This window comes from Bacillus rossius, chromosome 14 (genome assembly GCF_032445375.1).
Source record: "Bacillus rossius redtenbacheri isolate Brsri chromosome 14, Brsri_v3, whole genome shotgun sequence".
Lineage (NCBI taxonomy): Eukaryota > Metazoa > Arthropoda > Insecta > Phasmatodea > Bacillidae > Bacillus > Bacillus rossius.
In genome coordinates this window covers 15,928,628-16,072,806 of record NC_086341.1, presented here as the reverse complement: position 1 = coordinate 16,072,806, position 144,179 = coordinate 15,928,628, and the positions used below count along the sequence as shown (strand labels likewise).

Here is a 144,179-nt window from a genome sequence, read left to right as displayed (position 1 = left end):
GAGTCCTTTCGAGTGGTTTCAAGAATCTTTGTGCCGGGGGTTCCGTGCTTAAAAGATATTACAGAGAAATCACGCGTTTTAGCCGTTTCCACTGCTATAAAAATACAGTTTAAAAAAAAAAACGAAAACAAATAATCCGCCCTCGAAGTATTCTTAAATGCATTTTTTTTTCGTAAAAAACACCAGTCTGGTAGTGGAAGCAGTTTTCAGATCGCGTGGTTTCTCCTGAAACTCTTCGCACCTCTGTGTGTATGTGTGTGTGTGTCTGTGTATGCCTGCTCTACTAAGATGTGTTCACTTAAACTCTGTAGCTTTCATAGTTTCTCGAGTTTCAAGCGGTGTCGGATCCTCAGCCGATTCGACACAGCTTGAAACACGTAAACTATGAAAGCTACAGAGTAGAAGTACCAATATCATAGTGTAATAGACTCACCCGGTTAACATTTGCAGTGATGACGTAATGAGCGTTGATGGGGAGCGACGAACTGAAGTCAGTGAGAGCTGTCATTGCTAAAGTTATTGACCCATTTGCGCGATTTGAACTTTATTTTGTTTGTGACTGAACACTGGGTGGTGATAGTTGAGTAGAGCCATTAACCGCAAAAAATGCCTTAGCGAAGTCAGGTTATGCTGGAGTAACGAAATAAAACAAGCGAAATCGCCCGAAGCAGAAACAATTGAAAAATGCAGAGAAGCGTCGTAGGTATCGAACGAGGCGGAAAGTAGCCTAGAGGTAAATGATAAAAGACATTTATATTCCTGTCGGGAACTCGTGTCAAAAAAAAACCGGACCGCAGATACGGCGCGATTCTCTCACGCTGGCGGTGCTTACAGATGTCCGCTCCTTATCGACGCGGACCTAATCCGCGCCACGACCCGCCAATCAGAGCTGGTTCTCCAGTCGCGGGAGACCACGCCCCGGCACCTTATACCCGCCGCTCGCAGGTCGTGTCGTGTCGTGTCGTGTCGTGTCGTGTCGCGACATGGGGCTCGCGGCGACGACCAGTCCACGTTCTCTCGTCCGGCATCCCGAGGTATTCGTTCCCGGTTTCTTTTTTTCCTTTTTTTCTTCCCCCGGGTGGAGTTCGATGACCTTGTCGGCAAAACTCGCGCTCCTCTTCATTTGAATTTTTTGACGTGACAACGTCTAATAAATCGATGAACGCCGGCTGCACGCACGAAAAAGTGTCCCGTTACGCGCATTGTCCCGTTACGCACATTATCCCGTTACGCACATTGTCCCGTTACACACATTGTCCCGTTACGCACATTGTCCCGTTACGCACATTGTCCCGTTACGCACATTGTCCCGTTACCCACATTGTCCCGTTACGCATATTGTCCCGTTACGCATATTGTCCCGTTACTCATATTGTCCCGTTACGCATATTGTCCCGTTACTCACATTGTCCCATTACGCTGTGTCCCGTTACGCTCATTGTACGCTTGCGCCGCATCTATCTCTCTTCCACTCGATTGGAACAACCATCGATTTTACTTTTTCGAGGCACATTAAACTTGAAACACTCCCATTCGTTTCCTACTTTTCCTATCATCGTCCTATTCTCAACAGAATAACACAGATTGGAAGAAGTTAAATAGCAAACATGTATAAACGTTATAGTTTAAATAATCTCTTCGTTAAAGTAATAAACATATTTGAATTAATGTGTGCAAATAAAAGTAAATTTATCAATTAAATTGTAGATTTCATTTCACTCCTTCTTTGTATCCATACGAAATAGTGAATAATTCAATAAAAATGATTCAATTTTATTCATAAAAGTATGCAATCGTTTCATCAATGTTTTGTTATGACGTTGTCACGTTAAACTATCGTCCGTAAACCGACTTTACAGACAACCATTTTTTTTTATTTTCCTATCTTGACAATGAAAATTAAGTATATTTGAGTGTGGTGCGTCTAAGGCCGAAGACTAAAGGCATAATCATTCGGGGTTTCATCTGTGCGTCATGTGCTGGGCGGGGATTGGCCAGCCGTGGCAGCGGTTTTTGCCGTGACTAGCTCCCCCCCCCCCCCGGCCCCATCTTAACTCTAGACTTATTCAATTTGATGGATCTGGATAAAAAAAACTGCTGAAACACGGAGAAAACCTTTGGCTCATCCGTGAAAGCTATTGTAAGTATAGCAGGTTCGTAACATGGGGAAGAAGAGTTGTTCGGGGCATAAAATACGCTACCTACCAATCAAGGGACAGGAAGTGGTACACTGCATTGCTGTCCGCACTGGTTTGGGCGTTACTGATATTTGGGTTGGGAGGAGGGGTGACTTTTGTCGTTTCTCCCAGTCTAACAAGGGGAGTTCCTTGCAACACTCATTTGTATGCCTCCCCCCCCCCCTCATCAAATAGCAGTTTTTTCCATCTTGTTTTAAATATAATTAAATTGTACACTTTTATTTTTCATTGATATTTCGCTAATACTATATTGACATCCGTTGGTCCGGCACGGCCGTGGTCGAAGAACGTGCCGAATTAAGGAGCCTTCACCCAAAATGGTTGAAGAATTTGAGATGTGGTTTTGGACATAGGCATGCCATTGTTGGTTACATTGTAAGAAGAATCACTAACAGACAAAAAATTTATGAATATGCAAATACACCGAAAACAGCCAAGATAAGGCTATGTCAAAAATTAAAAAATAAACATAAGACAGCATAGAAAGGACACAGTGGGCTGACAACAACGGTACGTAGCAACAAGAACGGTGAACGAAGACAAAAAAAATATCTTGGACAAAGCAACGGCAAACAGAGGGACGCAAAAAGATTATAGTAAACAGACGAACACAATAGGGTTCCTAACAACAAGCAATGGCTCGTGTTCAAACCAACGTCTTAAATCAATCTTCCCCACTGCAAAAAACATGTTCGAAGAGCGCATGATTGTGGGAATCGTCCTGCCAGGACCGTTCATACAAGCAATGGCTTATTGCTAGCATCCTGGTCGACGTGTACGACACACCTCGCTGCAGCCACAGCAGCGAACGGTCACCATCCAAGGATCAGCCAAAGTGGAGGCTGCTGCACCCGCCTATGCCGGAACTCCAGGCCTGCGTCCAACGTCCAGGTTTTTCCCAACTGCTTGGGATGTGCCAAAAAAGCCCCATGCAAGAGCTTCGACTATCAGTTTCCAGGAGAAATTCTCTACGTTCAAAAATTTCGTCTGAATGTATCAGTGCCGAAGACCACCGCCAAAGCATTCTCAACTCTATACCGAGGTGCTTTCCTTTATTGATGGACGAGAGTTCCGTGAGACGAAAGCGACAGCAACCGTCGAATCTCCTGGGACGAAACCGAAGTGCCAGGGCTGTTAGCCGCCCTTGAAGATGGTTGGAGCAAGGCGCGTCGAAACGACGGGACATGCCATCCGCCAAGCACACCCAGAAGCGCCAAAGAGGTAGTTAGCGACAATCCCTCTGGAAGCCTACATATGATCTGCATACAAACAATCGTTCGCGATGTTATTTATGCAGACGTGCCTGCCTGTCGCTGCTACTATGTAAAAAAATAAAAAGCGTTCTGGTGTCTGTAAGATAATCTTTTTTTTCTTCAGTGTGACTAAAGAAATGTAACATTTTTTTTATTAATAATGATGATTATCTTGACGTTGATGATTATTGGGTGACCAGCTCGGAGACTGCACTGGAAAAAAAAAACATATGTAGTTTTTTTTACCTCTACATCGCGAATGTATTTTTGCTCGTGAGCTTAGCTAAAAAATATTCTCTTTAGTGTAAAAGTACACTCGCTAGGGTTTGGTAAATATGTCATAGATGGTGTTGTATTTTTACCTCCGTGGTAAAAAAAATTACACATACGTAAATTGTAATTTTACCATTAATTTCTGTTAATATTACTGTAACGTTGAGAAATTTCACACTGACAATGAACATGTTTATTTTGTACTACTTCCAAAGTACATTTATTTTTTGTAGCCTTTAATGAATAATTATCACTGTGTATCTCCTGAAATTTTGCTGTAACAAGTGTATCGATGGTTGCCGAACTTCCCGCTAGAATGCGTTGGAACCAGTTTGCAGCCTCGCGCAGGGAGCCGTTTATTAAAACAGTTGCTTTTCTGTTCCCTTGCTGGTACTATTCGGTTTGGACATGTTCTGGAATACGGCCTGCGAGTTGGGTTACGGCTGTATCCCAAGAAGGCACAGCGCTTATTCGCCACCTTACCCCCAACGTCTTGGAATACCGCTCTTGGTTACGCTACTTCGCCCAGAAGGATCTCTGGGAAAGTGTCGAACCCTGGAGAGAGAGAGAGAGAGAGAGAGAGAGAGAGAGAGAGAGAGAAAGAGAGAGAGAGGCGCCGTTTCTTATGGCTAGAGACCTGCAAAATTCGCGGATTCATTTCGTGATATGCTACAATTCAAATAATTATACCTTAGCGCTGCTTCTGCAATTGGTTCACTGTTAATCTGGATTAATGAGGGCCAATTAGAGACCCTCGCTAAAAGAAGTGTCGAATCACAGACATTCGGTCGAGACGACTCACAAGTCAGCAGCCAATGAACAGGTGGCATTTGCCCGAGTGTGTAGAGTGTAGTAGAGTCTATCCTGGAGGTCATTGAATCCGCGAATTTTGTATGTCTATACTTATGGGATAACCGTATAGGGACGGGCGCTACCTGCTTATAAACACCCCCCCCCCCCCGGGCCATGCAGGCTGGCGCGCCAACCGTCTGGCCTGTCTCGTCGCTAGGTCGCTAGCAGCCTCGTAACACTACGAATGGTGAAGATATTTCCCGAGAACACACACGATATCTCTCCTATAGGCCTATTTGTTAAGGAAATAAATTTTTCTATGTCCCATGCACTAGCATGACGCTACGTTAATGATTTGACTCGTATGTTGTTTAAGAACATTACGAAACAATTTTTCTACTGCGCACGAAATGCTCGCTTAAACGTCGGAACAATGAGCTGTTTGAATGTTTGGAAATTGAAAATGTTTGAACGCGAAAGCTAATTTGAACAACGCTTATATCTACCGCTTGTCACTGGTCGATTACGTCAACCGGGATGATTTACCTGCGCACGAAATTAACAGACCGGCATCGTTCGGCACTAGAAAAAAAATACGTTATACCGTGCGATAACACACTTGAAATCATTAATTAATTATACATGTTGATATTTTATTACTTAATTTATGGTGCACAAACTGGCGGTGAATATCAGAACATAAAATACAGGTCTTTTTTTTTCTCGTAGCATTAACACATGAATTTCATACTGTCTGAAGTCTAATCGCAGGTGAGTCATGACCATGAGAGGTTTTAACGTGTTGTAGTAAAATTTATTTTTGCGTGCCAACTTTTTTCCCCTTCATAAACATTATATATTTTTTGCTTTATTTTATAATCAATTTCAATACTTCTAAATATATATATATGGTTACAAATTACTTTTTTTGTTTTTAAAACTATTTTTTACTTTAAACTTTATATTTTTGAAAACGTTTTTATGTGTGGAAATTAGTAACATTTAAGTAGGGGTTTCTTTACTCTTAAGTAGATTTATTTTTCTTTCCATCGTAATTTTAAATGTATTTCCTTATTTGACAAAAATTAATTACATTTTTAAAACACTTTACATTAAAAATATTAATAAATATTGTAGTAATATTGCACTTAGACAAAGTACAGTCAGCACTCGCACACAAGCTTGTATTTTTTGTTTGTTTATTTTCTGTAACACATAGCGTAGTTGTGTTTACTGTTAAAGAATAAGTTTTAAAAAAGGTAAAATGGGGAGGGAGTGACATATATATTTTTTGTTCTCGTACTTTCCTTATGAATATACAAGAAAGTAACCACTTAAAATAACAACTGCCTGAAATCGGTCTTAATCTACTGTTGCCAGCCAATATAATTGCAACAGTGATTTTTTTTAGAGAACTTAAACGTGCGCAAAGCTTTTGGTTTTTGTATTTAATATATCTGAAACGTCAATACGCATAGACTTATAAATTAAAATTCATACTTCATAAAAGTATTATTTAAAGAAATATTTTTTTTTATTTTAATATTACAGAAAATTATTTTTAAAATAATTTAAACAAGTATTTACTACCGTCAATGTAAACTTACACAGTCTAGGAAATCATACTTAGAAAATTGTAAAGATAATATTTTCAATAAATGTAGGTACGTATCATGGAATGAAACAGAACACGCATATTTTGAAATATGCAGAATACACACTTCAATAGTTTTAAAAATAAATTTATAACATATATTTCCACTTGATATGCTACAAATTGCTTTGCCTAATCGGAATAAACTACAAAGCATCTCTTTCATTAACCTAATAATTATGCGATGGGTTAATTTAAGAGCAAAAGTGGAGACAGTAACATTTCTGTAACTCTGCGTACTTGTTCAAGCTTACCCAAGCTTTACCTCACTAAGCTAAGGTAGAAACGTTTATGTTTTTTAAAAACGAAACAAATTATGTTATGAGCCTAATTTATAAATATTGTGAATACGATTTTGTGACATACAAACTGCATGGATAAAGATATTCGAAAAAATTGTATGGGCGAAATAAATTCATACACACAACAAAATGTAGATATCAGGACAAATAAATAAAATCAAAGCGTTTGTGTGTGACTCGAATTATTGCACAAGAAATAATTATTTTTATTTACAAATTAGATACCTAAATTATATTTAACGTTGGAAACATTTTTATGATTTCACTCAAAAATTTCTAAAGCTCGAAACTTCAGATTCAAACAAGTTTTGGATAGTAACGGAATAATTTATTATTTATTGATTACATTATTATATATACAAAAATTATTGCTGTAAATAAAAGCAACATATTTTATATTTAGTCTGTGTGTGTGTGTGTGCTTTTATGAGCATTATTTTAATATATTTTATCTCATATTTAGATTGACACAAAAAAAAACAGTACAATGAACGTTAAATACATATTAAAATGCAATAATATTGTTTTTACAACTACTTTATTAATACAACTTTTACTTAACATGCGCGGAAGAAAGATTTTTTACGGTTATGTCCCAAGATGCAAAACTGTCAACACTGCAACTTCAACTTTCCTTCCTCCTGGAGTTTACGACATCGTGGAAAGAAGATGCATAGGATGTTTCGCAAGACGCATTCATTTGTAGCATGCGCTTTATGTGACAGGCCGTAAAAACACGACAGAGCTCGTAAACTAGTGCATATAAATGGTTCCATGTTAGCAATGTATTGAGGGACAAATTTTTTGAAGCTAACCCCTCAGCAGAAAAGAAAGTCCTAAAGGGTGCATCTCCCATTCCAGGTCATTCTTTAATACTTACGTTACACACGGTTAAACCTGCCAACTTTTTGAGTGGCTAAACTTTCACGAAATGAAAGAAAAATACCACATATTTTTGTATAAATATGTTACAAAATTGCATTATTTTTAAACGGTTTTTGTGTAGTATGGTTAAGGAAAATGAATATAAAACTGTAACTTTTGAGGTTAATGTCAATTTTACCGGCTCCTGTGTAATATCTTTCAGAAAAAAAAAAATATTTAATTTTACTTAGCCTTATAAATTCCTCAAAAATTTTATTATTTAAAAAAAGAGCTGAATATATTTAATTTTTTTCCTAAATACATATAAACAATGTCTCACAATTACGACTAGCATTGCCTTTGAACCCAGAAATTTCCAGTTATTTATTCCACTTGGTTCTTCTATCAATGCTGCACAAAAATGTTTAAAAATTCAACTTTGTCATCTAATTATGCGAAAGGGATGCACCATACATATTTTTTTGATAAATTTAGGCCACTCAAAAGGTCTACAAGTTCAACCGTATGTTAAACGTAAATTTAAAGAAATGAACCGTTACGAGACATGCACCCCTTTAACTTTTATTTAAGCCTCCCCGCTTGCAAACCGCTGCACTATTGCGCGTGAGTTGAGTTATTATATAAAACCCGACTCCCGTTCAACCAGTCTAAAGTGCAGTTTACTACTTGTACATGGTGGTTTACAGCCACTGTCACGGCTAATTCCGTGCATCGTCCGAGGCAAGACGTGTCACATAAAGGTGTGTGTGCTACTCCCCATATTGGCTGCGCGATCCGACAAATTGTGAACGTCCGGCGATAAACAGGTTATTATTACGTGTGGGGACCTATAGAGGACATCGCTCACCACGACGACTGCACAAGTACCCATCATGTCGCTGCGGTGATCAAAACACGGCAGTTCATTTGCACCTCTCCTCTTGGCTCCCTTACTTTATCTGTTCCTTTCGGGCCGTTTCCTTGGCCAGCACTCTGTTCGCGAAGGCAGACATATTTTTTTTTCCGTGTTCTCCCTGATACTTCCAAGATACCTTTCCTATCTTCCTTGATGTAACTCCCTTTTGACGTGAATACTTCTTTAAAATTGCTTCCATAGTGGGAGGCAATTAAAAAAAAACGAATGATAACAAAATCGGGGGATACAGTCTGGTGTTGCAGCTACACATCTGTCATCTCAATCACACCACTGGATAGCTAAAGGATCAAAGAATTCGTCACGCTAAGTGAGGACTGTGACGCATCGCGCGCGGTGGAGGGGGGGGGGGGGGGAAGCGCCGTCATTTTGAGGTCATTTCGCTGCGTGTCGAGATTTCCATTTAGTATGACTTTTGACTCGGAGAAGCTACGACGTTCGTTTGAGTTTCAAACGGCAGCCCTCGTCAAAATCTATCGATTGAATATATAAAACATTAGTGTAAATATAGTCACAGTGAATAGCTATATCTGGTGTTAAAATAAAAATTAGCGTATTTTATATTTTGTGTAGAAAATATGACCTGTTACGTACACGTATTCACGTACAACACACGGCCGTGTCCATGACACAGCCACACCCCTTTTTTTTCACTCCAAAAGCAGCCCCCCTCTCGAGTGCAAGAGCGTCGCAAGTCAGTGCTACCAAGTCCACTCAGTGAGGTTCACTGCCTCTTTGAACCGTGTCATTCACTGTAGTTTCCTTGGTACATGTTGTCAATATTCACAGCGTGTGTTGAACCTTTTTCAGACTTTAAACATACCTTCCTTTGAGTTGTCAATTTATTGTACGCAATTATTAACTTTATTTCACATCTTAAACTTTAAAACCCGTCTGTGGTTTTTTTTTTAATTTTCCCCGAGTTTCTTGATTTCAGGCAATGAATATTAAGAAGTGTAAACCTGTTGGACTCACAGACTATATTTGCAATCACAGAGAAAGTAACTTATGTTTGGTGCTCTGTATAGTGTGTACTGTTTGTGTCCGATGGTTACTATGCAGTAAAATTCTGTATACTTTTCTTGAATAAAAATATTTATAAAACTTAGATCAAACAAATACGGCCGTGTGCGGCCAAGTGTTTGGAAGTAGACGGAAACATTTTTGGACACTTTTTGTTAGCTTGCTACGTGCAATTCCGACGCTAAATGTAAGCAATATGATGTAGAAATGGAAACATTTTTGGACACATTTTGTTAGCTTGCTACGCGCAATTGCGACGCTAAATGTAAGCAATATGATGTAGAAATGGAAACATTTTTGGACACATTTTGTTAGCTTGCTACGTGCAATTGTGACGCTAAATGTAAGCAATATGATGTGGAAATGCATACCGTATTTAACTCTGAATGGGTTATTATTGGATTTGTATTTTTGATGTGTAACATCTTAGCTCTCGATGTACGGCATTTGGTAGGAGTAGTGCCGTGAACGCGACGGAAACGTATAACAGGAAGTAAGGAAAAGTGTGCGTTCTATTTATTTTGAGAAATCAATAGTACCATCTAGTTAAACAGAATTACAGATATTAAAACGTAATTTTTTTTTACCATTTTTACTTAATATTTACAGCTATTTTAAGATTTTTAAATAATTCCTTCCTAAAGTATACTCAGAAGCAAAAGGGTATACGAACATTCAATAATATCAACGAACCAATTAATCACTCCAGTGAAAAAATGATGAAAAGTACTTACTTTTAACAGCCAATAGTGCCATCCTGTTAAATAGAAATTTAATTCGGTTTTATAAAGAGACAACATTTTCTGCATTTTTTTCTAAAACGAATGCTTTAGAAGATAAAATACACTTAATGATTTTGGTGGCGTTTGGGATATGTTCAAGTTATATATAGTACATTAATAGTGTAATATAATATTGATGGTTTGATAGCAAGTTTTATATTTATCAACTTAAGGATTTAACACCCCATAATAAAGACTATTTATAGCCTGTGCCAAAGTAAGGAGCTCGATTTTGCGCGTTTAGTGTGTTAAAGCGTCCTTGGTGTTTTATAGTAGTGCTAGGGTGTTTTTATGTGTAACATCTTAGCTTCCGGAGTACGGCGTTTTGTGGTGGGAGAAATTTCGTGAATGGGACGGAAATGTGTAACAGGAAGCAGGGAGAAAGAAGCCCGCGGTGCGGCCTACAGTGCTGCAACGTGACAGCGAGCGCAAACACTTCCATGGCGTTTAAAAAGAGAAGGGGGAGAGAGAGAGAGAGAGAGAGAGAGAGAGAGAGAAGAGACAGCTATTTCCCGTTCGTTCTGTTAACAATAGTCGTGAACAGCGCGAAGCATTGCCATGATTTTTTTCTAATACTTTTATAAACACGTTATGAAATAATAATGTATAATGTATTATATAAATCCACTAACTTTATAATGTTGTATTAAAATACGTGTTGTGTTAATACACAGTTTGTGATAAGATAGGTTAGATTTTACACATCACTGGAGTACTGTAAGACTCACTCACTTTTTTTCTAATGTCTCGAATTACTCTTTTAATATTGTGAACAGGGCCCACATTTATGTGACTTATATTTTTCTCAAAATGATGTAAGGAATAAGCACTGCCGGAGGCCGTAACTCTTTGTGAATCACTCTGTACTTTAGCGAAGTTTCAGCAAGAAAATAAAGAGTTGCCTCCGGAAAAAAAATGAAAAGAAATAAAGCCGAGTTCAGAAACTCGACTTCCCTGGAATTAAGTTTTGTTTGTTTGGTGTGGTTGCAAGTACCCTGCGCGGATATGCGCTGAGGCTTAAGGTGACGGTAACTTCAAGGTCATAGTGGTATCCGTACCACTTGGCACCTGACTCAGTGTTTATACATTTGTGCCACGCCGTGCCAGCAGTGAAACACTGTAAAAAGAGGGAAAAGTTCGTAAACTGTCAAGCTATTTGCACCATTTAAATTTTTTAAGTGAAAACTTATTTAGCCGCGTTGAGCGTTTTTTTCGTAGGGGCAAAACTTATGGGTTCGCGTCACCGACATGCTAGTGACGTGTAGCGCCGGACATGAAAATGCACTGTTCGGAGTGCCAAAATATGTGAAAACCAGACTCTTGTTAATGATTTAACTTTCCAAATTATGAAATTTTAATTATTCAGACTATAATTAATTTAAAAATTCAAAATAGAACACAGTTATTCCAAAGTTTTAATTTTTCACTTTTTTCGGCAATCCCCATGACTGTCTTTTTTTTTCTGAACTTAAGTTAGTTTAATTTTTTTTAGACTTTATTTTGAATATGTTTAGGTCGCTGGTAGATTTTCTATCACAAAATATCCAGCCATCAAAAATTGTTTTCAGTTATTATGAAAATTAAAAAAATATATTTGTATTTTCTTTGACTAGTGACATGTTATCGAGATACTGAAAATTAACACCCGCGCCTTACCAGGGCATCGGTCGATTAAAAGGTAAAAACAGCGCTAAAAAAAATGTGATTCACAGGTATTTACAAGTATTTATATTCCACGAAAAATTTGGAGCAAAATAAATGTGGGTCCTGTTCCCAATATCAACAGAGTAATCCAAAACATTACAAAAAAAATGACGAATACAAACAATAACCCATTCAGATGTAATGGCAGTGTGTATTTATGTTCTTTGAATTGTTCTCGCAATGAGGATGATTCACTCAAGATGCGTCCTTTGTATGTCATAAAAAAACCTCAATCAATAAAAAAAAATAAGTATGCAAAAACACACAAAACAAGCCAAACTCAGGCGATGTCAAAAAAAATTACAAACATAGACCGCACTGAAAATTCTGTGGACGGCATAAGTCAATTAATTATTCCTGCACAGACTGAAACAGTGGGCTCGCAACAACGCGAAAGTAGCAACAATAACAGTAAATAAAGACAAAAGAACCACCTGACAAAAACAACGACAAAGAGAATAACCCAAAGATGATTACTGAACAGATAACATGACAACACAACGGCACCACAAGAGACGAACCCAGCGATGTAAGAAAAACAGATATTCTGGACAACACGTCGTATTGTCAAATGTGTGCTGGCTTCTTAAACATGTTTACTTGCAGTACTTTTCAAATCATGCGAAGGGCATCGCAACAGGAATTTGGAAAAAAATGTATCATGAGAGCAGAGCTTCTCACGGGAAAGAGGACATGTCACCAATGAGAATTGTTTTAATGCTCCTACCTTGGTTATTTAACAGTTGGCGGATTAATAAGAGGTCTTTTCGATTGTGGATGGCTCTGTCATGTGTAGGGACTGGAAAAATTCGCGATTTCATGGACCTCTAGGATAGACTCCACAAACCTTTATATACTCGGGCAAATGCCACATGCTCAATCGCTACTGACTTGTGAGACCTGTCAACTGGGATGCTTCCGATTCGATACTTCTATGGTTGAAGGTTTTACATTGGCTGGAAGTCCTTCAGATAAATAACAGAAGTAATATGAAGGTACATATGTTTGGATTCTAGCATAAAGCGAAATGAATCCGTGAATTTTTCCGGTCTCTAGTCACGTGGCGACCAAACCATCTGGGCGAGTAGACTGAATATTTTCAAAAGGTTGCGTGTTGTCGGATTGCTGGAGGGTGCTCTGGGGACCCATGGAAGTAGACGAACACAGTAGTAGGCTTCATAAGTAGAGACCTGTGAAATTCGCGATTTCAAATCCCTAAAGGATAGACTCCATGATCCTCTACGCACTCGTGCATATTACATCTGCTGATTGGTTACCGACTCGTAACACCTGTTGACTGGAATGATCGTGATTCGCTAATTCTTCTGTTAAAGATTTTTTCATTGGCCCAGAGTCCTTCAGATAAACTGTGGCCCAATAACTGAAGCAAAATAATGTCAAAAGTATTTGGACGCTATCCTATCGCGAAACGAATCCGCGAATTTCACAGGTCTCTATTCATAAGACAACAAAGAATGTTCCAGAATGTTCCTGTCTAAACTCGCACTCACTTCATCGCACGCTCGTGAACAGTACGTGTTGCTACACGTGACTGCAAGCGGCTGTCTGTGATTACTACAACGGCAAGCATGATATGATACGTGCTTGTACGGTTCTTTGGTAGACAATGCCCTCAATCTATCCCCACGTGCAATAAGCAGGGGCATGCACGTTTCGCCAAAAGATTCCCAGATTGCCTGAAAGTTAAAAAAACACTGCAGCATCGTCTGTGTTTCATGATTGGACGAGTTTCTCTTCGGTACTTGTCGATTGTTAGAACACCAATCACAGTAATTCAGTGCTGAAAGCAATCGCGTCCTGAGTGGCCCGGTCAAAACAGGCAACGCCAATCACAAAGAAGAAACCGCTGGTGCGTGTATACCTTGTTGCAGTCTAACATGCGTTCAGATCTTTTTTTCGCGAAAAATGCCTGCCCCTACCTATAAGTATGGGCAAGCATTATTCGGGTAAAAATCTAAACGCCCAATAGACTGCAACAAGTTATACCTACATCAGTGGTTTCTTCCTTGTGATTGGCGTTCGTCTGCGGGAGAGGCCAGTGCCTTACTTCAACGAGCCACTCAGGACCTGTTTGCTTCCGCGCTGAACTACTGTGATTGGTGTGCCGACAGCAGACACGTGAATGAAAGAAACTCGACCTATCACGAGACACAGGCGATACTACAGAATTTTTTTAACTCTCAGCTAGTCTCGGAATCTTCTCGCGGAAAATGCGCGCCCCTTGCAATAAGCTGATCATTGTAAGGCGCTTCCTATTCGTCTTACACCCCGTCAATGTTTTGGGGAACAGGACCTACATTTACATTTACTACACGCCCAAGCCAACTGTGATCCCGAGGAGGGGAGTGACGGGAGCGCTAGTGTCGCAGTGAGAGAGGGGTGGGGAATGAGGAGGGGTATGGTGACAACTCTACTTGCCGTCCCACCCGCGACATGATTCGCTCCGAGCCTTGAGGCGGACTAGGGAAAGGAGGGGACAGTGTGGTGGAAGGGATGACAACGGAGGGAGGGGTCCGTCTGACCTTGGGTAGTTCACATTTTTCCCGGGACCACAGTTGGCTTGGGCGTGTAGTACATTTACATTTTCCGTCTTTTCCAGCTTGATGGAGACCCCAAAATCCCATAAGCAACCATTTTCATTAACGTTGAGTACAAATCTCGAAAGAGTATTCACTTCACTTTATATATTTAAAACCAATATAGCCACAAAATAAAAGTTTACACTAATGTTTCCGTTCACATTTCATGTCTGAAAATTACTCCGAAAACACACGTTTTTTTTAGCCATTAACGCCCTTACGAAAATATTCTTTCAAAACGAAACGCGTAAACAAAACCACTAATCCACCCTCAGCGGTATTCTTAAATGCTCTTCCGTAAAGGAAAAAAATAATCACCACTTGCGATAGGTACGTTGAGCAGTTTTCAAATCGCGTTATTTTCCATTTTGACGTGACAACGTCTAATAAATCGATGAACGCCGGCTGCACGCACGAAAAAGTGTCCCATTGCGCACATTGTCCCGTTACGCTGTGTCCCGTTAAGCTCATTGTACGCTTGCGCCGCATCTCTCTCTATTCCACTCGATTGGAAAAACCATCGATTTGACTTTTTCGAGGCACATTAAACTTGAAACACTCCCATTCGTTTCCTACTTTTCCTATCATCGTCCTATCCTTAACAGAATAACACAGATTGGAAGAAGTTAAATAGCAAGCATGTATAAAAGTTATAGTTGAAATAATCTGTTCGTTAAAGTAATAAACATATTTGAATTAATGAGTGCAAATAAAAGTAAACTTATCAATTAAATTGTAGATTTCATTTCACTCCTTCTTTGTATCCATACAAAATAGTGATAATTCAATAAAAATGATTCATTTTTATTCATAAAAGTATGCAATCATTCATCAATGTTTTGTTATGACGTTGTCACGTTAAACTATCGTCCGTAAACCGACTTTACAGACAACCAATTTTTTTTTCTGAAGCTCTGCGTACCGTTTGTGTTTTTCCCTGGGTGGGCGTGGCCTCTATTAGGCACACGGGCGTGTATGCACGGCTTTCTCTTGCAAGGATAGGCAGGACCAATTACCATAGAGTCATCAAGGCGTCGGGTTGGGGGGGGGGGGGGGCAGGCGTCTTGGCGCCGTCTGTAGGCCCTACGATACGGCCGTCCACGCACTTGCGTTTATAGTTGAAGGAGATAGGTATGACCCGTTCGAGGTCATTATTTCATTTCTACATCTAACACGGTTAGACTTGTAAACACTTTTAGTGGCCGAACTATAACAAAATTTTAAAAATATATATATGTACTTACATTTTTTGCATTATGAGCTGGCAAAGTTGAATTTTTAACATTTTTGTGGAGGATAGATAAGGATAACCTGATGGTATAAACAACTGGAAATTTTTGGGTTTAAAGGCAGTGCTCGTGGTTACTGCGTGGTTTGGTTTCAATTCTTTAAAAAAAAATTAATCAATTCAGCCTTTAAAAATAATAAATATTTTTGAGGATTTTAAAAGGCCAAGTAAATTTAATATTTTTTTTTTGTAAAAAAAGAAATTAAACCATACGACATAGTAGCCAGTAAAATTTGCTTTAAACCTGAAAAGTTCCAGTTTTATATTCAATTTCATTCTCCTTATTCAACTGCACGAAAAAAAAGTTTAAAATGCAACTTTTTACAGTTAATTATGCGATATAATGGTATTGTTTTCATTTTGCGAAATTTCAGCCACTCAAAAAATTCAGCAAATTTAACGGTGTGGAATTAAAATATAAAATAACGACCTAGAATGGGACACGCCCCTTTAAATTGAAATTTAGGTTTTGGCAGAGAACACACGTTAGGAGATTTACAAATACCGTAACTAAGTGTCTATTGACAGTATTGTTAGAGCTGCAGTCACTACTAAAAATAACTAGTGCGTGGAGTCCCTCCGCGCGGAAGAAGTGAAACTTCACTGTACTTCGCTGCATAGCAAAAATACCTCGCGCATGTGCTTGGGATCTACCGACTCACTCTCTTTCTCTCTCCTACTTTCTACCTTTGTGTATCTTTCTTTCTCTCTCCCTCTTGCGTTGGAATACTGGACGCTACTCGTTGCTAACGCTCGCGCTGGCCTGTAACAGGTATAGGCCCTACTACGCGCATGCGTTCGAGTGCCACGAATTCACTCTCGCTCTGTCTCTTTCTATTCCCCCTCCCCAGGAGCGTTGAACGTTTAACGCAACAGTGCTTTCATACCCCCTCCATGGTAGCGTTAAACGTTTATCGCAACCTGGTTGGAAGTCGCATTAGAAGTTTCACTTCAAAAAATAACTCAAAACTTAACGCAAATGACTCCATAGGGAAAATGTTTTGTAGCAGTCAGTCACTGTCATTTTCAGGTATTCTATTTAATTGTATATTACTAGCTGCAGTACCCGACACTGCTTACACTTAACGCAGCGTGAAGAAGGTACACTTTAGAGGGATGGGGTAGGTTTTTTTCAAAGCATATGTAAAAAAATTAAACCTTATTTTGAACGCTAAGTAAGCAAATTTTTTGTCAGGTATACAAAATTATGCTTTTAGGTGTGGGAAAGGTGATTTTTCGAAATATGACGACAGTGACGTTTTTTGTTTAAGGCTCATCCTACAAAATTTCTTCAAGCTCTGAGAAAAATTGTAAATTGGTACATAATAAAACACACGCACTTTTACCAATAAGAATATAAAATTGTTGTTGCAAAAAAAAAGGCTGAAACCAACATGGAGTACAGTTTTTCCTATTTATATTTATATAATAACCTACTTCGCCCCCTCAATTAACCAGATACAAAAAGCTTGCGGATACATTATATGTGTCCTGACATGCGAAAATTTGATATTTTAGTTTAATAATTTAAATACGTAAATCATGGCGGAGCCTAGACTGTTACAAATGTTTACCTTCGATTTACTAAGAACACCGGTTACAAATTATCCAGGGATCTTTGTAAATGTAATGTAACTGAGTTCACTTACTTCGAACTTGAAAGATTATTCTTAATATATTAACAAACTATACAAAACTGTGGTGGTCTACAGTAAGGATACTCCATGCGTGTATTTACCTCTGTTTGTAATTTAAAAATACGACTCGGATGTCAAAATACGGAGTAGTTTCTACGAAGATTCAGTTATTAGAAATTTAACTCAAATATTTATTTGAGTTAAATCCTTCGTAGAAAAATTCGTAATTCAACTGTTATTTCTAACAGTGTAATCTCCCCCTGCGGTACAACAGACTGAACTTCCTGGGAAATTCATGATCGCGTGCCACGGTTTACTTAATCGTGTTACTGAGCTTTCGAACTGGTTGGACGTGTGGTGTTAAATCAGGAAAACGCAGAACATCGGATTAGCGATGTAACGAATAATCGCATTCGCAATCGCATTCGCATTCGCATTCACGAATATTTGCATATTTCTTGACATTTGCATTCGCAAAATTGTTGCGAATATTTATTTTTATTGTGGTTATAATATTAAATAAAACAAAAATACCAATTTCTTAGAAAAGGTTTTTTCAATACTTTTTTATAATTTAATTTTTTTTTTACTAAGGTAACCTTGCAATTATAACTTGCATCAGCTTTTTCTTTAAACGATTTCTCATAGCCGTTTTAGTCCTTCCTATTCGCGAATATACAGTGTTGCACAGCTTGCATCTACGTAGCTTTCACAGCGTCGGAAAATGTAAAATTATTCCATGTTTCACTAGAAATCGATTTACTCATCTTAACAAATCACCAATCAACCCCTAACATCAAAATTCGCTTGTTCTTGTTTTTCGATCCATCTTTAGATAAACAATCAAACCATCTGCTTGTTTCGGGTAAGTTCGGCAATTACCGGGACAAGGTTCAAACGATAAATCTTAAAATATTTTCTGCTAATTCAAAATGGTCCGAAGCACAATTTTTCAAGGGAATAACCACGGGGAATCCAAGATGAAGATGGCCTGTCTATGCTTCGAACCCAGTTCCTCTTGGACGCAAGTTCAGTGACCTTAGAAGGCCCTACGGTGGTCTAGTGTTAAGACCAAATACACTAGAGACTCATACCGGACAACTCTATACTAACAACAAATACAAACGCCATAGTACCAAGAGTTGTGACTACTAAAACAGTCTTTCAGTATTCACCAGAAGAGATGTGTAAAATCTGTTCTCATGTTGCAAATATACTTATAATGCGAAACTGGGAAACTAAAACAACGGAGATTGTTTTTTAAATAACGCCGAGCTTGATAAGTATATACGCAAATTGTATTTTGAACAAAGTTTCTGGACGCGAATCACACGTAGTTTCCACACCCGCCGATAGAATTCGCTGACGGAGAAGCTACGTCAGTTATCGAATCATTCCGTTAGCACACCAACATTTTGAACTACATTACGAAACGGCTCCGATAAAAGCGAAAGTGACACAAAAAAAAATACTAAACCTCTGCTTTGAATCTCATTTGCGACAGATAATTTTTTATTAAAATACTGCCCATCTTGTTAAAATTCACTAAACCGTTAACACTATAAAGTTTACCTTTGGCTTTGTGAACTGTGATATTTGACCCTTCTCTAACCCCTCCTCTAAACTTCCCCCCCCCCTTTTTAAAAAAGCGTGGTCAAACCCCGCCGATGTCGACGAGTTACAAAGCATATATATGTTTATATATGTACAGATGAATATAAATAAAACCTTTCTCTGAACACGGCGGGGGCTTCAGGAAGATGTGAACGCCAATCCAACTCCTGATCTTTATTTCTCTCTTTCTTTATCGTTCGAGGTCGCTGGCCTGAATCAATCTCTGACTTCCCCACCCCCCTTTCCTAACTCTACTGCCTCTTACAGCTACTCTCTTCGCGAGTCAATAATACTTTCCCTTCAGCTGCCGGCCAGCAGTTATGGCATGTCCCGTAGCTCCAGCGGCCGGTAGGCACCGCGATGTGGAATTCAATCGAAGGATGTCTTGCCTATTACCATTGGGGCTCGGCCCATCACCGCACCACCGTCAGATGCGGCGAGGATAATAATGGAGGGGCTGAAGAAACCAATATTCCGTAACCACGCCCCTCACAGACTGTCGGTGATGATGATTATGACGATGGTGATGGATAGCTGGGCCCACACTTTTACAAAAGATTCCTATGGGAACCAGCTGTCAAGAAAAATATTTTAACGTTGAACAACACATTGCTATGGTTATTTTTTCAGATATTATATACGTTTTTCGAGATAGGCTTAAAATATTTAGTATTTCATGCAAAAATTGGCGAATAATTTTATATTTTAATTGACGTTTCATTCAAGCATATTTTATTTTAACCATTAACATGATAATCGAATATTCAAAAATTTTAATATTATTTTGTTGTATCATGCTTATTATGTGCACAGTTAATACTGGGAAGGTATTCAGGAAATGTATTACAAATAACAATTTACTATTGAAGGTACTGGGACAACACAAAGCATAAATTTCCGGGTAAGAATCTTAACCCAGTATTACTGTGAACACAATTTTGTAGTGATAAAATTGTTTTCATGTAAATGTACAAAATTAAAAATATATGTAATTTTACATGATTACTTCTATTTCATGAACAAATCAATTACGGTGTGTCATAGGGCGAATGAGTAGTTCTGTCTCCGTATTTCTTTCATAAACTGTATTTTTATAAGAGTGAAAATGGCTAAAACGCAAGTTTTCAGCATAATTTTAGTCATTAAACACCCGGTACAGGTTTTTGAAAGCCCTCAAAGGACTTTCGTTACACCTCTGTCTTTATTTTCCTGCCATATGATGTTATGGTCGCCATTCAAATCTCACAGTTGCCCTGCATGGTGAGGTGACTATCCACAGCCCTGCGCTTAGAGGCGACACCGCGCTAGAAGCACCAGCGAGAGTCGCACTTATCATCCCGCCTCACCGACACAAACACGCTCCTGACCAGGCGGGTCCCTTAAACAACGCCTCTCATTATTACGGAAAAATTCGTGGATTCATTTCGCGTTATGCTAGAATCCAAACATATGTACCTTCATATTACTTCTGTTATTGGCTCACAGTTTATCTGAAGGACTTCCAGCCAATGAAAAAGCTTCAACCATAGAAGTATCGAATCGGAAGCATCCAAGTTGACAGGTCTCACAAGTCAGTAGCGATTGAGCATGTGGCATTTGTCCGAGTATATAGGGGTTTGTGAAGTCTATCCTAGAGGTCAATGAAATCGCGAATTTTCCCAGTCCCTAATTATAACCACGTATTTTTTCGCGAAATGATATCGAGACTAGATGTGTGTTAAAGCACTCTATGTAGCATTGTCTGTGTTTCGTAATTGTTTGAGATTTTTTTTTCAGTTTGCTGTCGGCACACCAATGACAACCATTCTGTGCGGAAGCCAAAGCGTTCTTGGAATGCGACTGAAACGACGCAAAGCCAGTTTCAAGGAAGAAACCGCTGGTGCTCAATGCAGCCTGAGTTTGGAACCATTTTCCCGCAAAGTAATTATTTGGGACCGGAAAAATTCGCGGGTTCAATGACCTGTAGGATGAACTCCATAGTTATGCGTACTCTCGGTCATATGTCACCCACCCATTGGCTGCTGTATTGTGAGACGCCCCAACGTAGCAGCCTGTGATTCGATAAAGCGTTGGTTGGGTGTTTCTCATTGGCCCAGAGTCATCCAGGTGCGTTGTGAGCCAATAGCAGAGGCAGCACTGAGGTATAACTATTTGTATTTTTAGCCTATCGCGAAATGAATTCGCGAATTTTTTCCGGTCTCTAGTAATGATACTTTAAGTAAATTCGGATGGAACGTTTGTGCAGATTCATATTCGTCAGCTCTACGTTCACCAATGATTCTATTAATAAACATTCTTTTTTTTAATTAATTACATCCGCCGGCCAGAAGACGCCTGCGACCGTTATTCATCGCGACACGGAGGGAGTCAGCAGTCATCCTGTCCTGCTCACGTGTCATGTCCTCCAATATGTTTTGGATTTTTTTTTTTATATATCTTTATATATATATTTTTTTTTTCGCGTCGGTCTTCGCCGCGAACGATTTATGTCCCGGCGAAGTGTAAGGAGCTTCCGTTGCAGGGCCGCCCGCCCACGCTTAAATCACTCCGCGTGTTCAAGTGACAAGCGAGACCGGGCGAACGTTCTTTTTTTTTTAACAGCCGCGGGAATTCGTTAACCGTCCTGTTGCGCCGCAGTCGGGGCGTCGCGACGCCAGGTGACTGCGCGGTGGGGCGGCAGCCCACGGGCGTCGCAAGGATATATTTTTTTTTGGGGGGGGGGGGGGACTTCAATTGATTTAGTTGTTTGAGGAATATCCATCCCCCGGAAAAAAAAAAAAAAAGCAGGGGGTTCGGGGGGTCCGCCCCCGGGAAAAATTTGGGGTGTAAGGTGCAAAAAAGTGGTTTTTAGGCATTTTTTCTTTCCTAAATATTCTAATTATAGTTGGTTGCACTATATAATTTATTTTTTTTATAAAAAAATATTTTCAGATAACAAATTTGTAAAAGCACAGTTAACATATCTGCTGGTGCTACATCCACACAAAATCATTAATTTAAACATCAGGAGAAACTACGAAACTACGAAACTAAATATATTATTGGAGGGGAAGAAATTGAAGACTTTTATTATTGGGTCCCCCCGGTTGCGACGCCCATGCGGGCAGACGCGTCTGTGACTCGTACAGCGTAACGGAAAGTGCAACGCTCCAAGTGGCTGTGCTCCAATGTGGTTAAGTTGCGGTGAAGTGGGGGACAGATAGAAGGAGTACCGACCAGACAACATTTTGCCGGTTTTTTTTCTCTCACCATTTTAAACTATTGGAGGCTGCGGTTATTTTTACACATATTAAATACGTTTTCTCGATATTATAATCAGTATTTATTAGGGAAATTGGGGCATGATTTTATATTTTACTTATTTTTAAACCATGGAAATGATAATCGAATATTTAATCATTTGATTTTATTTTTTTTTTATTATGCCTACCAATGTGCGCAGTTTTTACTGGAACGCTATTCAGGGAACGGTTTACTAATAAATTTAAACTGTTGGAGGCATGAATGCCCTGTAATTTTACTTGAATATTCATGTTTCATTTACAAAAATTATATATATAATTTTTGTAAATATATATTATATAATATATATTTCATATACTTAATACATAAATATGGATGTATACATAAATATATATCATATATAATTCATATACTTAATATATATGGATATATATGTAAATATATATGTTATATATAATATATTATGTATTATATAAATGTAAATAAATATATAATTTTTGTAAATGTAACATGAATATTCAAGTATAATTACAGGGCATTCATGCCTCCAATAGTCAAAATTTATTTTCAAACCGTTCTCTGAATAGTGTTCCAGTATTAACTGCGCACATTGGTTGGCATAATAAAAAAAATAAATTCAAATTATTAAATATTCGATTCTCATTTCCGTGGTTTGGAAAAAAAGTAAAATATAAAATAATGCGCCAATTTCCGTAATAAATACTGATTATGATATCAAAAAAAGTATTTCATATCTGCAAAAATAAAACCACAGCCATGTGTTTTACAAAGGTGCAATAACTATCTTGTAGTGTTTCAAACTATTTCTTGGCAAATGGTTTCCCAGGGAATCTTTTTTTAAAAGGAATTTTTTTTTCTGTGTACCAATTTGAACTTCCATTGTGTGCTTTTGTTAAAGCATGACATATAATTTTACTGAAAGCCTGAACTCGATAGGAACATATTGCTACAAAGGAGGCACACACGGGTCACTTACGAGGCTTCTGTCACGAATATCGCTTCTAAGCGCAAGGCTCTGAGAACTATCGCTACGGTCTCAACATCTTATCAAGTAATTTTTCGTAAACAGACACCATTCATGCATCTTGAGCAGTTTTTAAATCACATGTGTTCTTCTGAAGACTTGTGTGTGTGCCCAGGAAGGCGGGACCCTTCAGTACTGGTGTTTAGAATTAAATTTATTTTTGGGAACGACTACAACAGTAATTATACTGTCAACAGACACTTTATTATGAGATTTTTAAATCTTTCATACCTTCCTGTCATACTTTGTCAATTCCTAAGATATACCTGATTTTAATTTTTTGTTGTAACTAAAATACATATATATATATATATATATATATATATATATAATTTTTGTGTGGTAGTGTTATTGCGCTATGATCACTTATTTTGTAATAATTTATAAAAGTTAAATCAAATTTATATATTTCATGGTCATAAAGTATGATGTCCACTACAATGTAGGTACACCTTAACCCACACAGTCAAGTCTGATAAGCTCCAGGTATCTCTGAGAAATGAATTGTCCACTTCAGTGGACGAATATACTGAATAAGGATTAATGTCTGCGTTAACGTAGGCAAATTATTAATACTGAACTATTAAAAAACTGTTAAAACAAATATGGCGTCAAAAGTTACTATATTTAACTTTTTGAGATAAAAGCACTGTGTAATTATTTGATTCTTAATATCCGCATGTTGAAGTAAGTACAAACTTATAGCTATAAGTAGGGACACCTGTATTTCGCGAATACATTTCGTGTCAAGGTATTCCACAAAATACTGTAGCTTTTCTCCCGTGGTTATTGGCTGAGGTCGGTGAGAGGTGTCGTCCCGTTCTTGACGGGGCCAATGAGAATGTGGTCACCGTACTGCTGCACCCTCACAATTTGCCATGACTCTTAGATAAAGCTACAGTGTTTTGTGACATGAAATTAAATCGCGAAATACAGGTGTCCCTAGCTAATATAAGGTGCAAAAACTGTTTGAAAAAATATATTATATCTCTGATGTTTGGGAAGCTACTGATTTTTCCCTGCAAGGATCTCATACCAAGTATGCGTAAAAATCATAATAAAATAATAACTGATGGCTGGAAAACAGTTGTATGTCCGAGGGGAGAACGTACTGGTTCATCTTAAAACAGTCCACTCTCGTCTATCGGGTCCGTTTTCGGGGAAAAGGGCGCTTTCCTTAATGAGAGCTCCAGCGTAACTGGGGATTTAATTGTAAAATTAGCCGCTGAAGTTGGAACGTAAGGCGAACCGTTCTGAGTTCCCCTCTCCATAGAGCTTAAGGGGAGGCACTTTCGGCGAACGGCGCTGAGAACGCCATTAACAGAACCGGACACGTATACAAGTGTTCCGGGAGGATTAAGGGCAATGACGTTTTCAGTGCGGACTGCGGATGTTTTCCTTTTTTTTTTTTCTTTCCTTTCCCTTTCTTCGAGCGGGGCAGGGCATCATTCTGAGGTCGTGAGGGGAAACTGTTTCTGCATGAACGTGGACTTGATGAAAAACAGAAGCAAAATTATGTGCCGGACACGCCGAGAATAGGGAAGGAGAGAGAGAGAGAGAGAAACTACAGAAGACAATCCAGGGTTCGGGAACGTAAACGTTTAAATGGCAAGGAGGGGAACGGGAGGTTGAACCGTTTGGGAAAAGCATAAAGCTGCACCGAGGAAACGACCACCGGACATTGTTTTGGAATGAATTTTCTTCTTTAAAAAAGATGTAATCAAGGGAACCCGCTGAAGACAAGATAGAGAGAGAGCTGAAAAAAAAAGTACACGGTCTGGCTTGAACGATCATCAATGCACTAAGCGGTCTTCTGACTGTACAGAGACAAACTAAGAATACGAAATGTTGATTTTTCTTGCACATTTGCAACGCATTAACTAGCAGAATAAGGATGGATTAATTCATCACTTTATGGCTGGACCTACTAACAGTTGAACTCCGGTGCACAAATCTTAGAAACGAAATATATTTCAACTTTAAGCTAATTTTAACTTATTTGAACTTTCTACTAAACATTTTAAAATAAAAATCATTGAAATAAATTCCATTCAAAGATATGCTTACCATAGAGGTTTTTCTTAGGTTATTCTAATAATAATACAGACAAATGTTTTATTTTTTTTTTTTTGGTTTCGAACCCTTATTTCATGAAAAAACAGTTTGCTCCTTTTTTTTTTTTTTTTTTTTTGTAAACTATAAATAATTGTATAGACAGTTTCTGTACATTCAAGTTATCCAGCCGGCAAAGCCAACACCGTCGAATTCTGTCGAGTCATTCAGATTCTTTTGTCGGTTTTACATCCTCGTCATTCGCGCACGACGCGACATGTCATGGTTGTCAGACCAGGTGAGGTGTCCCTGGAAGCAGGGCCGGTGCAAGGTCAATTGGCGCCCTAGGCGAAAAACCTTAATGCCCCCCCCCCCCCTCCCCCCCGCCGAACCCACCCAACAAATTTTCCTTGCCTCAAAATACATCAAGTAAGCCTAAGATTTTGTCAACAATCAAATGTAAGCAGGCTTGTATTTTTTTTTTTTTTACTGTTTTACCAATTATAAATCATAAACAGGTCACCGTGGAATTTAAATAAATACTTATATCAATATAAACATTCCAAACTGTTACAAAAATCCATTTTCATCTAGTTTCAATAATCGTTAAACGTGTTGTATCAGGTGTTGTGTGTCGTGCTGCGCCGCCCCCAGCTACTTGGCGCCCTGGGCGGTCGCCTAGTTCGCCTGTGCGGACGCGCCGGCCCTGCCTGGAATCAAGGAGCATTTCACTAAAGAGTTCCTCTTGAGCTTGCATGCAAGAGCGTGACTGTGAAACGGGGGTTTGATGTCAAAAACTGTTTTATGGAAAACTTAATTTACAAGTTTAATTTTACAATTTATTTTGATAAGATATTGCTATTTTGACGTGACAACGTCTAATAAATCGATGAACTCCGGCTGCACACAATAAAAAGTGTCCCGTTACGCACATTGTTCGGTTACGCTGTGTCCCGTTACGCTCATTGTTCCGTTACACTGTGTCCCGTTACGCTCATTGTTCCGTTACGCTGTCGGCGAGTGCAGTAATAATAGGTTATGTTACAATTGACTAAAACATTATGGTGATTCATATAATTGATGATAGATATTTGATTACAATTTATTTATATGAAAAATTGTTCATAATTATATTTAAACTTTATAGCTAAACGCCAGTTTTTTAAGTCATCTACACGTGAACTGTTTCGTCGACTGTTTATAAAGTGAAGTGAAAAGTTAATGTGGTTTTCATTACTTATTAACAACAATTTCGGCAATAAAGGTTAATTATTCTTGCATTTTAAAAATCTGATTACTAGTATAATTTCAAGTATTTATTCTTTTATTATTAAAATAAAAGTGATTCAATTTTATTCATAAAAGTATGCAATCATTTCATCAATGTTTTGTTATGACGTCACGTTAAACTATCGTCCGTAAACCGACTTTACAGACAACCAATTTTTTATTTTATTTTTCGTAGCTGCTATATATCGTTTTACCTACAGTGTCAATTATTTTACGCATCGTCAAACATATCTACCTGATTAGTATCAATTTTCGCAGTTTTAAATTCAATTGCTTCAGTGAGATATTGCTGTGATTGGAAAAATTATTTGCCCAATCCTTTGAGCGTCTTTAGCCGTCGAACAAATACTTCTCGATGCCATTACCTCGCCGGTAATCTTTCTTATCGTCGGGTAAATAACTCACTCGTCCTCTCCGAGAGGCGCTCTGCAGAGAAAACTAACTACGTGACGCGATTACCAGAAATCGTGCTAGTTTCCCACTTGTAAAGCCATACCGAGGTTATAGAACGAAGAAGAAAATGATTGTGCAAGAAGCTGCAATTTTCCGATGTTTGAGAAGTTGGCGAAAAAAAAAAAATGGTATGAGGGGATATGAAACATTTATTTTTACTTAAAAAGGTGGTTGTCTGTAAAGTCGGTTAACGGACGATAATTTTACGTGATAACGTCATAAGAAAACATTGATGTAAAATTGCATACTTTTTTAATTTTCAAATATTATTTACAGTTTTTTCAAATTTAATTTTAGAAATTTGTTAAAATATTTTCACGAACAATGAGTTAAAAACCCCGCCTTAACCTGTTTGATATTATAGAAGATTTCCTCGCACGGTGGTTGGCCGATTCTTGCACGCTCGGCTCGGGCGGAACGTGACAATTTTTCGTGCGTGCAGCCGTCGTTCATCGATTTATAAGACGTTATCACGTCAAAAAAAACACTTTATCCTCGGTAACCTAAGATTCGCGGATTCTAATTTACAATCGATTTTCAATTCAAGACCAATGTATCCTGTTTTCTAGCGGGTTGCATTTGTATCATCCATACTGGTATTCCTGTTAAAACTGTCATGTTCGATAAATCAGGAAATACCGATAATGCGGCTTGAACGTGCCTGATTAAAGACCTTTCACTGAAGCAGCATGTTATAGTTATTACTACTGATCTCTCCTTGTGAAATATACATGTTACTTTTAACAATTTGTGTTCGGGAATAATACGAAACTAATACTTGAATAGGGTATTATAAAATGCTACATTGTTGAATGGAAAAAAAATGTACAGAAAAATGGGATTTTCTGCTGTTAGGAACAAGGCAGAATGATTTTTCAATCTCAAAATTTACAATTATGTAGTTCCAATAAAAATATTTTGTGCGGTTTTCGAGAAATAGTTTACAAGTACAAGAATTAGTCACATTATGGATGTTTAGCTAATTTTGACACAATTGTATGTGCTGGACATTGAAATGGAAAAAAATCATTCAATTAATACAGTTACAAAACCTGCACTGCCTTTTATTTACTCACGAGGTGCTGTGAGCGCGGTAATAATTCACCATTAACGACATAATGTAACTCTCTGTTTAAAAAAACATAAATAGTAGCTTCGTGGAGAAAAAAACAGCCCACGTTCCATTGTTGCTGTTTCACAATAGTTGTTAGTTTCGGGTAGTAGTCAGTAAACATAGTCATTTGACAGAAATAACGGGAAAATGATAGTCGGAAAAAGTCGGAAAAATGACTGTCGGGAAAAGGACTGCCAGAAAATTACTGCCGCGGAAATGACATTCGGAAAAATGACTTTCGGAAAACTATCGGAAAAATCACTGTCGGAAAAATGACTGCCAAAAATGACTGCCGGGGAAATTATATTTGGAAAATTGACTCGATAAAATTATGGTCGGAAAAAGACTGTCGGAAAAATGACTGACTGGAAAAAGACTATCGGAAAAAATGGCTGTCAAAAAAATTGACAGTTGGAAAAACTGACTGTCGGAAGAATAACTGTTGGAAAAAATGGACTGTCTCTACTATCTGCCAGTCAAACGACTGTCGGTCTACTACCCGTCATTCAAATTATTTTCGGCCTACTGCCACGATCCCTTATTATTATTTTTTATATCTCTCTAACATGTTATCACTAGAGACGGGAAAAATTCGCGAGTTCAATGACCTACAGGATAGACTCCACGATCCTCTGCATACTTGGAATAATGGTGCCGGGTCATTGGGTGCTGAATTTTGAGGCGTCTCAAGTGGGTAGCTTGTGATTGGATACTTTTTTTTTTATTTATTGTCTCTAATTGGCCAAGAGTCCTACGTATTAACAGTGAACCAATAGCAGAGATCAGCATAACGGTATAATTAAATGAATCTTAGCATATCACGAAATGAACCCGCGAATTTTTCCTGTCTATAGTTATCACCATCACCGTTAAGGGGCCCGCCTCGTCAGGGGTGTATGTGTGTTAGTGAGGCGGGATGATAAGCGCGACGCTCGATGGTATTTCTAGCGCGGTATCGCCTCTAAGCTCAAGACTCTGAACTGGCGGCGCAGTCTTCTCGTCGTCGATTGATAACTGTGAAATTTGTGCGGTGACTGTATTTTTAAATTACGGGGAAATGAAGATAAAGGTGTAATGCAAGCCCCTTAAGTGCTTTCAAGAATCTGTACCACTTGTTTTACACCTGAAAATTACTCTGAAAACATGCGTTTCAGCCATTTTAACTCTTCTAGAAATACAGTTTAAAAACATGATCCAAAATTAAAAGTACTTTTCGGGCCTCAGCGAACTCTTAAATGCTTTTCGTAAACACACCCCACTCGGATATCTTGAGAAGTTTTGAAATCGCGTTGTTTTACCTGAAGCTCTGCGCTCCGTGTGTGTGCCCGGGTAGGCGGGTGCCTTAAGAAACCAAACAGGGTGTCATCTCACAGGTGCATCGCTGAGTCAGACCACTTCGTGGCTTCAGTGCAGGCTGTGGAGTGTCCGCTCCAACTCCAAGGCAGTGTCCGCTCCAGGGAGTGTGGGCAGAGACCCCTGCTGAGTCGCTGCGGCGGCCTGAGCAGGCGAGCCGGCATCTCGGCTCAGGAATAAATGACCCCGGTGCGAAAAACCCGGCGAAACCTCTCCCCCCCCCCCCTCCTCCATCCACCCTGCGTCCCGCTGCGACTACACTGCTGAAACCACTCTGTTGATCTCACACAGAAAGTATGTGGCTTTTACACCCACTCATTACTTCGGTTATTATCCCCCGTTCAACTTGTTACAGGTAAAAAATAACATCAAAAGTTTAAACGTCCAACTCAAACAATTTGGTCAATTTACCACAGCTAATGATTTCTTCTTTTTATGTATACCTACATCCAAATGCATATTATTAGTAAATGTACAAAAACTATGAATGTGAACTTTTTTTACATGATCCAAAAAATATTAATATTCATTTGTTTTGTTCCATGTATTTAAATTCTACAACTTCAAGATTACACACATGCTTCTATTAAAGTGAGTCAACTGGCAGAGTATCGAACCCACGTCCCATTGATCGACATTCAGACGTATTCACACCTCGACAAAAACAAGAAGCTAGCCAATAGCACAGTCACAAGCATAAAGGTGTTTTTGTACACAAGGGCTACGTGTATGTTAACAGTAAGTGCGTGTAAATTGTTATCAGGTCTCTGTCGATACACACATGCATTTTTTTTGCAGAGACTTGGTCGTTGTGAATTTACTTTCACGAATTTTGTAAATTTTTGCAATGACATCAGTATTTTGTTTTAATTACAGAGCAGTTTCAAAAAAATAGGACATTAATATTTAAAATTTGTAGTACTTGAGCTTTTAATTATAAGTGCATCTGAATGCGCAGTTTAACGCGTTCGTTATTGTTAATTTAAGATGCGCTTTCGTGAGCCATTTGGTTTTCTAGAAAAATATATGTAAATTAAACATTGGTGTTTTGAAAAAATAAAAAAAAATTAGTTGTATGTAAAGTCGGTTTACGGACGATAGTTTAACGTGACAACGTCATAACAAAACATTGATCAATGATTGCACACTTTCATGAATAAAATTGAATCATTTTTATTTTAATAATAAAAGAATAAATACTTGAAATTATACTAGTAATCAGATTTTTAAAATGCAAGAATAATTAACCTTTATTTCCGAAATTGTTATTGTAATAAGCAATGAAAACCACATTAACTTTTCACTTCACTTTATAAACAGTCGACGAAACAGTTCACGTATAGATGACTTGTAATTAATTTTAAAAACTGGCGTTTAGCTATAAAGTTTAAATATAATTATAAACAAGTTTTCGTATAAATAAATTGAAATAAAATATCTATCATCAATTATATGAATCACCATAATTTTTTAGTCAATTTTAACATAACCTATTATTACTGCACTCGCCGACAGCGTAACGGAACACAGCGTAACGGAACAATGAGCGTAACGGGACACAGCGTAACGGAAGAATGAGCGTAACGGGACACAGTGTAACGGGACACTTTTTACTGCGTGCAGCCGGCGTTCATCGATTTATTAGACGTTGTCACGTCAAAAAAATTAAAATCTTACACAAACCAGATCATACATAAATATTTTACGCGAATTTTTACAGTGTAGTGAATGTCCTGTCCGAGAGTGATATTAGTAAACAGGAACAGATGGTCACGTGAGCTTAGAACTTATCCCTGGTGAGGCCCGCGGAGGTAGGCCTACTGAGATCAGAATCACTAGCGAGCGTGGTGCTATATCCGGCGAGGGGCGAAACGTGACTGACGTTTCCACGATCATTAAGTTCGTCTCGGGGTACCGCCATCTCTCGCTCTATCACTTCGTGCCCCCCCCCCCCCTCCCTTCGCCCAACTCCACACTTCAGTACGTCCTTAATGACATCCATGAGGAAGAGACGGTAAAAATATTAAATTCATTCAATTAACTAATAATTGGAAATGTTAAGGTAGTGGATGGCCATATAGTGAATTTTAATGTACGTAGCGTGTTGGCTGGGCTACGCGGTCATGATCCAACTACGCCCGCTATGTTGGATTTTTTATTGTTGTCATTTTCTGTAGTCGAAATGCCAGTTCCTGTTAATATATCACAACAGCCCTCTTGCATTTTGTTCTTTGTGACAAATTTCGTCACAATATATTTGCCCAGCGTTATCTAATGGTGGTGAAAAGTCACATTTGTGTTTTCGCCTAGTAGTTATGTTCACTTGCGTGACCTTATACAGCTCGAAAATAACGTTCGATAACTTTCTGGTCGCTATATATATATATACTAGCTGCAGTACCCGGCTTTGCCCGGGCTGAACACCGGGTGATATATTGTCCGCGAGTTACAGCAAAATGGATAGCGATATGTCCAGTGTGGTGGACATTAAGAAATGACACAATTACTTTTTGTGTATCTGTGACCTATGGTTTTCTGTTTACCCGTGGCGATCGGTTGAAAGGTTTAGAAGTTGATGCGCTACAGCGCCATCTAGCGGCGAGTTACAAAAAAAAATTGTTAGCATAAAAACCTTCTCCATGATAAAAACACTTCGATGTGCCAACTTTCATGGCGATCGGTCAAACGGTGTATGAGTTTATCGACGACATACATGCCAACATCCAATTTATATATATTCTTATATTTCGAAATTTTGGGGCTTTCACTTTTGCGGAAAGTGGATGTTCAGGACCTCGAATGGTTTGGAACACTCCATCTCGAAAGAATAGATATTTGAAATTCCTGAAATTGTCGAAATTTTGGGGCTTTGTTCCCAGATGGGGGCGGGGGGTTCGAGGACCCTGAATGGCTCGAAAACACTTAAAATCGAAAGACATAGATTTTTTAAATTTTTTAAACCTTCGAAATTTTAGGTCTTTAACCACCTGGGGGGGGGGGGGGAGTTGACGTAGAGGACCCCGAATGGCTCGGAAACACTCCAAATCGAAAGAGATATAAAGGAATATAAGAATGTAGGCATTTACTGTACTCCTATCTACCATAATAACAATATTGACAAATAGAAAGCTTATTACCTACCTATTAGTAATTATCTAAATAAATTAATAAATAACTCTATGTTTAATAATTTACGTACATACATAGTATTAAACTTCAAACTATACACACCAAAAAAAAAAAAACTAAGGATGTTTGTGAAACTATATTTATTTGTCATAATGTTTAAAACATTTGTAGGATTTCTTTATATGTAAAACTGTGGTGGCAATATTGCGCTTATCCAAAGGAGTATAGAAATTAATAGAGACATCACTCCCTGTACACACCACAAATCTTTGAATTAAGTATAAAATAAACATAGTCCAAAATGAAACAAAAAGTATAAATAACAACTAATTTGACAAACAAATTATACAACTGGAATGACAATGTTAACATCCGCCTGAAAATTAATAGAAGTAGGTAGGTAAGAATATATATATAAGAAATTAAATGAAATTAAAACATACATAAATAAAATTATCTCACAATCAACCAAACATAATGTTTAATATGAAATAAAGGAAGATGGCAATTACACGTAACTATTCTAATTAATAAAAATACCAACTTTCCTGAAATAGTTAAATTCAAATTTTTCAAAAATATATTACATAATTGATAAATATTTCTGGTCTTCGGTCTCAGCAGCCCTTAGACTCTTGACGCTCAGCAGATTAATTATAAACACTAAACCAAACTCCTTGCAAATAAGTAGGTAATGTAAAAAAAATAACAATATTGACAAATAGAAAATATTAGTAGGCCCTTCCTACCTATGAATAAATTACGAAGAAATTTATAAGTTTAAGAATTTATGTACCTACATAATATTAAACTTGAAACTATCCACACAATAAAAACCTAAGATTGTTAGTGAAACTAATTTTTTTTATTTGTCATAATACCTAAAATACGTATGTTTCCAAAATGAAACAAAGTATAAATAATGACCAATTTGACAAAAAAAATATTGTACAACTCGAATGACATTGAAAACATACACGTGAAATTTAAAAGAATTATGAGTGCCCTAGGTAGGAAGGAAAAATATATATAGAAGAAATTAAATAAAAAAAATGGGTGCGTGTACTTAGGTACGCGCATGTGAAGTTATACTTCTTTGGCATCATTAAAAAATAGTTTTTAATTGCATGCAAATATATTGCGTGGAGTCCCTCCGCGTGGAAGAAGTGAAACTTCGTAATGTGGAAATGAAAATAGGAAGGGGTAGAAATTGATTTTTAGTGAAATCATATTGTATCAAATCAAACTAAAAAAATAAAGGAAATAAATTTGTAACGATTCATAGATTGATCTTCAGAGAGAGAGAGAGAGAGAGAGGACACCTATTCAATGTCTATAAAACTAACTTTTTTATGAGAGCAGATTTTCATGAAATATGTCATTAAATCATTCAACGATAAAACCTGTTTATTTAACTAAGCGGACGGGTTCGCCCCAAGGAGAAAATAACGCGGCGAGACCTCGTGGACATAGAGAAATGACACAGTCACTATGTGTCTATGAAACATGATTTTTTTTCTGCAATTTAAATTGTAATATACAAAAACGGTATTGAAAATTGAAACAAATATGGCGACACTACAAACTGTCAAGAGCTTTTTTTTTCTTACTCTCTACTTAGTTCCTTACAATAGCAAAACGTAACGTAATGGCTTGAAAGCTATTGCTCGGCAGACATAGAGGAATGACACTAACAGTTTGTATATCTATGACACACATTACATTTTTTAGTTTTTTCTTAACTCAGAATCGAGATAAAATATCCAATTGTGAATCTAAACCATCCTTGAATCCCCGTGAACTCACACAAAAAATTTCATCAAAATCGGTCCAGCCGTCTAAGAGAAGTTCAGTGACATACACACGCACACAAGAAATATATATATAAAGATATATATATATATATATATATATATATATATATAAATTTCTTTGGGCAACGGCCAGAGGCCATATTTTTTATTCTTCAAAAGCTTCTTCATGTACACAAATATTTGAAGGAAAAAAAATAAGTCAGTGCTGCACTTAAGACACTGCCCCCCCCCCCCCTGTTTTTTTTCTTCCCAACACTTGTGCAAAACAAAACAAAAATACAGGATGGAACCTACTTAAAAATTGATGATCTATAAATACAAAACAGATATCGCGCTAAATACCAGAAAGGAAATAGTCAAATGGTGCATGATGCTTTAGTCCGAGTTATTCTGAATTTTTAATATTTTTTTTTCCTTTATAACTTTTATTTTGAGTTTTTAACTTTTTTTTTTTTTAATGAAAAGACATTTCATTAAGGTCTCCAACTACCTGGGCATACATACGATGTTCAGAGCTTCAAATAAAACAACACAATTTGAAAACTTCTCAAGATCACCGTCAGGTGCCTGTTAAAAAAAAAAAAAAAAAAAGCATTTAGGAATAGCTGGGGGCGGATGAGTAGATCTGTTTCCCTACTTGGTTTTTTGAACTGTATTTTTAGAAGAGTTTAAAGGGCTAAAACGCGTGTTTACAGAATGTTATTAGGCATGAAAAACCCAGTACAGGTTCTTGAAAGCACTCAAGGGACTTTCATTACACCTTTATCTTCATTTCTCAGCCATATAATGTTACGGTCACCGTTCACGACGAGAAGACTGCGCGCCAGTTCACAGCTTTGCCCCCAGAGGGCGACACCGCGCTAGAAGCAACAGAAAGTGCCCCACTTATCATTCCGCCTCACTGACACAAATACACCTCTGACTAGGCAAGCCCCTGAATATCCCCTTCCCTAGCAGAGTACCTTGTTAACTGTCCGGTATTAATTAAGGGGCTTCATCGCGAAACACGGCGTCGGCAGCAAACAGCTGATTACTTCACGTGGAAGACTAGAAGGTTTTCATAGTCAACCTGGGTAACACGAACACCGACTTAAAAACGTATCAGTTTCTATGTCCTACACCCTGTCAAGCCATTAAACACAAAACAGAAGCTTTGCGCACGCTGGGTATAGACTTGAAAACCTTTCCCTTCCCCAAGAAAAATAATCGATAGCAAACTTATTTCAATCAAATATCGCAATAGGAAAAAAAAACGGGAAACTCAAATCGATTAGCACTGGCGAAACGCGAGACACATTATTGCAACACTTTCTAGCTAATTTTCCACACCACGCCGCTAAGTGCTACTGCAGTAACTGGTCTAAGGCACCTTAAATACCCTTAGTTGTTGGTTACGTTAGGATATAAATTGCACTTTAAACCCATATTGAACAAAAACGTAGGGACACACTACGCCGCCAGGTTCGCTGACAACGGTCTTGCTGGGGAAAAAAAAAAAGGGGGGGGGGGGGGGGGTAACATTTCTTATATTTTCCTATTACAATGTTTCAATGTAGGCCAAACAATCTGTGAGATTTCACTGAATCAAACAAATTATCTGACAAATTTCACCTGAGAACGTATCTTTCTCTGTAGTCGTCTGCAAAAATATCAGGACGACGTTATTACGTGTGATCGTGTGCCAAAGAATCACACCGTCAAACGGGGCAGTCGGTGAGCGCGAGGCTAAAATTAAACGTCTCTGTAACTCGCATGATACCATTACATCAGGATGCACTCGCAACATCTTCGTAAAATCCAAAATTAGACAAAGACGTGTTGTGTGGGTGTTTGTGTTGGTGTGTGTGTGTGTGTTTTGTGGGCTGGGGTGGGGTGGGAAGGATAGGAAAGCGCGTGTATTTGAAGCCAAGGGAACGCGGTCCTGTTATAGTAACTAATTAATGGTTTATTTCTCTAATCATTTAATTATGTTAAATTAAGCCAGCCGTGAAAGATACATAAAAACCAAATAAACTTTTCCAAATTTTGCAGAATTTTAAGGTCAGAAGGTAGCGCTCCCCTCCCCTTTCTTCACGAAAAAAATGATGGCTATATCTGTATATACCTACTTGTTAGGGTATACTTGTTAGCAATCCTAGCTTCGTTTGCAGTATAATTTATGTTACGTTAGCTTGGGTTACGTTACATTATAAAGCATTAAATTAAATTTCGTTAGGATACATTAAGTTAAGGTTTAGGAAAGGCTAGATTAGGGAAGTCTAGGTTAGGTTAGTTATAGTTAGGTAAGATAACGTTAGTTTGGGTAAGGTTAGGTAGGGTTGAGTTAGGTTAGCTTGGGTTAAGTTAAATTGGTTATGTTAAATTGAGTTAATTTGTGTGAGGTAAGGATAGGTTTAGTTAAGAATGACCAAGTTTCGTTGAGATACTAGGTTTCGTTTTGACTAGGTTTTTTTTTCAAGTTTGACAAATATTTGTTAAGTTTAACTAAGTCTTGTGAAGTTTGACTAGGTTTGGTTAGATTTGGTAGTATTTTGTTAGGTTACTTTAAATACTATTGGTTTTAGGAATTTGGGTTTTAGGTGGTTTTGGTTTTTAAAGTTTTTGTTTAGGTTTTTTGGAGTAGTGGTTTTTGACGTGACAACGTCTAATAAATCGATTAACTCCGGCTACACGCACGAAAAAGTGTCCCGTTACGCACATTGTTCCGTTACGCTGTGTCCCGTTACGCTCATTGTACGCTTGCGCCGCTTCTATCTCTCTTCCATTCGATTGGCCTATGCGTCCGAGGAGAATAAAAACAGCGGCAGGTGAACTGTTTCGTCGACTGTTTATAAAGTGAAGTGAAAAGTTAATATATACCTGGATATACAATCACGTGGTCAGCAAACATTAAGCTGTATATAATCAGGAAATCATCTTATTTAATCAAAAACTTAATTCCATTCTCTATACGATAAACTCGTTCTAAATCAACAGTTGGCATGTCTTCTTTCATTTAACCTCCCTCCCCCTTTACCCCCCCCCCCCACACACAAATGCAAACAACAGTTTCCTTTTACCACTACTCTTTGATCTTGCCAACATAGAGTAGGTCTACGTGCTCTTGCACAATTAACTTCACCGTCTACAAAACGACGTAGATAAAAAAAACACAAAAAGACAATGTATGCCAGGATAAAAAGCATCTGTTATTTCCCGTGTGCACAGAGCGCATGCGAACCTGCTTGTGGAATGTGGAGTGTGGAATGCGGGATGTGGAATGTGGAAAGGAATGGTGAATGGTTGGAGGCGGCATGGCCAAAAGCACACACTAGCGGGACAGCTCTACTTATGCGAAATATAACTTTAATGTGAGCTGCGTCATATTTCATTCGGTTATCACTTAGAATACTGACTAGCTGTGGTGTTTTCGTTCAGCAGCATGCTTATAGCCATCGATACAGGAAAAAATCTTTTGGTATAGTATCTAGCAAAACAAAAATTTAACTCTCAAGTGGTCCTGCATTGGTCCTTCAGCTCGTAAGCTCGTAAGTGCAAACGAAGTAAACTGGCCTAAGAAGTTACGCGTGTGGCGAATTTTAACATCATGTGTGTTCAGGATCAAGCATTATATCTGTCCACGTTTTTGTCAAAGGTAGATTAAATTGGGCGAATTTTACTAGCTACACACCTCGCCCCAACCTCAGTCCAATCACACTGACTTTGTCAAACACTGGCGCTAGCTTTGCTCAAGCGAGTACTTTTGAATACTGGGAAACTTTCCTTGCTACTAGCTTGCCAAACGCTGCACGTTCGTTGATCATTGTTTAAGACTTGCTAATAATTTGAGGATGGACTTGAAGTAAAAGTTTGACCGTGATGTTTCGTTCAAATTTAAATACAGAGGAAATTAATTGGAAAAGAACACGTTCTAATAATATAGACATAGCCATATTTTTAATATATACATGTCCAGTGAAAGAGTGGGTGAATTTCCATTCTTCCTCTATATGTAAATAAGGGTGTAGGTACTGCTTGATTCAGGTCATTGTTTTGTATTTACGTAAAAAAACTATATAAATTGTAGGATTTTTAAGTAAATTAATGGTCACGTTATATATATATATGTATGTGTGTGTGTGTTGGTGTGTGTGAGTTGGTGTGTGTGTGTTGGTGTGTGTGAGTTGGTGTGTGTGTATGTGTGTGTTTGTGTGTGTGTACAAAAAAACTTACAATTAAGAATTTTGAACACTGGGTGAAATTAAAAAGAAATTCCAAATAAATTTCAAAAATTTCACGAGGTAACCAGTAGCATCACTTTTAAACATAAAAACATTTCCTACTCTCACTTCGCCAAAAAGTTTTAAAAATATAACTTTGACAGTTACCCACTATAAAAATGTACCGATGCAATTCATAATTTTTTTTTCATATGTTGACAGTTAAGCATTCAAAAAGTGTACAGATTAACAATGTTTAATTCAAATATTAAAAAAAGACCTAAAACTTTACGTGCCCCCTTGTGTGTCGGTGTCACATGCCGAGTTTGTTATTTAACTATCTTGTTGTTACTGTTGAGGTATTTTCCTGTACAATAATTATTCCGATAGCTGTCTTGCATTTCTTGTTGGCGCACGAATTTTTTTCACTAGATATTCACCAAACGTTATTTCCGAGCTGTAAAACTCGACAATTACATAATATTTAGTCAATTTCTGCCGAGAATATTTAAGACTAAACATAAAGTACAACAGAGCTTTCTTTCGTGTTTGATTCACAGTGAAAGCAGTGAAGTAGCAGCAATGGCAAGAACACGAGCTAACCAACCATCGTGTGTTACGGCTCACACCCGAGTGAACGACCTTTCCAGCTGACAAACAGCTGGTCAACTCGCCTAGTGTAATCGCTCCTCCTCGCTTCCTAGAACCACAGCCGCCGAACAGGACACACGGCTGGGGATCTGGGACGCGGTGGAGCTTGGAAGCTCGGGCTTTTTTAACTGACGGCGCTGTTCAAATATTACCGAGACGAATTGAGCAGCGTGACTATCTGGTTCCTCTTTTTTTCTTTCGAAACCATCTTTGATCCTGACGCGAGGGGCGGGAGGGACACACAATGGCCGGTGATGGAGGAACAGGACACGAGGATTTTTTTTTTTTTTTTAGGAGGATCGTGATTTCGAAAGGTGACCAGCACACACCTAAGCGACTGCACGATGCGGCAACGGGCCGCGTTCCGAATCACAGGTTGATTCTCACAGTACCTCCCCCCCCCCCCCCAACAGTACCACCGGTCCAGACACGTCTCGGCCTGTCCGTCAAAATACACATTTTTAATAACTCGTTGGAAACGACACGTAAACGGAACGGAGGGTTGTGCGTACGTTCCATTCATTCACAGCCAGTAATGTTTCACGTAAACGTAACCGAACCGGTATGGAACGGAGAAGGAAGGTATTGTGAGCAGGGGCGTAGCCGGGGGGGGGGGGGGGGTTAGGGGTTCAACCCCCCCCCCCCTCTCTTAGCTCCAAATCTTTAATTAAATTTCTTATTCATCACTCAAACAATTTCATATTACAAATTAATAAAAATTTTACTATTACAATATTTAAATTTAAGTACCGAAAACTGCTAAAATAGCACTATTTTACACCTTAAAATCCAAATTTTCCCGGGGGAGGACCCCCGCTTAATACGGGGGGGGGGGGGGGGGGCATGCATGCTTCTTAACACCCCCCATACACAAATCCTGGCTACGCCACTGATGGTGAGAATCAACCTTACGCACTGACTCACGTTTCGCGACACAAGACACGCTGAACAATGAATGTCGTGGAGATAACTGCAGAAAGAAGCAGACAGGCAGTCACGAAGTCATGAATATAAAAAAATGCGAGAGCTCGTTGAAGGCGGTAGGTACATTGTTTCAGGGAGATGAAACAACACCTGGAATCGCAAACCACGAAGGCAGTGATGCTTGTCGATAATGACGGTGTGACTGTCTCCAAACCTCTTGTGGTTGACGCAAGATATTATTAAAACAAAAAAAATACTATTATTATCTTAATATATATAAATCCAGTGTCCTGATGTTTGTTTCCAGTGAACTCATCACCAAGTCAACCGATTTCGATGAAAATTGGCATTTATGTGTAATTTTTTCCAACTTGAGAGATAGGATAGTTTTTATTTCGATTAATGGTCTTGATAATTTATAATTAATAATAAACTGATTATCAATGTTGATTTGTGTTATTAATCGTAAGTTTCATAAGTCTCAAACAGATGGCGCCTTAAATCAGTTTTTTACAGAAAACTGTTGTACCGTCTGACATAAATATTTCATTGATGGCGCTACGTTTCAATTCAAATTTTATTTTTCTCCATGTTGTGCACATTTTCGTTGATCAATTTGATTTTATTATCACGTGTTTACAATTATTGATATCTATCTTCAGCTGTCAATCTACAGATATAATAATAAAACAAATAATATTAGATAGAGAATCAGAGTTCATTAAATTTTATTTCATGTTAAAAAAAATTGTAAGTACGTATTAATTAATTCTACCTTTTCTGCAAATTTTATAATCTATAGAATTGAAAACGTTATGTTAATCTGTGTTAAATTTTGTCTTTTAAATCCTTTCTAAATCACTCAGCCACAGCAACGCGTGGCCGGATCTGCTAGTAATTTTCTAAATCCCCTCCCGAAATAAACTCGTGTGTCCGTCACTGCAGACAGGAGGAAGCGCTGAAGACGTTAGCAAAAGTGCCCAGTCGCCGCTAGGCTAACTGCGCGTGCAACAATGGCAGTTGAACACGCGGTCAAACCGGGGAGACGACCAGTCTCTACTCGGTGCTTTCTCCTACATCGGTTGTTTACGTGTTCAATAATTTTGATACACTTGGAGCATTCTTAAGATACCTGAATTGCGCACGCAAAGAAAAGCTGTCCAAATAATGTTCAGCAACAAAACGCAGCGGAAGAAACTCATAGTGTTACACCGGCCTATGCAGTTAACAGTTTGAAAAGGCTTGCTCTAATCAACATTTTCCAGACGCTAAATTTCTTCCGAGTAAGCAGCAAATATAGTTTAGAGTTTTTTATTTTTAGTAAAAAAAAATAATAATCGATAGCAAATACAATCAATAATAAATTAAGTAAGCATATTTCAAACACTCGACATCTCATTTCCTCAGCGGCGGCTGTATATTTTGCGGAGTCCTGGGCCATTAAGTTCGGCTGGGCTCTGATATGTTGGGGGAGGGGCCTTACCTGCTAAGGGGAGCCGGGAGTTTGCGAGAGCCAAGCCAAAATAGAACTCAAATTCGACGATGTTTGAGCTACTTAAACATAAGAAATTTTGGTTATCACGAGTGCATCAGTAATCTAAAAAAAAAAAAATTTTTTTCGTTAAATAAACACGTAGGACTATGGTAACATTGTTACCTTACTGAGCAGTAAAAAAAATAAATTCTCAGGCACCTTAAATGCACTTAGTTTTTTGGTTCGCTGACGTTAACGGTCTTGCTGGAAAAACATTTGCTATATTTTCCTATTACAATGTTTCAATGTAGGCCAAACATTCGTATTTTTGGGCTGATGTGCCTTGATTGTCATGCCAAATACACTGAGAGTATTGTTAGCTGCAGGGTCGGGACTCACCTGGTGGGTCGCGGAGGCCGAACCGCTCCGCCGCCGCCGGCGCCAGCACGCCCGCCGCCCCCTGGAGGCCGTGAGCCAGCACCTGCACCAGCACTCCGCACCACACCACCGCCCACCCCCAGCCGCCCTCCGGGTAGTAGTGCTGGCGCAGCGTCAGCAGCTGCCGCAGGTCCGCCGCGAGCAGCCTTCCCGCCCCCGGTGCCGGCGTGGCCGCCCCCGGTGCCGCCGCCGGCGCCGGCAGCTGCGGCAAGCTGCGCGACCGCTGCAGGCTCGCCGTCGCCGCCGCCGCCGCCGCCTCGGCCGCCGCCGGGGGCGGGCACGCCCCCATCTGCACGTTCGGCGCCGACAGCGGTCCGCGGTGCTGCCTCCGGGGGAACGGGCTATCCTTCTTCTGTTACTTCTTCTTCCGCGGTGCCTCTGGTCGCTACATCGCTAGACGCGACACTTTTCTAAACCCGCTCCCGGTAACCGCGTTTGTTTCGACGGAAACATTGCCACGTTCAACTCCTCGCCAAAGTAAAATAAACAATTCTCACGTTTGTATCATCGCAACGAGTAACCGGTCTCTGAATGTACGTTAACTTGTGAAGTCTGTCTGTTTTTTGAGGTTAGCGAACGCCGATCACAATCTCGAGAAAATATTTTCCAACAACAGCTCGCAGTCGTGTTAACGGTAATTAGAACGAGAGCTTGCATAAACAACCCGACTGCACGGCGAACCGAAACTACGAAGACGCGATTCTAACCGGCTGAGGGAACCGCGCCGCGTGTTCGCCGAGTTCGGAAGAGTCCGGAAGAGTTCGGAAGAGTTCGGCGGAGCTCGCCGGCCGGAGCTAGTTCCCACGTCCGCCGCCGCGCTGCGCGTGGCAAGAACTGGTTCATCGCGGAGCGCGCGACGGAGGCTGTCTCGTCAGCTTCGTACTACGGCACGGGATAACCGATAACAATGGCACTCGCGCTGAATAATGGTACGTTCGCGTCAAACCAAAATATCGCCCATCCAGATACACACACCTCGTGTAAATCTTTATTAGATACGTCAGAAAGTTTTTTTAAAAAAAAAAAAAAAAAAAAAACATTATCCTAGTTTCATTCTCCCACGTAATGTTGGTTATTTAATTTTCTTCCCATGGCCATCATTTAAGGGCGGTTAGTTATGTAAACGTATCACAATAGCTTTCTTGCATTTTGTTTCTCGTCAAAACTTTTGGCACCAAATATTTTTTTAAGAGTATTCTTAGAATTTTACAGTAGCAAAGAAAATAACTCTACATTAAGAATTTAATTTGCTTGTATTGTGTGTATTTTTACTGCATCTGACTCATGAAAATTTAAGTTAGGTATAATAGTTTTTTTTCTATAAAGCTGTAACGAAGTCATTAAATATTTTGCAGCTGCATAAATTATATGCTATTAAATTATAAAAATGTTTTTTTAAAAAAGGATCATGTAACTGGTATCAAATAAATACAAATAAAACTAAAAAAATTAACTTTTTGCCTTGAACATTTTAGAGGTCTATTTCATTTAATTATTATAGTGAACAAACTGGAAATTCTAACAAATGTTATTTTGAATTATTTTTTTCATAAATAAAAATTATAACCGTAACTGTTCCACTGTTTGTTTACAATGTTGAATTTGCGTGCCACGAATGCTTCGTCACGGCGAATGGTACACCAGACCCAATACTGGCGCACGTACCGTAACAATGGTAGGTACGGTGGTGGTCCAACAAGCCTGCTCGGAAACCTGCCTTCGAGCAGCACGCATGCGCAAGAGTGCTGCAGCTTGTTGAAGTAGCGTCGTGGAGGGTGAAGGGGGGGGGATGGCTGTTGTGGTGGAACAGGAGGAGGGGGGGAGGGGCAGAAACCTGTACACGTATCCTCTCTTTAGGAGGCGCTAGTGGCTTCACACTCTCGAGACGTCAAAGAAGTGGTGTGCTCGGTTGCGGCATTCAACCGCCGCTGAGGGCCCGTCCTACAATGGCACGGGAAAGGAAGGCATGATCCACACGAAACATTTCACCATCGCGTCTCTGCTGCTTCCACAATGCACGGGAACGTAACAAATGGCCAACCAGTGAGACCATACACATAAATAATATAAATAAACGACAAAGTTACACTAGAACACAGGATATTTCCTGTACTTGAAACTATTACTAACGTATTCAGAACATAAACAAACATGTCTACCGCCGCGGACAAGTGCTCGTCTTCTGTTGGTCGCGCGGAGCGACGTAAACGGAGGAAGGGTTCGGCTTTGTCGAACTAATCGGATCGGATACGTCTCCGTCTGCGCGCCGTTGTAAAAACTCTGTTCCGTGGGATCCGTCTTCCGTTTCCGTGTCATTGTAGAACGGGCCTAAGGCCGGCTTTAGAAACTACGAAAGAAAACGCAAGGAAGGTGAGACGCAAAAAAAACTTCGTTTTCAAATACCCGTTTATAAATTACGCAAGACGCGAGCATTGGCCATTTTTCAAGTAATTGCGTTTCGGCCTGATTTTCCGCCTTTCTGAATTTTGAAGTGACGCTTTAAAAAAATATATATTTAAAGATGCAGAGGCTGTGTGTACACCCATCGCGTTTTTACTCACTGAACAACCGTACAATGGGAAAAACAAATTATGTTTTTTATCTAATAATTAAGATATTCCCGCGTTTACGTAAAAAAAAAAAGTCTGTGTACTTTTGTATACGCGTAAGAAATTATAGTTACTTGACGTGATAAAAAAGTCACTTTAATTTGGCATACATATATTTAAATAAATTGAATAATTACAGGACTTGAATGATATAATAAATACAGTTGGTAAAGTATAAAGTAAATCAAATTAAAAACATTTTTAATAAAAACTTACAATTTAATATTGTTACAAACTTGTGGATAAAATTAATTATTTATTTTTGTAAAATAATAGAGATAATTTTTAATTAATAATGAAAAGCAATAAATAGGCTGAATGTGTATTCTAATTTATTTATATTTATTTAATAATAGAGTAATAATTTATCATAAAATTAAATTATACATACGGTAACAAAACCTTTCTTATGTGAATATACTTCAAAATACAAATGAAAAAGTTTATAAACACAATCTCATGATAAATAAATGTTCTTAATTATATGACCAGTATTCAATATTAGTCACTAAAGTATATGATTTAAAAGCACAAATATAATTTTTATTTGTACTTAGCCTTTTTTCATTACTTCAATGTCTGTTGCATGCTGCGCGCGCATCGTAAAAAATTAATTCTCATAATTTTTTTTTTCATATCGCGCCTAAAGAAGTATAACTTCAAAAATCATTAACTTATGACAAAAAGCCCGATGAATATTTTTTTTTTCTTTTAAAATTGTAGGTTTGGTGATATCTTGTGCGTTGAACGTGTTGAGTAAGCTACCGGGGTTGTCTTACGTTTGTTGCGCGATGCGTCCTTGCGTGTCGTGTGGAGTTTATAAACCCGAGCCCAAACACCGCCGATGCGTGCGGAAGCCTGAAAGGAAAATAAACCCGGAGGCTATATCCGCCCTCAAGGTTCAGTTGCGCCCAGTGGCGCACGCAGGAGGTTGGTGCTGGGGGAGGTTTTTCAGGAAATCGTAATTTTAGCCCAAGTCTACAGCCGTCTCTTCTCCTGCTTTTCCCGCGGATTGTTTGAACGGTCACTGCGCTGCGATCGCGTGTCCTCTCCATGGGCGTCGCAACCGGGGGAGACGGGGGGGGGGGATATTCCCCCCCCCCTCAATAATAAAAGTCTTCAATTTCGTCCCCTCCAATAATATATTTAGTTTCGTAGTTATATTAAAAATATTATTTCTGTGATACAACCCATATGTTGCGCATGGTGCATTTAGTCCAATCGTGGTAATTTGAGCACTTTTTAATTCGATATTCGTGTAAAATCAAAATTAGGTCCGATACCGAATACAGATGTTAACTGTGTTTTTACAAATTTGTTCTCTGAAAATTTTTTTTATAAAAAATAAATTATATATTGCAACAAACTATAATTAGAATATTTAGGAAAGAAAAATGCCTAAAAACCACCTTTTTGCACCTTCAAACCGCAAATTTTCCCGGGGGAGAAACCCCCGGACCCCCCGCTTTTTTTTCCCAGGGAATGATTATTCCTCAACAACTAAATCAATTGAAGTCCCCCCCCCCCCCCTAAAGTATATCCTTGCGACGCCCATAGTCTCAGCCAATGGAGCTTTCCCCCTTGAAGCCCGCCAAATTCAAATTTTTCGCGCATATGTCCACAGGTGTTAACTCTGCAGGGTTTCGTTTCCGGACATACGTTCCTTTGCAAATACTGTTTTTTTTTTAATTCCCTGCCGACCGTGACCAGAAAAAAAGGAACTTTTTTTTTTTAATGTGTTACGTTTATTTGGGCGCTGTATATTTACCGCGATCAGGTGACTACTTTAGAAACCAGAAGGTTCGGACATCGGACATCGCAACTGTTGACAGGGCAGCAGGGCCCCCACATGGCCGGTGCTACCGTTGCTATGGCAACGGGACCCATGGGTCTAGGGGGCCTGCGAAGGAAAGAAAAAAACTTAAAACCAAAAAGTAGACAATTTTAAATCAATCATAGAAAACTATTAAACAGTAAGGCCTAAATTTAGTTACCGATGAAATATTACGCCAGAATAATATTATTCTGAATATGCTGTGCGTACAGAACGTGTCTGAATCTACAACTGTGAGTAACAAAACCACCACCAATTGACGTAACACCATGTTGACAGTGCAGAAAACTTACACTCATTTATTTGCCATTATTCAAAATCAATTTACGTTGACAATCGAAACACTGACTTAAAACTAGTTTTAATGTGTTTTAAAAATAATTGTGAAAAGGTTAAAATATATATATATAACTAAAACAATATACATAAAGGAAAAAAAACATTTTTTTATCTCTGTTAAAAAAAAGGGGGGGGGGGGAAGGGGGCACCATGACTTCTAGCAACGGGGCCCACAGAATGATGTGGGGGGTCTACGGGGCAGTTTCCCGTGCGACAAGGTGTGACGTCATTCACGTCGGGATGAGGACACGGACAATTACAATTACAATTAATAAGTTTTTATTTTTATTTTTTGTCATGGTACATGGTTTTGCAGGTTTGTACAGACATGCCAGCAGTTTCCTGCTCTTTTGTCAACTTTTTACATATGATCACTTAATTATTTACATTGCACTAGGAGTATTAACATATTATAAAAGGAAAATTTAAAAAAACACGGACCGCCCATGGGTTCGAACTGCTTGCCGTGCTGACGTGAAACCAGACAGAACCACTCGCACCGAGCGGCTTGTTCACGCCTGCAAGAGGCCCGGAAGTCACGCACACACACACACACACACACACACACACACACACACACACACTGGCGCGGTTCTGTTCAGGCCACTTCCGGCCAGAAACAGCTGTTTCTTCGGGTGAAGGCGGGAGTGGATGTTTCCGCGCATGAAAGGTTCATTTTACACCAGCGACCCGCCCCGGCTGCTAATGTGGCGTCATTTAGATTTAAATAGCTGCAGTACCCATCGTTGTCTCGGCTGAACACACGGTGATACATTTGCCCACGAGTTTAAGCAAAAATATGCTCTGTGTTCAAATATATCAGTGTGTACCAATTTTAAATGGCTATCGGTGCGGCGGACATAGAGAAATGACACACAATTGCTGTCCGTATGTCTATGAGCTATGATTTTCTGTTCACCCATGGCGATCAGTTGAACGGTTTTATAAGTTTATGCGTTGCAGCGCCATCTAGCGGCGAGTTATAGCAAAATGGATGTCGCGAAAATATTCTCCGTGTTCAAATATATATTTACACCAATTTTCATGGCGATCGGTTGAACCGTTTAGAAATTGATGTGCTGCAGCGCCATCTAGCGGCGAAGTACAAAAAAATCTTCTGCATGAAAAAAAAACACTTCGAAGTGCCAACTGTTTCATGGCGATCAGTCAAACGGTGTTGGAGTTTATCGACGTCATACATACAAACATCCCATTTTATGTACCTATATAGATAAGTAAGTAGGTAGGCTACTTATAAGTATAAAATTCTCGTTAGTGTCCAGTGTTCTCGAAAATTATACCTGTACATACTAACACGTACTGCCCATAACTAGACAAAATTCTTTGTAAACAATGTTGACGGCTTTTTTCTCGTGAGACAACACGAACAGATTTAGTTAAGAAGTCACGCGCGAAAGGCTACATATATGCACAAAGCATAAGCCACGTAAGCGCCCTAAAAGCGTATTTTTACGACTTCATTACAAAACATCGAGATTTCTCTAATATCTTTAAATTTAAAATATGAATGTGTTGGTAACATAAATCTTCAGGAAGAAATTCTCTAAATGGTGGTGGAAATGGCATCATAATCCATTGTGTAGTTTGGAAGAAGTTAATGGAACGAACAGACAGACGTGGATAGCGACTTCGTTTTGTACTATTTAGAGAATAGAGTAGTGCAGGGGAGAATGGCTATATGGGACATGATTGCAAAGTAATATGCAGACAGAGAGTTAAAAAAACGTTAGTGAGTCTTTCAGTACTCGCCAGAGATGTGTAACATCTAACCTTGGTAACGAGCAAATACATGTTTTCTCATGTTGTAAATACACCTACAATACCAAACTCGGACACGAAATTTAACCCAGAATTATTTTAAATTATGCCGAGCGTGATAAATATACTCAAATTGTGTTTTCTGTTGGAATTAATTAATCTACAGACTTTTATTTTTTAATGTCTCAGTATGTTGGATTTAACTCTCATGTTGTTGAAAAATGGAAAACCTTCTATGGTACCTTAAAGGTTGCTTTGGACATAAAAATATAATTTTATTTAACATTTTCAAATACATTTCTCAACACGGATCACACGTAGTTTCCGCACCTGCCGCTAGGATTCGCTGCCGGAACAACAGTTGAATCATTTGATTGGCAGACCGAAATTTTAAACTATATAATGGAACGGCTCCAATGAAAACGAAAGAGACTTGAAAAAAAATAATAAACCCCCAGCTTTGGACCTGATTTACGACAAGAAATTTTATTAAAATGTTGCCCAAATGTTAAAAATTCAATAAACCTTTTATTATAAAGAGATTCCCTTTTGGCTTTGTGAAGTTTTGTTCTCGCCATCCACCACAGATGGCAGCACCCCTGTTACACATTTCCGTTCCATTCGCGAAATCACTCTTGCCAAATGCCGTAATACCAAGAGCCAAGATGTTACACATAAAAGAAAAAAAAGTTTTAGTAGAAAATCGTTATGTTATTCCTCAACAGAGGTTCGGATACCTCCAATATCTCTTGTTTTTTTTTAACGGCACTTCTTTCGCTGCAGCAACAACACTAACAATGCGCTCGCTTCCTCCGAATCCATTTTCTTTTTAAACTGGCAACTGGGAATGAGGCGCAGTGGCGCGATCTCGTAGTGTTCCAACAATAAAATAAAAAAAGAGCCTAAATAAGTCGGATATAGACTTGGAATAGTTACAAATTTACTGCACTTTAATATTTTTCATACAACTTTTTTCATGAAAGAAAAGTTTAAAACGTGAGGTGAATTTAAGTATTGAGTTAGCATAAATATACCCTTCATAATAAAATAAAAATAAATAAATCAAATTTGGGCGCAAAAGGTGTTACGGCTTCCTCCCCCCCCTCCCCCCCAAACCATATTTCTCTTTACGGAGCCCATCTTGCCCTCAGACAGGGTTAACTCCAGCGCAGCAGAAGAGATCGTAAAACTGGAAGTTGGGGGAAGATTGCGGGAACGACCCGAAACAAACTTTTCTGTTCGCTACCCAGCAGTTCACGAAAGAGGGTGTATCCGGTGCGGTTAAATATGGACATGCAACCCGTATACAGCAGCGGCCAATAACAGAGATCATACTGTCGTTTTATTTATTTATTTTTTCTTCGCAAAAGTATTGCGATTTTTTTTTGCTGAATAGGAAAGTATGTCAACGATTTGGACGGTGACATTTATAGCTCGTGGATATTTTCATACTACACCACATTCATAAAAAAAATTTTTAAGTACTATAACTATATAGTATAACGAATTTTAAGTAGATTATCAAAAATTGCTCAAAATATTTTTTTTTAACTCTTATCAATCCAAGAAACGATTATGCAATGTTGTCTACGTCACCACTAAGTCAAGGGTTATGAGATTCGACCAAAAGTATTTATTATGCGGTGTCTTCACAGCGAGCTCGTTACCAAGATACTCCACTTTTTCAGATATACCTATCTGCTGTATTGATATGCATGAAGTAAGTACATTTACCATACAAATGCAATTTGAATTTTAGAACATTCCAACATTTTGGATTCCGTCATCTTGAATCATGACATGGCATCTTAAATTATTATTTAAAAAAAGAAAATAATTAAAAATTTATATTTCAAAATGATAAAAAATTATTTAATAAAATATTTTAATATATTTTTTAAAAACTTGTTTATATAGTGCGGATTAAACGTCTTGCTAACTGAGCTCCATTGTTAGGTGGAAAAGTGCTGCATGGGACGGACCGATAGAGCCAAACAGTAGGCGTAGTCCAACGGGACCAAACAGTGTCGGCTAGGCATGGCCCGATTACACATCAGCTGTTCCAAAAAAAACATCAGTTCATCGTAACGACGCCGGTACGTAATTATCTGTACTTAAGTCCCTAAGCACTACAGGTTAGGGAATGTTTTGAATGGTTTTAACATTCGAAGAGAATGCCGTGTCCAAGGTTACGGTGACCGCGCACTAATGATATGTATTCCCTTCCCCTATTTTTCCTCCCTTTCCGACCCGGTTCACAACACAACAGCCGGACAGCTCACAAGACGTTTAACCCACACTATAACCAATAGGTTCCCAGAGCTGTTAAGAAAAAAACAATTCCCCATCGTCTCCGTCCGTCAACGCCACGTATATCGCCAAGAGATTTACACGTCCGTCAAAATATTTTCCCAAATAAGTGCTGCCGACAATCCATGTTTATCCCCCCTCCCTCTCTCGTGGATTGATATAGATGTTGTTGGCTATTTGTGTCGTGTTCATGTACGTATTGTATTAGAAATTCCATCGAAAATAAAAATTCAGGAGTCGTGATTAAGTTGTTTGGACTTGAATCTGAAAAACCGCAAAATGTTATTATACAAACCGTCGGACTGATGTAATTTTTTGGGCCATCCGATTGGCTGCAGGTCGTCACGTGACTTACGGACTGAGGCTACGGGTTATTGTGATTCCGACTTCAGGCAAAATTATTCAAACACTTCACAATTTATATATATATATATATATATATATATATATATATATATATATATATAAAGTACAGATAATTACGTACCGGCGTCCTTACGATGAACTGATATTTTTGGAACAGCTGATGTGTAATCGGGCCATGCCGAGCCGACACTGTTTGGTCCCGTTGGACTACGCCTACTGTTTGGCTCTATCGGTCCGTCCCATGCAGCGCTTTTCCACCTAACTATGGAGCTCAGCTAGCAAGACGTTTAATCCGCAGTATATAAAAAAGTTTTAAAAAAATATTAAAAATTTTTATTAAATAATTTTTATAATTTTGAAATATAAATTTTTAATTAATTGTGTGTGTGTGTGTGTGTGTGTGTGTAGGTGTGTGTCTTCAAATGTTACCGTGACCATAATATATGTAAATTTGAATAAAGTATATGTATAACATAATTTCTGGTGTTTACAATGTTTTCTATTAGCAGTATAATAATAATGTTCTATTCAATCAGAGTAAACTCATGCGTTAAAAAAAAAAATAATAATAAGAACCGTAACACTCCATCCTCCCAATGATAACCTCTAGATAGGGCCATGCACTAGTATGTACTACCTAATGTGAGTTTGTCAGTGTAGTGGCAGTGATTTATCTAAGCTGTTGTTTTCAAACTGGATGTAGGATGGACTTCGCATATTGTGAGAAGTGCATCTGTGTCGGAGAATGAGTCCTGGCGAACATCAACCACTGAAGCGATAATTTTAAAGCTGGCTTCTAAGAACGACAAGGTGTGAAATATCCCTAACGTAAAAAAAAAAAAAAAAAAAAAAAAAAAATTAATTTCTTACACCTCCTTTCACGCGACTCCTTTTCCTTTCCCAGTTCTGACTGCTCGAGTGTACGTACTTCTTGGCTCGACGGTTAATTCAAAGGAATAAATCTCGCCCAGCTAATCGGATGACTTGAGCGGAGATGTTAAATCCTGGTGCCTTGTTTTGTGTGTTGAGATTTCGTGACATCTCTCTCTCTCTCTCTCTCGCCTGTCTCAGCAATCCTCCCCTTTCCCCCTACTTACCTTTCTCCCCTCAATACATGTCTCCCCCGCCGTGGGGCGTCACTTGCTCGTAAACACATACATTACGTCCTTGAGGGATTGCGTCGGCGGTCCCAGACAACGTGTGTGGGTCGTTGGGCAGCTAGTTTGTGGGTCTCGAGATGCATCCAAGGTCCAAGCAACGGCGCATACAGCTGAGAGCAACCTGGGTAAGTGAACTCCCCCCCCCCCCAACTGTATCACTCCGCTCACCGAGAAACATTCAATAATATAACTTGAAAATTTTTTTTTTGTGTGACAAGTGTGTACATGTAGAATGTCCACACAAATCTATAATAATACTTTCAACTTTCATAACCAAAATTACAATTTTTTTTTTCTTCTGTCGAAATTAAAAAAAAAAATATTATTTCACCTCCAACATCCCCACAGCTGGCCTATTTATTCTCTCCCCGCTTTCTTTATTTCAAACGGAACCTTGCAGATGCAATTTTATAGTTTGGTTGTGCAATGTAAGACACCAATATAGTAAAAAAGAAAAAAATCTATCACAGTCTGGGTGATAACATGACTGTAGTATGGTATTTTACCCTCAAATTACTGTCGCTGGGAATTTACAAGGCTTTTCCAGGATTTTAAGTAAATTCCCCGAATTTCCCTGACCCATTCCAACTTCCCTGATTTTTTCCAGACTTTCAAAAATTTTGACACCCCGGTATGTAATTTTAAGCATTAAATTTTTTTATTTATCTTTTGTCAGGGTGGCTTGTGTCAATAAAACAATGAATGCACTTCCAATTCGACATTTGAAAGATCGCATTAGTCAAAGGGCCCGCCTGGTCAGAGGTGTATTTGTATAGGTGAGCCGAAATGATAAGATCGATTCTGGACTGTGGCTTCTAGCCTATCGCGAAATGAGATTTTTTTCCGGTTTCTACTTATGGATAATCGAGCCTTGTTAGAGTACTCATTGGTCGAATCCAAGGTCACGTCCTTTTTTTGGCGGATTACACGTTATTGAGCAACCACTACTGCTCCCGTGTTTACAACTGGCTCGGGATTTTCAAGAGGTGTGACTTCAATGTGAAGCAGATGTGTGTTGGCTTTCAAGTCCCGTCTACTTTGCCAAACCAATCAATCAGGAGAAAGTAAATACTTGCTGACACATTAAACTGTATTGGATATTAATGGTGAAAATGCTATAATGCTATATAACAATTGTTATAAAAAAGGCAGTGTAAAAATACTTACAAATGGTACGTTACCAAGGGACTATTTCTTGCGCACGAATAATGTGCGCGGCGGCCGGCAACCAATGAAAATGTTTGTTTACAAGAGGCTTTGTTTATTCCAAAACTCAGGTAAGCGTGAACGGAGAATATTTCACAGTCGATGCATCCAAGAGGCACAAACCACGAAACAAAAGGCGAACGCGGAGGAAGCAGGGAGACATGCGCCAACAGGTCCGTCGTCACGGAAGTGCGGCTACACGTGCGGGTATGAATGGCAACGATGTATCGATATATCGTGAATATCGATAATTAGATTCAAAATATCGATATTTTAACAATAATTTTATATCGATATTTCGTTGCGATATCGAATTTGAATAAAATAATATTTTTCACTTAAAAAAATTTGTCACTAAAATTATTTGTAAATAATTTTTTGCAGAAAAAAATAATAAAATCGTGAACCACCGAAGGCTTCGGGAAGAACAAATTATTATTTAAAAAGAGGGGGGAAGTTCACAGTAGGGAATTTCATACATTGATAAGTTGAAGCCAGTGGCGGATCCAGAGGTTCACCTCGGAGGGGGCACTCTAGGATTTCAGAATAGCCAGAGAAAAAAATGACTTAAAATTACTAAATTTGTATTTAATCTACTCACACTACACATAACATCCAACCACCACATTTTATGATTCTACAAGAAATTCATTAATTATATTAAAATATTTTATTGGTTTCAGAAACAATCATTTTTATTGGCAATATTAATGTAGCAGACAACTGGTTTTTCGGGGGGGGGGGGGGGGGGGGGCACTTGCCCCTGGTGCCCCCCCTTGGATCCGCCACTGGTTGAAGCATTGCAATGCAGTGATAGGTCGACTGTTGGGCAAGAGCAGTGGCCAGTGACGTTACAAGTAAATACATGGACGTATGTCTAGTACCTAACTGATTTTGTATTCATGTTAGCTTAGATATATCAAATATTATTAAATAATAATGTTATAATAAGAAAAACATGAGTAAAAGTATGAATTTAAATTAGACCGATATAGCAAAAATATTGATATTTCCAGGCTGATATTTTATCCGTATCGATATAATTCAAGCGATATATCGATACGTGTGGTGTCGACGGCCAACACCGTCACTCGCAAGCCGACAGTGTCACGAGGTCACACCTGCAGTCCAACAATCTTACCTCTGCTGCATCGGTGCTTGTCCCAAGGTCACTGGCATTTACTCTTCTTGCAGCCTCTTTCACTGTCTGGGCGGGTTTTACCACAAACTAGCAACCGACCTTGTTTTGCAAGCGAGTAAAAATGAACGTGTAAAATGTGTTCCTTTGATTAAGAATATGACCACAGTTTGTTTACATGTCACTTGGTTGAAGTTACCATACATATCACAGGAAGAGTTCTTACATTGTAACAATTCCAGCAGTGTACATAAAGTTACATATAAATATAAAGTTCCATTTACTGAAAAAAAATAATTTAAAAATGAAATACGTAAAAGCTTGCATAGTTAAATGTAGATTACATTAAGGCATGTTTTTTTCCAGTCCAACATTTTTTCCAAACCCAAAGCCAGGGTAAGTCGGAGAACTTCTTGTCCATTTTTGTGAATCCCCGAGCAAGCCGGAGGATCCACTGAATATTGTTGACGAATGTCATAGAGTGAGTCACTGATCCCGCTGCCCATTGTTTCCGAATGAACGGCGCGTCAGAGAACTCACTGCTAAAGGTTTTATCGAAAAGCCAAAGCAAGTCGGAGAATGCATTGCCCATTGTTGCCAAAGCCTAAGTGTGTCAGTAAATTAGCTGCCGCTTAATACCGAAGCCAAAGCGAGTCGGAGAGCTCACTGCCATTTGTTGTCAGAGCCAAAGCAAGTCTGAGAACTCGCTGGCCATTGTTGCCGAATGCCAAAGCGAGTTGGACTCACCGAACGTTGTTGACGGTTGCCAGAGCAAGTCAGAGAATCTGCTGTCATTGTTGACAAAAGCCCATCCAGTCAGAGAAATCACTTCCCATTGTTGCCGAAAGTCAGAGCGAGACGGAGAACTCACTGCCCAATGTTGTTGAATGACTGAGCATGTCGGAAAACTCTATGTCCAATGTTATTGAATGCCTAAGTGTGTAAGAGAACCTACTACACAATGTTGCTGAATAAAGAAGTCAGTCGGAGAAAGATGGTGCCCATTTTTGCCGAAGCCTGGGCAGGTCATATAAGTCCTGCTCCTTTATGCCGAAGCCAGAGCAAGACGCAGAACTCGCAGCCCATTGTTGCTGATTTTCAGAGCGAGTCGGTGAACTCACTTTCCATTGTTGCAGAATGCCAAAGTGTCAACTAACTGCTGCCAATTGTTTCCTAATGCCTGACTAAGTAAGTAAACTCGCTGCCCACTTTTCCTTAATGCCAGAGTGTGTCGGAGGACTTGCTGACCATTGTTGCTAGATGCCAGTGCGAGTTAAAGAACTCACTCCCCGTTGCTGCAGAATACTGAAAAGAGCAAGCAAACTTGCTTAACAAAGATTTGACGAATGCCAGAGCAAGACAACTCGCATTGTTTTAAATGTCATTGCGAGATGGAGAACTCGCTGTACATTGTTGCCGAATGTAACAGTGAGTATGTGAACTTGTTGCCAATTGTTCACAAATTAAAGACCTAGTTATGAACTTCCTGCCTATTGTTGCAAATGCCAATCGAACCGACAAACTAGTTGCCCATTGTTGCCGAATGCCAAAACGAAATGGAGAACTCGCTGTCCATTGTTTCCAAATACCATGTAAACCAGAGAATTCTCTGCCTATTGTTGCAGAAGCGAGAGCGACTCGTGAAATCACTCCCCATTTTTACCAGAAAACTTAATGTTTATTTTGTCGAGGCCTGTTCGAGTGTTGACTCACTGTCCATTGTTGTTAAAGCTTGAACTTGTCAGAGAACTCCTTGCTCTTGGTTTCCTAAGCAAGAGTGACTACAAGAACACACTACCCATTGTTGCCCAAGCCAAAAACCGATCCAAGAACCCTGTGTTCATTGTTCCTGAATCCAAGCAACTCGGACAACTCGCTTGCCATTGTTGCAGAATGCCAGAGTGAGTCTGAGATCTCACTGGCCATTATTACCAGATGTCAGAACAAATAGGAGACTTTGCTGCCCATTGTAGCCGAATGCCAGAGCGAGTTGGAGAACCTCACTGCCCCTTGTTGATGAATGCCAGCACATGTTGGAGAAATTATTACCCATTGTTGATGGCATTAAATTGAGTCAGAGAACTCACTACCTGCTGTTGGTGCTTCCAAAGCGAGTTGGAGAACTCGTCGACCATTGTAGCCGAATGCTAAACAGAGTTGGAGAATTCACTGCCTATTATTGCAGAATCCTAAGTGAATTTGAGATCTCTCTGTCTATTGTTACTGAAACCTGTGTCATTGTTGAAGAAGCTTCTGCAAATCACATAACTCACTGTCCATGGTTGCCGAAGCTCAAGTGAGTTTGGCCAAACCTAGACAAGTTTTAAAATTAATTGCCCTTTGGGGTCGAAGCCAGAACGGGTTGAAGAACGCTTTACCCATGTTGCTGAATGAAAGGGTGAATTTGAGAACTCGCTGCCCATTTGCCTTCCAAAATAGTCAATTGAAAGTGAACCAACTATAAACGTTGAACTGCTTTGACCGGAGTGAAAGTCTCCCACCCTACTCCAACAAGTGACACAATAAGAGCTCCGAGCCACTTACACGTGCGAAAGCTGTGCCTTATTAGACATCAGCCATTTTGTTGTTTCAAATTTTATATGATACCTAGACATTGGGGATATAGTACAACTTTAGGGAACATCGGTACTAAGAGAACCAGTTGCGATTCTTACAACTTGTTTCTTATGTAGGATATCTCTCACTCAAAGGAATTTTAAAGTTAAATCTTTAATAGCATCGGTACAAGTGGATTGCCTTTCTTGCAAGATGATGCAATGTTAACTCAGTAAAAACAAATGTTTATTAGAAATAGATTGCAAATCAAGCTGTCACAAATGACTTCAACTCTTTTGAGCCATTAAATTCCCTATGGAGTGTGTTTACATACATGATTTTACTTTATGATGCTTCAAGAAGTGATTTACAGACATAATCAATTTATTACCTGCATTAGCTGATATTTCACTTTTTTTTTGTTTTCTAGTATAATCATTTCCAATTGGTTCTTAAAAAACTGACACACAAAAAAGTACAATTGCATCCATTCAGATGTCAACCATCAACAACAATAATTGCTGCCACCCTTTGTCCAGATCAGCAAAGATGTCAGCCGTTTTTTATATTTACCTATTAATAGTTGAGTAGGCAACTTTTACTCTTAATTTTTCTGTAATCTAAGACTATTCCTGTATGTTGTGCTTGTTAGTCAAAGGTATAATGTGTATTGTGCGATCTATTAATTTTATGTAATAAAACACTTTTTATTAAGGTACTGTTTTATTAAATGAACTTCTGGAGACTTGCTCTCCAATTATTTACATGAAGTATATAATCAGTCTGTTAAAGAACTATATCAGTATCAGTTTCTATCCATCTCATTAATCAATAATTTGAAGCATTGGGGTTAAATTGTTTTGAAGGCCTAAGCAGATTCTATGGTATGTACTGCCAACCTCAAAACTTACATTCACAAATTTTCTGTAGTAGGTAGTACCACAAAATATCTTATCTTTACAAACTTTGACTGGCCTTTAATAATTAGTTCCTTTACTTCACATAGGCTTATTTTACATATTAAATTGGACTATCAGCATAATATAACTTCACTGCTTTTGATACATTCATTAACATGATTTGTAAAGTACATCATCATCATCTTTACCCATAGTCTACCAAAATTCTTGCAAAATCTTTATTTTTTTTTGCCCCCACAAGGTTGGTTGGATTAGATTACCCACATTTAAAATGCTCTAAAAATCATGAAAATGCATTCTTGCAAAAAGGCGTTTCTTAAGACTGCATAGTTGCAAACTTTGGGTGTGTGTGCGCATGTGTGTTGCTGAATAAGGGTCAGTGAAATGTTTACTTCCCTTGGGAAATGGCATGTTTAATTGTATTGTGATAGCTGTGACGGACACAGAGGGAAGACTGAAGGGTGGAGTTTTTTCATTGGCCTACTACATCCTAGCGGAAAGACGAGAAAGGCAATCCCTGCGTCAACGTTTTCCACTTTTATTTTATTTGTCTGTCTAGTGTCCTGCTAAAATATGGACCATAATGGTAAAGGAAAAATAAAACTTTTATCAGCACTTGAACAAAAGTGATGGTCAGTACAAATTTCAATTCATGATTTCACATTGAAAAAACTTTTAGTGTTTATTGCCTCATATAATTACTCAATTCCACCAAAATTTGACTGTAAGAATTAATAAAACTGACCCAAGGATAATTTACCGGGAAATATAACAACATTTCTAAGGATAATTTAGCAAAGCCATAATTGAAAATTAGTTTCCATGTTTGTCTAATATTTTGTTTGAAAGAGATGATTTTTAATTTTTAAATTTTCCAGTGGAGGGCTTCCATAAAAGTAAAAAAGTCCAGAGATTCCACTGGAGAAAGGCCATTACCTCAAACTTGTTAGCCAGCAGTTTTGTAAAAACAAGTTTTTGGTACTACTTTTAAAATGTATAATAACTTTACAGATGCAATATATTTCTTAGTAGCTGATGTCCCCATGCCTTTGGTCTGGTATTGCCTATGTATATTTTATTTTTCAGTCCAGGAGACCAAAAGTAATTTGTGAAAAAAAAAAAATATATATATATATATATATATATATATATGAACAGCCCCTTCACTTGTAAAGAAAAAAATTCTTATCATGCAAATTAATTAAATCCAAAATCAATAATCACATCACGATTGAGAATGATAGAATCAGTCCCTTGAATTACTTTGTAGTAACTGATAAACTTGTAAAGGATAATTTTATTACTTGGATGCTGGTATGATTGCATAGCAGAACTAATAACAAATCATTTAGAGATCACATTTATATTTCATAATTATGGTACAAAGTAATATACCTATATGTATACTATAGTGTTCTACAATTTAAAAAGTTACTAAATATACATTACATGTTAATAACCTTAACAGTTTCCCCAAGAAAGCACTATTACATTTCAAATTCATTATATAGCTCCATTTCTGCAATTATTTTTTAAATTCATTAAAAACACTTATGGAAAAATATATATATATGACACTTCATTATTCAAGCAACAAAAATAACATACTTAAAAATACTTTATATGGGTCATTAAGAATAATATGCTAAAATTAACCAGTCAACAAAAAAAAAGTCCCCAATGTAAATAAAAAAAATTATACATACGACATACCCTGTCACTTTCTCGGGGATAATAATAGGAGTTAGCAATGATGTAAAAACATTCACTGTTTTTGTAAAAATTACACGAAGTTAAATCAAGTTTCACTAGATTTTTGTACAGGTGGCAAAAAATAAACATTTTTTCCGTGTCAATAATAAGACATTGTCAAATGTACAATTGAAATTACTACATTTGTTCTCTTAAAGAAAATTACTATGGTAAAACTAATTTTACTGAGTGGAAAAATGTACACAAAGGGACTGGGACAACTATACCACAGTCTTGTGAGAAAAACAATGAATGGAAAAAAAAGTGAAATTAATACTTTAAAAACTATACTATAAACATCACACAATAGTCTACTCTACACAAACATTGTACTTTTAGTTACAAAATTACGACCAATGTGTAGAAACTACGATAGCAAGAATCGTAGAAGTGGATGTCTACTTGGGCGGTTGTCCTTGGCCGTAACCGTAACCCTGACCGTAGCCTTGCCACGCCCCTTGTTGCTGTCCGTAACCACTGCCGTAGCTTCCGTCAGCAGACTAGAAACAAATTTTTTTTTTCAAAACACTTGTCACTCTACAGTCCATCAACTAGAGTAAGTATACCACTCTCCAAAACTGAGACAAAGAAATTTTTTTTGGCCTTCATTTTCATGCATTAAAACAAATACAAACAATTGACTGTAAACTTTATGCTGTAGGCCTGTGTAAATATTCGATTTTTCGGATACGAATACAAATAATAAAGTAATTGTATGCAATTCAACCTCAAATACTAACGCTCCGAAATAACAAATAATTGTTTGCTTACGAATACTTTACATAGTATACCTCGTATGTTTGCCATATACCAACGTTCAATGGTGAGATTAAGTCATTTGTGCTATATAAAGATGCATTTTTTGATGTTTAAGGCCCGTCTACAACAGTCCAACCTGTGGGCAATCCGTGTCCTTATACTAATATAAAGTATGTCACATTGTCACAATGAAAACTTCCAATGTCCGAATCTTCCTAATTCTAAAGTAGTCAATAGAACGCAGTATATGTTTTTAAAACGGTTACAGGAAACTAAAATATTGTGAGTGTTCTGTTGAAATATGCTATCAAAGGACACAGATTGTAACAAAGAGTTCAAGCTGACCAATGTAGTCGGACCAGGGAGATTAGTACCATAACCCACACCACCCATGACGTTAGGAGGTCATGTGGACCAATCAGCTATCAGTGTCCGTCCGACACAGTTTACAACACTGCAATTGTAGACCGGCTTTTAATGGGACTTCATAATCAAAAACATGAACAGTATCCGAAGTTTCACTACACAGTAAAGAAAAAAATTGCGTAAACAATTCAAAGCACTGCAAATTTGTCATTTCAAACTTGAAAACAAATTATTATTATTTGTATTATTTTTGTCACACGCACCAGAAGTGGGGAAAAAAGTAAACAATCATGAACTACACCACAAGAAAACAGGGAAACTCCATTGAGATATGCATTAAACGAAGTAATCGTCATAGTTTCAACGGTGTATAAATTGACGGTCACAATCAATCTATCACCATATGATAAAGAAGCAGCATACTTGCTGTATACACTTATGATGAAACAGATGTGATTCAAAAGTGTAAAAAAAATATAAATAATAGTTGAAGATGCTATATGAAATAAACAAAAATTGTGTTTATAATATTAATGAACAAAAATACATTTTACTTGGTGCTGCTAGCAACGAAAACTCGTGAATAACTATAGTTTAATTAAGTTAATATGAGGTCATTCTATCACTAATTTAGGAATACAAATTTTTTTTTGTAAAATAGATTGCAATGAATTTCACGGTATTTTGCTGATTGCGAAAATTTTCTGGATGAATATGTAGAATAGCAGGTTGTGGAAAATAATACGAATATGAACTGAAATGATAGGTTGGTTGGTTAGATAAGTTCAGTTAGCTGCATTATTAAAAACAATTATTTCAATATTTAAAAAATTTAACAAACATTTTCCATATAACTGATATTCACACAGGCCTTTAATGCTGACAGTTGCACACTGCAGTTAAGACCTATTAACAGGGAAATATTATTAAAAGGGTAAAACTGTAGTACATATTTATAGGTCAAATTTTTATTTTTAATATTTATTTTTTTGTAATATTTTCATGTATTTTACCACCTTTACAAATAAAAAAAAATTCTTAGAAATAAAATAACTAATACCACAGCCTTCCATTTAAAATTAAATTCAGCTAACAATTCAAACTACATGATCTTTGACTTTTTATTACCACATACTCAAATTTATCCGCGGACAATTTATCGTAAAATGTGCGTTAAAGATGTTTATTCAATCTTGACAGTGCCGCACGGCAATGCTGCACAGAACAAGTTTCATTAAACTCCAAGGTTGGTTCACCTGCTGCTATTTAAAGGACAGATATCTTGCAAGTACGTAGTTTGAAAGTTTTTTATTATTTTTTTTTTTTTTTTTTAGAAATACGTTGCAATAAGGTTTGTGGTTGCAACCATTTACAGTTGCTGATGGAAAAAAACCTAAAATGTTTAAAAATGCACAGGAAAAGGGATTATCTGCTGCACGAAGAAAGTACGCTGTCGCACAAGAGAAAAAAGAAATTTCACTTGAGAGATGATGCATTACAAAAAATTTTTTGTTAAAAGGTAAGAATTTGCTGCATATGCTTCTTTTAGCAATTTACCAATTGATTTTCTTTAAAATCTTGGTAACATAGTATTAATTTTCGTCATTTGTGACCGAGATGTTTATGGCTCTTAACTGCAGTAAAGCATCCACAGTAGACGATCATTACAACATCTTTCTCAGAAAATAACACACTTCCAAACCACGCGCAAGACGTCCGTCGTCCATTAAACAGCAGCAGGTTAACTAACCTTAAACTTGACAAAACTTGTGCTATGCGAACACTGTGGAAAATAGTGCACAGATTATTCGGATAGATATACTGTGTAATTAGTTAAAATGAACAAAAAATACAATTTATGAAGGAAAAAAAACTACAGTAATAACAGAACAAATTAATCTGTTAACGTTCAGTAAGAAATGAAATGGATCAAAAAAATTAGGTGTGGCTGTGTCATGGACACGGCCGTGTGTTGTACCTGAATACCTGTACGTAACAGGTGATATTTTCTATACAAAATACAAAAATTGGCTATTTATTATTTTAACACCACATATATTCACTGCAACTATGTTACCCTAATGTTTTATATACGCAATCAAAAGATTCTGACGAGAGCTGGTGATTGAAATTCAAATGAACGTCGTACCTTCTCAAGAGTCAAAAGTTATACTAAATGTAAATCTCGAAACGCAATGGCGGCGCTTCCCCCTCTACCGCGCGCGATGCGTCACAGTCCTCACTTAGCGTAACTAATTCTTTGATCCTTTAGCTATCCAGTGGTGTGTTTAAAATTTCGGACGGAGATGATAGTTATGTAGCTGCAACACCAAACTGTATCCCCTGGATGTCGCTATCATTCAGTTTTTTTTTTTTAAATCGCCTCCCACTATGAAAACAATGTCGAAGACTGACTTGATGTAGGCTTTTGGACATACGCCATTGCTATGCTCATGTATGTCTGTAGAAGAAAACTACAAAAAAAAAAAAAAAAAAAAAAACACAAATTAAGCAAAAAATTTCTGTTGTCAGGATATAAACACACACACACATGAGCATAGCAATGGCGTATGTCCAAAAGCCTACATCAAGTCATGCGCTCCCACCGAACAAATCTTTCAAAGATACCGTATTGGTCCGAATATAAGGCGACCATTTTTACATAAACGAGAGATGCAAAAATTGGAAGTCGCCTTATTTTCGCACCCAAGACGTCAGAACCGCAAACATTAGTTCCAAGCTGAAAGCTACAGTAGAAACATTGTTTAACAAAACGTTCACGATTTTTTATATTAACTAAAACTTTGTTACCTCACACGGTAAAAACAATAAATCCACCTAATATTGCAGTAATTTACAATTGTTTGAAGTTGAAAATTAAAATATTTGTTCTTGAGTAAAAACGTGAATGTTGAAGCATCTCAAAATGGCAACCTTTTATTTCACAATTCATATTTGTACTTTGTGTACAATCGCGTGTTAACATTTACGGTAATTTATCTTCAGATTTTTAACTGAAATATTTGTACTAAAATATCACAGTTATTTTCAGAACGATTGTTTACGTTTACAAACATTTCGGATGTAATGTATGGAAATTCACGGCTGCCAACTGTCTTTCCACAATATTTCTTTGTTGTAAAACGAACATTGCCGAACACGCTCGAAGACGCCATATTAACAGGAATTTGGTACGTTGCTTCAAAAGCTATTTTAATAATCCACTCTTTATTTATGTAAAAACCTTTCATAATTATAATAGATTATTCTTTCAAATTCATAGAACAGACTCTCTCTGTCAGAGAGTAATATGGACAAATATACGCGGTCACGTAACCGAAGTTATTCATGGCCGTATGCTTCATCATGTCAGCTAGCCACTTGTTTTGTTCCAGCAAGATGCATTATTTGTTTGCTTTTTTTACGTTAAACACACTACTAAATAGTAATACACCTTGTTCTGTGGTAATACGTAGCTTAAGTCAAACGGAAAGTTAAATGCTGTATTTTAAGAGTGATTAATAGCCATTGTAAAAATTTTAAATTCGTAGATACAGTAAACTGTGAAAAATCAACAATCACACATGGGTGGAACGGCGGGGAACGAGCTCTAGACAAATAAACAGCTCTGAAGATGACAATTATGCAGCTTCATTAGAGTAAACACGAAAAAATTTCTAGTGTAATATTTAAAAGTGTAAATATTTTCTAATTGTTTTCTTTTGACTTTTAGGGTAGGCCATTCAAACTTATTTTAAATAAGTAAAGTGATAAATATAAATTAATTGTTATACATAAATGCAAAAACGATTTATCAACACAAAATGTATGTCTAATGAATTTTCACATTAATTTCTACCAAAAATTATTTTTACATTTGTTTGGCCTCCTGAAACTGCAGGTCGCCTTATATTCGGGGTCGCCTTATATTCGGGCCAATACGGTAATAATTTTGAAGATTGTATTCACGTCGAAAAATTGCAGCGAGCTCGTGCGCGCGGGCTTTGAATATACAGTAAATTCTCTTTAGTACGTACTATTCTGTATAAAGTATTAACACGTGGGTCCCTTGAAAGGCAATGATAATTCATAGGGATTATTATCATATAACGTACAATTTTCCTTGGCGCGAATCATTATTATTCGGTAATACGTACAATTTTTATTCGTGTGAACAAAAAAAGTTTATGTAATATTTCTCTATGTAGTATTTCTACGTAGAATAATTGCATTCACTACTTTTACTTCGCTATACGCCATATTACGTTGCTTACGTTGCTTTACAAGCGTGTTTATTGATGAACATGGCTAAAAAAACAATAGCGTCAGTGCAGGAAACAGCGTGCGGCTAAATTTCATTTTAGCACGAAACATTACTCAACTTACGTATTTACGTGTTAACTGACTGCCAAATCAAATTTATCAACATCAAACGAAGACACGGGGCCAAATTTTAAATATTGTTGAATGTACTATATTATGCATATTATCGTTGTTGAATAAGCAAATGGTTACGGCAGCGATGACGTGTTTTATTTCTCGTACCTACTGGCTACACTGCAGCCTGTGACCGAGCGTCTCGAGGTTGGCTATGCTGCATCTTGTAGCTAATCTAAACAGTGTTTTGTTCGCGACGTAACGTAACCTAAACGGTAATAACGTATAAACGGAATATACCCTGAAATTGTAATTAAATTCCACTTGCACATTGAAAGAACTCGCACTTTCTATTATAGATTGTTAGTTTTGTTAAATGTATACTAGATAAAATGGCAAGTGAAACTTTCCGCCGCAACAAAAGATTTGTAGGTCACACTATGAGTACCGGTACTAAAAAACGTGTCGGTAATAGTATTGCAACAAAACTCGAGATTCTAAAAGCGGTTGACAACTGCAAGAAGAAGTGTGATGTGGCAAAACACTTTAATATCGCGCCCACAACTCTGTCTACAATAATCAAAGACAGAGCTAAGATAGAAGAGAATGCAGCAAAATTGCACCACAAGAGGCAACGGTACAGTAAATGTGTGGATAGTGACCTCGACAAAAATCTTTTTGATTGGGTTGTTCAGGCACGATCCAATAATATACCAATTTCTGGCACAGTACTGCAAGAGAAAGCACGCATGGAGGCGTTAAGGCTTGGAATGGATAATTTCCAAGCCTCAAGTGGGTGGCTTACTCGATTTAAAGCAAGGTGGAATCTAAGTACACTTAAAATATGTGGCGAAGAAGCAACAGTTGATACCACAGTGACAGAAAATTGGAAACAGAATTTACATTCTCTCACAGCAGGTTATGCTGATAAGGACATTTTCAATGCCGACGAAGCTGGCTTTTTTTATAATCTCTTGCCAGACAGTACTTTAAGCCACAAAGGTGAAACCTGCCATGGAGGGAAACGCAGTAAGGAAAGATACACTGTACTTTTCTGCACTAACTCTGATGGCTCAGAAAAATTGAAGCTTTTAGTTATTGGTAAATATGCAAAACCTAGATGTTTTAAGAACATTAAAAAAACACCTTGCACCTATAAAAACAATAAAAATTCATGGATGACTGCTGTGTTGTTTAAAGAGTGGTTACAAATGTTGGATGCCAGAATGGGAGCATACAACAGGAAGATTTTGTTGTTTCTGGACTCTTGCAGTGCACACAAAGTTGGTGTCGAGTTACAGAATGTAAAGATAGTTTTTTTTCCACCTAACTGCACAAGCAAATTACAGCCTTTAGACCAGGGTGTAATTTCTCAAGTAAAACGCTTGTACAGGAGGCAACTAGTGCAGTTTCTATGTTGGCAGATGGAACACCAGAAAGATGTTTCAAAATTGAAGTGGAACATTTTAAATTCCATGGAAAGACGTTGTTTGGTGTGGGACAAAATCCCTCCTGTTTCCATTGCAAAATGCTTCAAGAGGGCAGGTTTCAGCACTGACAACTCTACAGATGCATCTCTGGAAGCTGATGTCCAGTGCTAAGAAGAAGATATACTTGAATGGTCTAAAATCACAGTAAATCTGCAGGTGCAAGAAGCAACATTTGCTGACTATGTTGAAGTAGACACAGATCTGGAGACTTGCCAAGAACACAACGACGACATTTCTGCTCCTGCTGGTAGTACTGAAGACCTGCTGGAGGATGATGCGGAACAGGAGATAAAACGTCCTACAAAGCAAGAGGCAACCAATGCTCTGGATGTTCTCCACAGAATGTTTTTGACATCTGAAGTGCCAGAAGCAAACATGGAATTTTTCAGGAAAGTTGAGTGTGTGGTAATGAAAGATATTTCACAGCGAAAAGTCCAATCTACCATTCTGAATTTCATGCAAACATTGTACATGGTTGCTACAGAAATAGAATCTTAGAATTCCCTGACTTTTCCCTGTTTTCCAGAAATTTAACAGAAAAATTCCCTGACTTTCTTATGAAGTACATACCATATATATTAACGTGCATATGATTAAATGTAATATAAAAATTTCAACATGAGGTAAAATAAGGTTTTTTTATTGTTATTTTGACGGCAGAATTGCGAATGTGTTTTTTTTCCTTCGACATGGCTGGTGAGAGCTCTTCGGCCCAAATTGCTGAGTTGAATACCGTATTGGCCCGAATATAAGGCGACCCCGAATATAAGGCGACCTGCAGTTTCAGGAGGCCAAACAAATGTAAAAATAATTTTTGGTAGAAATTAATGTGAAAATTCATTAGACATTTTGTGTTGATAAATCGTTTTTGCATTTATGTATAACAATTAATTTATATTTATCACATTACTTATTTAAAATAAGTTTGAATGGCCTACCCTAAAAGTCAAAAGAAACCAATTAGAAAATATTTACATTTTTAAATATTACACTAGAAATTTTTTTGTATGTTTACTCTAATGAAGCTGCATAATTGTCATCTTCAGAGCTGTTTATTTGTCTAGAGCTCGTTCACCGCCGTTCCACCGATGTGTGATTGTTCATTTTTCACAGTTTACTGTATCTACGAATTTAAAATTTTTACAATGGCTATTAATCACTCTTAAAATACAGCATTTAACTTTCCGTTTGACTTAAGCTACGTATTACCACAGAACAAGGTGTATTACTATTTAGTAGTGTGTTTAACGTAAAAAAAAGCAAACAAAGAATGCATCTTGCCGGAACAAATTAAGTGGCTAGCTGACATGATGAAGCATACGGCCATGAATAACTTCGGTTACGTGACCGCGTATATTTGTCCATATTACTCTCTGACAGAGAGAGTCTGTTCTGTGAATTTGAAAGAATAATCTATTATAATTATGAAAGGTTTTTACATAAATAAAGAGTGGATTATTAAAATAGCTTTTGAAGCAACGTACCAAATTCATGTTAATATGGCGTCTTCGTGCGTGTTCGGCAATGTTCGTTTTACAACAAAGAAATATTGTGGAAAGACAGTTGGCAGCCGTGAATTTCCAAACATTACATCCTAAATGTTTGTAAATGTAAACAATCGTTCTGAAAATAACTGTGATATTTTAGTACAAATATTTCCGTTACAAATCTGAAGATAAATTACCGTAAATGTTAACACGCGATTGTACACAAAGTACAAATATGAATTGTGAAATAAAAGGTTGCCATTTTGAGATGCTTCAACATTCACGTTTTTACTCAAGAACAAATATTTTAATTTTCAACTTCAAACAATTGTGAATTACTGCAATATTTGGTGGATTTATCGTTTTTCCCCGTGTGAGGTAACAAAGTTTTAGTTAATATAAAAAATCGTGAACGTTTTGTTAAACAATGTTTCTACTGTAGCTTTCAGCTTGGAACTAATGTTTGCGGTTCTGACGTCTTGGGTGCGAAAATAAGGCGACTTCCAATTTTTGCATCTCTCGTTTATGTAAAAATGGTCGCCTTATATTCGGACCAATACGGTACTTTTGTAGCACAAAGTGCAGTACGCAGAATTTATGTTTTTAGCAGTGGGTTTGATATGCTGAAACTGTGACTCCTTGAGCCAATTCTCCTTAAAAGTAGTTTTCTTCGACATCTCTAAGCTAAAAAAAAGTACATATTAATATTTTCAGGTTAGGTTAAAAAATTATTATTTATGAATTCTTAAAAAAATATTACTACACAAATACAAAAACTATTACAAATTCACACCTAGCAATATAACGGGCCTACTTAGAGAATTACAATAGCAGCATTACAACATGCAATACTCTTACATTCTTACAATGTTAACTAACGATTCTGGGGAAAAACATGTTCAGTTATGCATATTTTTTATACACAATGTAAGTGTCACGCAACAAAACTCACGGATTATAACGGTTGAAAAAAAAGTAATTAAAAAAATAGTTAGAAAAAATGCCAAAACATAACCGCACACAAAAGCCACGTGTTTTTGTATCAGCTTGGTAGTTTTCAAAATGAGAATTGGTATTGCTTCTTTATCAAAATGCACTTTATTTTCTTATGATCGCATCAAAAACTAACTTCACTTGAAACAACGCCTTTAAATTCACGTAATAAGCTTTGTAGCCTTCAAAAGATAAACGACGCCATGCGCGTTCTGTAGTTCACTGCATGGAACGGAACAAAACACAAAGTCTCAAGGGCAAATTAAAAAGGATCAAAACACGAACAAATGAAGGCCTGGATTCGCTAGTGAACAAACGAGTGCCTGGATTGGCCAGAAGTTATGGTGGGTGGTTGTAACAGCCTATTGCAACGGACAAACGTAGACCAAGTAAAAAAAAAGTTGCAGTTGCCGTGTGCCTTAAGCAGCAGCCTTTTAGCGGAGTCGTTCGGTAGCGGTACGAGCGCATCAAAACAAAGCTTTGTTTGAATTATAAGCAACTTTAAAATTTCCAGAATTCGTAGAATTTTCCCTGACATTTCCCGGAATTCCCTGACCATTTTAATTTCCCTGACATTTCCCGGTTTTCCTGGTTTTCTAGTCCTGTAGCAACCATGATTGTAGGTCTAACTAAGTGTACATTGTAAAGTTGAACATAGTTTTTATTATTAGTACATAATTATTTTGTTAGTTTTATCTACCGGTAACTTATGTCAGTGGCCAAATTTTTGTAATTAATGTTTTCAAAGTGGAGAAAATATGGAAATATGGAAGATATGGAAATAATACTGTATTGTAGGGCCTATGAAATGAACATTTAAAAACATCTCTGATGCACTGTATGAATGGCTATTACTTCCACTGCAAAAAGAGGTAAGCCTACTATGTATGTATATTTAGGGTTACCTATGTATTTAAATTATATTAACTATGTTTTACTAATATTTTGCATTACTTTATTTTTTTAAGTAAGTAAATCACATCATTGATAAAAACAAGGCGTGTAAGACCACATACATACGTTTTAATTAGAAAATGAAAAAAAAAAAACTGTAAACATGTGCGGGAAGTTACATTTTTTTGGTTTAGGGTAACTCCTCTATAAAGTAGTATCATATTTTTGGTCCCCTAAAGTACTTTATAAAGGGAATTTACTATATACTGTACAGAAGTCGCGAGTGAATAGGATGTACTCTACGTTTTTCAGGAGCATATGATGAGCAGCTTGGGAACTTCACCGCTGCAGTGCGCTGCCGTAACGCCCTGTATCGTCTTAGGTTGTTATTTACACGTTAGAGCGCAGCGCTGTCGCCCGCTGTCATTCCCCCCGGCACCCCCCCCTCCACCCCCCATCATTCACTGCAGCTCAAGGTCGTTCAACGGGAGGGGGAAGGGGTGTTTGAAGAGTTCGACACTTGTCCGCTAGGGACCACCACAAGTCGATGCCCTAGAGATGGTGGCGATTGCGGCGGTGTTTTAACCAACTACCTCAAAACCGTATTAGAAATTTTAACCTGGGCTGGCGACTTATATACAGTATATATATATTCAAAGGCGCGGGGTAGCCTCACCTGTCCCCAGCCCTGGGCGCTGCCCCCAGTGCCGCTACCGCCGCCGCCGTAATACTGCTGGTTCCAGTTGGCGTACGTGTTGGCGCCAGCGCCCGCGCCGGCCCCTGCAGCGCCGTAGCCCTGCTGGCCGTACGTCTGCTGCTGGCCGTACGAGCCCTGCCCGGCGTAGCCGCCCGTCTGCTGGCCGTAACCTGCCGCCCAGACACAACACGTCGAGCAGGACCGTCGCAGGGAAGCACAAGGACAAGGACCCCGGTGCGTTCCGGCTGAAGCCAACACAGAGTTCACGAGGTTCTCAGCAGACGTGAACTAAAACCTTAGAGGGCTAAGAGTTGAAGTAGCTGAATGAGGCCTCAACCAAGATGATGAACACGAGGCTGAGCAAACACCAGAATTTTCAGGGTTCACGAGGTTCTCAGCACACGCGAACCGAAACCTTCCGGGCCGAGAGTTGACCCTTTGTTTTGTAGTGGTGTTTCTATGATACCACTTTGAGAAAATGTTACTATTCGCAATGTTCCAGTGTTATTGCCGAAACACCTCGCGTGAGTGAGCCTTGTGCTGCTATCTGGCGATCCTAACAAGAACAAGCAACCTTGGCTGCTTTAATTTTTTCCTTCCGCCACGTCTGCTAAAAGTTACACATAGATTCTAATTTGTTTTTAATAAATTTCTGTGTGCCTCAAAGGGTTAAAAGTAGCTGAATGAGGCCTCAAACCAAGACGAAGTACACGAGGCTGAGCAATGCCAGAATGTTCAGTCCTTCGAGGAGAACAACCGCGCCTGGTTTCCAAATGCCTGCGATCACAAAGTGAAATTTCTGGTCAGAAAGTGAATCCTACCGCATCCGATTACTTTTGCCCAAAATGGTGTTTTACAAAAAGGGCTGTCAGCACAGAATGCAGCTCTGGTCGAACAAACTTCCAAAAGATGATCGCAAGTTTTGGGGGGATCGAAAGCAATAACGTTGAGCAAGAGATGAAGGAAATTAATGTTTATGTCACCAAGGCATCGTGATATTTATGGAATGAATGCAACATAATTTTGTAAACAAGTGTGTGGAACTGCTGATTCAAAACATTTCCGCTCACAAAATAAATAAATTTTCTCACCAACAAAGAGACTAATTCAAAAGGAGAAAATAGAGCAAACTGAAAAGGTTTTACTTGAAAACTAAAATGGCAAACAATAAATCATAAAATATAAGGCAGACAGCAAGCAGTCTGATAAATCTGGCTCGTTCATGACCACGACCATCCCGGATGATTGATTTTGCCAGATTACTAAACGTCAATATAGTTATAACGGGATACCATATTATGCACAATGGCACTCAAAACACGCTATTGTAAGCTGATGTATAGTAAGAAAATATAAATATGAGCATGACTTTTAATAAAAAAATATTTGGTACCACAATGGACCCGATTCAAATCTCAAATCTCAAATTAAAAAAAAAAAAAAAAAAAACTGTGTAAATGCACCCTTAAATGTGAAATGTAACCTGCTAAGTAAACAGAAAACATTGTATTTCAATGAAAACCAACAGATAGTCCCAGGTCGCCAGTTGCAATTCACCCGAAAAAAAAAAAAATTCTTAACGTGAGCGGCTGGATTGGCGTCAGATTGCAGAATGTGATTGAAGATCGTACACTGTATACACGGAGGGACCGATACAAACCTTTCCACCCCTGCTGGGCGTAGTTCTGCTGTGCTCCGCCCCAGCCGCCTTGCTGGTTGTAGCCCTGCTGGCCCCAGGACGCTGCCCCCGAGTCTCCGCCGGTGTTGCCCCAGCCACCGCCGCCGCCCCCGCCCTGGTTGTAGCCGCCTCCCCAGCTCCCCTTCCACACCACACCACACATTACCACCGGCCTCGAGCACTTCACCAGCAATCCAGGCTGCCAGCTAAATAACAGCATCACTCAACTTTTCCTTACTGGGATTGGAATACCGTATTTACCAGAATCTAAGACGACCTCGAATCTAAGACGACCCCCCAATTTACAGCCTCATGTTTTCAGGAAAAAAAAAAAATTTATTGTATTAAACATATGCCAACAAATTAGATATAATATTGAAAATGTGAATGTTACAAAGGATTTCAACCACCACTTTTGAAATACTGTTACTAACAGTTTATGTACAAACAGAAATAAATACCTATATGGCTGGTACTGTAACAGTTGGAAACTGTTGAGTTTCATTATGCTGATGCATGTTTTTGTACAAGAAACTAGTCTATAAGATGGGCTCCATCTTGTGCTATAGAACATTCCAAAAACATCGGTTGTAACATGTTGCAGCCAGTAACTACTGCACAACCCAAAAACATTGACCCCAAAATAGGTACAGTAGAATCTCGTTATAGCGAGCACGGTAATAGCGAGAACACGGCTATAACAAGGTATTTTTGAGGAATTTACGGCGTGATCGCTTGAAGCGCGCTTTTGTTATTTGTCTGCTTTCCACCCCTCTCGCTCGCCACTAGACATCTTACCGTTGACGCCTGTCATGTTCTTCAGCCGTGCAGTCGCCACCTAAGTGCGTAGCTTAAAAATAGAATCCCATCCTTTCTTTCTTTTATCAAACTTCCGTTAGTTATCTGTGCCGTGTGTAGACAAAGTTTGAGATTGGAACAGAAACAACGTAAGAAAGTATTTTTTACAAATTAGAAATATGTATGTTTTTGTTTTTATAATCGCGTATTTTCAAGTTTTTTTTTGGTTGTTATCTTAAAATAAATAATATTAAAAAGCCGCTCTAATGAGGTTTAATTGTTTGGTTAACAAAAACTATTAATTATCAAATATTGTTAATTGTTTATATTCTATTTATTATTATTTACGCGACGTCATACTGTACGCGTACGCAATACGACTGGATTCGTTGCTGCAACATAACATAGCATGTTATGCGGTATCAGAAGTAACGAGTAACGTAAGGATAGTAACGAGTACTAATTGTTATAGTAACGAATACATACGGGTACGCATTTTTTCGTTAACTTTTACACCTCTAGTAAGCACTACCGTATTTATTTCCGAATCGCTAGGGCAGTTTTCTTGTAACTTTTGTTTCAGTCAGTTGTTGGGGTATCTGTCCGGGAAAGGGGTGGTGATATTTTGAGTTTAATCCCAAATTTATTTTCTAAAAAAGTTGACAGGTTTCTTTAAATGAAAAAAAGTATAGTTTTCCAGCGACTATTACGTTTGAGGCGTACGTGCGTTGCCGCAGCCGCACTCCTGCTTTTTTGTAAGGAATTATATCGTCGCGCTACACTAGCACCACCTGTTAGCAACATCCCGAACCAACATGGCCGCCAGCAGACAGCCCGCGTCGACGATAGATAGCAGGGCAATGCTGCGTCGGCCGCGGGCTGAGATGCTATACTTATGTGGCTTGGTAGGGTATTCTGGTTATTTTGACGCAATCTGTGATCGCATCCGTACTTATGGGGTATCCTTTTAAAGAGAATTCACACATCTGCTCACAGGAATTAAGATTTCGTTAATATAACCTGTTATTTTCCAATTATAAAGGTTTAAACACAATTTTTATTTTTTGGGGGCCAAAATTTGTCCAATTCGGTTATAGCGAGGACACGGTTATAGCGAGGTTCAAAACCAGGAACCGTGACACCTCGCTATAACGGGACTCTAGTGTATGTTTAACTAAAAATCAGTGTATCTGAATCTAAGATGATCCCTTTGTTCTGAATTATAAATTATGGTAAAAAATGTCGTCTTAGATTCGGGTAAATACTGTATTATGATCTATTCAACCAAAACCAAATGTCACGCCATAATAAACCTCATGAGCAGACTCTTCCTGTTAGCAGACCGTTCACTTAATCCCAATATGAACACGTAGCGACCTACACTCATTTTCCCTAGCAGCCTAGAATTATAAACTCTCAAAAAACAGTGCCTCGCAAATAACTTTTTCAGTTAATATCTAATGACAAAGTTTGGCAACCACAAAAATGAATACAGAACAGCTGTACTGATACATCTGAAAGGATTGATCTTAACCCAAAGATGTGCCACAAAAATGTCACAGCCAACAAAGCATGCAACACCTGAATCTTAAGTCTTAAGGGGCCCTCCTAGAAGGATGTTCATTTGCGTTAGTGATGCAGGATAAGTGTTATGCTCACTGGTGCGGTATCGCTTCTAAAAGCAAGGAGTACTGTCTTCTTCTAGTCGTGCATGGGGCAGCTATGAGATTTGAGTGGCAACAATAACATTACATGGCAGAGAAATAAAGATAAAGGTGTAATGCAAGTCCCTTGAGTGCTTTTCAAGAATATGTGCCTGGAGCTTCCTATCTAAAAGTTATTATGTAAACATGTGTTTTAGTCATTTTCACTCTAATAAAAATACAGTTTAAAAAGAAATACTTATCTGCCTTGAGCATATTATTAAATCTTTATTGTAAATACATTCCACTCTGACATCTTAAGCAGTGATTTTTCCTGAAGCTCTGCACACGTATGTGTTATCAGGTAAATATATCAGGCAACAGCCATCACGTTTATCACTTGCAAAAATTTTTTGTAATGAACCAGCTGGGAATTGAACTGATTCTCCTTGGTAGGAAGGGAATGAGTTGAGCGCTCAAAATACACTGCCTCTAGAGTTGTTTCAAACATTCAACATTACACACGCCTCAAAAAACATTTCCAATTTAAATTCAATTTCAAGAAATGTAGCAACAAACAAAAAAATGTAAGCTCCCTTACAGATTTAACTCTTTGTTTCACACAAACAGAACCATTCTCAAAAAAACATTTCCAATTTAATTTCAATTTCAAGAAATGTTGCAACAAACAAAAAATGTAAGCTTCCTTACAGAATTAACTCTTTGTTTCACACAAACAGAACCATTCTCAAAAAACATTTCCAATAATTTCAATTTCAAGAAATGTAGCAACAAACAAAAAATGAAAGCTTCCTTACAGAATTAACTCTTTGTTTAACACAAACAGAACCATTAACTTTAAAAATAATTTATGAGAGTAAAAATAGCAAGCAAACACATATGGAAGCAACTTCAATTAGGAAATTTATTTTTAAAAAGAAAATATTAACGTCGCAATTTGTATGGGTACACACCTTTCCTCCGGACTGGTTTCGATTGCCACCGTAACCTCCGCCGCCCGACGATCGGTTGCGGTCGTAGCCACGACTACCGTAGGAGTCGCCACGGCTACCATAGGAGTCGCCACGGCTACCATAGGAGTCGCCTCCGCGACCCCCCCTACCCCCGCGCCACCCCCCACCCCCATCTCTGCCCCCGCCACTCGGGCCGTTGGACCTCCCAGAGCCGTACGACTGGTTTCTGAAACAGCAGAGAGTGAAGGTACAGGAATGGTTCAAGGACAGCATGAGGTGAGAGGCTCCCTTACCTTGCTGACCGCAGTTTGGAAGCAGTTTAAGATAATATTGACAAAACAGGTACATAGTCATAAAAAATACCGTATTGGTCCGAATATAAGGCGACCATTTTTACATAAACGAAAGATGCAAAAATTGGAAGTCGCCTTATTTTCGCACCCAAGACGTCAGAACCGCAAACATTAGTTCCAAGCTGAAAGCTACAGTAGAAACATTGTTTAACAAAACGTTCACAATTTTTTATATTAAAACTTTGTTACCTCACACGGGGAAAAACGATAAATCCACCTAATATTGCAGTAATTCACAATTGTTTGAAGTTGAAAATTAAAATATTTGTTCTTGAGTAAAAACGTGAATGTTGAAGCATCTCAAAATGGCAACCTTTTATTTCACAATTCATATTTGTACTTTGTGTACAATCGCGTGTTAACATTTACGGTAATTTATCTTCAGATTTTTAACGGAAATATTTGTACTAAAATATCAAAGTTATTTTCAGAACGATTTTTACGTTTACAAACATTTCGGATGTAATGTTTGGAAATTCACGGCTGCCAACTGTCTTTCCACAATATTTCTTTGTTGTAAAACGAACATTGCCGAACACGCACGAAGACGCCATATTAACAGGAATTTGGTACGTTGCTTCAAAAGCTATTTTAATAATACACTCTTTATTTATGTAAAAACCTTTCATAATTATAATAGATTATTCTTTCAAATTCATAGAACAGACTCTCTCTGTCAGACAGTAATATGGACAAATATACGCGGTCACGTAACCGAGTTATTCATGGCCGTATGCTTCATCATGTCTGCTAGCCACTTGTTTTGTTCCGGCAAGATGCATTCTTTGTTTGCTTTTTTTACGTTTAACACACTACTAAATAGTAATACGCCTTGTTCTGTGGTAATACGTAGCTTAAGTCAAACGGAAAGTTAAATGCTGTATTTTAAGAGTGATTAATAGCCATTGTAAAAATTTTAAATTCGTAGATACAGTAAACTGTGAAAAATGAACAATCACACAATCACACATCGGTGGAACGGCGGGGAACGAGCTCTAGACAAATAAACAGCTCTGAAGATGACAATTATGCAGCTTCATTAGAGTAAACATACGAAAAAATTTCTAATGTAATACTTAAAAATGTAAATATTTTCTAATTGTTTTCTTTTGACTTTTAGGGTAGGCCATTCAAACTTATTTTAAATAAGTAATGTGATAAATATAAATTAATTGTTATACATAAATGCAAAAACGATTTATCAACACAAAATGTATGTCTAATGAATTTTCACATTAATTTCTACCAAAAATTATTTTTACATTTGTTTGGCCTCCTGAAACTGCAGGTCGCCTTATATTCGGGGTCGCCTTATATTCGGGCCAATACGGTACTACCCAAAACATAAAAAGATATTTACATTCTTTGAATGATTCTTGCGGGGAACAATAACTTAGCACAATAAGTTGATCACATGCCATCAAACCAGCAATGGAGTATGGACAACATATTATGTTTAAATAAAACAATACAGTACAAGAACCCTGTTATAAGGTTTTCTGTTTGTAACAAAATTATTTTATAATCTCAGAATTATTTTCAATGCAAATATCTGGACTTCATGCTTCACAGACACAGATACAATTACGAGTTTTCCCCTTGCTAAGAGTGGCGGACTAAAATAATGGTCTGCGTGCCTGCATCTAGAGACAATCAAAAGTTGCCATATCAATAAAATATGACATTAAAATAACAAAATTAATTCACTGTGTGCCTAGAATTATATATATATTAATCATTTTCTAACTAAAAAAAATTAGTTCGAAATTCACAATTATGCATTCAAATTTTAAGTGGAAATTTTATAACATATGTATGCATTACGTCAGAAATTAAAAAGTTGCCAAAAGAAAACAAAATTTGTATCACACCATTACTTATGCACAGTTCAGTGGTCAATTGCTCAAAGGACACGTCGTGAACTGCAGTAGGCCTTGTACGAGGAGAACCCTCACCTGTCCCTCCACCCGTCGTTGCCGCCTCTCTTCGGCTGCCAGCTGCTGATGTTGCGGATCTTCTCGCCACCGGGACTGGCTCCGCCGCCACCTGCCGTGAACAACGGAGACGATACATCAACACGCTTCTTAGTTCCAATCTCCTCACTCAACCACAACCTTCAACCGTAAACCACTGTGAAAATGTGACTTACATTAATAAAACAAAAAACCAGGTATGTATAAAAATACATTAAAAAAAAAAAACATTTTCATAACCTAGGCCTTACAAAATTGGAAATAAAATCAGTTTTTCAATGATGTCAAAAGAGACTTGCTTTTAAAAAAATGTAGCATGAAGAAAGCCTCATTACAGGAATCAGCTATAAAAATGTTTTAAAAACATAACTTAATTGCTGAATACAAAAGAAAATACATTTAAAACTGCCAAAATAATCTATGAAGGAAAGGTTAAATTAATTTTTATATATTTTTTTGTTACAAATTAATAGCACTTTTACACTTCTGGGATATCATTATAATTTAACAAACAAGCTCAAGAACTACTGACGTTACTATTACAGATATTTTGAATCATTATCCTCCAGTACACAGAAACAAGACCGGTGAGAAAGTTTCAGATGCAAATTTGCTTGCAGTGATATTATGTCAGTATAAATAATTTATACTGCACATATTGTTTATTATTACAAGTTAACGAAGAGCCTAAATAAATTAAGGAATTATCTTAAAAAAATATAACAATTTTTATTATTTAACATTAATTACAATGTACACATACTTCTGTAAATAACATGCACCATATTTTCAATTATTATTATTAGGTAATTAATTTAAAGTTTTTTTCAGGAATAATACAAACTTATTAAATTTTTGAATGAACAGTACTGCCAACTGATGGATATATACAACATAACACGTGCAAAACAAATGAGATAAAGTTTACACCCAATACTAGACTATACAAAATAATTAGCACTCACTGTTATACAATGAATAAACAACTTACTCATTAAATAATTTTAAAAAAACTGGTTCTGCAAATCTATTAATTTGTAAAATGTTACAATAAATTTCAGAATTTATATTTATGTTTAAAAGATTAAAATTTTTTAGACAAGTTTGCAAACCATTTATTATTTTTAATGCTTAATATAAGTTTTAGGATTTCTAATAACGTTATTCAGATTCTTTAAAAAAAAGTTTAGCTTCTTGTTACAAGAGCCAGATTTATTGAACCAAATGCTGATACACACGATATTTCAGGCATGTCATCAAGATTCTTCGTTTCCATAATAAACAAATAAAACACTCCGTAATGTCGTGAGAGGGTTAACTAAATCACTAATAATCATGTAAATAATAATTAACTTTGACTCGACACATCCCGTATCGAGGGTACTGAGCTGAAGGCAGTATGGAAACTCACCGCCTCTGGGCCGGAAGCCGCCCCTGAAACCGCCAGAGCCGCCGCCGCCGCCGCCCCCACGGAACCCTCGCGGGCGCTGCTTCTGGGGCGTAATGCCGGCGTCGGCCGCCTCCTTGCGGTACTGGTCGATCAGCGCCTGCGCCTCTTCCCGCTCAAGCTCTACGAACTGCACCTCGTCGAACGGGTCCCCCTTAACGGGCAGCTCAAAGTTCGCTGAAACCCACACACGCTTGGTAAGCCGGCGGAACGAGAGGGGCGCCGGGCGACCGCACAGACGTTTGAAGGCCCGAGGAAACTCAAAACAATCTGTGAAGCTGAACGTGCACTAAAATTTTACAACCTTAAAACAAAACAAAATCAATAAATAATAAATGCCAAACCAGCGTGCATTTAAGTTTCCAAATACAACACTTCAATAATCTGAGCATTAAATACTAGCATTTTTTAGCATAACGTTAAAATTCATGTAAAAACCAAAACAAAACAATGCTTTAAGTGTTTAAAACTAATCAAAAGTGTTAAATATTTTTGGACTTTAAGGTATCAAAAAAAAACTTTTAACAATATCATAAAAAGTGCAACGACAAAAACAGCATCACTTAAAGCAATGTTACAGTTAATGATGAAAATGGGAAAGGTTAGTAATTTTCTTTTTTGCAAACTGTTTAAACAGAACAGAGGATGAGGGAGAGACAGAGAGAGATAGGTAGATTAATAAATAGAGATACAAAAATAAGCCCAATTATCCTGTAGTTACCTTTCATCTCCAGAACAGCAGAATCCGGAACATCTTTGCCCTCCACCTTCTCTTGCATAGCACAACGTCTCTTGAACTCCTCGTCTGTGGGTACAATTACTACTGCTCGCCGTACGAAGCCCTCAAAACTTTTCATTTTGCGTCTTTGGGCGTTCGGAAAGACATTGGTCTGTGTAATGTATAGGATTGCACATAAGATTATGACGTAAAGCAGGGGCCGACAGGACCCCGCCACAATTCTGTAATGACAAGTTCTCAATACATGGGTTAAGTACTTGTTACTTTTTTTTTCTCCCCACTCCCTCCCCACCCCCACTCACCTCCATAATGATGGAACCTGCTTACCAACTAAATATAAATTACACTAAGAATATAAATTAACTCTGAGGCTTCCTCCACTTTTCTACTTAACACCTATTTTACTTCTTACAAGCTAAACATTGCCTTTTCTGTTTCCAGCAAGGACTTACAAAAATATATTAACTAACACTTTCAAGAACTTTGTAGCTCCCAAACTTTCTTAGCCTTGGTGTGGGTCCAACTAAAATTAACTTAAAACTATTTCATACATGTAATAACACGTATCTTAAAGTATATAATGGCCTATGCTTTCTCTGTAACATTATTTCATAATATTTTATTGAAGACTCTTGTTTTATTAATGACAAGAGTTACAGTAGTAAATACCATAAACCACCAGTGTAGCCACCAGAAAAACTTTTATGATACGTAACATACTTCATCTTAAGCCTAAAATACATGATCTTGGTAGCAAATTACTACCAATGCGATCTTCTGGTTCACATTTTTGTGGTGTACTATAACTTGTAGTGTTTCACAGCAATACAGAGTTAAATCTAAAACTTAAACCAAGCAAATTTTTAATCTATAAAGCTGTCATCTAAATGACACTTTTTTCATTAACATGACAGTACTAAGTACAACCTCATATTTTTTCTTTGCACACACTTATGCCAATCCCATGAAAAATTTGTATACAAACAATAACTTCAACCTCTTAGCACCAAGTACTCTGATACACTTATTCTACAAACTTGTGACAGTACAATTGTTGTGGCTTACGGAAACTTGATATTGTATTATACTTGCAATAGAACACTAACTAATGACCAGATCACGTATATCAATTTTTTTTATTCGATCTCGAAACATAGAAGATGCAGTATTGCCATTTAATTACAACAAAATGAACACACAAGAACGAAACAGTGAAATAAAATAATTCAATTTTAAATTAACTGAAAGAATATAAAAAGTAAGACCTTGTTAATATAGTATAACTTGAGTCAACAGTTATTATAATGCTACCTGTTAATTCTTTATTTCTTTATAAACCTGTCTGACTTTTCTATGGCACCATATAAATTCATATTACGTCTTCCTTCATAATTTCCAGAGATTTATTCATGGCTTAATACAATGTCATTATGAAGAACATACAAAAAACCTAGTTCAAGTTATCTTCGCATATTCATACCTATTATATTATTTTATAAAAAAAAATTATTTCATGTCTTGGATCTGCATAATCATAATTAAACTATAAAAGCTAATATTTTCTAATAGTGTTCATTAGGCACACAAATCATCATAGCTACACTATCTGATATTTTGTCAGCTCTCACTATTACATAATTTGTTAATTTCAAAAATTCAACATTTTTTGGTCAGGATACCACTGCAAGCAGTAAGAACAGTTTGTTTTATAACCAAATCTTACTTACAACAAAACTATTACAGAAACCATTAACATCTTAGGAAGTTTCTGCCTATGGACCTGGGTCTGATAAAAAAAATATCACTAAAAAATTAATACAATCAACTTTCATTATGGTTTTCAACTCACACTGTGTGTTCAAACTTAAATAAATTTACAATGCAAATGTGTTAATTGCAGTATAGTCATCAGTAAAAATGTTTTTATGTACCACGTTATTGATCTGTTCTGGATTCCTGTCAACCTAAATAACGGTTGCAGTGTTAGGCTTCAAAGATGAATCCAAATGCAAATTGAAGTGTCCATAATTACTCTATGTTAAATGTTGTACCTGGAAGGGACTTCTACTAAAGAGTGCTTCTCCATAAATGTGCACTTAAGTCAACTGCATACACAATGCAAGTAATGGCTTATCCTTAATGCTTTTTATTCTTTTAATTTTTTTATATGTTAATGCTACAGTTCTGATACAATAAACACCTACAGAAGCCAGAGTAAGTTTGCCAATGTGCCCACAGGTAAATCGCACTCCTGCTACAATAAATTTACTTTACTTTACTAAATTTCACATGCTGTATTCCTGCAAATGTTCATTTCATTCAGTACTTGTAAATATCTCAGTTTTCATGCTCGCTAATACAACAAATTTTTGCCGTGTTAATACTTATTCATGAATGGGAAATAAACGCTAGTATTATAATTTCCGGATGTCAAAAAATTACATCTGAAACCATTACCCAATCCAAGAATTGTTTCGATAATGGACACGTTTGGTAATTACATCGTATTTCATTGGATGAGCCTATATTATACTACGTAAGAGCCTTAATTATCACCTTATCACGAGCTGTTAAATCCCAACAAAAAAATTGGAATTAAAATTGAAGCGATTCAAGTTGGTGTTGGTGTTTTTATCCAGTAACATTATTTAGTATTGTATATGTAATATATTGTTAGGAACGCGAGAGACCAGACCATGATGCCAGGTTCGGAGCTGGCGTCACGCGTAGTTTCGCGTGCCGTCCACTGACGTAAGGCATGCCACGCGTGCCTGGCCGGATTACAAGGGTCGCCACTACCCCCTCCCCCCTCTGCACCCCGCATATCGTCCTTTTATCTATCACTGAATGGCCTTGGGAATTCCGCTGGCCGCCGCACGGAGCAGCGTGAATGGACACCACCTTCCTCAATGTTTCGGGCGTCGGGCCGGCCCGGGATAACGCGACTCATCACAGCCGCTCTAGTCGGTCCAAGAAGGGCGCCTCAGGCACTTAAGCAGCAACGCAAGCCACCGCAGCAGTCCCGTGACGGAGAGAGTGCCGCGACAGTTCCGAGAGTTCTGCGGGTGAAGGGTAGTGCAACATCTGCGAAGAGGGTGAAAGAACCCATCAAGAGTGGAGTGACGGGAAAGAGAGAGTGCGACCGTGTGGCGCGAGACTGTGTATGTGGACAGGGGCGAACCACTGTTGAACCTAGCTCCAGTGAGAAGTACGAACTGTGGAACTTGACAGACATTGAGTTATTTGCGAATAAACATTTTTAAGTACTATTGATGGGTGATTGGACATTTTTTAGGAACAATTATTTATCAATGTAAATATTATTAATTAATAAAACTGTAATAAAACCTAACTGGGATATATCTTACAAACCCAGTTCTCCCCACATCATAAATCATAACAACACTGTTGCTACCAGTAATTGTCATGCCACAATACCTAAAACCAAACAAATTTGCATACTCGTTAACCGCAGCAGCAATGGTTTAGAACGACATCTCAGTTCAATGTGTTCAAAATTTTTTTATTAAGTTAAAATTTTTTAAGTCAAGGAAGGAATACTTATTTATCATTGTTTATCAAAGTGTTATGGCCATGCCATTCCTTGTCTTCTTAGTTAAAACCATGAACACCCAACCATTACCATTTATTTTGTCTCACAAATTAATCTATCAAGTGCTTGTCAACACCTAAAACAAAAGAAACAAGCGTTCTGCCTCAAACACAGCAATTTTTTTTGTGGTATTTTCACTTATGAAATTTTTAAGCGCCTAGCTAATTCATCGTAACACAAACACTCAAACCAAACAAGTTAACCAGCTCGATGAAATTGTCATTATCTTTGTCTAAATATATGTTCTAGAAATGAAATAAGAAGTACAACATAGGTCTAGCAATAATACTCAAAAAAAAACAGGGTTGTTACAAACAGATTTTTCAAACTCTTAAATGGCACATTCTCCAGACCTTTCAGAAAATCGGTGTACACCTATCTATGTTTTCCCCCTTTTTCTGATAGCCAAAGAAGGCCCTTCAAGAAGAACTTCTTTCCCTCCTGAAGGGACTGGGAAAAAAATATTTCTGCTCTTTTATCGTTAAAAAGAATTTTAAATTTGAAGACTTTTTTTAAAGTGAACATTTGTAAGTATGTGCGGTGATAATCACAAAAAATTAATGTGTTTATATACAAAATTCAATAAATGCCATCATTTTAATCAATAAATGTCATCATTTTAATCAATAAATGTCATCATTTTAACATGAAATCTGTACCGAAATGTTATGGACCCAGCTGCCTGAAATCAATTTTACTAGTGATTCTGTAGCACCATTTTTATTACTCTTGTTGGTACATTTTTAAATATACATATAAGATAATCAGTTCCAGAAATGATTAAAAAATTATTTTATTCAAAAATGCATAATTTATCAATTAAAAATAAACAATTTTACTACAAAACAGGCTAGCAGTAAAATCATAAAATTTCAACATTGACTATCATTTAGTCAAAAGCGAGTATTGTTTGTCTCAAGGAGATCCGGTTATAGGGAAGCAGGAGTCTATAAAACACATCATGGGCTGAGCTACTCATTATATAAACCGGGATAGGTTTCATGAAGTTTTTGATTCAGGGTTGTTAATAAACTTGTAATTATTCTGAAATTCCCTGATTTTCCTAGACCCAACATTAACAATTTACCCTGATCATACAGGCAAAATTAACTCACGTACCACTTTGTGTTCATGCTTTTCTGGTGACCAGAGACTTAAGTACTACTTTCAGATAATCATTATATTTGTCTAAAGTATAACTATGTAAATACATAATAATAATCCTATGGAACACCCCTCATATATATGTGTGTGTGTGTATATATATATCACATGCATGCTCCACTATAATAGCAAAATGCCACTAATAAATACATGTTATTTGCAACAGTCAATTTTTATTATTCTTTGCCTTATAACTTTACTTGGTATTAATCTCCAGATTGAAATTAATTTTCAGTAAAACCCCACTTGCTACAAAAAAATCAATAAGTGCACGAACCTAGCTCATTTGACTCTTCTATGCTAATAATTGAAGAGAGTGGTAAATGTTAAAGAACAGAGAAAAGGGTGGGAAGAATTTTCACCATCAGATTGTGGGAGTTTGAGAAAACTGACAAAGGAATAAGTCTTTGCTGGAGAGCATAAAAAATAGTCAGTAAAACTACCTATTTACAGTGATAAAATAATAAATCCTTTTCAGGTAGATCCATCCACAGGTATATTTCCAAGTTCATATTTCATTTGGAACATTCCAAAACTTTCTGGAAAATTTCAGGTTTAAAGCACCATGTATGTTTCAACATAATCCAAAATGATTGTTAAAATATTTTTACATATTTCGTGCAACAAATATTTTTACATATTTCGTGCAACCAAAATGTTTCAAATGTTTTCTGTTTAATGTATCCAGCATTATCGCATTACTTCCAGGATATTTCTCGATAAGAATGACATGGCCACGATATTGAGACAATCTACGTCCAGCGGTAAGTACTTTGCCGGACCGCTACACTGCAAATTCCAATACAAAGAAAGCCATTAGCCAAGCATTAAACAAATTTATTCACTACTTGTCCTAAGGTTGCAGAATTATATTTTTGATCTGCAATCTTAATATTTTTGTCATCTGTTACAGTAAGGAAAAATTTTTAATATATACTTTTATTTTGTTAACAGAACTCATCAGGGGCGGGGGAGAGTTTTGCACGTGGGTTTTAACCAACAAGTCATTGCTGGATAGATTACTCGTATGTGGCATACTGCCCACATTTTGGCCTATGTGCATAAAATAAGCAGAACTCTTTAATATAAAGAATGAAAGTTTCCCACAAAACATAGTTTTGACGTTAACGTTTATCAACCCTGTTTCATAGTCACAATTTTGCAAGTGCAAGCGGGCCTTCTCAGAGAGGGGTTTCTTGATTCCAGAGGGCCTGGGCCCATTGGCCCTTTCAGGATCTACAACCATGGTATACTTATATATGTAGTTATAATAAAATGGAAATGTTTACTCCATAGATACAGCTCCCAAAAATTTTCAGCTATATAAAAAATACTTTGAATGCCTTTTCAATTTTTTTTTTAAAATGTAATATACACTTTAATCCTAGAGCATAGCTACTCACTGTGAAATTAAATCAAAACACAGATCTAACAATTAAACCATAATTTCACCTAACCGTATAACATTATTAAAAGAAAATTGTTTTGAAGATGCATGTACGTAACTGATTTAGTAAATAAAACAGATTTAGTACCAGGGATTGTAAAATTTTTTGTGTAATTTCATTTATTGCTTTGTTTGTTACACAAGCATTATACTGAAAGAAAAATATTAAGTACATAAAAAATTATTTAAATAGAGTAAAGTAATTAATAAAACCACACAGCTGTACAACATGGCTATAAATTTATTTAAATAGGAAGCAAAGCTTTAATCTTGTCAAATTATGTCAAATAAGGATTTCCAAACCATATTATTAAAAGTGCAATTCAAGAATGTGGTGTCCCTGCATCCTAGTTTACTCTTTTTAATAATATTTTTGTATGTAAATTAAATAAGTTATGTTTTTTTTTTCCAAATAACCTTAAGTTACAGGTTAGCTACCAGCTACTACACTGTAAGTAATCTGTCTTTATCGTCTTATTTTGTTAGTTGTTGTCAGTTTAATGATTCTTTAAGTAATTTAATTTTTTTATAAGGCAATTTAATTTACTTGATGGGGTTTTACCCCGGATTTGTCTATTATATTTAAGAGTCATAATATTTAAAGCATTTAGACGAAAGTTTTACATTGCTAATGAAATGTTTACTTATTTTGCTGCAGGAGGCGAGACCGCAAACAAGCAGACAGCGCTAGGCGCTTTGGTAGCTTCACTGAGTTACAGAGAGCAAGGAGTCCCCAGTTAGCTGGCAAATTGTGCAAAAATGGTGTTGAGACGATTTTGGTAGCTCAGTGCTCTAGCAGTTACTTGAACACGATGTACGTTTCGAAAGGCGTCTCATTGGTAGCTGGAGTGCCTTCTACATCAGAATTTAAATCACTTGTTAAATCAGGTTCTCCACTGTACCGACAAGCACGGGAGACGTTACACATTACAGTGGAATTTTGATGTAAAATGTTACTGAAAAAACTAATGCTACAAGAGAAGTTTCAATACCAACAATTGAGTAAATTCTGAAAGGGTGACCATTTTTATTTGTTGCTAGGATTTCGCTGTAAAAAAAAATGGAAAATGGAAAAGAAAGATTTTGGTTAAAAAGCATGGATTAGCTGCTTGGATCAGGAGCTACTTCAAACAACTACATGAATTTCGTAACAATGACCGAATCTTAGTTAAAGTCGGCAGAATCATGCTCATAGTACATACATACAGCATTATTTCCTGTCAGCACTCAAATACAGAAATTGACGTCTCAAAACCCACTGGGACAAAAGCACAATTAATTATTGTGCATGCGCATGGAGTAGAAGGTCTGTTCTGAATAGTTAGCATATTTTTAAGTCAAAAGTCTAATAATATGCTCATATGAATTTGGAAAACATTTCAACTGAATTGACTATTACGCCTGCGATTGGGCTTTCACCCGGTGGCAAGGAGTCCTCCCTTTTCACTCACTCCTCCCCTCCCTCGTATTCTCCTCAGATCCTTAGCATCTTTCACTCCTACCCGTTTCTTCATCTAAACCAATTGCACTCCCTTCCTGTCCTGCCAAGAAAAACGTTCCCACCCCTTTCCGTTCGCCTCCAGTCCCTCGAAAGCTTCCATGTATGTGAAAAGTAAACATGTATGTAAAAGTAAACTACTACCGAATTTTCCTGAAAAATCTGTTATCATAGTTGTGCCGGAAATTAGGCATTTAGACACCTTTTTTTAAATTTTTACTATAATTTTAATTTAATTTTGGAATTTTTTTTTTTTTTTTTTTTTAAATTTATCTGGTTGCTAAAGGGGGGATTTACTCTTTGTTAGACCGGTGTACGCCACGTAGTTAAACTTTGTGCCAGTGGACTAAAGCACCTTCTCAGGGGCCTATCTGATATTTTGCTAGTCTAATGTGGACGTGGGCAGCCTGGTTGAAATTTCTCTCGCCTGCAGTCACGTCCCGGGTTTGTAATATTAATTCCCTGCATGACCAAAATTGCATAGAGCAGCTTGTGGGCTGCAAGCTGCTACTTCTTAGAGGCCTGCTGAGAATAGCGAGTCTCATCACGAACGGGTCTCCAGTGGACCTCTGTTCCCAGCTTATTGGCGTTTTCTGTCCACCCTCCCCTCTCTCCCCCCACCATAGTTCTGAGAAGTTATGCTAGGAGCAGTGACCGGACCTGAACCTAGCCAAGATGATGGCCTGCTTCAAGGACATTCTCCCTGGTCCTACAGAGACCTCCACGACATCTAGCGGCAGAAAAAGCGACTTTGGCCCTGGTGGCCAGCGAGCAGAGACTACGCCAGTGACACCTGGCGGCGGTTCAGTTCACCGCCTCCGTTAGTTCCCCTTTAGGCCGCCAAAGTGCACCACCAGCTACGCCATAAGGCACTATGCTTTCTAGTCGCGGCCTGTTAAAGTCGATTCTTTGTAGCTGCCTGTTACCGCCGGTAGAGAGCGCGCATGTCGTGTTGTTGTCACGACCACCTCGGACTCCTTCGGAAATTTTCGGCATAGAACCGAACCTTCCCCCTCCTTCTCCCTAGGGACCTTAGCGGCCGTTTTAATTAGGAACGTGGTCCTCCATGAGGGGACTCTGACATTGGCTACTCACCGCGCAGCAATTCGGGAGAAACTTCTCTCCGTCTCTTGTCGCGGCTACGACGGAAACGATTTCTATTAAGAATGTAGTCAGCGGTCTTGAGGGATGTGATCCCATTTGTACAGTAGCCAGTCAGGAGTAGTAATTAGTACAAGTCATGCTTTTATGTAAAATTTATTGATTTTTTTTTATTTTTCCTAAAAATTTGGTTTCTTTCGGTCAACCGCGAATTCTCGATGCGCGCCATCCTGATGCGGCGTGAGACACCTCATGAGCCCTGATTCCACACCCTGTTTGGTGAGTTATCCAGCTTTTTTTTTCTCCTCCCCAAATTCCCGTTTGTTGGCCTTTCGCGCCGTCTGTGTATGACTGTCTGGAAGAAGGTCTAATTCGTTTTGAATTTGACTTGTGTTTCAGACAGGGTCAAGTGCTGGGGAGACAAATTGCTCCCAGCTCGTGGTCCTGGACCTCGAACTCCGAGTCACGTTAGAAGAGATCTTTCCCGACCCGACGTCTTACAGTGAAGACCCGGGTGATAATGTAAAATAAACATCCCCCCCCCCCCTTTCTATCTACGAACTACATTAAAAGAATCAGTAGCCTACCAGCGAGAAGTGATTTAAGAACTTAATCCTCAAGAACATGTAGAATCAAGGAAACTTATTATCTATGTAATCATTGGACGAATCAAATTTTGGTGTGATACTTCAAATTTTTAAATTTTTGTTTATGTAATCGTTCCTTTGTTAAAGTTGAATATGTGTTGTTTTAAATAATTTCGGGGTGCCCCCATATTTTGGGTTACTTGCTAAGATCTTGATTGTGATATCGAAATAATGCCAAAACAATACCTCTTCATAATAAACCAGGGAAACCTATAGACCAAATTATTTATGTAGTGTATTTATTTATCATATACCTTCTTCTATATAATGATCCACGAACTCCCAAGTTGCTTGTGAGCAGGGAGTGTGAAATTTGTCTTGTTCACCGCCTCATGCCCCCTCTGGTAAATCTCTTTAATTTTCTTAATATTTTGCCCAGCAGTTTCCAAGGCCTTTTTATTAAATTAAAATAATATAATTTTAAATTTTAGGGCACGAGGGACGTTTCATAGTGTTCAGGTGAACAAACACATACAGCATTCAAAACTGGATGAAAAGCAACAATAATGAAAGTGAATATTTTGTTTTTATTAAAAAGTGTGCCAACAAAAAAATTGTTGTTGATTTGTTGTATAGTTTTATTTGTTTATGCACGGTGGTAACTGTTTACTCCTGTTTGAATGTTCTGAAGTGGCACATACATGTTTAATGGATACAAAAGCACTTCAGTAAGATTTTGGAAGTTTTAGCTATGCCATAAATTATACTTGGTTCATAACCACAACTTCAGCCGTGTCTTTGCAAGGGCCTTTCAGCAATTTTACAAAGCTGGGGTACATGAATAAGTTACCATACAATTGATCAAGTGGAATGCCTGATTTGCAACATTGCTGCTTGTGTTAAGACTAACTCACAAGGGGAGGTCGGCTACTCATCATCACTGATTTCATAAGGCTCCACAATTTATGAAGGACTCGAATAGAAATGAAAGTGTCACAAAGTGAGAGCTCCAGATGGTCAAGCATTGTCGTAGCAGATCGGTCAATACATGAGTGTTTTATGTGTTTTATGCATTTTCCGAGCAGTCCCGAGTTGAAGTCCCCGCGCGGAAATGTTTTTTCTTTGGTTTCTTTTCAATTTTAATTATACTTATGCAGTAAATGAGCATAAATAATGCATAATGTATCATTTTATTTATATTTTCACAAATGGGACAGACATGATTTTAAAAATTGCATAATAATGGAAAGTTTGGAATAGTAAATAACTTTCCTAGAAGGGAGTGTAATCTAAGCATACACAAGGACTTTGTATTCTGTTCGTTTAGTTTCAACTTCAAGGAGCCCTTAGCAGCTGTACAAGAATTTTATAGGTCATTATTCCGAGAAAGAAAAATCATTGTTCAGCAGAAGTGTCCCGTAACGCACATTGTCCCACTACGGATGTGTCCTGTTATGCTCATTGTACGCAAGCGTGGCATCTCTCTTCATCCTCATTGTACGCATGCGTGGCATCTCTCTTCCACTCGATTGGAACAACCATCGATTTGACTTTTCAATCATATTTTTGTCATCTGAATTATTAATATTATGTAATTTAACGATCGTCCACCGATTTTCAGCACAATCGGTACGGTTATTTAAAAGTAATGTTGAATATTCAAATACGTTTTAAAACTTCCACATCACAAAACAAAATTTTTATATATATAACACCTGAAACAATTATTTCCAATATGGCCTCGTGGCAGTGCAGTTAGCATCGCTGAATACCAATTCAAAGGTTGACGAATCGAATCCCGGCCGCTGCAATCTTTTTTTTTTGTACTTGTAAAAGGAAATACGGCATGCACGACACTTCAAAAGTAATAAATATATTTGAATTAATGAATGCAAATAAAAGAAAATTTATTAATTTAATTGTAGATTTAATTTCCTTTGTATCCATACAAAATAGTGATAATTCAATAAAAATGATTCAATTTTATTCATAAAAGTATGCAGAGGTAGATTTTATCATACAAAAGATAGAAAAATTTCTTCCTCAAAGAATATAATACTTTTAATGCCTAAATGGTTTGGTTGCAAAAACCTATTACAGCTCAGTCTCAGGCCGAATATGATATTTCTTTTTCTTCTGGATCAATCATTTCATCAATGTTTTGTTATGACTTCACGTTAAACTATCGTCCGTAAACCGACTTAACAGACAAGCAATTTTTTTAGCTTGATGAATGTTTCGTGGCGAAACGTGAACATCACATAATCCGAACTTTAAAATTTAAACAAGATACTGTTTGTGGAAACTACCATTAGCACTTCGACCAGGAAGCGGGACTTGCCCAAAACCATCCGTGTACAAATCCTGATGGGATCAAGACCGGACTGTTGTGCTCGGCTGCCGCTGAAACCAGTCTTCCTCGCAGCCAGACGGTCACAGGTAGACCGTCTCACGCTTAGGTTGCAGTACACGGTATGAACACGCTATGAAGACGTTCAGGGAGATGTACTCCTTTGGAATTCCGAGCGTTCTCTGCGCAGGCAAAAAAATAAAAAAGTATGTATGTCTGACCATCAACCATTAGGGAAAACTCTAGCTAAGTAGCTCATTCGCTTGTTAGCTCTTGACCAAATAAAGTGAATATTGCAAAAATATTGTGAAAAATATAGTTAACCCAAAATGTCCGATAGTAAAATTAAAAATACTGATGTGCCTGGAACAATGGTAGAAAAAGAACAGGAGCCACACTGTTTCGGCGAAGCACCGAAACAATTGAACATGGCGCTGCATTCTAGTTTACATATTTGGGCCGAAGATGATCTGATCACATCAGAGAGTTCCGTGGAAATAAACAAAGAAAACATTCAAATTGCAAGTAAAATAACAAGAAAGTGTATTTTCCATGATTATGCACCTGTTAAAATGAACGATGCCCCCGTGCCTTTTATGTAAATATAAATAAATTACTCATGCATTATTTCAGTTCATTTGTGGTGTAAGTATCATAAATATTGACAAGACAAAGAAAAAAGTTTACACTCAGGGACTCTATCGTGACCATTGCTTTACCAATCCAAATTCTTCTTGCAGCTGCACCAACCCCCACTTGGAAATGACGCTAACATAAAAGATGCATGTATCAACCAATCTGCGACAACGTTTGGCCATCTGGAGCGCCCACTTACGTCACTTTCATTTTTAGTCAAGCTCTGCGTACACCACAAATACGGACAAAATTGATGATGAGAAGTAGTAGACTGGATGGTTGGTTTGTGACACCCCCCCCCCCCCCCCCTATTTACCAGGCAGTAGGAGAGGAAGGCTATCGATGCAGCAAGGGAAAGTCGAGAAGGCTCTTTTGTATCTTGTCGCATTACGTAAACATACTTGATGATTAACTTCCTTTTCGTTTGCACATGTATTTCAATTGACTTGTTCATAAGCTATTTCTACGTAACTCTTTCAGTTTGCTCTATTATTTTTTAATGGTGTTATGAAATAGTATCAAATTTAAGAAATTTGCATTTTTGCTGAATTTTTTTTAAAAATAAATATTGCCTTACTGAACTTTTGCTTCACTATATGACATTTCCGAAGACATGTATCAATTTACTTGGGCAAAGTTGCAAGGCGAAATAAACTACACTAATGAATTATTCCCCTGGAATATTGGATTCTCACATTGGGAGAACACACAGTGTTAGTGATGCAATTAACGTTTTATTTTGTGAAAGAGCTAGATTAGTGTCGTCTTGACGTTGTATTTAGATGTTTAAGATTATGAAAATAATCTAACCTGTAATTATCTTCTTGAAAAATAAGGTATTAAAATACCTTCCTTTAATAACTGTCTATATCAACCTTCGTTATGTTAATTAAATAAATTAAATTATATAGTTTATAGGATAGTCAAAATGTTAATAAGTAGAACAGTTTAATTACTTTAATAAATAAAAAAATTATATATTAAGAAAATAATAGATCACATTAATTCTCTACTCTGGCTACTTTTTTTATCTGGTCTTCTTCGCCTTATTTTGTTGTATACTTTTAATTTTGGCTAGTTTTGTGTACTGTACTTTGGTGTTTTCGTATCTGTCCATTTTTGTTTTATGTTATCTTATTTGTATGGTTTTGTTTTGTCTTTGTGTGATTATTTATTGTATCAATGTTGTGCTTATCAATTTAGGCACGTCATTTGCTGTTTGTAGGCATGGTACAATATTATTAAATAAGAAATAAAATATTAAGTATTTTATCACTAACACATAGGCTGATTATTAAACACGACTCTGCTAGCAGTACTGGATTTTGTTTGGTTGGAGTGGTAACTACATGGAGGACATAAGCACAAGAGAAAATTTTAGCCGCAAAATTTGCAGCACATAATTCACATTTGTACTGCGCTTTTGGAGTTCAGACTGTCCGCTCCCAGCCACGTCACCTGTTTCGATAATACTTAGAAATTGTTTTACTAGTACTAGCTTACCTTTGGGTGTAATTCAATCAAGTTATAATGCGAAGCAGTCCGGAAACACTTGGTGTTTCATTTTGAGCTCGATGATTTCTTTCAAGGAACATTATTATTGATAAAAATGATTATTATTATTATTATTATTGACCTCGTGTATATGTTATTCCTTACTGAATGATCAACTGCCATGAAATTAAAACCTCAAATTTTTGAGAATTTTGCCATTAAATTTGTTTGCACACCTTGCTTTGTTTGCCTATTTCCTTATCTGCACACAATTTATTTTTGTAAGCGGCCCTTAGGACACTCAGACACTTCTCATGAAAGTCGAGCATGGAGCTGTCCTGTTAAGGATTCTGGAGAGTTACAACTTTCCTGCAGCGGTGGTCTGAAGGATTTAAATCGACCCAGAGGACCTGATACCCGCTGGGAACGAATGCTGCAATACAATACATCTTTTAGGATATCTTGGGCCAACTTTTTTTTTGTTACTTCAGCACTGGTAACACGAGAAAATATTTCTGAAGACCCTTCATGGCCAATGAAAATTTGACTACTCAGTTTGCCTACTAGTTACGTCGCAAAGGGGTACGGCACAAGAGGCTCCAAGACTTAAATGGTACGGTTTCCAACTTAGTGACTTCTAATTAGGTTGTGTGTGTTAATACTCGAAAACACATTACAATAAGAATTTTTGAAGAGAAATTTGGATCAAGATACTAGTAATCACAACACATGCTCACATGTTTTTTTTTTTTTTTTTTAAATGAACCGTGGGCATTCAAGATGCAGTTCGGACATTATGTATGTTTGTTTGTAGAAAGCGGTAAACAAGAGTATCAATGTGTTAATTTTTTTTATTAAACCCATTGAGAGCAAAAAATAAGGCTCTCTTTTTCATTGATGATTAGTAACTGATAAACCTAACTACTGAACACCACATGTACTCAATTATGCATAGTGGCCAAAATATTTAATAAATTATTTTTTTTTAACAAAATAATATAATTCCTTATTGGTTTCTTTTTTATAATTAATCAAACACTGCATTTGGAATTGATAATGCTTTGACGTTAATGCAACACACATCCACAACTTCAAAGTTGAACTGACTTATAAAGCAATGTATTTATGCTTGTGAAAAATAAGTCTGCTTCAAGTAAACCCAGGCATCTGAGTTTAAAATAAAATGCATATTTTTCTGTTCCCAATGATATTGAAAATATGCATGGGCAAAATCTACCTCACAGTAACCAAAGAAACTTTAGTAGACTTAACCACTTATTTGAGATTAAATTATTAACATATTGACTTGTTAGCAGGCATACAGTACACTTGCATATTAGATAATAACATTCAATACAGTGATCTGAACCCTAATTTCATAAATTATACTTAATTAAAACTTGCAATAACACAAACTACACAAAGTAAGGTACAGTTACAAACTTGCAGAATAAAATATTCCATATAACATACTAGAAGTTATATTTGTATTAATTTAACCTCCTAAAATACTTACAAAACATGCAATACATTATTGCTGGCTACCCTAATTTGCATTTCAAAAACTATTGTACTACCAAGTTCATAAATTTAAAGAGTTGTAGGTTTGCAATCTTTGAAAAACAGTGGCTTCATATTTTATTATTCACACTTGTTTGTTATAAAACAAACGAACACAACAGTATACTTATTTATACTATTAACTTGTATAAAAATACAACTGAAATCTGTAAATTTGCATTTCAGCTATGAATTATAATTATAATGTCACAAGTTTATAAAATATGTGGTGTCAAAAATCCCATTTAACATATGTACATCTGCACTGTGCACATGTAACTAATATAAATGGTTGTGCGTAGACTAGCATCACAAACAAAATTGTTTTGCAAATAACAGCATCAAAATACAAATGCTATTTCATTTCCTAGAATGCATGAATGTACACTTCTGTGTACAAAATGCGACTCATAGTCATGGTAGTCAACTGTTAGCAATCATAATCAACATTTTCTCCTAAACTATTTCTAACTTCCAAGAGCTATTCCACTTCTTGTTAAATGGGTATGTCTAGAAATGAATACACAGACTGCATCATTTTCTGTTATTTATATTCAACTATCAATCACAATGTGTGTCTAACAGACTACATGTTCCTTTTTTTTTTTGGCATTGGTTATAAGCTAATATATATATATATATGTCTACATTTAGACACATTCTTATTTTCTTAAGCTGGTTTTCAGGAGCCCATTACATAGTTTATCTTACAGAATACCCCTGCAATTGCTAGTATATTTTTTTATGGTGCTAATTTCACACCATTTTTATCTTACACACTACATTCTCATTATCTAGAACTATTTTTGAGCCTTCAATAATAAACAATTTATATCTTAGACTATAATTTATATTTTCAAGTACATTTTAATGTTGCCAATAACACAGTCGATAACTTACATACTACACTTTCATTTTCTGGTATTGGTTTTTTGTTGCCAACAACACAGATTATATCTTACATACTACATTAGTTATTTTTAGTATTGGTTTTGAGTCACCAAATAACACAGTTTTATCTTGTACACATCATTTTCATTTTCTTTGTTGGTGTTATGACACCAATAATACAGTATTATCTTACGTTCTACATTTGTATTTTCTGGTGTTGGTTTTTTCACCAATAATACAGTCTATATCTTACATGCTACTTTTTTTTTTCGGTGTTGGTTTTATATCACCAATAACACAGTTTCTATCTTACATACTACATTTGTATTTAATAGTACTGGTTTTCAGTAACCAATTACACTAAGTTTGTATCTTACAGACTAGATTCTGCATTTTCTGGTAATGCTTATAAGCTGTCAACCATATCAATTTCTTCTCTTATTGTTTCTAGTGGTGCTGTACATTGCACTATGAGTATGTGCATACTAAACAAATTTAAAATAAAATTAGTGCCTGAACTAAAACTATTCCTCACCTTTTTACCGCGGAAGTTATCTGCATTTTTAGAGTTTTGAATAAAAAAATATTACTTGCCTTTAATTCTGAAGATACATCTGGAAAAAGACTTCACAATGTGTCTATAATTACTTACCACAGTGAAAACACATTGGCCCTGGAAATAATGCTACTTACCTTGCTACGACTAAGAAATGTGAGGTCAAAATGACCTCACACCACAAGTGACGAAAATTCAATTTTTAGATACCAAAGAAAAATACTGTACACCTTGAAAATAATTGCCAACTTGATAGCAATGATGTTGTCATCTCACTTAGTGATGGTTACTGATAATGGTTTTATACTAAAACTAATTCTAAAAAAGCTAGAGCTTAACTTTCAAAGTTACCTAGAGCTCTACTAATGAAACCCATATGCAACAGCCTTCATTACATAGTAAACAAAAATTTACCTTTTCCAACATTATCTTACAAATACAAGGCTGACCATATTTTAGCAGCCAAGATTGCAATATTACTTGTAAAGGTATTGATTTCGCTTCGATAATGACACAGAACCAGAGGGGGAAAAAAATTTCTGTAATTCCATTATAATCCTTAGTCTTATGGAAAAATGATTGTATGTATTTATTTTACTTCCCAAGATGTTACCGTATTTACCTGAATAAACTGAACAAAACTGTCATTAAATGTATGTTGAAAAAGCAACGCACACAGCATATCCAACACTCGACAACACTAACAAGTTCCCTCAAGCACCAAGGTTGGTTAACCTGCCGCTGCTTATCTTACACGTGGTTTGTTTGTGTGTGTTTTTATGAGAAAGACGTAATGATTACTTGAGGTTTTGCAGTTGTGATTGTCTTAGGTTTAAAATGATTGAAAAAAATCTCAGGAAATAGATAATTGTGCTGCTGAAGAAAAAAATGTTGTAGTGAAAATTTATGCCCATAAATGGAAGAAAGATTAAAATGATAGTGGTATTGCAGTTAAAATTTTGTTATAAATGTGAGAATTTGATGCAAGTGGTGCTCCAGTTTAGTTTATATTAGAGATGAAGCGAGACTTGTAAACTCAAGCCAAGTCAAACAAGTAGCTAAGGGCGCGGTTACACGGGACCCTGAACTACTTCAGGTGAACATGTTTAAGTAAACACGTTTACAAACGCGAAAGTGTACGGTTACACGGTAGTTGCTGAAAAGTGTGTTCTGTGGCTCTAAAGCCGATTGTCTACTGTCAACGAATGACTGTGTTGTTGATCTTCTCTATTTTGTATCCAGAAAACGCGTGATTTTCTCACTTGTTTATACAGCATTATCAGCAGAAATGGAATGTGTTTTCATATTGCTCAATATTTTTTTTTACAAATCGGGAATTCAAACAACATGCACAGTAAATTTTTTTAAACTTATTTGTTATTATTTTTTGAGCGTGAGTACCTATCTCAGTTTTAACAAAATTAAAGGTCAGGATCAATTAAAAAAATATATATATAATTACATGTTGCTTTTCTTGGTTGCATTAGGTAAAATATTTTTCGAACTTGTGCCAGGAACACTTTCCATCTTGAATTTCTGCAAAGGACTGTTTCTATTCTAAACAGCCAATCAGAGGCTAATGTAGAAGATATGTCGATCTGAACTACTTTGCCAACCTGTTTAAGTTAAATGGGAAATGGCCTCGAACGAAACATGTTCAGACTGTGTGTAATCTCACAGTACAGCTGAACATGTTCACCTGAAGTAGTTCAGACTCCCGTGTAACCGCAACCCTAAAGCTCAATTTGACTGTTGAGTTTATTGTACTCACAGGACAAGACTTTACAATCTTTTTCTTATACCTTGAAACATATTCAACATGTAAGATTATGAAATCATGAACACTATTTTGCAAACACTTCGGCATAATCTCATATATACTTTAGCAAACATTGAAAATAAAATGTTTTATTTTAATGTCTGAAATTTACATTTTTTTTTCTTTACTACAGCAATTGATAGTATTGCTGTTCGGCACAAACACTTAAGTGTTGCACCATGAATCTTCAACTATCAAGCAAAAATGGCAGACACCTTTATTTTTGTCTATCAATCAACTTATTACATGTTTTACATATAGCTTAGTTTAAAGAAATTTTCAACATGACATCTGAAAATGCTTGAGTATTGAAGTTTTTGAAGTAGGGACATTTGTTTCTGACCAGAAAATAGAAGGAGAAAATGAAAACAAAATACAGAGTTAATTTTCTGTTTACATTTTTTCATTTCAGTAAGGTTATTGTTTATGAGTAAGATTTTTAGCACACATTTTAATGGCATTACAAAATGCACTCTAAAAAAAGATATCAGCTTTTAAGAGGGGAAATATAAAAGAAAATTCTGAATTATGTATTTGAGTACTAATGTCTATTGATTCTGCTGCAAAATCAGATTGGTTATTAAAAAAAAAAATTATATTCAGGAGGAAATTCTGAAGATCCTTTTTGCCTATTAAAAATTCAAAATTTAAATCTTGGGATATTGTAGGGTTGAAATCATTTAAAATGAGAAAAACCTTGTTCAAGTTATCATCAATAACTTCTCATTTTTAATTCAGTAAACCACACAATTTTCGTTGACTTCAAAGGCTCACAACTGCACTAAAATTTCTGCAATTACTCTAGTTCAGCTCAATTTTTATGGTCGCAACTAAACTTGACTAAAAAAATTATCAAGCATGGACTTAACTCGACCCACCCCAAAAATTTGCAGAATCGTCCATCTTTAGTTCATCTCATGGTAAAAGCAATTATATTCGTCACTAACAGTAAGATTTAGAACTATGCTTCACAGCAGTAAAAAAAAGCTGCGTACTTGAACCAGGATAAACACAATATAATTTACAACTTATAAGAGTGTTGAAAAATATAACTGGCAGAGGTCATTACCAGGAAGCTATTTGTTTTATCAAAAACCTTAAGGAAATTAAACATATAATACAAATTTAAAAATAGGTTTACAAGTTCTGTTCTCAAATGTTTGATGTGAAGTTAATATTGTAAACAAACAAATTTTGGTTATTACCTAAATAACAGAGGTGCAAAGTTTATTCGAGCAAATACGGCAAATAAGTTATAAATCCTTAAAATCTTAGAAAAAGCCATAAAACAGCAATCCATAAATATTTTTTTCTCCCCTACTTACAGTAAACTTGAATTCTTCTCTGCTTAATTCACTGAAAATGTTCAGTTCATATACTGGCTGAATACTTGTCTTTAAATAACAGTACTTGCAAATTCCCTCCATATACCTCCAAAGCCTTGCAATTTATATATCTGCATCCATGTTTCCTTAATATTTTTAAGTTTCTCAAACCTTACATACAACTAATATTTATCCCCACCAACTCTAACATATAATACTTAATGTGGTGGCTGACTTATCTTACATTTCAAATAAAAAGCCCATTTACCCACTTAAAATGCATAAACAATTACAATTATTTTATGAAGATTAATTGTACGCTTTCTTTGTTACCAATTCACTTTTGGAAAAAAATTCCCAGCAAAACAATGCTGTAAGAAATCCCTGACATGAATTTTCTTCTATGTTTAGACTTATTAATAAGTGTATAGACTAAAGGATAAATATCTATACACAAAGACCTATAAGAATTTAAAAAAATTAATATATACATGTATTATTAAATTGCCCATCTGCAGGATGTAATTCTACAAATATGAATTATAGAACTGAAGATAAATGGTTGTAAATTATTTACTATAACATGCAAATATTGCAGTAGATTAAAAATAATTTAGAAAAAAATCCTTCCGGTCAGCCTTGTATTTATTTCTTACAAGTGAAAAAGTAAAATACCATGCACTAATTCCTCACAATCTTAAACCAAACATAGCTTCTTTACCAACACTAGGTGTTAGAACCTCTTACTGTATCATTAGAACTAACTTAATGTTCTACTTAAAGCTAAAAATTTTCATTTCAACACTTGTCATTCTTAAGTTTATAAAAGCAAAACATTCTGAGACTGCAAAATCATTTTAAGTGTGTTTTCTCATTGATAAAACTATGCATTATAAATTTAATGAAATTTACAAACAAGCATTCCTTATTTACTAATTTACCGGTATGAAAGAACAATGATTAAATTTCACCATGAAGGTAAGTCTTTTTTTTTAATTGGAAAAACCCAAGGTGGAATGCATAAATTACAGTCACCAGAAGAGAGAGTGGTTTTAACCCAGAGTAATTGCTCCACATATTAACAGAAGATTACCTAAAAGAACTAGGCAAAAATAAGTGATTTCATCTCGTTATAATTTATAAACTGTGGTGTTTTACTCATCACTATGAGATGCACGCAGCATCTGTAGCTGTACCGGCACAGTTTAGTACGTAGGTGACACTACATCATTTAGTGTTACACACACAGGCTGGACACAACCAATACAGGTGTTTTTTTTTTGTTCTGTTAGTCCATTTTTCTTTGTTGACCATATTCCTGTTGTGGAGTATTGTGTGGTGTTTATATCCTAACAGCAATTTTTTGCTTAATCTTAATTTGTGTTTTTGTCATTTGTGTTTTTTTGTAGTTTTCTTCTACAGACATACATGTGCTCAGAAATGGCGTATGTCCAAAAGCCTACATCAAGTCATGCACTCCCATTGCACAGATCTTTCAAAGATAATAGTTTCAAGCCGTCGGCCCAGTCCAATAGAGGGCTTCACCCACCATGATGGCATGTCCAGACATACCGGGTCAAAAATTTCAGTTTCCATAATTTAAAATTACCCTGCCACTCACATGAGGATGATAGGGCAATGCTTGCAATTTTCAGAGAACCTTTCATTCTACCATTTTGCAGTGTGTATGACACTGTACTGCTTTGACATTCTGGGCATGACCTTTTCCACTACAATTATCATCACTTGGAAATCTCTATGACTTTCCCAGGATTTCAAGGAAGATATCATTTCAAGGGTGGCCACCTTACTTGGGAACAATTTAGTTTTTCAAGGAATTTGCTTGATAGTGAAACTATGAAAATTTAAGATGTCTAAAAAATTAATTTAATAATGATACAGGCCCTATACTTAATATTTCAACAAAATACAAAAAAAAAAAAACAATTTAATTATCGTTTCTAATATGCCAGAACTTAAAAACATTATACTAAATGTAATAGTTCCAAACAACACACCAGACAAAAAATTATTTAATATACATAGTCATTTAGCCGATTAAATTTCCTAAGTGTTGTTATTGGCTTGTTACTCAAACATAGACTACTTATTAAAATATTAGAAAATTTTAAAGTAATTTTCACAGGCACTCTAATTTATTACATATTCATAGTTTAATTTTGAAATTATTAAGCTGCTACAACTTTCTAATACATGTTCCGCCAGCCAAAGTGCATAGGTAAGCTTGTTTTAACTAGAAAACATACTTTGCTTGCTAATATGATTAATTTCAGCGTAATGTATAATTTCAACGAACCCCAATTGTGTTTACTGCACCTTTGTAGATCAGGTAAACATTCACAAAACAATGGCGAATGGAATCCACACACACTGCCAGTGTGATGACCCTAAGGATTAAAGTTGGCCATCTCGACACATACAGCAGGCCAGAGCTGATGTTACGTACAATAAAATTTCAGAATCAAGTAGCGTCACTTCTGAGAAGCGTACTATTGTAGCCAGGCTTTAAAAATTAGTCTGAACTCTAAACATAAATGGTGAGAAAATATTTTTCGTTATTTTTTCTTATCTGTCTATTCATAGAGCCAGTTAAGTATGCAATTTAACAATTTGTGGTTGGGAAATTAATTTACTTACATTTTCCTCACGCAAAACGGTAACATAATACTATTGAACACGAGACAAGGAAAACATCTCAACTTGATCATGCACAGAATCAAGTACAACTCTTCTGAACAGCATTTTGGCAAAATTACATTTTTTACAAACTAAAACTATTTTCCAACGTAGCAGCTCGTCTGTATGAACTAAAACCAGAAAGAAGACTCTGGGCGTTTAGGAGTCTTTTATACCATAAAATTGGTCAGAATCTGTATACTAAATTCAATCAATAGAAAATCGATGAAAATTAAATAAATATTAGGTAAAATTAACATCTCGTAATCAACGCCTCAATAAGTAAGGTGCCCTTTATATGAATTTAAAATCATATTCACGTCAAAGCCTAAAACCTTCTGTAAAATAACAACACAGTCATCTTGAAAAAAACAAATGTGCAAGTAAAATAAAGGTATTCAACTGGTGAACAGCTGCCAATTTACAACATGGACGTGGTCGTTGAAATTAATCAATTATGATGAATCTACTTAAAGCAGAACTGTCAACAATTATCAAATGGTAAAAACTTTTAGTTTTTTGTTATAGTGAAATGAAATTCTATTATGACAAAAAATGTGGGCTTGACATAACTAAAACTAGCAGGCATATTGTCTGCGAGAGTGATATATAAAATTTCCAGCAACACGTAATTCAAGCATAATTCCAGGATTTTTTTCCAGACAATGAAAGTTTATGCATATTTCCTGCTTTTCCCAAAATTGAAGACTGGTGGCCACCATGGCATCTATCTAGCATCTCTCAGGCTAATGCTATACTCGGTCACAATAATATGTTTTTTGTACAGAAAATATGTTGTTAAAAATATAATTTTATGATTTAAAAGTAAAGTTTTTTTTTGTCAATGAGCAACTGAAAATGGACTTTGTGCTAGTGGCTAGTCGCTTGTTAAAAGTTATGTACAGTTAATTATTTATGCTTTTTCTTTTGGTCACAAGTAAAGGTTGTATTTGGTATCATTTCCATCTGGGTGACGCCTGCTTTTTAAATAAATTAATATTTTAATAAATAATGCAGTTATTAAATATTCATATTGTTCAGCCAATAAAAACCTGTTAGTTCAAAATTTCTTAAAGAAAATTGTGAAGTTTCGCTGACAATTATAATTTGGTAATAATTTACATCCTATTACATATTATTAGAGACAAGAATGTAGTTTTATTTTTAGTTTGATTTCGTTCTTAAAACAGAAGATTTCTGAGTTATTATTAAATTTATAAATGTTGTTTTGTAATACTTACTCCACAAAATAGTGGTAATATTAATATTTTGCATTTTTATGATCAACTAATTTGTAATGAATTGGCCTAAAACAGATACATTCAGAACAATAAAAATAAATGGGCAAGCATTTGTGATATACACTTTGATAATAATCTTTTGTCTATATTTTGTATTAAGTTGCATTTCAGTATTATGAGGTGAACAGACTTGCTTTTGGTGTTATTTTGGTTTTATCGCAATTCAACTTATAATCTTGTCCCTACATATTATACATTTAAATGCAAAAATGAAAATCTATCATTTATTTTAGGAATTTAATTTCACAATTTTGATATGCACAATTTTTCACTGCCTATGCCTTCAAAAATTTAGCACCCACACCTAGTGATCTGTGAAAATTAATTATGCTGCAGCGTGGGGAAAAAAATTACGTACAACAAAATAATTCTACTATTGTAGTTCTATTGTTTACAATCACTTTATACACCCACAGCCATTTCAAATTTATAGTACAGAAACTGTAGTACACAAATATTTGTAAAACTCAAAAAATTAAAAATAAATTTAATGAGCTGAAGAACATATTAACATTAGAGCTGGGCGGGATCCCGATTTTTCGGAAAATTTCGGGAATTAATTTTTCCCAAAACCTATCTTTAGGTGTCTTCGTAACAGAACATATCAGTTTTCTGTGATTACAGTAGAACCTCATTTTTACTTACCCGAGATATACGAATTTGTGTAATTAACGTATTTTTTTACTGGCAGTCATTTTCCCTATAGTTTTAACGCATTATTTTCCCGTTTTATGCGAAGCATTTCCCGCAATTAACATTGCATTAGCGCTCCATTTTATAGCAAACTGTGAGACAAGTTTAAATGGAACAATAAAAGTAAAGCGAACCGTGCAAAAACTTTATTTAGTTTACGTTACTACGTGTGTTTGTGGCCACGGCAATTTCTCAGCTTCGTTTGCCATTTTAAACATTTTTTTTGTGCCACTTGCCAAGGTGTACACGTGTACCATACAGCCATGAGTGAAACGTTGGCGTCTTCGTGCATGTTCTGCGAAATTCGTTTTAACGAATAAGAAATATTGCGGAAAGACGTTGGCGACACTAATGTATATTACATCGAAATGTATTTAAACGTTCATAAATTTGTTGTTTAGGACAAACGATGGCGAAAGCAAAGATAGGCGTTGAGCGAAACTGTGGCGAAATGTTACTTCTAAATATTTACATACCGTAGTGTTTGTCACCGATGCTGTTCCACACACAAAGCCGAGCGCCAGAGATTCAGGTTCCTTTCTCTACAGAACAAGATATTTGATGTATTTTATTCCGGTTTTAAACGCATTGCAATAATATCTGTGTTGGTGAGTATTTTAGTGTGAAGATGTTTTCATAAGATGTGCGTTTACGTACGTGAATTTCATAATGGATAGTCGTCACACCAAATTAAAAACTCCAATCTGGTCTTTTTACCAAAAATTGCCAGATAATGTGTCTGCGCAGTGTAAACAATGTAAAAAAGGTTTAAAAAACCAATTTTGGTAGCACATCTGGGTTGCTTCGACATCTGATGCAACATCCAAATTTGAAAAAAGAACTTGAACAGATAGAAGTAACACAGAAAGGTGGAAATATTGGGGGAAAAACATTAGAACCAACAAAGAAGCAACTTCGCTTAGACGAAGCTTACAAATGACCTTCAACACATGAAAGGGCCATTTCGCTGACGAACTGTATTGGGGAATAGATAGCTGATGCTAAGTTGCCATACAGTACAGTGGAAAATTATAAATTTCACTAAGTCCTTAAAATAGCACAACCACTTTATTCAGTGCCATCTCGTAACACTTTTTCAAGAAGAGTAATACCTGAACTGTACAACCTAACAAAGGCAAAAATGTCCGAACATATTGCCAATGCAGTAAGTTTATCCAAAATTGCTTGTGATTTGTGGACATCTGCTAGCAACGAAGCATTCATGTCGCTGACATGTCATTTTATTGAAGATTTCGACATGAAGAAGTATTATTTAGGGTGTTACAGCTTTCCTGGTGGACACACTGGTGAAGCAATTAGTGAGAAACTAGTAGAGTGCTTCAATGAATGGGACTTACAAGATGCTGTTAAAGTAACATGTGAGATCAAAGAGCTACTGAAAAAGTCACGTTCAATTGTTGGACGATACAAACACAGTGTGCGAGCAACTGAACAGTTGCATCGAATTCAATAAGGCCGGTACTAAACTTGATTCAAGACTGTCAGACAAGATGGAATTTAGAGTTTTTAATGCTGAAGAGATTGTTTGACAATAAGATACCTCTTTCTCGTCACTTACCAACACTGAACATGGACAATCTGCAGTTGAGTGAATGGAACCTTATTGACTCTTACATTAATATATTGCAACCATTGTATGATGCTACAACCCAACTTTGAGGTGAACATTCGCCATCAGCATCAATGGTCATTTCGGTCATTTTTTCTCTAAAAAAATGTCTGAAGGCCTACATCAACACCAATGCAAAACAGGGATGGGAGTTTGCAAATGAGGTACTTCTGGCTCTCCAAGCACGATTTCCATGCTACGATCGAAAAGAGCCATACTATACTGCAATGTTAGTAGACCCGAGGTTTAAGGCTGTTGTAATTCCAACGGAAGAAAAACTTTTGGCACGTAACCACCTGGATAAAAAAGTAAAAGAAATCACACAGACAACGGCACAACCAGGTATTGTTTAATTTATTTGTAGGCCTAATTATTTTATTTATACAAAAGCCACTATAGCATTGTGTAAGTATGTGGTGTTTCTTTTTCTTTCAGTAACAACTGCAGGTACCAGTGAGTTGGCACAGAGTTCTACTTCTCTCTGGAGTGTTTTTGACGAACTTGCTGAGAGCGAAATAGTAACCAGATCATGTCATCAGAAACTGATTGCTATTTCAGTATGCCAAAGAAGTGATGATGCCCTAAAGTGGTGGAGAGAAAAAGAAAAAGATGCATTCCCTAACGTGTGTAAAGTTGCAATGCAGTATTTAGGCATCCCTGCAACAGAAACTGCAAGTGAACATGTGTTTTCTTCTGCTGGGAACATTGTATCCCCCAAGCATCCTCAGAACATACAGAGGAACTGGTGTTCATACACGAAAATGGAGGCATTTAATAGTATTGTTTATTTTTCATTATTTTAATTTTAATACTATGGCTTTTAAAAGTTTAAATGATATGGTTTTGACAGCCCATTTTTGAAATAAATAAATTTGCTTGGATACATATTGCACTTTTAAATAATTCCCATTCCCGTCCCGTTTCCCGAGGGAAATCATAGCTTCCTGCCCAAATTTTTCCTGAACAAAAATTACCTATCCCGTACAGCCCTAATTAACACCATTAATAAAAACTTTTGGAAGAATTTTAACAGTGTGTGCAAACACTAGACCAATAATACGTACAAAAGATTTTCAGTTACAGTACATTTCTACAACACTCGAGTTAACAACCAACCTTTTATCTTTTTATCCTTTTAAAATCAATAAACGTAGAAAACGTGAAAAATATAACTTAAGCAGCATTTTAAAAAATCCACAAAAAAGGACACAAAAACATATTTACAGAGCCAACACGAGTTTTGCTTGGATCATTATATGGCATTAATTAATTGATTGTTCTTTTCTTCAATTCAAGAGAAAATTCACAAAAACAACCAAAAACATCATTGGTTCATTAATTTCAATGTAATTACATTTAATCCATCATTGTGCTGTAGAAAAAATTAATATATGCTGTGATATCATTCGGGTTACAAAAATTTTCATATGCAGAGACCTATCACAGGAATATTTAATAGAACAATATACTTCCTATTTTTAAGTAAATTCCTTACTTTTAGTCATTTTATACTAACAATTCCCGACTTTTACACCTACTAACCATTTACTAAATCTACGACTGACTGATCAATGAAATCCTGCGATATTCATTTGGCGTTAACAGCTTAGAAATAACACTAAAAGGAATACAACCTAATTGCACAAAAAAAAAAAAAACCAACTTGTAACGTAGTAAACCCACAATGACATTAAATGCAGCATTTTATGTGGTTAACTTATGAACTCACAAGATAGTACAACATGCTTGTAAAATAACCACCAAAATAATATTCCTAGGGATAGGTTCAGTAAATTCAATGCCACAATTCCATTGATTCTCATTGGGATTTGGAGTGTTTTCTTTTATACAATCTTTACCAAGGTGTATAATGTATTCATTTTTTTTTCAAACATGGTATACTCATAAAATATACAAAACTCTTTCCAAATTTACAGGGTAGCCATTTATAAAAATTAATATTTAGTTTATGAAGATATTTGAAAAATTTTTTTAGATTAGTTTATAACTGAGTTTAGCTTTAGTTTTCCATCACACACAGACCAAAGTCAGTTTTCTGTAATCACCTAACTACAATATAATTTAATTTTTAAAATAAAAATGAATGCACAATTTTTTTTGCACTAGTACACACAGTAAAATACTATTTCCCAATACAGAGGGATGTGTTAACAGTCCACAAATTCCTGCATTCCTTAGCAAATGTATCCCTGATAAAATAGATGCATTTATAAAGGATGGATGATATTTGAAAACTTTAACTGTTAGCACCACCTGTTTACAGTTGGTTGTACTTATGTAGAATGCAGCTCTTTTTAGATGTGATGTATATGAATTTTCAATAAAATGTAAATAATGACCATTTCAATACAGTAAAACTCTCTAAAGGAAATATCCTGCCTGGTTAACAATTTTGCATGTGACATACACAAAATTTTTCTTTCAACAAATTTTTCCTATTAATAAGTTAAATTTTTCAAGTACCTTGTGAAACAATTTTAACAAGGATTTACTGTATTTCATTCAGCTTAGATATAAAATGGTTAGCAGCTGAAACAAGAATTTTTTTTTTTAGTTTCAAAAGTTTTAAAAATACATACTTGTAACGAGCATTACATTTGTATGTCAAGTCAGTCTGGGGTTAACACTTTTATTTGGGTACGCATTTCCCCATGTGTATTTGAATTACAAATTAAAATGGTTTGCTTTCAACAAATATTATGTCAAAACTCTACAAAAAAATTACAACACTGTCCCAAAGCTACAGGACACAGGATGTGAGTGTTGCATCCCTAAAATCTTGATTTAGTAGACACATTAAAGTGTGAGTAGGCATCCATTATGCGAATTCAGAAGCCACGCGAAGATGACTGCTTCCACTACGATGCAATTTAATGGATCCCTTAGCCATGGTATTGATTAAACTACTATTCAGAAACAGGCATGTGTTTTATCTCCAAATTTGACAAGTAGCATGGTGCTATGTAGTTGAATCAAATAATTCAAAGCAAGTTGGCCAACTGCTCCCAAAAACTTTTGCGTGAGAGAAATTCCAAAAGAGCCAAATGTAATGCATGATTACGCTGAATTACAAAATGGATTAAGTTCAGAATTGTTGATAGTGAACTGCAGTGGCTCAATTTATCAGAAGCGGGCTGAATATTTTTTTTATTAAATGATTTTTGGGATTATGCCAGGAAAAGAGAGTGGAGAAGAGGTAGGGCAAAATTGAACTTACAATTTATTTAATTGTTGAATGATTTTGACGAATCTGTGCACTAACACAATTCCATTTATGAACTTATGTAAAATGTCATAGCAAAAAATTGTAACACCTTAAAAACGACATCAATTTATGGTTCATGTTGTATCCGAAAATATATATATACATGTATAGTGTCCATTATGACAAACATCCGTTAAACAAGTGTCCATTAATCGAGGACTTACTGTACATCTATAGGGAATTCTTAAGTTTCTATGTATATCTACACTAAGTTTACCCTCTGCTTGAGTTTCTACAATTCTATAGTCGCCGCACGGTAAGTTCGTACTTTTGGGAAGAACTGTTGAAAAATGGAACTAAGAATATTTGGTTTACTATTGTGCAATTTGTTTGACAAATAAATAAACAAAATAGGACGACATAATTTATCAAGCTATTACGTTTCCGTACGTGTGTATGAATACTGAAATAATTTGTATTTGTTAATTTTATATGTAAGTTTTTAAACATGCGTGGCAACGATATTTATCGGTATGTTGGCTACACACTTGAAGAAATAGTTCCTTAGTATGTAATTTTGAACAGCTGAAATAACGATAAATATTGCTGAAAATGTTTCACATATGTTTACTTCCAGATCCTGGAGTAATATTGTTTAATATGTTGTGGCCGGCAGGGCCACATTTTTACTTGTAATTTATTTTTGTTGCTGGTCTCTAGTTTTATATGGTTTTTTATTTCACGTATTTTTTACGCCTTTTTTAATTAATGTTAATTTATCTGTAAATTTTTTTTAATTATATTTGTTTCTGTTAATTAGTTATACGCCGTTTGGTAGCTATCGATTATGAGTTTAAGAATATCGATTGTGTTTCACGTAAATACCACTTGGTGAGCGCCCGGCGGTTGGCTGATGACGTCAGACATTCGGCTTGCCGGGAAGAAAAAAATCAGCTGGGGCGAGAGTGTGGGTGCCGAGCGACCGTCGAGGACAGAGCCATGTGACGGCGCGGACTGGTGTGCCGGACGGCAACGGGCGACGAAGAGTATTGGGATGGAGGCTCCACGCTGGGTGACAGGGCAATGGATTGCCCTGTGATACTGAACTTATCAAGGTAAAGAGAGGCCGCAATTTTGATTTTTACCCTCGTGGTGCTGCAGTGGTTTTTGGCAAACCTAGTGAACTGTGTATTTTCCCATACTAAATTTTATTTGGACGGAACTTTTATTAGCCAGTTTGGTGAAGAGGCCCATTTGTTTTCACACGTTGTTCCAGTGTGGGATTTTTTTAAAAAAGGTCGCCCGTTTGCCTGTAGTTGCAATAAAAGTATAAGTTTGGAAGAAACGAACATTTTGCAATTTGTTTTTGAGACTTTGTCATCGGAATTTGCATACGTAAAGTTGGCATTTAGCTAATATATCAGCTTGTGCAGTATTATTAAAAGTATGCGATCGGTATTGGACTACATGCGCAGCCTGATGTTGGTTGGTGCGGCCATTCTACGTTTTTATGAAATCATTGGCAAGTTAATAAAGAAGTAAGACTTTGTTTGAAGCTGATGATAAATACTTCTGTGGTAACATGGTTATGTTACGTGAAGAGTTTTTGCTACATTTCCCTTAAAAATAAGATAATTTTTTTTTTGATCATCGTTCACGCCTTTGTGAATCCGTACCTATGGCCCGGCGTGGCATTAGACTCTGGAGTTGGTGAGGAAGGTCAGGAAGCCAGCGCACGCCTAGGATATTAACTTTGTTTTTTTGGCAAGTCTTTAGCAACGAACACCTGAAGAAAGACTAAACCGTTGATTGAGAGTTTAAGAACTTTATTTAAATAAATTTTTTGTACTTCAGTTTTATTATTGTAGAATTTTTTATATATTTGTATTGATTGTCTTGTTTGATTTTTGGTATTAGGGCAGTCAGTAAATTTTGATATTTTATAGTGGCCACGCCTCACGCCCTTATATATTTTTATACTTGTTGTTATCAGTATTTATATTTTTACGATTTTTTTAAAGGTTATTGTTAGTATCGCAAATGGGGATAAGATGCTGTCATTATTAACGTCAGCTTTTGTAACTAAGCTTGTATGGTTATGTATAGTAAAAATTATTTTTGCAAATTTCTATTTTTTAATAACATATGTCCAAAGTCTTGCCTCATGTTTGTTTAATGGTTACTCTGCTATTATATCCTTTAAATTTTTTGGCCTGACCCCTGGGCAGTGGTGTGGGGAATTTATATTGTTTAGCTTTTTATGCCTGGTTTTAATATTTATTTTTTCCCTTCGCGCCCAGAGTGAGTCGGGGACGCAACCCCTCTTCCAATTGAGGAGGAAGAAGGGTTACAATATACGAAAGTTAAGTTATTTTGTTTACAGATGACGTTGCAAGCTGTTGCGGATGAATCACCTACGTAACTGTGTGTCGGCCCGAGCCATGTTGAACGCTTGTTTTTGTTTGCTCAAAACGACTTCTGATTTTCCGAAAACATCCAGTGTATTTGTGTACTAATTAATTTTCTAATTTTAAAGGGTTGTCTTAATTGTTGCTTGTAGTGAACTATTGCTTTTACAGTGTAACTTTGTGTTAGTTATTACGGTTTGTTAGGTTATTAAAATGAATGTAAAGAAGGAGACAGCACGATATTATCGACGTGGCACGAAGAGTTACGATGTTAATAAATACAGGTCAACTGGAACAGGGTGATGTCGCAGAAATGACTGCATTTCTTCTAGATCTGGGCGTCACGACCGTGAAAAAGTGAGTGACTAATTAACACGTTATGAAAGTATGTGCGTGAAAACGTTCCGTTAGGTTGGGGCGTGTTTGTAAAATAGTGTAAAAGTACCTTCCTCGCAGCTTTCTTGTTTTGAATGTCGGGCAAATTACAAACAGACACGTTCTTATATTTTCGTTTATATATTAGGTAATGTCCCACAAGAAAAACATATTAAATGTAAGGGCATGTACACAGATACTAACCTAACATAACCTATCCTCAACCAACATAATGTAACCTAACCCAACCCAAATGAGGTTTATTTACATGAAATTAGGTTTGGTAAATTTTGGTTAGGTTAGGAAACATAATTGTCAATAATTAAAATGCATTTTAAAAAACTTAAGTAGAAATTCAACTCTACGTAGGTTGTTGTCATGACTTTTTGTTAACACCTGTAACCATAAAAAAATACAGCATTTGAATATATGCTCAGGGTAAATTTGCTAATGTATGCTTTTTAATTACAGGTGTTCTGGATAACGTGTTTAAAGATATGTAATTTCTCTGCTGTGTTTATATGTGATTCTTAAACATTAGTTTCATTACAGGATATAACATAATATTGATGGTAGTGATAATTTATTGCTAAGTTTCGATTTATTTAATATATTTATTTTATTACAGATTCTTAAGTTAAGTTTTTTATGGCAACAATTTCTTTTCTGCATTGTACATACTTAAGTGATATAGTTTTTATATGAGACAAACCACATACACATAAAAATACACACTTACAGAAATGTTTAATGTATAACTTAGAATTTGAATTTAAAATTTATTCTGCTTGATAGAAAATAATGCCTCTAATTACAAAACACATGTTGGTTAGCCATAACCTTTAACCGATACTTGACTCGGTTCGTAGTGCCAGAAAAGTGTTACTAACTTGGGTAAATATGTAGTTGGGCGGTATTTGCGAAAAAAAATGTTAAAAATCCGAAAATACTTTTATTTTATGCTCTTCAACGTCCTCTTTTCATTAAAAGCGGCGGAGATAAGAAATTCCAAATACTTTAGGAGATATAGAATTTTTTAATTTTGCAATACAAGACCTGTGGAACCATTCGAGCGACGCCATTTTTGTTATTTTGCTGTGTGTTCGTGAATACGCGAATCGTCAATGCGTAATTAATAAAATGGTTGATTAGGTCAGGTCAGTAACATTACTAATACTTTCAAACTAAGCCGACATTAAAAATAATGTGAATTAATTTTAATTATTCTTTAGTTTTAAATTATTTATAATGTAACTGACCTTACATAACAAACTCGTAGCAAAGGATGCACAGTAATAACTCACGTATTTTTTTTGTTACTTATTACTTGCGCAACAATATCAAAATAACAAATAAGACTTTAAAATTAGAAACGTTAAAAACTCACCTAAGTTGGAGGCGGTAATTAAACACCGTTTTAAACAATAAATGAACTAAATAATCACGTATTGGTTCGTTTGAATTCTGGCCTATCACGAACAATCACGTGACATCATTATCCAATAAAAAAAAGTAGATACTCGTACGTAAACAAGAAACAATGATAATCGCCACATTAATGCACTGGTATTGTGATGAAATTTAAAAATTCGATATCTTCTAAAGTATTTGGAATTTCTTACCTCCGCCGCTTTTAATGAAAAGAGGAAGTTGAAGAGCATACAATAAAGGTATTTTCGGATTTTTAACATTTTTTTTCGCAAATACCGCCCAACTACATATTTACCCTAACTTGTTATTTTCTATTCACAAATGACCTCTCGATGTAATGGCAGTGATGTGCCTGGCACTCACGGCTTTAGGAAACTAACAGTTTACATAGCTACCTCATACTGAATAATTTCTTAAAGTTAAATTCTTCATAAATGATACTGACATAATTTTCATGCTTTCAACCAGCACTTTGTGATATAGTAATCTCGAAGCAGCAAAATTTCTTTTGTAAAACTTAACATCAATTTTTATAGATATTATGTGAAGACACAGCACCACGCTGGGTTTAAACTCTAAACTATAAAAATTTGCTTAGATTTTTTTATATTTAATATTTGAATTATTAAACATGGTGTTATGACATTTTCTACTGACATTTAACCAATTATAAAAATTGCAGTGTAATTTTATTATCAACAAGGCTGATTCCAGCGAAATTTGCCTTTTTGCACTGGATTGTTAACTTTCCTTGTTTTTGTTATGCGAAGCACTGTTTTTTATGTGTTTCAAGCACGTGTCTTTCCGTTGCCACTCTATCTAATGTTGCAGTACTTGTACATGAGAATTTTTTGCACTTTGTCAAAGACATAGAATCTTTCGCTCGCAAACTTCGCCGCCCTGTCAAATACTGTCACAACCATTTTAAAATCAACGTTTTACAAAAAGAAACAAAGCAAAAAGTTTGATTACATCCACGCCATTTTAAAAAACTGTAGCGAGTGGCGACTCTTTAGAGGCGATAGCGTGACACGAATACGACTTCCTAGACTATCGAAAGTCATTAACAATAGATTATAATCAACTGCTGTTATCGAGTCATCAAAATGGACGTTTAGCTATTTTCAGTGTGTTTTTTCTTAATTTTTTTTCGTGATTTCTCTAAGTAATTGATAATTTCGCGTTTTTAAGTTTATGTATATTAAGTTCGTTAATATTTCGCGATTTCGTGCATCGCGAAAAACACCTGTCTCTACATATAGGCTATCTAAGTTAGCATTCCAGCCACAGAGACTGTTTTTATGTTAAAAGTTCAGGAAATTTTACAAGATGAGATTATCAAGTATTCTCTATGAATAGTTTAATCAGTATGGAGTGCTTGGGAAAGTATATCTATGAGTCATTGTTTTAAATTTAAAACTCATATAGGTTAAGTTCTAACCTTTTATCTTATCGAAGTTTTGTGTAAAGTTATGTGTACAGTTTTCTGTAAAGTGTTGTGTAAAGTTATAGTTACTGTAACTGTATAATAGCGACAACATGCCTAAAAGAAAATCGCAACTCGCATGAATAACATCTAAGAAGAGAACAGCAAGAATATGCAGAATGAAAGGAGTCTTCTTCTGAAACCACGCAGCGTCTTGTGAGTCACAGAGCTTTGAAGCTGTTGACTGAACGTTAAAGGACCTCAGGAACTTCAATGCCGACACAGGTGGGGTTACTTTTGTGTTTTCTGGTGATTTTCGATTGCTAACGGTGCTGAAATCGTACTAAATGAGACACTAGGTCGAATACTTCACAGCCTGCACCATCTTATTCATGCAGTATATCTTGACCTTGAAAAATTACTTGATAGAGACTTTCATTGGCCGTGTTCAAGGGCAATAGTGTCATCTAGGAACAACACTGTCAATGAAGTCATCAATCAATTTCTACATCAAGTTCCCAGCCAAATCAAAAACCATGAGTCAGTTGACACAGTTTGCAACGTTGAGGATGTAGTTCACTAGCCACAAGAATTTTCAAATTCCCTGAATCCATCTGGCCTGCCACCTCACGAACTATTATTAAAAATCGGAATGGCACAAGGCTACTAATAAAAGACTTAAAAGTCAACTAAATCATGGTGACCATCCTCACCGGCCCAGCAGCCAAATGGCGCACATCCCGAGGATTCCAATGATTTCCATGGACTTTCCAATGTTTTTCACACAGCTCCAGTAAAAACTACATTTACGATGACCATTAATAAGTCTCAGGGGACAAACATTCTCTTTGGTTGACGTTGATTTACAAAAAGTGGGTTTCTCCCATGGGCAACTATATGTTGGTACTATATCACAAGTTGAAACTCCAGAAAAACAAGATACTTTGCTACCAGAACATAAAACGACAGTTAACATTGTGTTATTTTGTAATAAAAATAAACATTAACAGACCTTTTGTTGTGGAAGGTTATAGGGGAATATGTAGATCTAATATAATCTGAAATTAACGCAGGTCTCTGCTAGTATGTAGTAAAGAAATTCTACTGTATTATCAGGTAATAAAATTATGAGCTCTTCAATTTACTTTAAAATTAAATAAAATGGTGCAATAACATTTTTATTTTGATAGGCCTAAATGCAATTCAAGTAAGCAATCTTATTTGTGATAAATATTGTGACCAAGAAAACTATGAAATAATGCAAATGAACTGATTTAAAAAGGGTTTTACCATATGAGGAGCTTTGAGGCCTAACACATTTGAAGTAAAACATGTATACAAAACACATGCCTGTTTTTTTATTAACATATTATTACTAAATAAAATCTCATTGTATTCCAAACTATTAAATACTCTCTTGCAAGGTGTGATTTTAGCTGTCACATCATGACAGTTCATTAATTTTCACATCAATCATTCTTACATCCACATTCCTAGAGTATCATTTCAACCAGAAAATCGGTACTTCATAAAATACAATGGTCCTACTAACCAAACAATATTTGCTCCTAAAAGTAAAATACACATCTGATGAATCATAATCACCTATATGATTCTTAAACCATAACTATTTGCAAAAAAAAAAAATTTAAAAAAATAAAAATAATTAAATCTATTTAATTGGCAACAAAAATACACCATAAAGGATAAAAATTTGATTGCACTAATAACTGCCTAATTGTACATAGTTACAGCTACTCTAGTCATTTGCAGTCTCAGAACCTTTGCTATGGTAAAGCCTTTGAAAATTATAAGAGAATGATCTTACAAAGTGTTTAAATTTGTGTTCATTCCAAGTCCACTCCATTTACAAAACAAAAATGTAATGAAGCAATTTAATAAGGAATTCATTTTCAAAGTTTTCCCAAGAAAATAATTCCATTACATAATACTTACCAACAAATGTCTATTATCAGAAAAATCTAAACAAGTATATTAAGGGAATTTTTTTTTTACATTGTGTTTCAAAATATATTTTAAAAATAAACACTAGCTAAACACCTTAAAAATCTTACGTAGTTTGAGAAATAATGAGAATCTGAAATTTATCGAAGTTTCAGAGATTTAGCTTTATTGAGTGCAATAGGAGCATTCAAATACTCACATTTTTAGTCAATTGCTACTAAAAATTTTTAAGCTTGCATAGAATAATTTTTAACTAAAGAAAGGTAAAGTTAGAAAAAATTCCTACTGAAACCATTTTACTTCAAACATGATGGCAATTTGTAAAACTGTACTCTACTTTCTACCTAACTCAACAGGTACACAAGCAAGAATTGCTATATATACACACATTTATATATATAAATGTACTTGTGATTATACTGCATTCTTCCAATCATATCTAATAAAAACATCTTTGAAAATCCCTTTAAATCTTTTTCTCCTCGACATGAAAGAAAGAAAAAAAACATAAAAGTTAAGAGTGCATTAGGTATGCTTGGCCATGAAAGATGACACATTATAGTTGTAAATTATTTATTAGTATAAAGTACAGTATTTACTGTTGAGGTGTTCAAATTCGAATGCAAATTTATTACCTATATAACTGACCAATATAGCTGGTAATACATATGTATCTGTGAAATCCTGTAACTGATTCAGTAATTTATCAGTCTCTGCAAGCTCAGGCATCTAGAAATAAACGTGTGCACAACTATAATTTTTTATTAAATGCTTGTCTCGACTAAAAGATTTATCCAAGCAAATGATTGCCTAATCATTTAGCCAATAAATTTGTATTCATTCGCAAAATGATGTGAAAGATGTCAAAAGCTGTCCAATTCATGTACGCTAGCCGGCAGCAAAATGAGCCAAGCAGACAAGCTGGCTGGCTGGCTAGTAGACACACATGAAGACGTTTCTAGTAAATAACTGATACAAAATGTTTCCAAGTTGCTTTGAATTTACATTCAGTAATAAAATGACTGTGTTCACTTCACATTATGGGTGGCATCTATACATATTAGCATAACAATCTAACATTTTTGCCGTTAAGTGCTGCCCGTAATATGTGCCACACTAAAATTTTGTCGTCTTCTGTAGAATTTTATAGATAGACGCGAAGTCTTTGTGTATCCTTTAGATCATTGGTTCAGCTACATGGTCCTCTGGTCTGCTTGCTGACCTACTTTATTACTAAAGGATGAATTGGGCTGAGGAGGAGGGGGGTTGGTACTCACTCACTCCTCTTCACCTACTTACAGTCCCTCCTATTCCCATAACTAGTACATGGGACCAAGGAGATTTGGAGGGGAAGCTCTCAGGTGCTAAAAACCCAGCATGAAGTTTTACACCCTTCCCCTCCCCCCATTCTATTAAATTTTACTTTTCTACCCGCCCCTACCCCAGGGGAGCATCGGTGACAAGCTACTCTTTGTAAGTTATTTCATAAGAACCAACACACATATTACTGTCAGCCAGAAATTTGCGTAGGGCTGGAGAAATACAGTAGAACCCGTTTATAGTGAACCCGCCTATAATGAATTCCCGTTTATTGTGAATTTCCGTCTCGGTCCCGGCAAAATGATGTGAGGTTATGTATTAATTTATTGGATATAGCGCACAACTTTTGTCAATGTTGATACGTTTTCCCGTGTACCACGAACAAATTTTGCCGACATAATGCACATTTATTTCAAATATTTTCATATAATTACAAGTATTTTCACAAAACGTCTATTCTGGATCACATTAACGTTTTTCTCCGCAATATGCTACTCGATTGTCCACTGTTCATATTATAAACAAGTCGTAATCGAGTGGCCTCGGTAGGCTACGTGTAGCCAGAAATGGTGCTCAGTTTGGTGAAAATAAAAAATAGTTTTCCCTGCATAGTTAAAGAATGGGCGAACGCGTGTACATTTAATAAGTTATCAAAATTAAACATAAATTACCGCCACACAAATACGTATGTACATTATAGCAACAAATTCAAAAATTTCCGTCTCATTTTTATCGTTCTCGTTTCGGACATTTTGATCGAGTAAGGTTCGTAAGACTACCACTAGATAGAACTCTGTGGACTAATTTTTTCCATAGAAAGTAAGAAATTTTCGTTACAGCTTTAGCAACTGCGATACTAAATGATACGTAGTGATCTTTGATGCGCCAGACTCGTTATTTTTCGTTTATTTACTTTTGACGGTAAAAAGAATTTCGTGTTATTAAGCTGCAAATGTGCTTCAATAAGAAATACGTACATAAAAATGGGTGAAAAACGCGTTAAAAAACGTAAGGCATTATCTGTGCGAGATAAACTGGACATTGTTAAAAAGGTAGACTCCAACCCCACTGTCCCGCATGTGTTAATATCAAAGGAACTGGGAATTGCAACATCCACATTAAATACAATATTAAACAAGCTGAACAATCTTCTTTCTCAAGCAGCGAATACGTCACAGAGTATTAAACGCCTGAAAAAATGAAAATACGCCGATGTCGAAGAACCATTAATAGAAAGTTTGTACATGTGTAGTGTATTAAAAATATCTGCATTTGCTCATAAAACTGTTGCTTTGAGTATTTTCATTCGTTCTTTTCTTGGCTTAGGCCTATGTGTAGTTAAGATTATGCTTTTGAGTATGTATTGCCAATATAAAAGTTTTCCCAGATATAAAGTTTCCCCTCTATAGTGAACATATAAACTACTCCCTTCAGATTCATTATAACAGGGTTCTACTGTATGAAAGTCTTACTTAAAAACAAGTATTCTTTCGTTGGCATGCTTCTCATAGAACTTAAATGACCGTGAAGTTTTCATGGATTGCTGTTGAAGTTAAAAGAATGGGAAAATGTATGTGAATGAAACAATTTATATCAACTTGTAGGCTTCTGAAAATATTTTTTAATTAATATCAAATTATTAATGAAAATAGAAATTATTCGAATTGAATTTAATCATGGAGTTTAACTTTTATTTTCACACCTCATGAAGTCCAAGAAAAATTAATGTCATAATAGAATGGTATAAAATGCAAGGGAAAAAAACTGGCCGAATATTTTCTTAAACCAGAAAAATTATAAGTTTGAAAATTGTTTTGTCTGTCAAACTAATCATTTAGATAAACAAAAATATTTTTTTAAAATAATTATTAAACTTTTATGTTTCAAAAAAACAAATCTCGATTTCTTAATTAATAAACTTGGCTTCATACATATCACACTTATTTCAGTTAAATTTTTTGTGAATTTAGTCCCATTTGGTTTTTCTATTGCTAATAAATAGAGCCACGATTATATGGTAATGCGCGATAAAACGAAATAACACAGAAAACCGCTTAAAAACACGAAATAAAACGAAATTGTGCGAAATCCGCGATATGTCACGAAAGTTCGTCTATCCTGATTATTTACGTTTTTTTTTTCCATTCTGTAAGGACAATTCACATCATCAGCACAATCAAATATTTCTTACAGTAACTAGCAGCCATATATATTATATGCGACGGTGATTCATTATAGATTTTAAAATGAAGTCTCGGAATTAACGTAATATTTTCTTTAAACGGTAATCTTGTGTACCATAATAATTTAAGATGTTGATAACTATGATACAATGGCCGCCGTTCACTTTCTGTAAATACCAAAATAACAAACGTCCAAAATATGTTTTTCTACGATTACGTTTTTAATCATTAAAATATTACATACTAAACCGCATTGCTTTTACTGTTTATTTAAAATAAAGTACGTAGGCTACGAAAATAAAATTAACCCTGCTTAACGTAACGATTGTAAATAATAAATAGTACATGTTTATGTCGGTATTAATTTTCACGTACGTATGTTGGTATTCGGTATGCGTTTGTATTCTCATCTATTCTCCATTGTTTTGATCTTTCCAGCACGGCAAGTTTTTGCATATTGAGAGGTTAAATTCTTCCTATATGATTAAAAATTTTTTGATAATGCCTAAAACGAAGGTTTCTGCCAGTGACCGATCGAAAGAATTTTCCAGCGAAGGATTTTATATCAGTGATAAAATTTTAATGTGCAAATTCTGTAACTGCAGACTAGACTACGAGAGACGCGATACGCTTGTGAAACATGTCGCGAGTGAGAAACATAAGCGTTTGAGGCAAAACTCATTTGTTAAACGACATCCTTGTCTAAGAGTCTTTAATGCCATTAATTTGCTGCTCATCCCAAGAAATGTGAGTAGGGTTAGCATAGAAGATGCAAACCTACAGAAGTCTGCATAACTTGCCTTCTGTTTCCCATCTTCCCATTGATACATTCATACATGGCTATGTTGCTTTCAAAAAAATAATTGAGGATGAACTTTCATTGCCAGAAACAAGCCAAATTGATGTTGCAAAGGTACTTTGCTCCCTTAAAGGGGACTACAGTGAATTTGCTCAAGCCAGTTTAAGGGCAATCTGGTTCCCAACATCAAATGTTGATGCAGAACGTTCATTTTCCAGGTACTCACTGGTAGTTAGTGACAGAAGACGTCTCACTCCAGAAAATGCGGAAAATATAACTATGATAGCATTTCAATAAAACCGTCTTAATAGTAACTTTGGAAGTGCTAAATTGTGTAATTTTGTAGTGTATGTGATTGTAATTAAGTCGTAAAATTTTTAGTAGTTATTTAAATGTTTGAATTTATGAATTTGCAAATGAACTTAACTATCTATGAATTTGCAAATGAACTTAATTGTAATTAGATCATGAGGTTTTAGTGTTTATTAATATTTGTTTTAATAAATTTGCATGTCGTACAGAAAAGCAAGAAAATTTTGCCGTGGGTATTTTGAGCAAAAAAATAAAACCATATAACACCGAAATCTTTATTTCTTTACACCGAAATTTGTCTTAAAATAACACCACAAAATCTTGACTGTACTAATAAATGATTACAAAAAATAATTGGATTTTAAATGTCAAATTTAATATTAAATTATTCATGAATATTGAATATTTCTCAATACTCATAAAGTTATATTTTATGCACTTTTCAAAAAATTGATCAATTCTAGGCGATGCAGAATATAAATTATTTGCCAAGTAATTGAGACGAAAGAGGCCCTAAATGACCACCTTTACAAAAAAAGTTTTTTTATAAGAAAGAATTACAGTGAAACCTCTATTTACCAAATCTCAAGGGACCAAAATTTGTTGTGTTTGTTGTAAAGGGGTTTGTTAAATGGAGGTTTCGCACGATATATTTCTTGTCATCATAAAGCTTCACATAAATGGCTAGAACTGTCTTTCTGACTGTTTAATACTACAGTCAAACCTCTCTGAAACGACCCCTCACGGTTCCCAGGAATAGGGTCGGAATAGATGTTTTCCGAAATTTTCAGTTGATTTCAACCCCCCCCCCCCCCCAACCCCTTTTCCCAAACCGCTACTCGCTAAGAAACCAGCCATACAATGGCAGGATGCTGTCACTCACAATGCTAGACGGCTGTGCTTTAAACCTTCATGACAAGTCCGTCGCCCTACAGGCCACCTCTAAAGAAAATATGTCAATAGACAGTTTATTTTTACTGGTTAGATTACATGTACGATTTCTTGCTTGCCGTAGTTAAATACACTAGAACCCCGATGTCACGAACCCCGGATTTAACGAAGCAGTGATTTTACGAATACATTCTCGAGAACCGTCAAAAAATTGGACATTTTGACCAAAATGTGAAAATCAGAAGAAAAAAAATTTAAAACAAAACAAAATGAAAGATTATTAAAATCTGTTAACTTTAACACACAGCGTATTTTTTGTGTCGGCTTTAATATTTCCAATAATGTTCATGTGAGAATAACAAAAAAATAATGGGACATTTCCTTTAAAAATACGGCAGCAGTAGCTTGTGCAACGTAAGTGGGAGCGCGGGAATATCGTCTAGACAGGCTGGCGGCAGCACAGGCGGCGGATGCATGACGTCATACGGCTTACCTCTCCTTCCCTTGTCTAGACTTCAAGGTTCATCCCTCCCAGGCATACAAACCATCATGTCTCTCTCCCCCTCCTACTTCAACGTCCTTTGGCATGTGAAACTGTCAACATCCTTCCTCACCTTCACCAAACTGTGTGCGACTAAAGCCAGGTTTGTATAGTCCAGTTCTGGTAAAATGAAAAATTTTTAAGGGCCCCCGCGACAGCCATTTACCGTTAATTGTTTTGATACAAATTGTTTGTTAGTTACACAACATTATTTCTGAAGGAAAATCACTGAAACTTCAAAATTTATTTAATGGAAAAATTTAGCAGGGCCGTAAAAGTATTCATTTTTGCCGCAAATGAACTATACTCGCCCTTCCTGCCGAACAACATTCTCGGCGCGTGACGCATGGCAACTACAGTCGTGTGCCGCGCACAGCCACGAAAAACCTACGCAATTTCCAAACTATACTATATATCCGACTGGAGTCTGTTTACGAAAAGCATTTAAGAATTTGTTAATGGTTCTTTTGAGATAAAATGGCTAAAAGACATGTTTTCGAAGTTTTAGGTGTAAAAAACCCGTTACAAATTTCTTGAAAGTATCATAGGGAAATGCATTACACCTTTATCTTTATTTTTCCGCCATATAATGTTATGGTCACCGCTCAAATTTCACTGTTATCTGACGGGAACGAGATGACTGCGCGCCAGTTCAGAAGCCTTGCACTTAGAGGTTTTACCGCGCTAGAACTACCATTGAGCGTCGCTCTTATCATCCCGCTTCACTAACACACACACTGACCAGACGGCGCCCTAAAGCTGATTAGAGGAAGCATGTAGAAATGCAAGGCAGGAAATTTTTCCAGCTTATCAACCAGGACCCGGGCAAGTCTTGACTATTAAGCTTTTCACATTAAAATATAAGAGACTTGTATTGTGTAATTTCGGTGTTATTTAGCGGTTTTTCTTAAAAATCGCTTTTTTCGCATTTTCCATATAAATTCGCGGAAAATTTCGCGATTTCGCGATTCACCATATAATCGTGGCCCTAGTTATTGCTCGCGCGAGAGGAGAACGTGGAATGTTAGAAGAAAGATAAATGCGGGGTAGACAGACGGCAGCCAGTGTGTTTCCTGCGCGGGGAATAAGTGGCGTAGCCTTTTTTTTTATGCTGGGTGAAGCGACCTTTTTCTATCAACCCACGGGAAAAATTAATTGCTTGAGCTGTCAAAATAAACATCGCTGCGGCAGTTAAAACAAGTCGAGGCGGGCGTGCATCCAGTCGGTCGCTGTGTATTGTCAACCGATAGTAATCAAAATCAAGAGAAATCCAGCAGGTAGCTTTGCCTTAACTGCGTACCACACTAGACACTCGCAATAAGCTAAACGTAAACACGTTGCCACAAAAACCTTTATCTGCACCCTGCCGACAAAGGGACGTGGAATGGGGGTTGTTAAGCGCTGACAGCGGTCGACAGGAAGCACTCGGCAAGAGAAACGCAGCAACACGTTACTCACCACAAGAAACTTATTTTCTGTCTGTTTATCTTCGGATTTTCGGCAATTTTTTCACGGTTCCTCGAAATCGGGTTGTAATAGAGAGGTGGTCGCAATAAATGGGGTCGCAACAAAAAGGTTTTACTGTATATGAGGAATTAAACATGAAAAAGTACATAGAGTACACTTGTTTAATGGCCAACCATTTGATGCTTGGAAATTATCAATTCCCATTCCCAGTGCTTCCTGGCGTGCCTTTACTTGTAAAATCGGCCTAGAGACGTTGATGTTAGATGCCCTAGCCTCCATTAGCCAGTCAAAAAGTATCTTGTCCAAATCATCATTTTTACATACTTTCACACGTTTTCGATTTGTTCCCACCAGAGAAGCGTTGTTTTCGATCTGTTCCCGGTTGGATAATATGGTCGAAAGTGTAGACGCCGGGATGTCGAAACGTTTAGCTAGATCACTTTTTTTTCCACCTTCATCAACTACATTTAAAATTTCTAATTTTATTTTAACGTCAATCTGTCACCGCTTTTTAGGATTAGAATTCATTTTACAGTGTTACCGTGTTGATTTCCGTAACTACGCGTGGAAATAAATAAACAACAGTGAAAACTGAAAAAACAAAAATTGTACTACACCATAGATAAAAATATTTGTGTGTGCGCATCTTTAACCATAGAAACGCGAAATATACTAGTTCGTCTTGCCAGAGCGATGGTACGAGAGGTTTCCGCCACTAGCGCTAAATGTACCCACCATTTTGAACAGTGTGGCATGTATACACGACGTGTGTTATCCATGATGCTTTGTTTATTTATTGTCTTCCGCGATGGTGAGTATTATTTTACGGATATAAGCACGTATTTTTTAAGCAGTGAATGCAAAAAAATTAGTGGATGTCTAGTAGATGTTTATTTTTGAGTGTTTTTCAATAGCGGCAATTCGTTGTAAAGGGAATTTCACTATTTCGGAACAAATAAAATTCGGTAGAGGTTAAAACAGCATTAATCTTATGGCGGTTCGGCAGGACCAAAATTTTATTTCGTTGCATGGGGTTTTTCGTTAAAAGAATATTCGTTAATGGAGGTTTTTCTGTATATACAGGCATTCTGCAATCTGCAGCACTATATGCAAGGCACATTATTTGAAAGCAGTTACCGGAAAGATAGACATATAATGTATTTTCAAACAAATACATATGCTCTAGTTTTGCATCATGACACTGCAACAGCTTTTGGGTCTGACAAATGGTAGGCAGTTGCGAAGAAACATGCCAGGCAACGGATAAGGAAATAAGAAGGCAACTTTCTGTACATAATTTGGTGCAATGTAGGTTTCAAACTACGAACCAGAAGACTGTGATATTACTATGGTAATTGCTAATTTAGCCTATCTTTCGATAAATTAATTCACGTTACTACATTTGCATCAGTACAGATAATAATGCCATTGTTTTACAAATACTTAAGTCTATTTAATAGTTTATCCATAAACAGATGATATATCCTTATTCCTCAAAAATTTAAACAAATAAATTGGGGAACCACATATTCTCTTTCTCTTAAAATAAAACTTTCAAAGGCTTAACCATCAACTAAATTAAATGTTATTGCTAGCAACGCTATAATATACCGTAAGTTTTAAGCGCTGTAGTAGTACTATGAACAGAATATTCCATAAAAGTGAGAGGAAAGCCATTCTAAAAACGTTCAACATTACCAATGTAATGTACGTCACTATAACAAATATTTACCTGATCCAAGATATAGTTTCTCCGACGACGACCAGCAATCTCTAAAAGCTTGTTCAAACACTTCATGCACTTATCAATCAGGACGTCCCAACGACCGGCATAATTCCTCTTCCTAGGCAGACCCATCACCTAGGAAAAAAAAAAAAGGCGAGTGAATCTTCTAGTACCTGTCAGTGACTTATAACATCTAACCTCGGTTTCATGTGTTCTCAATTCCTCATGTTGCAAAGACACTTATAATATTAAACTTCAGCCTCAAACACAAAATTAAATGTAGAATTCTTTAAAATAATGCAGAGCGTTATAAGATTGTGCAAATAGTGTTTTCTCCAATTACATCTCGGAACGCAATTCCCAGACATCCTGTAGCAACCATGTACAAACTGTAACTACCCACAGAAGTGTTGCACCTTCGTATGGGTCACACCCTTAATTTTGGGCCAAAATATCTAATATTTTCACGGCAAGGGTGCCCTCGTATTTGAGTCACCCCATATAACTGCCACCGGTAGAATACAAGTCTTTATGGTCCGTGTCTCATGCCACGTAAGAAACGGCACTGATGTCCTTTGTCTTTCCCCTCTCCATCCTTTATGGCCCTTACTCCCCCCCCCCCTTCAACCTAGCACTATCTAAAAAAAAAAAAAAAAAAGAATGCTATTATAATAGCCACGTTTTCTTTCCCCGTCTTCCCCAAGAGAGAAAAGACAACAGGCTTTTTCTTGTCAATTTTTTGTCAGTTTCTTCAATGATAACAGCAGTTTTTCCATGAATGAAATGTTGTAGTAGAAAGCGTAGGAAACCTCATGCAAGAACAATGTTCGGACACAGTTGCGTCACAAAAACCTGTCCAGATAGACTTGATAATTGTGTACAGTGCCTGTTCACGAAGACGAGGGAGGAAGAACCTTAAACACTGCTGCGTGGCAAATTTAACATTTTTAATTACTACCTTCTGCTTGAAAATGTAAAAATAAGTTTTTACTATGGACTTTTCATTATTTTCTCATCGATAGTCATAATTCCCACTATAGTTTATGATGATTTCAAATAAGTCATAATGTTTTGCTTTCGGGCTTATAAATAAGCTTGTGTGTGTTGAAAATGAAGAAGTCAATAATAATTTACATTAGATGATAGTAAGAAAAATACAAAAACATTTTTGGCACCATAAAAAAACTGCTTCTTTTCTGTTTTTTTTTCTCCCCTACACGAACAACCAATAAGTACTTACAGTAATTCCATAAATGTATTTGTAAGGCATACCTTCATTTTGTCAATCAAGTTATTTGATCCAAGGATGTTGTACATCTTGTCCAGGTGTTTTGAGTAAAATTCATTGGCCCACGTTGTCTTCCCACATGCAGGTAGACCGCACATCATCAACATCTGGGAAAAACAAATGAAATTGCCTGTTACCGAAACTGACCGCAAAATACAAACTACACAACTGGACAGACAGTATATTTGAAGGAAGATGGCAGCTGCCATTTCCATCCAGATATTTTCAAATGCTATGAGTATTAAAATTATATGAACCCAGCAAGTATCGAAGGGAATCAATATTAATTTTTTTTAATCAAAATACATAGTTTTAATTTTTTATTAAATAAATAAATAAATTACAATGTCGAAGTGTTTTGAAATTTATAATGATCATTAGATACCAAATAAAAAAATAACACAATATGACTGATTTTTTTATACTACCAATTGGATCTGGTGACAATTTTGTCAACAAATCTGCCAAGTTGAATGCATTCTCTCACACAATGAACAGGGGTGCATGCTAATGACATTTTATACCTATCATTTCAACAGCAAAAACACGATAAGCCAACAAAAAAAACAAACATTTCCTTGTATTCAGCATAATAAATAAAACTTTCTTTACTACTTAAACTTTACCATACTAATAGAGCATAAAAATATTTACAGAGATTTTTTCCTGAAGATGTGTCAATTAAAAAAAATCTTTTTTTTTTAAATTTTAAAACATATTTTGATGCAGAAATTTAATAAATCCAACTGTACACGTAGTTTCCAGACAAGTGTTCAGCGAATTCGTAATTTTGCCACAGTGATTAAAAATTACTTTTCCAGCCACGTGCTCAATACCATTTTTTCTGTATTTCCAATGTTTTCAGTCACAAACAATACTAAACAACGGGGCTTTTTTGTATTTAAAAGTATTAAAACACAATGTTAAAGTAAACCGCCAATTACCAACCCACTTGAAGCAACACACTTCAAGACGATTGCAAAAAAAAATATATATATTATATTTCTAGCACCAAACATCGTTCTCGTGAAAGCCATCAAAATTCTTGTACACTACAACGGACACATATTTCTAGCACCAAACATCGTTCTCATGGAAGCCATCCAAATTCTTGCACACTACAACGAAATTTTAGTTTAAAATGATGCCAGAATTAAAATACCCTCGTGTGCCACGAGAAAGCCGCATGCACTCAGGGCGCGATGGGAGAGAAGCGTGGGTACCTCGCAGTCCTGTCGCCGCTCGGGACGGGGCGGTCCCGCGACGCGCCGGTCCAGGGACACCTCCCCGGCGAACATGTACCCCGGCAGGGGCGGGCACCACGGCTCCTTGCCGCCAAAGTTGCACTCGAACTTCACGTTCTTCGTCAGCACGTGCGGGAAGAGCGCTTTCCCGTCTAGCTGTGCCTTGGGCACCTGGTACGCCACGCCCATCGGCTTCCCGTTCACCGTGTAGGACATCACCGCCGAGCTGCCGTCACAATCCTGGGGCGAAAACATAAAAATTGGTTGTCTGTAAAGTCGGTTTACGGACGATAGTTTAACGTGACGTCATAACAAAACATTGATGAAATGATTGAAAAGTCAAATCGATGGTTGTTCCAATCGAGTGGAAGAGAGATGCCACGCATGCGTACAATGAGCAAACAGGACACATCCGTAGTGGGACATCCGTAGTGGGACACTTTTTCGTGCGTGCAGCCGGCGTTCATCGATTTATTAGACGTTGTCACGTCAAAAAAAGACGTCAAGCCTGTTGGAAACTAAAACTGCAGATACTAGAAAATTGCTTTGTCGGACTAAGAGCAAATGTCTCGTGGTGCAGATATAATATAACCACACTATAATTATTAAGGGTGTTCACACAAATCTTCTCTAATACAATTTCCTTGACTTCTCCTGATGAAAATTTCAGATATCCTTGACTAATTTAATAAAAAATAATAATAATAATAATATTTGCTTATTTTTCAATGTTCTGAAAGAAAGAAATATAATCTATAAGAAAACCAGTAAGAAAACTAATAACACAGTAAGAATTAAATTGATAATTTTGCACAAAAAATAAACAGAATTTATGATTTCATTAAGTCACTTTTTTTTAGTATTTCAATATACAAATTTAAGAAACACAAATTTAATGATATTTTCCCCTCAAATTACAATCACTGTGGAATTTCCTAGACTTTCTAAGATTTCAAGTGACTTTTCTCAGCCATGGCAGGATGTGTGCACCCAGTTATTACAATAATTATTAAAAATTTACCAGCTTAGTTGACTCACTTTCAATGGAAGAAAAATTCTGAGACAAAAAAACTTGTAGCATATAGAACTTAAATAGAGTAGCAACTTAAAATATGCAAGGTTATGACTTATCCGGAAAAGAAATTGGACAACAAAGCAGTAAATACACAGCACAATTCAACAGAAAATCACAAGAGACTCACCAGAAACGCTCCCACAACGTCGCCTTCCGTAAAAGGTACGCCGTAATCTTTGAACTTGCAGTCCGTAGAAGCTTTGCCAGTCCCACCATAACCATACGACCACGGTTCTTCACCTGAAAGCACGTACTTACTAATGACTGGGGATAATGATACAAACCGATCCAACTACCGATACATTTATTTCTGTAACAGATTCAATAACCAATCAAAAACTGATAAAATACATCTTTATAAAAAATAACAGTGAAAGTATCCAGAAAAATGATATTTGTAAGTAATAAGTCAGTATCTTAATAACACTTTCTATTGAAAGACCTTTTGGCAAATGACAAGTGTACTTTTTTTTACAGCATCAAATTTGTGCATAGCACAATACACATTCTGCTTTCAACTAATTATCAAACACAAAATTCAAGTATAGTCTTAAACTGTAGAAAAATTTGTAGCAAAAGATGCCTACGGCACTATAATCAGGAGAAAAGATGGGCGACACCTGAATGGATAAAATTGTACTTTTTTCCCTGTGTATCAGTTTTTTAAGTACAGTTGGAAATGATAACACTGCAAATAATAATTTTTAAAAAAACCCTGCCAATACTGATACTAAAAGTATTACCATGGTACATTACCACTAGTTACTGGTAAGACATTCAAAAGCTTATCTCTAATTCTTCCAGGTTTCCACTACTTTCTAACAAAATAAGAGTGACCTACTAACAAAACACAACTGATATAAGAAAAGTTAGCTGTAAAGTAAGTAATATCTACATAAAATTTTTGTTAGTTAATCAAATAGAGAAATACTTTACTTTGTCTCAAGTCATGGGTGTACAAGCAAGCCTTAGTCTCCATAAGCATTTACACAAAAACACAATATTATTTGTCAATATTGCTACAGCCATACATGAGCAAGAATTAAGAGAAAATGTATTGTTTCACGACAGCAAAATTGAACTGCAATGTAAACGAGTACCTAAAAAAAACTACTTTCCAAATTGCAAGAACATTGAACACTTTATGGGCCGAACTAAATAACACACCTTGGCTGAAAAATTCACAAACGCTGAGTAAAAAAAAAAAAATGTTTGTGCACATGCTTACCCAACTGCATGGATGTGCCGATCACAGACCAACCGACCCTCACAACGTGCGGGTTTGGTTCGTCTTCCAAATGTGACACATCACAGTTCTCCAATATCTGAAATAGTGATATCACGATTACTTTGGAATCGTATGAAATTCCTTTAACCACATTAAAAAATGTGATTACTTTTACCCAAAACTGCTGAAACTTACAAGTGGGACAGAGGTTGTTGCTGCATTATAATTGTAATGTAGTGTCGCTCCAAGAATGTGAGTTAATAGCAATGGGAACAGTTTAGTTGAAAAACTACGTGCTCGGCCTGTACTGCATTACTTACGCCAATTTGGACAGCGCTTGTTGACTGCTTCCTGAACCTCAGCATGCAGTGAAAGATGAGATATGATACAAATTTGGAAAGTGGGAAGAGAAACAGGGATGAGGGAGGAATAGGGTGGTAGGGAGGGAGGGAGGGAGAGAGGGAGGGAGGGAGGGAGGGAGGGAGGGAGGGAGGGAGGAATAGGGAGGGAGGAAGAGGGAAAGGCGAAGAGAGGAAGAGAGAGGGGGAGAGGTGGGATAGGGAGGGAGAAAGAGATGAGGGGGTGGAAGGTGGAGGGGTAGGGAGGAGGCAGAGAGAGAAAGCGCTGCTAACAAAGTTTGTCAAAAGGACTTAACACCATTTACTGTCATATTCTTTGCTTTCTGAATGATGGCTTTTGAAGAGAAGCAGCAGAAACATTTTTCCAAACAGCATCTTACTGTTTCAGAAAAAGGTAGTGTAAATTACTCTACTGACGAAAGTGGCACCATAAAAGCTCTCTTAAATCACTACATAGTATAAAACAAAGTCGCTTCCCGCTGTCTGTCTGTCCCTATGTATGCATAGATGTTTAAAACCACGCAACAGATTTTCATGATTTTTTTTTTAATAGATAGAGTGATTCAAGAGGAAGGTTTATATGTATAATACATGCATAATATAGTAGAGAAACAATGATAATTTTAGAGGTTTCTAAAGTGATGCAAATAAACACTTTTTTTGCACTTACATTGCAAACGCTGTGCTTAATATTCGGAATCAGATTCATATCTCAAATATTGCTAGTGATTCAAATCAGATTCAAACTGAACTGAAAATCAAGGATTCGCACATCCCTAGTAAATACTAAGGATGGAAGAGTCTGTAAATTTATGACTAATTAATTAAAATTGTTTGGTGTGCTTCTATACACTGTTTCTTAATCAAACGTACTTTCCATGCAATATTTTTTTTTTGTTTTTATGAAAAACTTAACCTCAGCAAAAATGATTTTCTCACATGAAAATTGTACCCCTGTTTTTCAAACTTGATTTTAGCATAAAATGTGCTACAACCATGCGATAAATCACGGTAGTGGTTTAAAAAATCAAAGAATGAAGGATGATTATTTCCCCCAAATGTACATTTTTAAATGTAACCAGACTTTATGAAATTTTTAAATAATGTTGAGTAAGTCCTTAAAATACAAAAATTTTGATTTCATATTAAATTCTCAGTTTGATGAGTTTATTTTATGATTTTGACTCTCATTTGTTACTTTAAACATTAAGCTTACTTAGCTCTTGATTTATTTACTGAGAAATATTTAAATTTTCAATTTAAAAACAATGTGTGTGTATACACAGGGCAGTACTATTTTATAATGTGAACACCTACCAGATTGGTGAGGTTTAAAACTACATTTTGACATAAATAACACAACAACAAGGGACATTTATTTCACATTGCATAATAATTTTACACATCAAATAAACTTGGTTCGTGCAAATTCAAGTGTCACTAGAGAGAGAACTTATATTATTAATGTTACCTTAACTTCATAGAAAACCTTTCCCTCCGTGAAACCGTAGGTCGCTCTTGCGCCGGCCCACATGTAGCCAAATCCTTGCTCATGCATCGGGACAGCAACACAGAAGTCACCCTTCTCGATCGTGAGATTCAAGTCGGAGTCATCTAGGGAAATAAACAAAAATTAAAATACACTTGTTGAACAAATAGCTTCCAAATTAATCAACAGAATTTTTAACTCTGCTAATTAAATCTTTAAAAAAACAAACTATTCAATAATAGACAAAGATGTACTAATGCAGACACAAAAATAATAGCAAACTAGTAAATAAAGTAGTGGTGCACCGATGCGGATACCGATGAATCGTAATCGGCGATTATCTTAAGGATTACTTTGCCGATTATCTACGTCCCGGCGTAATTAAGTAGGTTTTTACAGTGTAATATTTTGTTACACATTTTAGGACGAAATACGGTAATATTTGTATATATTACAAAATTCATCTAACTCCGTCAGATCTTGATTACAGATATTTCGTTAAGTTTAATAAATCTCATTGCCTCGAACAATAAAAAATACATTTTTCCTACACGTTTATTTTCGTTTCGTCTTTTGTTCTGTCTTTTGTTTAGTGGCCTTGTACATTACCTATAGCCAGAGACGTAAAATAGAAGGCACGCAATCAAAATACCACAAGCAGTTGCAGTGGATTCTATGACAATCAATCTTTTCGAGTCGTAGTAGCGGTTCAAAATCACTGTCCCAATACCTTCGAGTTTATCACTGCATTTAACCAACTCGTTATGGGCGTCTTTGGTAACATTATCCGTTGTATTATTTGTATGTGACGTGAAAAGTGAAAAAGTATTTATAATTTTATATATTCAGTCAACATTCATAAAATCACATGTGCTAGAATTGGTTTTGAGTCATTTTTATATAATTATAGTGAGATGGTGAGGAGGGAGAAAAAAAGTGAAGTGTGGAAACAAATTTCTATAAACTCAAGTGAACAAAATAAAGCAACATGTTTACATTGTTAAACGGTAATTTCTCGTGGTGGTGGACTGACCAATCAGCAGGGATATACTACTATTAACCTATGGAATCACATCAAGCAAATGCATCCTGATAAATTTGCGGAGAAGTGTGCTAATGTAACCACAGATGATTGTGATACAGATGGGGTTCCAAGAAAAGTAATGAAATTGGCTCAAACAAAAATAACAGACATCATGGAAAAGAAAATACTGTATGATGTGAATGACACAAGAGCATTAGAACTGACACAGTTTATAGCTGAAATGATTTGTGAAGATAGGTATGCAACCTTATGTGATTGTCAATAATGCTAGTTTTCCGCAACAAAAACTTACCCATTGTAAATTACAATTATTAGACTGTAGTTCAAGTTGTTTACAATAACAAATATAAAAAGAAGCAATTTAATTTACACTTTGCAATGACTTTTAATAGTGTATTTTATATATTTTTATACTGTTATTATAACTGTATTCTCAATTTTACCTAATATTGTTATTAAATTCACATGGAAATAAAAATTTTTGTGTGTATTATTACACTTAAACTTGTTTGTTATAATCGGTAACTGAATCGGTATCTGCCGATTATTGTTCTCATAATCTGTAATTGAATCGGTAATCAGTAAAGTCATATCGGTGCACCACTAAAATAAAGTATAAAACGTCTATCCCCTAACTCCTAATTAAACAGCCCCAATTTTAGCAGTACTGGCTCAAAACTTAACAGTAATTTCTTAGGGTACAGGCTCATTTAAAAATTCTAAAAATTGTGTTTTTTAGTACTTGTCCCGAAAATTTTCACATATAATTTTAAATTTAGCTAACCTAATCAACTGTTCAAAACAGTAAACTATACATACTTCAAATATTACCATACTATTTAACAGAATCATCAAATAGATAAGGAGAACCTAAAAATATTATATTCAGAATTTTATTTATATCTTTTTGGAAATTTACCTACTCTAGAAGATTACCACCTAAACTTAACAAGAGTGTTTATTTTTGACATGAAGAGATTACGTTACTTTCATAACAAGGAAACAGCAGTATAGAGCCAATCAGTAACGCAAACATACAAACTTGCATAAAAAAAATTATGCAGATACTAGCGCCATCACGAATAGTGGGAAGAACATGAAGCATGTCAAAAAAAAATTGTTAGGGGCAAGGGCCCAACACACAAATTTAACACTGTTATGTACTTAGGTTCATCAAATTTATTGTGTACTTACACCAAGAAAGGATAACGGCTTTCTCATCATAGACGGGTTCCTCGTCTCCATGATGCCCCTGGTATCTGCAAAAAGACAATCCCTTAGAAATTTTGTTCTGAAAACGTGCCCAAGTAAGGACTAACATGGCCGCCTAAGAATCCAGCTTCTTGTCCAAGGAGAAAAAAACTGCACTCTTGATGCCATCAACAACCAATCACAGAGCAGCTACAATTATGTCAAAACAGACCTTAATGCTTTGTAAAGTCGTCCACAAGGCACATCATGTGATTATTTTCCCACGCACAAAATACATCTATCTCTAAGCCCTTAAGAGGCCACTCCAGTGTTTCAGGGGTACTACGCAACCCACGTTAACCTCATAAGTTTCAATGCTATTTTCATTTTGCTTATAACTAATTAACTAATATAGATTTCAAAATGATGCTTGCTTGATATGTAGGACAACGATGCTCTTATCAAAGCCCCTTTCTTCAAAAACGTGCATAAATTATGGTTTTATACTAATCTTTACTAATATGCATAAGTGTATTGTCTAGGTTTGAACCATAATTTATGCACGTCTTTGAAGAAAGGGGCTTTGATAAGAGCATCGTTGTCCTACATATCAAGCAAGCATCATTTCAAAATCTATATTAGTTAATAAGTTATAAGCAAAATGAAAATAGCATTTAAACTTATGAGGTTAACACGAGTTGCGTAGTACCCCTGAAACACTGGAGTGGCTGGCAAAACTATTGCATTTCTGCCTTTAAATAAAGAACCACGGCAAAAAATAAAAAGTAAAACCACGTAAGCACATAAAAACCTAAAAGAGTTATCAAAATTAGGTAGAAATAAGTGACCTTTTCACCATGAAGCAAGCAAACCACCAGAAATAAAAAAAATAAAACAAAATATAGACATTTACAGGCAAAGTAACCCTTTAATTTCAATACCCCTTCAGCAAATAACACAAAAAAATATTTTTTTTTGCTGATAAACACAACTACTTTACTTTCCCAACTTATTTCTAGTAAACCACTACTTTAAACATCTACCAAAATAATATAAACATGGATTATTATAATAATATATTTGCAAACTGACATCACCACAGCAATTGTCCCCAGTATTAAGGAATTATGTACATCCTGGCAGTATTTCCCACCTCAAAGGCACGATTGCACAACTTAAAACCGTTACTGCTAAGTTTAATCAAAACTTCCAAGCAATTATAACAAGATGATATTTTAACTCACCTTTTGTCCGGGGGAGGAGAGTGTGAACGCTTCTCACCTCGTCGTTCATTGTTTGTCTGCGGTTCAGTTTTGACCTCTGTCTTTATTCCCTGCGTGGTTTCATCTTTAATCTTGTGTTCATTTTTCACATCTGACTGCTCCGTCTTAACTTGATCCTGCAACAGAGACCCAACGAGCTACTTCGGGGCGACTGTGACATAACGTGCACTTATGCTAGTTCAAACGGCCTTGGAACAATAAAACACTGCCTTTAAAAAAATGTACAAAATAACATATTTTATCAGTTGGTCAGATTATTCGCCTTTCCACCAAGATGGTTTGGGCTCAATTTCAAAAGGTGCAAAAACACAACATTTTCAAAAGGAAAATGTTGCAGACTTGTAGCGAACCAGTTAACTTCAATGTTCATTTTATCCATAATTAGGGTTCCTACACTCTTACTCAAGACAATTTCCCTTATTGAACCAAATATTATTCCCCATCTCATCAATAAATCTTGCAAGATACCATAAATATATTTAAGCTAAAAATACTTAACAAAACACATGCCAACCATACATAACATGTCAAAATGATCATTAAATCTTTTCCCACACAATACACTGTTATTATTTCCATCAACCAATGCTGCTATTCTGCAATATTAAACCACTATAGTTAATAAAATTTTGAAATATCACATTATTGATTGTGACTGTTGAAGGTGCTTCAAATCATTTAATCAATAAAGTTTATTCACCGATTGTTTATGTTCATTTTATTAATGATAAAAAAAGTAGCGTTCCATGAATTTGTGTTAAAATACACACTAGGAGTAAGACACACAGTAAAAAAAAATTACTAATCCAGTTTGGTAACCAAAATTTTAACCATATCCCTGGAAAGGAAAATAAAAAAAGGCAAAAACCTTTTCATCCAAAAATACTCTACAATGTTCAATAATTGCAATAATTTAAACAAAAAAGTAATAATTTTACAATACATAACTATAAGAATCATTTTGTTCAAATTATCTGCTGAGTATATAATTTTGTAACCAAAAACCATACATTTCATTCCAGGAAAAAATTTTCATAACTCTCTTCAACATACCAATACAAAAATTGGGTCTCAAGTTAGTAAAAATTGCTACATTTCTACCAAATTCTCTCAAGTTTGTTTTTATTTGCTCTTAACAACATAGGTGACACGTTCTGAAAGCATCAACCAACTGGAAAAAAATTCTTCAAGAAAACCACCTGCAGCAAGTAAAAAAAAAAAATTCTTCAAGAAAACCACCTGCAGCAAGTAAAAACATATCTCACAATCCCGTTATTTTTTTTCCCCCAAAGATAAAATCACGTACCTGTAATGGCTCCTTTTCTTCTTTAATAGCCACCGGCTGTTTTTCTCGTCCCTCTTCCTTGTCACAGTAATCCGACTTGTCTGGATCCTCCTTGATCTGTACATTTCCACTTTCAGGGACAGGCTCGGAGACGGATTCTGGTTCCTCAGATTCCTCTACTTTCTGACGCTTGTCTCTGTGGGAAAGTGAGGCATCCTCTTCTGCACCACCTTCTGCCCTGTTCTCCTGGAAACTATCCTCGGTGGATGTTTCCATTATACTGGTTTCTTCGATAGCTGGATGAACAAAAAAGAAATATGTGGAATTAGTTATCTCTCAATGAATAAATGTTTGTAAGTACATATGTTAATTTTTATATTACACTCATCAAGCACAGTTGCCACCGATTTAAAATTTAAAAATCCCTCACATTTCCTACATACTACAGATTTTAGCCTGACAAATTTTTAAGATTGCACTATAAGAATACATAATATCAGTTTCAGGTTAACCCCCCCCCCCCCTCCCCCAAGTCTACTTGCCCATGAAAATGGAAGAGAGAGCTCCGACAACACTAAGTGCCATGTTCAGGGGCCCTAAAAACCAACTAGAATTTTGTAACAGGTACAGAGTATGTGTGCATTAATATGCATGCCTAGCACTATCAGAAAAAATATCAGGGTAAATATGTAGAGTCGCGGTATATGCGGAAAAAAAATGCTAAAAACACGAAAATACTTTTATTCTATGCTCTTTCACTTCCTTAACCGGCGGAGATAAGAAATTCCAAATACTTTACGAGAAATCAAACTTTTTTATTTTCATCACAATACCTGTGTTATTCATGCGGCAATCACCATTGTTTCTTGTTTACGAGTATCTATTATGTTTCTTATTGGACAATTTTGTCACGTGACAGTTCCGTGATTGGCCAGTATTCAAATGAACCAGTACGTGATTATGTATTTATTTATTTATTCATGCTCCGTCAGAGGTATCGCGACGTAGGTGAACGACTACATCATTTCCTTCTAATGGCAAAGGAAATGCACCGCCTCCAACTTAGGTGAGTTTTTAACGTTTCTAATTTTAAAGTCTTATTTTTTTATTTGGATATTGTTGCGAAAATAATAAGTTACAAAAAAAATTTTACGTGAGTTGTTAATGTTCATCATTTGTCCGGGTTTGTTAGGTCAGGTCAGTTACATTATAAATACTTTAAAACTAAAGAACCATTGAAATTAAATCAAATTATTTTTAATGTACACTTAGTTTGAAAGTATTCATAATGTAACTGACCTGACCTAATCGACCATTTTAGTTCCTACTGTTCATCCTTTGTCCCGGTTTGTTTGGTCAGGTCAGTTACAATATAAATATTTTAAAACTAAACAGCCATTAAAATTAATTCACATTATTTATGTCCGCTTAGTTTGAAACTATTAATAATGTAACTGACCTGACCTAATCAACCATGTTATTGATTACGCATTCACGAACACACGGCAAAATAACAAAAATGGCAGCGGTCAAATGGTTTTACAGGTGTTGTATTGCAAAATTAAAAATTCGATATCTCCTAAAGTATTTGGAATTTTTCACCTCCGCCAGTTGATTTGAAAAGAGGAAGTGAAAGAGCATAGAATAAAAGTATTTTTGGATTTTTAGCATTTTTTTCGCATATACCGTTACTCTACAAATTTACCAATATCAGCTCAGGTTGACCACACTACTGAATGTGGTTGCAAAACTGATATTCAAAAATTCCTGACCAAAAACGAAATTCACCGACATCGCTGACACTCATGAAATTTCCTGGTTTTCCAGTCAAGTGGCAACCCTGTTAAGATAGAACTCACTGTGATGCAAACAAGGACTTGAGAGGAGGAAATCTGTTGTGACTTGTAGTAATGAACCATTCAACCCATTGCCTTTGGAATGTGAGCCAAGTGTTGATATGTAGAACTTCATGCAATTTCAACCAATTTTGATGTAGTGTAAACAATAAAACAATACGTAAATATGTGTCCCCCCATATCAATAACTACTGTATCAGTTCATAGGTTGTCTTTGATTTAAGTAATAAGACTCGCACTTAGTTTGAAAAAGTTCTATTAAAACATTAACTACCTAGCAAGAACTCTGCAAGTAAATACTGTATTTGTGTAGTGGTCAGGCCACAATAAAGTGGGACATAGTTGCATGTTTTAATACTTAATCAGGATAAAATAAAAACTGATGTTTCAGGCTTTTAACTTATTGTAGACAAATTGCATTAAGGGCTTAACAAAACCGTTGGTTTAATCCACATGCTCAATTTTCAAAATCTTAAGATTACATGACCCAACCAGAAATTAAAATATTCTTCCGTGACAATTTCAAGGCATTATTTAAAAGAAAATACCAATACTTATCAATGTATGAAATGTTAAGTTCACATTATCTAAAAGGGGAGCGAGAACCTTTTTTAATTGAAAAAATCTAAATTTCCAATTTATTTATAAAAAAAAAAAAAAAAAAAAACTATATTTCCTGCTGTTTAAAATAATGTATAAGACTTTGAAATTTTGAAACATATTTCTAGACCATAAATGTAATTGAATCATTGTGATGTTTCCATTTTTTGAGATACTGAAGGCCTGGAACCTTACAATTTTTTTTATGTTTAAAAAGTTGAAATAAAAAAAACATACGGGTATGTACATAAACAATGTCGTCAGCGATTACATGAAAACATAGGAATTGTAATGAAAGCTGTAAACTGTTACGTGCTTTTTTCACAAACCAGTAGGAATTAAGAAACCTTCCTTGCAGGGTTAATTAAGGAATATCTCTGGTATATGGAAAACATAATTCTTATTTAACAATTAATTGCGTCAGCAGTGTCAAAGTACATGCATTTTAATGTAAGATATAAACTTTTAATTTTTTCACAAACTATTAGGAATTACGAAACCATCACTTGGTGTGTAAAAACCATATTTTCAGATTTTTTTTCTTTCCGTTATAAAAAGCCGCGACGTCCGATAATTACCTATATTTACCCTAAACACCTGAAAGGATATTTAATGAAAAACGAATTTTGTGCAAAACAAGCGTGTTAAATGTTCCCCGCCTAAACAGAAGAATATGGGGATGGCAATGTCAGCGCCGCCATGACGTCATAAATATTATGGTATCGCGATGTATACAAGTCCTAGCCTTTCAAGGCACAACATCTGAAATGTGAACCGTACAAAAACACACTGCAGCTAGCGCACAACACGTGGTTGACGCGCATCAAATATGCTTGTCACTAAAACACTTAATTCAAATAAAAAATTATACTTTACCTGACCCAGTTTCCTTTTCTAAAGCTTCTCTTAATCTATCAACAAGAGCAGCTTTGTTTCCTTTCGTATCCAAACCTCTTGAAGATAATTCTGCTCGTAACTCCACAACTTTCAGTTTAGCCGGATCCATGGTATCACCCATTATACGGACTCCTAAGATAAAATAGATACCGTATATTTGTAAATATAAATATCCAGATTTATATAAAACAAAAGGAATTTCACGCCACTAAATTCACACAACAGACGCCATCAAACACTCGGCTTCACTTCCAAGTTCCAACAAAAGCAAGACCAAAGAGGCTTTGCTATTGGTAAACCGATATTATTCAACACGTTTCCGACCAATTACAAAAACGAATAGTAAGTTCATGATGCACAATTTAATTGGCCAAAGGAAAGCGCTAAAACTCTTGTATTTACAAACAAATATATTTAAAATTTCTTATAATATATGCACGAAATAAAAATATTTTTGTGAGCAATAATAATTTAATTAAATAGAAAGGTGAAATTTATTTGTAAAAAACTACAACATATTTACCCTAAAGCTATTGTTATGTAAATTTAATGAAGTTATATAATTTAAATTAAATGAGCGAATACAACTATAATTATTTAAGAGTAATTTTTATTTGGTTTTAATTAACGAAATCAACACTGTGTCTTGATATAATACAAAATTGTCGTACAATAAATATAATGAAGTCGAAATGACGTTTTTCAATTTCTACATTATAGGTTCTCGTAACTAAATACATATCTGAAATATTATATTTTATAAAACACCTTAGTTTTTTAAGTTTTTCAATCGTATTAAAAAAATATTTATATAACTATCAAGGGGAGAAACAGTACACCATGTTGGTCATAATAGTTTCATGCAATAATAATTTTTAACCTTTAATTTTAAAATTAGGCAGGGATCACACTTGCGGAGATTTACAAAGACCGTTAAATAGTTTATATAAATAAATATTACATAAATTGTAGATTTAGCCAAAAAAAAACTCCTTACTAAACGTCAATGGCTTCAAGGTGTATTCTTTATAGCAGTTAGTCATTTATTAACCTAAGGCAATCCATTAAAATTAAAATATGGCAAAATTCTGACCAGAAAACTATGGAATAAGGAGTTGAGAAGGGAGTATACTAAGATAGCAGCGTAACATTATATATTTTGTATCAATGTAGATAAGAATTAAGGGTTTTAGTGTTTAATCTTTTGCATAAGGAGGTAGTAGTGTTGTGTTGATTTGCGGTCGCCACGTGGCCGTTTAATTAGAGTAGAAATAAGATCTAAGGTGTAGGATTATCTGTTGGTTATTACAGTAGGATTATATATTATTTAAGTTATTTGGGTAATAGGTTAGTGTAGAATAGTGAATTGTGACAAAATGGGTAGGGTGAAATGTAAGTCGAAGCTTAAATGTGTGGGTTGTAAAAAGGTGTGGAAAGATGGAGAGAGTGGTGTACGGTGTGACAAATGCGAAGGCTGGGTCCATACGGAGTGTGCAGGACTAGAGGAGGGGGAGCTGGGTAGTCTGGGGCAGGAGTGGATGTGTAAGGATTGTGACAAGGATAACAAGGGTTCAGGAAGTGTAGTGGCAATGGCAGGAAGCAGTGGTAGCCAGGAGCTGGTAGGTGGGGTGTCAGGAACTCAGAGGGAAGGAGGGAATGTAGATGTGGGTAAGGACTGGGCACTCAATTTCATTGGTGATATTCTGGGAGGAAAGATTGTTGAGGGTCTGAGTGGGACAAGGAGGGAAGTCGATTTGAAAGAAGGATTAGGTGAGGTGTTGTACAGGAAGGAGATGGAAATAAAACATAGATTAGAGAGGGTAGAGGAAGAAGTAAAAAGGGAGGATGGGTTGAGAAGTGTGTTAGTAAGGGTCGAAAGGCTGGAGTGCGAGCTGAAGAGGACAAAGGAGGAAGTTGAGAAGGAAAGGCAGATGAGAAAGGAGGCTGATGTGGAGGTAGATAGGCTGCGCAGGAGGGTGGAGGAGCTGGAAGGGAGGGAGAAAGTAAGGACTCAAGCTGTTAAGGCCACATATGCAGAGGCATGTACTGGGGAAGTTCAGGAAACAGGTGTCAGGTTGCAGAATGAAGGGGTAGCAAGGAGGGTGCGGGAGGAGGCCGGCAGTAAGGCTGTGGGTACAAGCAACGTAGATGTGAACAGGCATGAAGAGGGCAG

At 36.4% G+C, this 144,179-nt stretch overlaps 1 protein-coding gene across 1 annotated transcript; it reads right to left on the bottom strand.

Moving 5' to 3' along the window:
• Positions 1 to 59,661: 59,661 nt before the first annotated feature.
• Positions 59,662 to 142,268, bottom strand: LOC134538681 (heterogeneous nuclear ribonucleoprotein U-like protein 1). Its single transcript, XM_063380100.1, has 17 exons — positions 141,986 to 142,268; positions 138,675 to 138,949; positions 137,330 to 137,484; positions 136,089 to 136,153; positions 133,832 to 133,974; positions 132,002 to 132,098; positions 130,901 to 131,013; positions 129,678 to 129,938; positions 128,439 to 128,561; positions 127,173 to 127,301; positions 80,717 to 80,885; positions 79,960 to 80,172; positions 78,531 to 78,621; positions 76,223 to 76,448; positions 72,790 to 72,949; positions 71,109 to 71,299; positions 59,662 to 60,566 (listed from the first exon to the last, which is right to left on the bottom strand). Exons 1-17 carry the CDS (start codon positions 142,125 to 142,127, stop codon positions 60,465 to 60,467), a joined length of 2,655 nt encoding a protein of 884 aa, XP_063236170.1. The 5' UTR covers positions 142,128 to 142,268; the 3' UTR covers positions 59,662 to 60,464.
• Positions 142,269 to 144,179: the final 1,911 nt, after the last annotated feature.

Coding starts and splice junctions, on each gene's coding strand:
- LOC134538681 (XM_063380100.1), bottom strand. CDS start 142,127: ATGGGTGATACCATGGATCCGGCTAAACTGAAAGTTGTGGAGTTACGA. Junction 138,950..141,985: donor AGAAAAGGAAACTGGGTCAG/GTAAAGTATAAT, acceptor TTGTTCATCCAG/CTATCGAAGAAACCAGTATA. Junction 136,154..137,329: donor TCTCCTCCCCCGGACAAAAG/GTGAGTTAAAAT, acceptor GTCTTTTTGCAG/ATACCAGGGGCATCATGGAG.